This window comes from Saccopteryx bilineata, chromosome 1 (assembly GCF_036850765.1).
Source record: "Saccopteryx bilineata isolate mSacBil1 chromosome 1, mSacBil1_pri_phased_curated, whole genome shotgun sequence".
Taxonomy (NCBI): domain Eukaryota; kingdom Metazoa; phylum Chordata; class Mammalia; order Chiroptera; family Emballonuridae; genus Saccopteryx; species Saccopteryx bilineata.
This window is the reverse complement of record NC_089490.1, coordinates 70,452,959-70,597,137: the sequence shown is the minus strand read 5'-3', so window position 1 is coordinate 70,597,137 and position 144,179 is coordinate 70,452,959. Positions and strand designations below refer to the sequence as shown.

Genomic DNA, 144,179 nt, shown 5'->3' with positions numbered 1-144,179 from the left:
ACAAGACACAAAACTAACAGAAAGCAAGATATAAAATGGCAATAGGGAACTCACAAGTATCAATAATTACACTAAATGTAAACGGATTAAACTCACCAATAAAAAGGCACAGAGTAGCAGAATGGATTAAAAAAGAAAAGCCAACTGTATGCTGCCTACAGGAAACTCATCTAAGTAACAAGGATAAAAACAAATTCAAAGTGAAAGGCTGGAAAACAATACTCCAAGCAAATAACATCCAAAAAAAAGCAGGTGTAGCAATACTCATATCGGATAATGCTGACTACAAGACAGGAAAAGTACTCAGAGACAAAAATGGCCATTTCATAATGGCTAAGGGGACACTGAATCAAGAAGACATAACAATTCTTAATATATATGCACCAAACCAAGGAGCACCAAAATATATAAGACAGCTACTTATTGATCTTAAAACAAAAACTGACAAAAACACAATCATACTTGGAGACCTCAATACACCGCTGACGGCTCTAGATCGGTCATCCAAACAGAGAATCAATAAAGACATAGTGGCCTTAAACAAAACACTAGAGCACCTGGATATGATAGACATCTACAGGACATTTCATCCCAAAGTGACTGAGTATACATTTTTCTCCAGTGTACATGGATCATTCTCAAGAATTGACCATATGTTGGGCCACAAAAACAACATCAGCAAATTCAGAAAAATTGAAGTTGTACCAAGCATATTTTCTGATCATAAAGCCTTGAAACTAGAATTCAACTGCAAAAAAGAGGAAAAGAATCCCACAAAAATGTGGAAACTAAACAACATACTTTTAAAAAATGAATGGGTCAAAGAAGAAATAAGTGCAGAGATCAAAAGATATATACAGACTAATGAAAATGACAATACGACATATCAGAATCTATGGGATGCAGCAAAAGCAGTGATAAGAGGGAAGTTCATATCGCTTCAGGCATATATGAACAAACAAGAGAGAGCCCAAGTGAACCACTTAACTTCCCACCTTAAGGAACTAGAAAAAGAAGAACAAAGACAACCCAAAACCAGCCGAAGAAAGGAGATAATAAAAATCAGAGCAGAAATAAATGAATTAGAGAACAGAAAAACTATAGAAAAAATTAATAGAACAAGGAGCTGGTTCTTTGAAAAGATCAACAAAATTGACAAACCCTTGGCAAGACTTACCAAGGAAAAAAGAGAAAGAACTCATATAAACAAAATCCAAAATGAAAGAGGAGAAATCACCATGGACACCGTAGATATACAAAGAATTATTGTAGAATACTATGAAAAACTTTATGTCACTAAATTCAACAACCTAGAAGAAATGGATAAATTCCTAGAAAAATACAACCTTCCTAGACTGAGTCAAGAAGAAGCAGAAAGCCTAAACAGACCTATCAGTAGAGAAGAAATAGAAAAAAACATTAAAAACCTCCCCAAAAATAAAAGTCCAGGCCCTGATGGCTATACCAGCGAATTTTATCAAACATTCAAAGAAGACTTGGTTCCTATTCTACTCAAAGTCTTCCAAAAAATTGAAAAAGAAGCAATACTTCCAAACACATTTTATGAGGCCAACATAACCCTCATACCAAAACCAGGCAAGGATGGCACAAAAAAAGAAAACTACAGACCAATATCTCTAATGAATACAGATGCTAAAATACTAAACAAAATACTAGCAAATCGAATACAACAACATATTAAAAAAATAATACATCATGATCAAGTGGGATTCATCCCAAAATCTCAAGGATGGTTCAACATACGTAAAACGGTTAATGTAATACACCATACCAACAAAACAAAGAACAAAAACCACATGATCTTATCAATAGACGCAGAAAAGGCTTTCGATAAAATATAACACAATTTTATGTTTAAGACTCTCAACAAAATGGGTATAGAAGGAAAATATCTCAACATGATAAAGGCCATATATGATAAACCATCAGCTAACATCATATTAAATGGCACTAAACTGAAGGCTTTCCCCCTTAAATCAGGAACAAGACAGGGTTGTCCACTCTCTCCACTCTTATTTAATGTGGTACTAGAGGTTCTAGCCACAGCAATCAGACAAGACAAAGAAATAAAAGGCATCCATATCGGAAAAGAAGAAGTAAAGGTATCACTTTTTGCAGATGATATGATCCTATACATCGAAAACCCCAAAGAATCCACAAAAAGACTACTAGAAACAATAAGCCAATACAGTAAGGTCGCAGGATACAAAATTCACATACAGAAGTCAATAGCCTTTCTATATGCCAACAATGAAACAACTGAGAAGGAACTCAAAAGAACAATCCCCTTCACGATTGCAACAAAAAAAATAAAATACTTAGGAATAAACATAACAAAGAATGTAAAGGACTTATATAATGAAAACTATAAACCATTGTTAAGGGAAATCGAAAAAGATATAATGAGATGGAAGAATATACCTTGTTCTTGGCTAGGAAGAATAAATATAATCAAGATGGCAATATTACCCAAAGCAATATATAAATTTAATGCAATTCCCATCAAACTTCCAATGACATTTTTTAAAGAAATAGAGCAAAAAATCTTCAGATTTATATGGAACTATAAAAAACCCTGAATAGCCAAAGCAATCCTAAAGAAAAAGAATGAAGCTGGGAGCATTACAATACCTGACTTCAAACTCTATTATAGGGCCACGACAATCAAAACAGCATGGTATTGGCAGAAAAATAGACACTCAGACCAATGGAACAGAATAGAAAGTCCAGAAATAAAACCACATATATATAGTCAAATAATTTTTGACAAAGGGGCCAACAACACACAATGGAAAAAAGAAAGCCTCTTCAATAAATGGTGCTGGGAAAACTGGAAAGCCACATGCAAAAGAATGAAACTGGACTACAGTCTCTCCCCCTGTACAAAAATTAACTCAAAATGGATGAAAGATCTAAACATAAGACCTGAAACAATTAAGTACATAGAAGAAGACATAGGTACTCAACTCATGGACCTGGGTTTTAAAGAGCATTTTATGAATTTGACTCCAATGGCAAGAGAAGTGAAGGCAAAAATTAATGAATGGGACTACATCAGACTAAGAAGTTTTTGCTCAGCAAGAGAAACTGATAACAAAATAAACAGAAAGCCAACTAAATGGGAAATGATTTTTTCAAACAACAGCTCAGATAAGGGCCTAATATCCAAAATATACAAAGAACTCATAAAACTCAACAACAAACAAACAAACAATCCAATAAAAAAATGGGAAGAGGATATGAATAGACACTTCTCCCAGGAAGAAATACAAATGGCCAACAGATATATGAAAAGATGCTCATCTTCTTTAGCTATTAGAGAAATGCAAATCAAAACGGCAATGAGATACCACCTCACACCTGTTCGATTAGCTGTTATTAGCAAGTCAGGTAATAGCAAATGTTGGAGAGGCTGTGGAGAAAAAGGAACCCTCATCCACTGTTGGTGGGAATGTAAAGTAGTACAACCATTATGGAAGAAAGTATGGTGGTTCCTCAAAAAACTGAAAATAGAACTACCTTATGACCCAGCAATCCCTCTACTGGGTATATATCCCCAAAACTCAGAAACATTGATACGTAAAGACACATGCAGCCCCATGTTTATTGCAGCATTGTTCACAGTGGCCAGGACATGGAAACAACCAAAAAGCCCATCAATAGATGACTGGATAAAGAAGATGTGGCACATATACACTATGGAATACTACTCAGCCATAAGAAATGATGACATCGGAACATTTACAACAAAATGGTGGGATCTTGATAACATGATACGAAGCGAAATAAGTAAATCAGAAAAAAACAGGAACTGTATTATTCCATACGTAGGTGGGACATAATAGTGAAACTAAGAGACATTGATAAGAGTGTGGTGGTTACGGGGGGGAGGGGGGAATGGGAGAGGGATAGGGGGTGGGGAGGGGCACAAAGAAAACAAGATAGAAGGTGACAGAGGACAATCTGACTTTGGGTGGTGGGTATGCAACATAATTGAACGACAAGATAACCTGGACTTGTTATCTTTGAATATATGTATCCTGATTTATTGATGTCACCCCATTAAAAAAATAAAATTATAAAAAAAAAAAAAAGTGAGACAGGTGATAAAGAACTGAATCTTTCTAAAATTACAGATTCTGAATCACCAGAAAAACTGGTGGCTTGTGCATCTCAAATCTGTGCTTAAAAACATCATATTGCCAGAAAGCTGTGACTGGAATGTAGAGTAGAAAAAGAATGTATAACATCCATGGCAAATGTGTAAAAATGATCAGCCAAGTGATTAAAAAAAGAGTAATAGAAAAGCAAACCTAGGCCTTGGCCGGTTGGCTCAGTGGTAGAGCGTCGGCCTGGCATGCAGGAATCCCGGGTTCGATTCCCAGCCAGGGCACACAGGAGAAGTGCCCATCTGCTTCTCCACCCCTCCCCCTCTCCTTCCTCTCTGTCTCTCTCTTCCCCTCCTGCAGCCGAGGCTCCATTGGAGGAAAGTTGGCCCTGGCGCTGAGGAAGGCTCTGTGGCCTCTGCTTCAGGCGCTAGAATGGCTCTGGTTGCAACAGAGCAACACCCCAAATGGGGAGAGCATTGCCCACTGGTGGGCATGCCGGGTGGATCCCAGTCCGGCCATGCGGGAGTCTGTCTGACTGCCTCCCTGTTTCCAACTTCAGAAAAATACAAAAAAAAAAAAAAAAAAAAAGAAAAGCAAACCTGGAACTGTATGTTTGCTTCTCTAGTAGACAACATTATTCACTTTCAATGCTGATAGAAGACCCTTGTGTGATGGCTCCTAGACAAAAACAAAACAAAACAAAACAAAAAACACAAAAAAACAAAACAAGATTACAGTTTAAAAGATACTGAAATTTACAGAAGAAGTTGTTTTTGCTTACAATGGCAATTTCTTGTTCTTATAATGATGTTGGGCTCTTGAAAATGATTTGCTTCTTGTATCTGAGGACATGATGATTCAAAGGCCCTGTGGCTGAGACCAACATTTGATTGTTTCAAGTTTTTTTTTTTTTTTAACATTTTGTAACGAAAGAGAATCCCTTCTAACTTCCTGTTTAATGCATCTTCTTTGGGAACCTATTTGCTTGCCCCTGTAAGGGAGAAGGATTTTATGTTAAAAAGAAAGAAAGAGAGAGAGAGAGAGAGAGAGAAAGAAAGAAATTAAGAAGAAAAGAAAAGAAAGAAAAAAGGAGAGAGGAAGGGAAGGAAGGAGGGAAGGGAGAAAGGAAGAAAGAAAAGGGGAAACTATATGAGCTTTAGATGTTAGTCTTTCCTTTTTTGAAAATATAGTAGTCTTATAGTTCTGCCTTTTGTCTCATATGGAACAGAGAAATGATCAGTAAGTGATTTTTTGAATATATGAACACATTCAGACTAGAGCAGATTTCCATATGGATAGACACCTGCATGGATCATACCAAGAATTGATATAACACATTTTTTTTAATCAACTGAAATTTCTCCTTTAAAAAAAGTTTTGAAGGAAATGTAAGCTAAGAATTGTTGCTCTCTCATGTCTTCTTAGTACCACTACCACTTAGCGAATGTTACCCTTTCTGGAGTAATGATGGTGGGGGGCTTTATAAACCACATGGAAGAGTTCACACTTGATGCCTTAGCGCTGGGCAGCCACTGAAGGATTCAGAACATCAAAGGAGCCGAAAGAGGACAGCTGTGTACATGACAGTTGGGGCTGGGAAGCTGGGAAGTAGGGTTCTACTGTGACTTGTGTAGGTTTTGCAAGAAAGAACTAGACTTAGATGGTATCCACAGAAATTAAATAGAGATGGATATGAGAGGTGTTTCAGAAATTATAAACTCTTTGAAAGCCCAAATTTTGTTTCATTTATCTCTGTGCCTGCTTCAGCACCCCAATGTAAGGTACACCAGGATCCAATAGATATGTTAGAGTAGACCAAACTATGTGACAGGATATACTAAATGAAATACAAAACAATAATTCTGCAATGCCCATGAGTTGTTTGAGATGAATATTCAATTATATTTTTAAAAATGATTTTAATTTCGATTCCCGGCCAGGGCACACAGGAGAAGCACCCATTTGCTTCTCTACCCCTCCGCCGCGCCTTCCTCTCTGTCTCTCTCTTCCCCTCCCGCAGCCAAGGCTCCATTGGAGCAAAGATGGCCTGGGCGCTAGGGATTGCTCTGTGGCCTCTGCCTCAGGCGCTAGAGTGGCTCTGGTCACAACATGGCGACGCCCAGGATAGGCAGAGCATCGCCCCCTGGTGGGCGTGCCGGGTGGATCCCGGTCGGGTGCATGCGGGAGTCTGTCTGATTGTCTCTCCCTGTTTCCAGCTTCAGAAAAATGCAAAAAAAAAAAAAAAAAAAAAAAAAAGCAAAAAAATAATAATAATAAAAATGATTCTAATATACCAGTAAATAGGGAAATGGTGATATGCCTGAGAGAGACTTCCCTGGGGTAAAGGTCCTTGTCAAGCACCAGTTCCATACTTGCTTATAGTGCCTTTGAGGTTTCCCCAGAAAGAATTTTTTGATTTTTCCTCTAAGATCCATGGACAATTCACTAAGTATATTGTTTTTATCACATTGTATTACAATTAATTCCCTCCTAGTGTAACTTCTTAAAGGTAGAGACCTATCCATGTTAATTTTTAAAATTGAGGTAAAATTATCCTCTGCTAAAATGCACACAGCTAGCTGTATAAGTACTGCTCACGTACTTGCTACTTATATATACATTCATGTAGCCACTACCTACAGCCAGTTGTAGGATTATCGATCATCAGAAAGTTTTCTTCTGCTCCTTCTCAAAGAAGTGCCTCTGCTTCTGCCCCAAGTAACCACTATTCTGGCTTCTGTTGTATGGATTAGTTTTGCCAGTGGTTGAACTTCTTAGAAATGGAATCATTTGGTGTATACTTTCTGCTCAACAGAATAATTTTGAGGATTTTTTGTGCCACTCTATCAATTGTTTGTTCTTACTGTTATTTAGTATTTCACTGTATGACTATATTTTCTTGTTGATGAATGTTTGAAATGTTTCCAGTATTGATCAATTATGAATAAAGCTGATCTTAACATTCTTCTGCATGTCTTTTTGGGGACACATACACTCATTCCTCTTGGGTATGTACCTAGGAGTGGAAATGCTGGGTCATAGAGTAGATATGTGTTTTACGTTATTGGAAATTACCAGATAGTTTTTCAAAGTGGTTTAGCATTTTATGCTCTTATCATTAATGAGCCTTGCGCTTACCAAGACTTGGTATGTCCAGCCGTCTAATTTTAGTCATGTGGGGGGGATAAGTAACTCAGTTTTAGTTTGTGTTTCTCTGATGAGAAGTGATGTTGAAGTTATTCATTTGCTTATTGGCCATTTGGAAATCTTTTGCAAAGTGTCTCTTCAAGTGTTTTGCAAATTTTAAAGATCGTATTACTGGCTCTGGCAGGTTGGCTCAGCGGTAGAGTGTCGGCCTGGCATGTGGAAGTCCTGGGTTCAATTTCCAGCCAGGGCACACAGGAGAAGCACCCATCTGCTTCTCCACTCTTCCCCTTCTCCTTCCTCTCTGTCTCTCTCTTCCCCTCTCGCAGCCAAGGCCCCACTGGAGCAAAGGCCCAGATGGGCAGAGCATCACCCCCTGGTGGGCATGCCAGGTAGATCCCAGTTGGGCACATGCAGGAGTCTGTCTCTACCTTGTGCTTCTCACTTCAGAAAAATAAAAGAAGAAAAAAAGATAGTATTACTTGTCTTTCCTTATAAATTAATATCACTTTTTGAATTCCCAATATTCAGCATAGTGACAGATAATTAAGAAATATTTTAAAGATTTGTTGAATCAGACAATAGAGTAAATAAAACTGGCTTTACTTGCAAATTTTTTTGTTACTGGCCACAGGAAGAGTTTTGAAAGTAATTAGCTTTATGGTGCATTCAAATTTGTTGGTTTTTGAAAATATCAAGACAAAATTCTAAACACAGCTGGTTTTATTTGTGATAGAAGCACTTGTGGTTTTATGTTAAACTTTGATTCACTCATGCATTTAAAGCACTCATCATCAGTGTCTGGAAGCCAGAAATATTTGAGACTAGAATACAAATTGTAACATTACTCTCTGTTCTTCTTTCATAGCATTAATAAGGTAGATTAGACATGATGTCCAAAATGCAGGACTTATTCCACTAGTTAAATTTTGCATTTGATTTCTAGACTAGAGATGTGCTTTTAAATTAATTGATGGTAAATGAGCATGAAAATATATATAAAAAATTTAAGCCCAGATTTGAGTTTATTTTTTTATAACTATTTTTCTAATTGTAAGTAAAAGCCATTCAATTTGGAGTATTTATAAAACATGGCAATGTAAAAAGAATGATGATTTTAACTTGACCAAATTCAGATTCCCACTCTGAATATCTGGCCTTCTTTCTGTGTGTTGTTCATAAGTATATGTGTTTATCTTTTATCTGTCTATCTATCTATCATCTATCTATCTATCATCTATCATCTATCTACCTACCTATCTATCTACTTGTGTGTATAAATATGTGTGGTCTGTGTGGCCATAGGTTTAATTTTGCAGTTCCACTCAACTTTTTTCTGTGGTAGACTAGAGAACTATATATTTGTATAAAATATATATTTGTGCAAAAAAAAATTTGGTTGTTTTATGTCTCTGGTATCTTTTGTAGAGCTTTCTTTTTCACGTAGCAAATCTCTCTGTGCTTCCCCAGGATGAGATCCGTGTCCATCTTTGCTGTCCTCTAGCACCTGACATTCTGCCTTGTGTGTGTAGCAGTTGCTCATCAAGTGTTATCTTATTAACAGACCTTTACAGAGTTGCTGGCTTTCCTTAATAGAGTTGTCCTCTTTGTGAGGAGGAGGCTAGATTCTGGGTAAGAATAGGCTGCTCCATGTGATTCCAAGTAGAAATGAGAAATTCATGGCTTGCTGTTAATCCTGAGTGTTTCTGGACTTAGGAGCTCAAAAGGATCCTTCGCAATCTTCTCATTCAGTTATGTACATCTAAGCAAATGAATTGCTGAACTCTAAAACAGCCATGAATTCTATTGAAGCTTTTCAGTGATGAAGACTACTGAAATATTTTATCAAATGCAGTCTTCTCCAAACATTATTCATAGATATATTTAATCAGTAATTTAGTTATGTTTGAAATAGTGAGAGATAGAGAGACAGAGAGAGGGACAGACTGGGACAGACAGACAGGAAGGGAAACATGAAAAGCATCAACTCATACTTGCAGCACCTTACTTTTCATTGATTGATTTCTCATACGTGCCTTGATGGGTGGGGGGGATGGCGGGTGGCTCCAGTGGAGGAGCCAGTGATGCCTGGTTCAAGCCAGTGACCTTGGGCTTCAAGGCAGCAACCTTTGGACTCAAGCCAGAGACCATGGAGTCATGTTTATGATCTCATGCTCAAGCCAGCGATCCCAAGCTCAAGCTGGATGAGTCTGCACTGAAGCCGGTAACCTCAGGGTTTTGAACCTGTGTCCTCAGCATCCCCAGCCGACTCTCTATCCACTGTGCCACTGCCTGGCTGAAGTAGCTCGATTCCAACTTTGACTTTCTTAACCTTAAAATAGATAATCCACACATTTAGGTGGTAAAAGCAAAGGATAGCAGAAAGCAGTATGGGGAATTTATAAAAGAAGTTTATTCTATAAATCTTAAATATGCAAAGTTGTAGCCCTGCAAATTAATGTGATACATAGTTTAAAATGTAAAAATTAAATGTGATTTTATAATATCTCACTTAAAGAGAAAGAAATCCAAAGGAAATGAATAAGTATATCATGAACAGTGTTCTCAGATTAAGGTATATTTTCCTTTACACAATTTTTGTATTAATAAATACTTTGTGTATAATGTACCTTTAAATATTATTGTCTTTCAGAATAAATTGAAGTTAATCCTCATGAAAAGTTTAAAGGAATTTACAATGTATGTTTTTTTAAACTTCAAAAGTTTTAATTAACGCAAATAAAAATGCACCTTGACCCCAAACTTTCTTCTCAGACAAAGGATGAATCCTGTTGTATGGAAGGATGTCTCTTCCTGTCTCATTGCCACCCAGAGCTCTCTATTAAGGTGAGGGTGGAGTGGAGTAATAATGGCCCACCCAAATCCTTTAATAGACAAAGATGGCTCTGGAAGAAGGGTGCATAACTGTTCCTAGTATATGAACTTTCTAGGTGTTATGATGTTCAGGCTCTGGAATATTTTTAGCAGCAATACTACTGAGCAGCTGAACACACTGTGGGATAAGGAATGCAGAGTTTGTGTATCCTAGTAACCCCTTACAGGGTAAAGGGGTTTTGCTTTTCCTTTCTCTGCTACTGTCCTTTCCATAAGGGTTTCATTCCTTAATAGGAAGAATTAAGCTTCTGAGTATGATCAGAGGGCATCAGTTGTATTTTTTGCAATTGATTATTGGTTATTAAGTAGGAAAATATTTTTATCAGTACTCCATGTGGTGCTGAAATCCTGCTATTAAAGCTGCCTGTAAATCTAGTTCTTCTTATATCTGAAATATCAATATAACTGAGTCTAAAAAAATAATGAATTTAAGTTCCTTGGGCAGTTCCATATCAAATCACTTAGTGGGGTTAAAGTCATTTCAAACAATATATATTGCAACTTTTTTATACCAAGTATAAGACATTAAAATATAGCTTGTACTTTTTGTGAATAAAAAGATGGAATCTTTATGTGGTTTACTCTTTTAAATGCATCCCTTTAAAAATATAATAAAATAGACACATTCTTCTATGAATTCCCAATGTTTCCCTTCCCATTAGACATCAGGTCTGTTGATCATTGCTCAGGAGACCTTGTCGGCCCTGCGTGTCTTTAAAATTGCCAATTAGCAGCCCTGCCTAGATGCAGCTTGTTACCAGCCAGAAAAAAGAATATTATTTAAAAAACAGAATACTGGTTTCTCTCATGATTGGGCTAAAAATATGTAAGTAGGACTTTATGGAACAATGAATGACTTCAAGGTTGTTTAGATGGTTTTTCAGAACCATCCCTGAAAATTTTACTGTAGGCTTCAGTACCTGTCCTCTGAGGATAAGCTCCGTGGAGACTGGAGGCGTTGTTTTGCTTCACTCAGTGCAAACTGCTTTGAAACTCTTTAATATCATAAAGTCAAATTTTAGCTTGGACATTTTGTTCAGACCTAAACTCTGAATGACACTTGTTCAGCTGATTAAGAGAGAAGTACAATAAATTGGAATGGCCCATCACGTGATACGAATGCCAAAGGATTTGTCTTGGGCTGGTATTCTTACACATATATTTCAGTTCACAATGTTTTATGTTCAGCTGTGACGTTTCCTTGGCCTGGTTAATAATGTCTCAAGTCTGGGGCATAGTTTTTTGGAGAAGTGTATGTATTCTTTTCCTTCCACATGTTCCCTCCTACTTCACCTTTCCACCTTCCACCTTCTATCTCCAAAGGAGTATTTGCCTTTCCATTTGGAACCTTTCATGTTTTATGACTTTAATACTGTGGTTTTGAGTATGAACCTATATTAAAAAGTTGTCATCTGAAGAAAAATAATAATGAGTCGAATTTATAAAAGGTGTATAAGTCTAGAAAAATTTCACTTAAAACAAGTATTGTAAACTTAATCTTGTGGGAATAAGATCTACCTACTGCCTTTAAGTATAATAGTAGAAATGATACCAATAATAATAATGTTACCATTTATTTCAGTCTTATTTTGTGACAGACACTGTATAAAATACTTTAATTTATAATATTCAGATACATTCTATCCCCATATTTCAAATGCAGAAATTGGAGGCCAGAGAAGTTATGTAACTAGCCTAAGGTCATACAGGTCAAAGGGGACCCAGGTAGGACAGAGATTTGGGCTGAATCTGTATGACTCAAAGCTGACATACATGCACAAAATTCATTAAAATACATGCAAGTCTTCAGGAAATTGAGTGTTCAGGTGTATAGAAGAATATACAAAAAGGGAAAATTATTCAAGACTTGAGTAATCAGGAAAGTTTCTATGGAAAAGGTGAACACTCTTAGAAGTAGCAGGTTGGAAATGTGAAGGAAAGGAGCCTGGGAGAGCTCTTTTGGCAAAACTGACAGACTCTGCTAATCTGCATGGGCTATTGTAAGTGGAGTCTCTAAATCTTCAAGGTCTCCATGTTGGCAACATAGTCAGGCAACCTGTGGGCAGAGTGAACCATTCACGTGCTTCTGGTTGGCTTCTATGTATGAAACCTGGTGTATTTAGTCTGCATTTGAACATTGACTTAGAGCTTTTGGGAAGAGTGTCAGCATTAATTTCAGTTAGGGAGTCTGATAATCTGTCAGAAACTTTATGGTTTACTTATCATTTTCAAGAAAATTAGCTTATTTTGATTCTATCAAAGTAGGAGGGGCATTATTATTCTCATTTTGTTAGTTCAGAAACTAAAATTCAGAAAAATATACTTTATAACCTTTTTTGCATCATTCTTTTTTTCCCCTTGACAATATGTTATCAGCGCCTGACCAGGCGGTAGCTCAATGGATAGAGTGTCGGACTGGGATGTGGAGGAACCAGGTTCGAGACCTGAGGTCGCCAGCTTGAGCTCAGGCTCATCTGGTTTGAGCAAGGCTCACCAGCTTGAGCTCGAGGTCGCTGGCTCGAGCAAGGGGTCACTTGGTCTGCTGTAGCCCCTCGGTCAAGGCACATATGAGAAATCAATGAACAACTAAGGAATTGCAACAAAGAATTCATGTTGCTCTCCCTTCCTGTCTGTCTATCCCTATCTGTCCCTCTCTCTGACTCCTCCTGCCACACACACAAAAAACCCCAACCCCAATATGTTATGAGCATAAATATATTTCCTCATACAGATGTGGACCCTGAGAAAGGAAGGGCTCCTGGTGGCTAACTGGACTCAAAAGAGAAGAAAAAAGAATCCCTTACTAAAAGAAACAAACAAACAAAACAGAACCCAGCAGCCATTTCTATGAAGGGGAGGAACCTGTAGTAAAGTGCCGACCTTCTGCACAGAACTGCCTTTTAACACTGTTTCTGCCATCTGAGTAAGCCCTTATGAAGAGTTTCTGGTATCCTATTTCAACCAATAGAACTAATTCCCCATCCAATTGGAGCTTTAAAACTATAGTCCCTTCAGCATCTTCCCTGACCAATCAGAGAGGCTCCATTCTGACCAATCAGTACAGGGCCTTTTGAGACCAATCAAACTGTGAAAACTCGGAGCCCTCATTTAAATGAGGATAGACCAATCAGGCAGGAGGGGCTGGAATTTCTTTCTGTGTAAGTTAGCTTTCCTCTGGTTCTGGGAGCACATTTTCTCTTTCCACCAAGGCTCAAGACTGCATTTCCTCAGCTGGAGCTAAAACACTGAAGACATCTCGCCACAGCAGAGTGGAGCATATCAGCACAGAGCAGAGCTGTCTCGCTGGAGTGGGCTGCCCCCAGGGCTGCCTCTTCTCAGGGCTGCCTAACAGCTGTGCTCTATCATAATTGAGCTGTTTGCACTGAATGAAGTTTCCTTCTTCATCACACCCCAATTTGGGATTCCTGCAGGCACTGAATTGGCACCAACAACCATCAGTTGACAATCATATGCTATAGTTGCCATGAGCAATACCCTTCTGTTAGACATTTAAATTGATGACATTTATCACCTGTGGTGTGTTATAAGCTCTCCTACATTGTGTATGTTGTGTATGGGAGTATAAATTTGACAAAATCTATTAAAATTATGCATGTTCTTTGAGCAAATGACTCTACTTTCAGGAATTTGCCCATTAGAAATAATTTTATATGTACAACAACAGCATTGTTTACATTTGTAAAAACATTGGGAACAACTTGTACATTCATAAATTACAAACTAGGTAAATCATGGTATATTTATACAATGAAATACTCCACAGCCATGAAAAGTACTCAAATGTGCTGTTATTAAAAGCTTTACAAAACAAGCTTTGAGTAAAACTATGGGATTGAAAAATGATATAAACTCATTTATTAAACATGTGAGTATAAATTTAGATATACATAAAACCTATTTAAGATAATATTAACCAGATCATAAAAAGTAATCTTTTGAGAGATATTTGGGTAGGTGCATGTATATATGTTGGACAAAGAAATGAAGCAGTTTAGTATTTTATATATTTCTGATTTTCCTTAACTTTAATTTTACTTTTATTAATTTAAAATTTTTATTTTAAACATTTTAAAAATTTCCTTAGAGAAGAAATAGATGAGTGTCACAATTTGGTCTGAGCCCACTCTGCTTGGCTACTGACCCATCAACATAGCTTGGCCCAATCTAGTTCTGTTTTCAATGCTCTGTACACACTTTTTCCACCGCTGTTTCTTTGCTCAGTAGAGCAGCCCTTACTCTCAAACCCCTCTCCCGACACTGTGAGCAAGCCAGACTGAACTGTTTTCCTCAAACCCTCGTATCTCTCTCACAGTCTGCTTTTGCCCTTCCAAACACAGAGTTATTTCTGAGACTTTTTTCCACCTAATTTCCTGAGAGATCAGGCTGCTTCCCTAGTGTGATGAATTGCATAACCTGACTCTATGCTGTTCTTCAATCAGGACCCGTCTGCACTGCATCCGACTGATGTCTGGTATCCAGGGATTCATTTCTATTGCTGAGGTGTGCTTTCCCCCTATTTTTACATTTCCTTAACTGTTTTAGACTGGGCCAGAAGGAAAGAGCTGTCTGCCTCTACGCATGCTCCCATCTTGGAACTCCCAGAGCCACATAGCAATGAAACCAGACCCAGCAGGGTGTGTCAGGCATGGAGATTAGTCCAAGCAAAGGCATGGGATTAGAGAAAATGGTATATTAAAGAAAGGAGATGTTGCAGGAATGGGAAAAATGTGCCCTTGAGCCATAATTATACCTTCATCTACTACACAGACACACAAAACCACGTTGTGCCTGTGCAGATATCACTGGTTAACTATGGAGGTGACCTCATAATTCTTCTCAACAGACTCCTCCAGCAGCCATCACTTGCGGAGAATGGTATATGAGAGGAAGTTCATTTTCCATTTTAGCTGTGAAGTCTTCCCTGAGGCCCCAGGTAGATGGGTCACATCTTTGTGGTGTGATCCCATTTATTGCCATCAGGACAATACCTGCTGACAACATTCAATGGGTGGCATCATTCTAATTTATTTAGTAAGCCAATATGTTCACTAATCTTCCTAGTCATCCGTGGCCGGCAAATGGCTGTCCAAAGAGATGAAGATTGCTGGAGACTCTGGAAAAGAACATCACTGTGTGGTTGAGAAGTTCTGGGTTGGAAGATTCATTTTGATCTAAGAGGGAGCGATAGAGCCAATTTTCTCCTGCAGATGTATAATTTATTTCTCAAATGTTTCCCACATTTTCCATTGGTTTGGTTTTTCTTAAATCTTACTGTATTTATTTTCAACATTTATTTGTTAACAAGATCAGCTTTAGCCAATAACCTGGAAATTTAGGACATTTCTAATAGTTACAGTGTTAATGGTTGGGAACCAAAGATGTTTATTTTATAAAGTTATTTTTATTTCTGAAGCAATTAAGATGTACCTCAACATTTGACAGTCCATTTTTTCTCTTGAATGAATAGATTCTGGGAGGCACTTACAGCCTAAAAAGCTGCTGAAATTATGGACTAAATTTAACTCTTAAGGTGGTACGTTCTAAGTTCATCATCATTTTAAATTTTTAGTTCTGTTTTCAATTAGAAAGACTTTTAATGATCATTGTTGGTCATATAAGTTTGTAAATATGATATATAGGTTTGCTCGCTTATAGTTTGCATTGGGTGTGGGAGACAGGCTGCAAGCAGGCAGGGTCGTTATAGTCTAAGGCTTAGTTTTAAGACTAAGCCATTCCGACCCTAAGTGACATTGTATCAGAAACTTCCTTGTTTGTATATTGGATTAAAGGTTTTGATTTCTACACTATAAAATGGGGCAGACTGGGAGCTTACTCTCTCTTGGTTTCTGAGATTAGCATTAGAGAGGAGAGCAGAAAAAGGCCATGTGGAGGAGAGGAGAAGCAGCCAAGATGGCAGAATGCTGAAGGAGAAGCCAGTTTGTGCAGAGAGAAGGAGATGGGGAACAGAGGTGAATAAGGCTGGTGAGGTAGTAATCTTTGATTCTAGGAAACTCGGATAAGTCTGTGGCTTTGGGAGCCCTGAATGGAAAGGGAGTGTTTTCCCACTGTGTGTATTTCTTGCCCACTGGGTGCAAGCTAGGATTAAAGCTAATGGCCCAGCCTGACCAGGTAGTGGCTCAGTGGATGGAGTGTCGGACTGGGATGCGGAAGACCCAGGTTCAAGACCTCGAGGTTGCCAGCTTTAGCGCAGGCTCATCTGATGTGAGCAAAAAGCTCACCAGCTTGTACCCAAGGTCTCTGACTTGAGCAAGGGGTTGATCAGTCTGCTGAAGGCCCAAGGTCAAGGCACATATGAGAAAGCAATCAACGAACAACTAAGGTGTCGCAAAAAAACCCTGATGATTGATGTTTCTCATCTCTCTCCGTTCCTGTCTGTCTGTCCCTATCTATCCCTCTCTCTAACTCTCACTCTGTCTCTGTAAAAAAAAAAAAAAGAAAAAAAGAAAAGATTGCTGTTCCGGTATCTCTCTCTCTCTCTCTCCCTTCCTCTATGGTTAAAATAAAAAAATAAAAATAATTAAAATAAAAGCTAATGGCCCACCAGTTCTTGGCTCCATTGTTTCATTACCGTCCGTCAGAATCTAGCACGAATCTGCATGGGCCAGGCGGCTGTGATGGTGGCCGCGGCTACTGGCTTTACAATCATCATTAAAATATTTAGTTATATTTAATCCTTTGTAATGAAATGCCTTAAGCAACATTCAAATTAATAAAGTGAAAACAATATTCTCCTATAATTTTTATATTTTTAAAGTTATGGTCCAAATCAGATAAAATAAAAACAAATTCCCCAACATCTGAAATTGTTTTCTTTTTTATCTATTTCCTTTAATTTCTTGTCCAACTATAACAAAAAATTTTACAACATAGAAAAACAATTATTTATTTGTTATTATAATTTCAAATTACATTTTATATTTCATGACCAAGTTGTAAATCTTTCTAAATATCAGTTTCTTTGCTGGTGTTGTTTTATTTCTTCCATACTCTTCAAACTCCCTTTCTGGTACGTTCCCTCACTGAATTGATATGTCACATGTCCTCATCACTTTTGAAATCATGCTTTTCTTTACATAGTGTAAAATGGCAAGAGAGTGCTCAACTTTTGAATCTGTTGGCTTTTTGTAACTTCCTCTTTTTTGATACTGTAACTTGATTTTTATTGAATTTGTCTTTAAAACATGTGACTTATACTCATAAACCTATAATAGTTTTTACTGTATGAAATTAAAATTTTGTATGCTCTTGGCATAGTAGACCTATCTAGTTAAGAAAAAGAGGTGAGCTTGACTAGGCAGTGGTGCAGTGGATAGAGCATCGGACTGGGACACGGAGGACCCAGGTTTGAAACCCCGAGCTCGCCAGCTTGAGCATAGGCTCACCTGGTTTGAACAAGGCTCACCAGCTTGAGCACAAGGTCACTGGCTTGAGCAAGGGGCCACTCGGTCTGCTGTAGCCCTCCGGTCAAGGCACATAAGAAAGCAATCAATGAGAAATTAAGGTGCTGCAACAAAGAATTGGTGCTTTTCATCTCTTTTCCTTCTGGTCTGTCTGTCCCTCTCTCTGTCTCTGTCACGAAAAAGAGGTGAAAAGTTATAGGTTATTGGTTGTGCCCAGTAAGTGACTTGGCTGTAGAACTGGGCTAAGTGACTCAGTAAGACTTAGTGAAGAGAGTGCTTCACTCCATCTTTCTTTTTCTTTTTTTTTGTATTTTTCCGAAGCTGGAAACAGGGAGAGACAGTCAGACAGACTCCCGCATGCGCCCGACCGGGATCCACCTGGCACGCCCACCAGGGGCGACGCCCTGCCCACCAGGGGGCGATGCTCTGCCCCTCCGGGGCGTTGCTCTGCCGCGACCAGAGCCACTCTAGCGCCTGGGGCAGAGGCCAAGGAGCCATCCCCAGTGCCCGGGCCATCTTTGCTCCAATGGAGCCTCGGCTGTGGGAGGGGAAGAGAGAGACAGAGAGGAAGGAGGGGGGGGGGTGGAGAAGCAAATGGGCGCTTCTCCTGTGTGCCCTGGCCGGGAATCGAACCCGGGTCCCCCGCACGCCAGGCCGACGCTCTACCGCTGAGCCAACCGGCCAGGGCCTCCATCTTTCTTATCGATAAGAAACTGGGACCCCAGAAAGGCCTGAAGCCAAGACACTTATTTTTCTAACATTCATTGACTTTGAAAGCAGACCAAGGGTTACTGTTTTGTTTACAATAGTCCTGAATGTAATTTATTAGCTCTTAACTAGATTTGTGCCACAGAGCAACTTTTGAAAGGCTATTTTTAGTTTTAAAATCAAAATTTATCATTTCTCCCCATATTATGTAGACAAAATTTTCTTTATCTATGTCAAAATCCCACTTATTATTATGACATAGTCACAGCAATATCTAAGATGAGCAAGGTTTTATTATTTGCTAGGTACTTATCTAATGGGAATTTTTTTGTTAAATTACCTTGATTCTCCTGTGTATTAGGCATTGCTACTGTGTTATTGTCCCCATTTTTACAATGACATGACTAATGCACAGAAAATTTAAGTAACTTGTTCTACTTAAGTGGAGGAGCTAGGAGGCTAAATCAGGTGGTCTGGTTCTGCAGTCTACAGACCTAACCACCAGCTATAGCAGCCTCCCAACATGCAGCAAAGAAAGCACAGAGCGAGAGACTTGTTTGCTTGTTGAGAAATCTGTAAGTTCTTGTTATGAAAACCGTGACTACATGAATAGGCCATGGACATTGATGGCAATATTTCATCTGAATTAATTTGGATCGTTTCAGAGGAGATATTTGAATTTCAATTTTTTTAATGGAATTTATTGGGTTAACACTGGTTAACAAAATTATACAGGTTTCAGGTGCACAATTCTACAACACATTATCTCTACACTGTATTGTGTGTTCCTACCCCAAGTTAAGTCTCTGTATATCATCATTTATCCCCCTATCCCCTCCTCCACTTCCCCTACCCCACCCTCCCTCCGAGAATTTCAAATTCTTTATGAAATATAGCACAGCCTTCCCTGTTATGTAACCTCGCACAGGATGCAAAAGAAATGCTTGGATGCGATACTTCAGTGGTAAGGAGAATGTCTTCCAGAATAGAGTGGAAGCCCTTTCTGGCTGTATTTTAACCTCAGATTCCAGATCATATCCTTGATCTTGTCACTCAAAATAGCACCATCCAAATCTTCTTACCTGTCTTCGTTTTCAACTTAAAGCATCCTACCTTGTGTTCTTCTCCAATTAATGATCTTGAGATAATGCACATTTTGATTATGATCTAAGCATCAACACTTAGGCTTCAGCAGGCTGGCTAGAGCTCAGTCCAAAAAGAGCTCATTAAGATATTTAGGGTAAATTTAAACTCCAGGCCCCTAAGCAAATCTCAGATTTGGAGGTGATTGTGTCATAGAGGCTGGGAACGCAGTTGTTGAATGTGAAGAAAAAGAAGCCTTTCTAGGATTGTACCCAGAGCCCCCTAGGTGGCCCTGTCTTCCTCTACGCATCTTCCTCCGCCTCCTCACTTGGCTACAGGTGGGAGGGAGAAAGCTTGCTTTTATGGAGACTTGGCTTTCCTTTGATTCAGTTGTTTGGATACTTTGAACTAAATTAGAGGCGCCACTCAAAGCTATACTCCATTCTGTCTAGTTAAGATCATTTCATTTCTTTATTCCCTTTAATAATGGTGAAATAAGTCATGTCTACTTAAGCACGGTGGAGTTGACCTGAGCAATCCAATATTGTTTGCTTAAAACTAAGTGTGGGTTGAAGAAGCAATCCAAACCTATTTTTGTTGCATTTAAGGTTTTTTTGCTCATTCATTTGTTTGTTTTTTAGTTTTTATTTTAAAAATCTCAACAGATGAAAAAAAACCTGGAAGAAATTATTTAAGATTTCAAATTTGGACTCTACTTGGTTTAATAAACCAAATGTATCTGAATAATATGGAAATTGAAGGAGAATCTTAATTATATAACCAATTAGATTCTTCTAGTGAAAACGACAATAACAACAGCAAAAGAGGAAACCTCTCTTTGCTGTAAATAAGGGCTGCTCTATGAATGAACGTGAAGAACAAGTCAGTAGGTGCCCTGACAACACCGAGAAGAGAATGGCAGAGATTCATGAGCACTTGCTGACTCTTCGTTTCAGTCCTCCTGCCCTGGAGTTGGCTTCTGTCATATGCAGCTAGAATTATCTTCAAAAGCATTATAGCCTGACCTGTGGTGGCGCAGTGGGATAAAGCGTCGACCTGGAACACTGAGGTCGCCGGTTCGAAACTTTGGGCTTGCCTGGTCAAGGCACATATGGGAGTTGATGCTTCCTGCTCCTCCTCCTTCTCTCTCTCTCACTCCTCTCTCTCTAAAAAAAAAAAAATCAATAAATAAAATATTTAAAAAAAAAGCATTATAAATAATATGAAAAGTTAAAAAGTCTTAAAAATGTAATTGATGACATACCTTTTGCAGAGAAGGTGCATTAGAAACAGTCACACGCTGAGATCTGTTTGCCTTTCAGGGTTGAACAGTGAATGTCCTTGTGGGAATGGCTTGGCAAAAAGTCATCTAAAGCAGGAAATAGTCACAGAGTTACTGCAGGGAGCCAAAATCTTGTCAGTATTGAGAGAAAGTGTATACCTTTGTTTGCCCATTGTTACCTTTGACTTGGAGTTGATCCCTTGTGTACAGCTCACTACTAAGGCATTTCAGGAAGGGCTGTGGGACAAGATACTGAGGGAGATGTCACTCCTACACTGATCCTGATAGCACTTTCTAATTCCTTAAAATGCACAAAGGAGACCAGAGGAGAGAAAAAAACAAGCATTTAGAATAACTTTAAAATAAATTATGTAAGGTTGACCTGGGTTAAACAGCAAAGAATACCCCTTCTCAAAGTTGTTTCAACTGGTCAGCATAGAAGAGATAGATATAAAGGCGTGTGTGCTTCGGGCACCTGAAAATGGTTTGAGAAAGGAAAGAGAGTGAATGGGTGAAAACAATGTGAGACCACTGTAATGTGATTATGAGGCACATAAGAACATATAACTTGAGAAAGTAAACATGGAAAGAGGAGGAGGTGAATGATCCATCTTGTTCAATTTAGACAGTTCATATTTTGTTTTGTGTTCTTTTTGATGCCCTAAAAATAGATACTGAAATATTTTGTCACCATTGTTGGTCAAATAAGTTTATAAATATGATATATATGTTTGCTCGCTTATAGTTTATATTGGGTGTGGGGGACAGGCTGTAAGCAGGCCGGTTTTTATAACCCAAGGCTTAGTTTTAAGACTAAGCTTTTCCCCCACACCCTAGAATGTTGCATGATGTGGGGTGGTGCACTCTTATGAGGAATCCCATTATGCCTCAGATAAGTGACTTTGTATCAGAGACTTCCATGTTTGTAATTGGATTAAAGGTTTTTTGGTTTTGTTTTGTTTTGTTTTTGTATTTTTCTGAAGTTGGAAACGGGGAGGCAGTCAGACAGACTCCCGCATGCACCCAACCGGGATCCAGAGCCATTCTAGTGCCTGAGGCAGAGGCACAGAGCCATCCCCAGCGCCCGGGCCAATCTTGCTCCAATGGAGCCTTGGCTGCGGAGGGGAAGAGAGAGACAGAGAGAAAGGAGAGGGGGAGAGGTGGAGAAGCAGATGGGTGCTTCTCCTGTGTGCCCTGGCCGGGAATTGAACCTGGGACTCCTGCACGTCAGGCCGACGCTCTACCACTGAGCCAATCGGCCAGGGCCAGATTAAAGGTTTTGATTTCTACACTATAAAATGGGGCAGACCGGGAGCTTGCTCTCTCTCAGTTCCTGCGATTAGCATTGGAGAGCAGAGAGCAGAAAAAGGCCACATGGAGGAGAGGAGAAGCAGCCAAGACGGTGGAGTGCTGAAGGAGAAGACAGTTTGTGCAGAGTTTGTGTAGAGAGAAGGAGATGGGGAACAGAAGTGAATAAGGCTGGTGAGGTAGAAATTTTGATTCTAGGAAACTCAGATAAGTCAGTGGCTTTGGGAGCCCTGAATGGAAAGGGAGAGTTTTTCCACTGTATTTCTTGCCCGCTGGGTGCAAGCTAGGATTAAAGGTAGTGGCCCACCAGTTCTTGGCTCTGTTGTTTCATTACCATCTGTCCGAATCAAATGTGAACCTGCATGGGCTAGGCAGCTGTGATGGTGGCTGTGGCTACTGGCTTTACAACCATCCAGGAGAGTTTGAAGAGTCAACCCTTCCTTTCTTCAAGAAAAGAGAAATTAGTTTTAAGATTAGGTGCTAGATAGAATGGGCCTTCTCAGCTTGCTCCTTGTGAAAGAACAGGAGGAATATAGGACTTGTGGAAAGAAACAGAGTGGCCCAGGTAAGCCGAAATAAGGAGGGACTTTGGCAGCCTGCAGTGAGATTCCCCTAGGAGTAGGGAGGAGTAGAAGAAGCTCAACCATCCACTGAGTATCTTATCAGTGTTAACAAATCCAAAAGGTCTCGGGCCAAGGAAGAGAGATTTTATGCAGATAACAATTTTCAAAACAGGAAATGCAGCCTTCAGCAGAAACTGGAAGTGTTCTCTGACTAGATGAAGTGGGAAGACCACTTTTATAGACAAAGTTCCCACCCATATTCCCAGTTAGCATCCAAATTTGTACAGTTTTCAGTGGCTCGAATCTCAATGTTCTGATTAGTTGGCATCATGTGTCTTGATTAGTTGTTATGGAGCAATGCTGAGTGGTCAGTTTAGATGCAAATGAGGATATAATTATGCAGTTCTGATTGGATGAGGTAAGTCTTAGACCATTGCTTCAAAAGGTGAAACCAATGATGATTAAGATTTGACTTGGAAAATGGACACACAGTATGGTGTAAAAAGATGTGTTATAAAACTGGGCTCCTGAAAGCTGTATAATAATGTTAACCAGTGTCACCCCAATAAATGCATTAAAAAAAGATGTATATTGGTCAAATAGGTTTGTAAATATGATCTATATGTTTGCTCAGTTTGGGTGTGGGAGACAGGCTGCAAGCTGGCAAAGTCATTATAGCCTAAGGCTTAGTTGTAAGACTAAGCCTTTCCCTCCCTTCAAATACTAAGATCTTCTCAAAACTAAGCTTTTCCCCAAGCCCTTGATTGTTGCATGATGTGGGGTGGTGTACTCTTAAGAGAAATCCCATTTATGCCTCAGATAAGTGGCTTTGTATCAGAGACTTCTTAATTTGTATATTCACTTAAAGGCTTTAATTTTTTACACTATAAAATGAAGCAGACCAGGGACTCTCTCTTGCTTTCAGATTCTGTCATTAGCATTGTAGAGGAAAGGCAGTCAAGATGGCGGAATGTTGAAGGAGAAGCCAGTTTGTGCAGACAGAAGGAGATGGGGAACAAAGGTGAATAAGGCTGGTGAGGTAGAAACCTTTGATTCTAGAAAAACTCGAATGAGTCAGTGGCTTTGGGAGCCCTGAATGGAAAGGGAAATGTTTTCCCTCTGTATTTACTTGCCCACCAGGTGCAAGCTAGAATTAAAGGTAATGGTCCACCAGTTCTTGGCTTCGTTGTTTCATTCTTGTCTGTCTGAATCAAATGCGAACCTGCATGGGCCAGGTGGCTGTGATGGTGGCTGTGGCTACTGGCTTTACAATGCACAAATGGTAGATATGGATTTGTGTATGAGTTCTGCTATTAGATATGTAATTATAGGCAAATGTTTTCTGATTCTTAGCATTTCACTGATAATAGTGGTTAGAAGAAGTACACTGAGATTTTTCTGTTTTAAATATAAGCCACATCTCTAATTTTTGGTGATCTTATACTTCTAAATGGGACAATGTTGGAACATCTTATAATGAATATTAAGAATGGATACTTGCCTGACCAGGCGGTGGCACAGTGGATGGAGCATCAGACTGGGATGTGGATGACCCAGGTTGTAGACCCCGAGGTCACCAGCTTGAGCATGGGCTCATCTGGTTTGAGCAAAGCTCACCAGCTTGAGCCCAAGGTCACTGGCTAGAGCAAGAGGTCACTCGGTCTGCTATGGCCCCCCGGTCAAGGCACATATGAGAAATCAATCAATTAACAACTAAGGAACTGCAACGAGGAATTGAAGTTTCTTATCTCTCTCCCTTCCCGTCTCTCTGTCCGTATTTGTTCCAATCTCTGTCTCTGCCAAAAAATAATAATAAAGAATGAATACTTTTTCCAGACAGTAAAAGTAAAGATAAGCAAAAAAAAAAAAAGATGAAACCAGGAACTCCCTTAAAATAGTTGACTCAGATGGTATAAATGAGCATGGCACAGTGCAGGAAGCTGAGAGTCCAGTCTCAGGCTCTGCACGGTACACAGAGCACAAGTGAAGCCTCTGTCAGCAGGTGGCTGCTAGACTCATTACTTACAAAATTTGGACCCTCAGCTGAACATGGGGAGTTCATTTCAGCAGATAAATTACTCATTTGATCATCGGGAGTCCATTTCAACAGATAAGTTCACATCAAATGAATCTCTCTCCTTGAGGTCCCCAACAGGCACATAGTTTTACCTTATGGCCTCCTTCTAAACACTAACAATGCATCTGCTCTTGCCCTGAATTTGCAGGACTCCCCAAATATATGGAAGGGCTCCCCACTCATTATTTAAAAATTAGGTGTTAATATATATGATGAGGGCTTATTTGATAGGATCAGGCTTCAGTGGATTTGGTCACAAATTTTACGTATCTCTCCTAAATAGATTGAAAATAGGAAACTGAGATTTTACATAAGCAACTAATCTTTTTTGCATACATAAAGCCTGGAGTTTAAAGAAAAAAGTTTTTGGTAGAGAAAATTCCCATTTAAAAAGTGATATCAAAGTTCCACATTCTCTTTTTGTGTGTGCTAATCCTCAGATAAAAGGCCTAGGATGTGGAGTAGTGAAGCCTTAAATCTCTGATGGTAACCCAGGGGTCTTGCTTTGAGAGAAACTTCTGTGAAGTGGAGCAGCAGAGGGCAGATTTGGATTTGATTTGAGCAAGCTCTTCAGAGGGCTGAAGTTTTGCAAAGGAAAGGTAAATTTCAAGGAGGAGAGCAGCACTGTCGTAGGTATGTGGTTCTGTTTGTAAAATTGGTTGGGATCAGTTGTGGAAGGGATAAAAATGGAAAGACTCCAAATTTGTCTAAAGAGTTATCTTTTTCTAATGATAAAAATATTATATACTCAAGTGAGCAAAATGTGGAAAATAAAATATAGAGAAGAAAATAAATCTAGTTTCATCCAGAAATAACTACTATAAATATTTTGGTGCATTTCTCCACAGCCATATATATATATTCTATTATTCTATATTCTATATTCTAATATTCTTTCTCTATATATCTATATCTATATCTATCTATATCTATATATCTATATCTATATATCTATATCTATATCTATCTATCTATCTATCTATCTATCTATCTATCTATCTATCTATCTATATTCTAAGCTATATCCTGGGACTATCCTGCAGATACTGTTTGTATCCTGCTTTATTCACTTACTAGTGAATCACTAACCTTTTTTCTATGTCTTTAAAAATTCTTCCTGCCTGACCTGTGGTGGCGCAGTGGATAAAGCGTCAACCTGGAAACACTGAGGTTGCTGGTTCAAAACCCTGACTTGCCTGGTCAAGGCACATATGGGAGTTGATGCTTCCTGCTCTTCCCCCTTCTCTCTCTCTCTCTCTCCCCCCCCTTCTCTCCTCTCTAAAATGAATAAATAAATAAAAAATGTAAAAAAAATTCTTCCTAAATATCATTTTGAATGACTGATATTCCCTCAGAAATGTATAGCATAATTTATTTAACTGTTCTGCTTTTTAAGGAATATTTTTATGGTGAAATCAATGCAAATAAATGTTAGACAGACCTTGATTATTTCCTCATGACAGATTTCTAAATGTGCAATTGCTTGGGGGAACTATGAACAACGAGATTTTCTGTGGCTCTAAATTTATATTATCAAGTTGTTTTCTAGAAAAGTTGTATCAGTTTATGCAAGAATCACTGTTTTATTATACCGTGAAGGTCCTGAATAGTATCTTCTAAAATTCTTTGTAATTGAAATGCTTAACAATTGCAACTGTTTGAGTTTTTGTTGTTGTTGTTGCTATCAGTATATTAGTTACATATATTTTCTCTTCTATATATATGTCTTAGGCTTGCTTTTCTACTGAAGGTTTTAGTATTTTTCTTAACAAATATATGGCTATATATATTGAAGACAGTAACAAAGATCCTTTGTTATATTTGTGACATACAGTATGAATTATATGATATATACCTGGGTTAGTCAACCTTTTTATACCTATTGCCCACTTTTGTATCTCTGTTAGAAGTAAAATTTTCAAGCTGCCCACCGGTTCCACAGTAATGGTGATTTATAAAGTAGGGAAGTAACTTTACTTTATAAAATTTATAAAGCAGAGTTACAGCAAGTTAAAACATATAATAATAATTACTTACCAAGTACTTTATGTTGGATTTTCGCTAAGTTTGGCAGAATAAATCTTTATAAAATAACTTACTATAGTTAAATCTATCTTTTTATTTATACTTTGGTTGCTCCGCTACTGCCCACCATGAAAGCTGGAACGCCCACTAGTGGACGGTAGGGACCAGGTTGACTACCAATGGTATATACTGTATATGCTTCTATACTAAAACTATTGATATTAACTCTTTGTTGAAATGTATTTTTGTCTCATATATGTATCATCCTCTGAAGTTTTTATCAATGCTTCAAATGCCTAACAAATCTTATTTCCTCCTAAAAGCCTTCCCAAATCCCTGTGGTGAAATGAAACTTCTTCCTTCCACACTGCTATATTTGGTTTCATTACTCTATAGCACTTGATTCCATCTGCTTTAGAGGAAAGCTTTCCTCTTCAGAAAGCAGCCATTCTGTTTTACACTCTTTTATATCCCTTACCAGAGGCACACACCCTCTGCACAAAACAAGTGTGCAGTAAATGCTTGTTGTGTTGAATAAAGTAAAATCAAAACCATTATAAGCTTAAATTTCAAAGTTGGAGGTCCTTATCATTTTGCAATTGTAAGTGCAGTAGACTTGACAAAATAAGATATAGTCTTAATGAATTAAAAAATAAAACTCACCATGAATATTTTCCTCAAAACCAAAGTACAGGCTGTAGAGATTTATGAGTCCATAGTAGTTGGGTTTAGTTAGTCACTCATACAAGCTATTTCTAAACTATAACCTTGAGACCATATAATTAAATTCCATGAGGAAAAACAATATATCAGAAAATGATTCTAAGTGACACAGTTATAAAAAAGAGAACTAGAGGCTAGACAGGCAAACTTAATCACAACTTCTAATGAGATTAGAAATATGAAAACAACCATCAAAATAACAAAACGTCCAAGAATACTGAGTTAAAATTGCCAGGAGTGATTCTGAATGGTCTAATTTTGTTTTATTGGTACCTGGATCCTTTAAGGAAACAGAATAAAGTGATGAACATAACCAATAAATAGGACAGTACATCATGTGTAGTGGTAGGCTAGTCCTCAAGAATACAGATGTACAAGCCTTTGAATACTCAACTGTAAAACTGAAGTCCTCAATTTTCTTTGAAAAATAAGAATTCTTTTCTTTTAAGAAAAATTCATATGAATATAGGTCTAAAAGATGGGCAGCAAGTGGGGCTTGAGTAATGTAAAGGTGCCAATAGCAGGGCTACTTGTGTCCCAGTCCCTTTGGTTTAGCAAGGACAGGGGTTCACCTGGCATCTGCTCACCCTTCCAGGCTGACAGAATCTGTCGCCCAAGGCTATTACCACTGCTCTTGTGGGGAAAATGATTTCAGAGTCAACAGATCCTTTAGAACTTGGAAGCCAAAAAAGAAGGAAATTCACTATGTGGTAGGATGTATCATTTTTTTTTTTTTAAGCTTTGAAGTTTAAAGTGTACAATCTAGGTGTGAAGCAGAAGAGGTCTGGAACAAGCACATAAACTGTTCTGCCAGTAAGATAAATGAGTTCTAACTTTGAGTCACAGATCAAAGAGAAGTAGAGTTGTGTGCAGCACACTGCATCTCCACCCTGCCTCCTTTCTGTCTCCACTTCCTCCCTCTCCTAAGAACAAACTGCTTTTTTTGACCAGGAATATAAGAGCAGGGAAATCAAATGTAGCTGTCCACCATTACTTTGGAGAGATCTCAATGTAAAGTAAAGTGATCAACATTTTTGATCACTTTGAAAAGGAGGACAGAAATAAATGGAAGAAAATATCGTAAATAAAAGAAACATTTTATTCATTGCAACAATAATACACTATAATATGATAAATGCAGAATAAAAACATTTGTAATATTTTATATTGTAATTATGCTTACATGCCTATTAATTTTTAATAATAATTGTAAGAAAAAAGTACTCATTTAGTAAAACTAAATATCAAACAAAACCACTAATTCGGATGATATTCGGGTATATGTATCATTTTCTAATTAAAAAACGATTGTTTTAAGCAACTATTTAATCAAAATGCATTATTAATAGATATGCAAAGGTTTGAGGTTAGATTTCCACTTTAAAACTTGAATTTCGGGAAAATGCTTGTAAATAAAATTATACATATTTGGAAATTATTAAATAGATAATGAATTAATAAAATGCAAATTGTGCTTACCTGTCTATGATTAAATATTCACTGAGAAAGAAATAATCGTGAGTCTACAATGTCGTACATGCCGTGTCGTGTTTCAGTAAGAAGTACACAAAGCCATTTGCGCGTGCTCAGTATATCACACTCTCTCTCAAGATCCCCCGTGCAGTGGATGAGTCTCATAATCATGTCTCACCACACTGTACTGATCCTTGATGAATTGTCATATCAAATACAAATACATCACATAACACTCAATGGATTAACTCTGCATCGATTGAATATGGATATTTACAGATTAATCTTCCAATATCAAAAAGGAGGACATGTAGGAATACACTTTTCAAGGAAGGATGGAACTTACAAAAGAAGGACTGTCTTCCTTAAAGGAGGACAATTGGTCACCTTAAAAGGAAACTTTTTCTCTGCAAATGTTCCCAGGGCTGCCAAGTATGGCAAGTCTAATAGAGGTCATGGCAAAGGAATATTGAACCCATGTCAGTGCTCACTAAGAGGTTATAATACTATATTATGATCAAAAGTCAAAAGCTTCCCTGAAATAACAGAAAAATTGAGTTTTAGAATTGGAATGCACTTTAATGATGATTTAGGCAAGGTCTACTATTTTACAGTTAAGGTGGTCTGACCTGAAAGTTTAATTATTATACTTACCAAGGTAACACTGCGGGTTGGTAGCAGAGTCCTGATTAGAATTGAAGTTGGGTGCTCCTGGCTCTCCAAAACCCTGTCTCATCTCTCTAGGGTCTCTAAACTGTGATCTCAAACACTTCTTTTATAGCTTTGCATTTTATAATATTTTACATAATTACACATTTTATTTTTTAATTTATTTTTTTATTTTTCTGAAGTTGGAAACGGGGAGGCAGTCAGACAGACTCCCAACTGGGATCCACCCGGCACGCCCACCAGGGGGTGATGCTCTGCCCATCTGGGGCTTTGCTCTGTTGCAACCAGAGCCATTCTAGTGCCTGAGGCAGAGGCCATGGAGCCATCCTCAGTGCCCGGGCCAACTTTGCTCCAATGGAGCCTTGGCTGCAGGAGGGGAAGAGAGAGACAGAGAGGAAGGAGAGGGGCAGGGGTGGAGAAGCAGATGGGCGCTTCTCCTGTGCACCCTGGCCAGAACCGAACCCGGGACTCCTGCTCGCCAGGCTGATGCTCTACCACTGAGCCAACTGGCTAGGGCAATTACAAATTTTTATTAAGGTACATGTATAAGCAAAATTATTTTTTAAAAAGAAAACCAAATCATACCAAACAAAAGCCACAGAAGAACTAGAAAGAAAAGTAACTAGCCTTGGTTCCAAGTTTCTTATATCCCATGCTACTATGTTAATTCTTTTCACTGTTTCTCTTGTACTCGTTTTGATTTTTTTTTTTGTATTTTTCCAAAGTGAGAAGAGGGAAGGAGGAGAGGAGAGGCAGACAGACAGACTCCTACATGCGCTTGACTAGGATCCACCTGGCATGCTCACCAGGGGGCAATGCTTGGCCCCTCTGGGGCATTGCTCCGCCACAATCAGAGCCATTCTAGCACCTGAGGTGGAGGCCATGGAGCCATCCTCAGCGCCCGGGGCCAACTTTGCTCCAATGGAGCCTTGGCTGTGGGAGAGGAAGAGATAGATAGAGAGGAAGGAGAGCAGGAAGGGTGGAGAAGCAGATGGGCACTTCTCCTGTGTGCCCTGGCCAGGAATTGAACCCAGGACTTCCACACACCGGGCCGACACTCTATCAGCCCACCAGCCAAGGCCATTGTGCGCTCCTTTTAATTTTTATATAAAAATAAAATACAATATATTTATTAATTAATTTATTAATTTCAGATTTTACTTACAGACTTGATAAAAAAATTTAGTTCACTTACATTCACCCTCTTCTTTCTTAGCTGTCTCACACCTTCTATCACCATTTATTACCACTAACTACCTTTCTATGCAGAGCATTGTATATGTGACTCATTTGCTTTCTCATGAATTTGCGGAGAGCAGCACTGTTACAAGCTTTTTTCCTTTATTGTTTTTAAAAAATATATTATGTGGATCATATACTACCTAATACAGTTTTAACACATGTGTCTGATGCTTATAAATATTCAGTTTCGTGCCTGACCGGGTGGTGGTGCAGTGGATAGAGCGTCGGACTGGGATGCGCAGGACCCCAGGTTCGAGATCCCGGAGGTCACCAGCTTGAGCGCAGGCTCATCTGGTTTGAGCAAAGCTCACCAGCTTGGACCCAAGATCGCTGACTCGAGCAAGGGGTTACTTGGTCTGCTGCAGCCCCACGGTCAGGGCACATATGAGAAGGCAATCAATGAATAACTAAGGTGTCGCAACAAAAAACTAATGATTGATGCTTCTCATCTCTCTCCTTTCCTGTCTGTCTGCCCCTATCTCTCTCTCTCTCTCTCTATATATATATATAATATATATTATATATATATTATATATATAATAAATAAATAAAATAAAAGTATGTTTCATGAAAGAGTGTTTAAAAAGAATTTCTGCTATAAAAAAAATTCAGTTCCGCTTGTTTTTTTGAGCTCTAAAATATCTATAGCAGCACATTGTCAGTTTTTCTTGGATTTATTTTCTACCCTCAACATTATGTTTCCAAGAATAATCAATTGTTTGGATTTTTCTGAGTTCACTTTAACATCTTTATGGAATTCTATTCTGTGAATACACCACAATGTATCCATCCATTCTACTGCTGTCTCTACAGATGTAGTTTCACCTTTCCCCCTCCTGTTACAAACATTGAAGTGAGGTGCGTTCTTGAATCTCCTGTTGTGCATATGCCATAGTCTCTCTTGGATATATAGTTAAGAGTGAGACCACAGGTCAAGGCTATAACAATGTTCAGGACGAGAGATAATGCCAAAGTGTTTTTCCCTGTTGCTAGTGATATGTTTCCATTGATCCAACAGCTCTCCACAACCACTGTGAAATAGTGGTGTTCTAATGAGGTTAAACTTTTGTGTGTGTTTTATATGTTATTGGACCTTAATTTTCTTTTCTGAAAAGCTTACTTACATCTTATGCCAATTTCTATTAGACTATTTGTCTTTTTCATATTGACTTCTTAGAGTCATTTATGTATTATAAATACTGATCTTATCTTTGTTATCTTTATGCGGCTTAAGTGTCTGTTTGTTGCCGATAGCTTACTGGTTGCTTGTGTAACTGTACTAGCCAATGGGGTGAAGTTGCCACGGCTGAACGCAAATTGAGTGGGTCAGGGGGAAGGTGAACATTTGTTTGCATTGGCAATCATCTGCTTTTGAAACAATTTAAGGCTGAACGCAAATTGAGTGTGTCGGGGGAAGGTGAACATTTGTTTGCATTGGCAATCATCTGTTTTACATAAAAACTACGTCTTAACGTAATTTCTTTTAAGAATGCCTCCTAGAAAATACAGCACTGAAAAGGAGAGAAAAGGAGCTAAAGCTGCACAAAAACGGCTTTCTCGACAAAAAGAAACCACTGAGCAGAGAAAGACAAGGCTTGCTTCAGTCGCAGAGCAAATGCGTCTTTCACGTGTTGGCATTTTTTTACCTGAGCCTGCATTTGGACAGGGTCAACTTTATGTTGCCTGTTCAAGAGTTCGTGAAAGAACGAACGTAAAATTAAAAATAATTGATCGTCCTCTGCAAGGCGAGCTTAAAAATGATGGAAAGACCTACACAAGAAATGTTGTGTACAAAGAGATCTTTGACATGTGAATTAACATTTTATTATTTAAATCACCTTTATTTATTGAGCTAGCGGTGGCTCTTAAGAAATGTACCACCAGTGGTTTCCTTCATTGTACTCTACTTTAAGCAATTAAGCAAGTAGAAGGGGGAAACCCCGTGGGGCACTAAGCAAAGGGGCGTCCTCGCCACCTGCCCTGGGTAATTCAGTTTGAATTAGCAGACACCTTTGCACAAATCATTTTAATTACAATTTATAATATCTAGAACAGCGGTCATTTCGTATGACCACCCGGCTTTCTAGTGTAAGATAATCAGGGTTCTGTCAGGAAAAGAAACCACAGCAATTGCTTGAATAGGGAAAATGTAATGTAAAGAATTGTTAATTAGTAGAAGGGGTGAAAGATGAACTTAAAGGTCTAGAATAGCAGGAGCAAAGTTCCCCCCTTCCATTTCCTTCCAAGGCTGAGATTCAGAGCTTTTTGAAGAGGAAGAGTCCTCTTCAAAAGCTTGTCAGTGGGATGGCAGAGCTAGTTTCAAATGCAAAGGATGTGGTCTCCAGAACTGGCTCACCATTGCTGGAGGACAGAGGTGGGTGAGAGCTGGTCTGCAGAAGCAATCTCCCATTTTAGATGATGTGGGTAACTGAGTCTTAAGGCTTAAATAGATTTAGGTTAAACATTATTGTCAAGGCTATTTCATAGGTGATAGCGTATACTTTTTTTTTTTTTTTTGATAGTGCATACTTTTTAATTTGACCACACTAGGAAGCAACTAATGAATGACAAGCAGCATCTGCTGGTTTAGGTGATATGTCCTAGAAATCTCCATAATAAATCTAAATTTTCTCTTTTGCTGTTAGATGACTTATGGAATAAAATTTTACGTTCTGTGAACATACTGTTCCTCGACAATCCTTTATGTAATGTTTAAAATTTTTTTTACCCTGAAAATATAATACATTGTGGATTGCAGAATAATAATTTTTCCAATTCTATAGCATATTTACATTTATTAGCCTGCACAATTTTTAAAGGATAATTTTCTTTTGATTTTTTTTTCATTTTTCTTGTTACAGAAAGCAAGCAAATACCCAAAGACTGTCTGGATAATGTCAAAAAGATCCAGAAGTCAGCTAGAAGGTCCCATGGGCCAAATTTGGGACAAATTTGAATACTAAAATGGAGGATGTTAATTAATTATAATGTATTCAGTAAATAAAATGCATAATAATCACACAGAAATCTTTTAACTAATGACTTTTATCCATTTACATTTTTGGTTATGATTATTGATATATTTGGACTTACTTTTACACTCTTACTTTTTGATATTTACTTTTGTTATGCTTTTTCTGTGCTTCTCATTTTATTCAAAATATTTGTTTGTTTTGGAGAGATTGACTTTAGTTGTTAGTGTTTATTATTTTTGCTTTTTTCTTATTCCAATTCCCCTTCCACATATTTTGAATTTATACTCTATTTTCATTTATTTAATATTTGTCTTTGAAAAATTCTCATGTATAATTAGCTTTACAAGTTTAAAGATAAACAAATCTATGCCTCCCTCCTGGACACACAAAAACCTTAAAACAATAACTACAATTACACCCACACCCCCAACCTGGTATGCTATTATAGTCCAACATCCTAGTTCTGTTTCATCAAAAATTTCATTTGAAAACATTTTAAATTAAAAATTACCATCATTATATTTTATAAGAAGCTTTTTGTTTGGATTTATATTTGTTTATTACTTGATGAATTTACCAGTCTTTCCAGCATCTTAGACTATCTGGGATCATTTTCCTTCTTCCTAAATTACATTTTCTAGTAGCTCCTTTAATAATAATCTCTGGGTAGAAAACTCTAGGATTTTGCTTATTTCCAAATGGCTATTTTACTTGTTTTCTTAAAAAGATAGTTTTGCTAGGTACTCATTTCTAGGTTGATAATTATCTTCTCTGAATAATGTGGCGGTATTATTCTACTGTCGTCAGAATCTATTGCTGCTATTAAGAAGTCTGTTTCATTCTAATTGCTGTTCCTTTGAGAGGGAATTGTCTTTAATTTCCGTCTCTTTTTGAGATCTATCTCAAAAAGTTTGTTTTGGGTGTTCTGAAGTTCCACTACGAGTTTCACTACAAGATCTACACCATGTAGCTAGCTGTGGGTTTCATTTATTTATAACTCCCAGAATCCCATAAATTTGTGTTTTAAAAACCCTCCTGAGAGTCTGTTGCATGCCAAAGTCTGAAAACAAGTGCTATAGAAGTCTGAAAGCACACTCTATAGGAATCCCAACCATCTGAGGTCATCATGTTAGAAAGACCATGTAGAGGAATAGAGAATAATGCTCAAGGGAGTCCAGCTGACTCAGCCCCTGGATGTTTGACCTCATTTCTAATGTTTTTGATGTTACTTTGAATAGATATTTACTTTGAGAAGTATATGATGTTTGTAATATGTGTTTAACTTACATAAGCAGTATTGTCTTGTACTGTTTCTTACATTTTTCACATAATATTATGTTCTCAAATATTTTTCACCAATGCATGATATTTCATTGTATGTATCTACTATATTTAGTATTCACTCTCCAAATCATAGGAATACAGATTGCCTTTGACTTCCTGCTACCAAAGCAATGATCAACGTCTGTGTACATGCCATGCCCATTTCATAAACCTATACAAATTTCTAAGAAGGATATACTAATGGATGAAAAACTTAAATTCTTATTTTAATTTAAAAATAATTTTATTAGAAGACAAGGCTTTTTATCAAAGTTTAAAAAAACTCATTGGGAGATAGTCAATACAAAGAGGTTTGATGCACACACACACATCGCATATATTTATATAATTCTTTATTTTTGGTTTAGGGGTTGAAAGAAACAAAGGTCACACAAGTGACACATTGTTAATAGCTATAATATTTTCTACTGGTCTATACTAATTGATGCTTTTATTATAAACTGTGTACACCTGAAACCAGCTGAAGAGTGCAGTTCCCTGTGGGAATGTGAATTCTCTGGATGGTTGGCAATAGCAGTTTTAGTAAATACATAACCAGTTGTGAGTGAAGAAGCCATGGGTTAGCACTATGTACTTTGAGAATATTCTGGAGTTAACTGCTGTATTATAAGTCATTCTTCAAAACTTTTATTGGTTTCTGTTATTTTGTGAATTTCTTAACTATTCAGAAACAAATTTCGTTGTAATGTCCTTAGAAAGGCAGAATTTCAAAACTTTTAATTATTATTATTATTATTATTATTATTATTATTATTATTATTTAAGTGAGAGGAGGGGAGATAGAAAGACAGACTCCTGCATGTGCTCTGACTGGAATCCACCTGGAAACCACCATCTGGGGCCCATGCTTGCAACTGAGCTATTTTTAGCACCTGAGGCAGAGGCTCCATGGAGCCATCCTCAGTTCCTGGGGCCAATGCACTGAATCAACAGAGCCATGGCTGTGGGGGCAGAAGAGAGAAAGACAGAGAGAAGGAGGAGGGGATGGGGAGAAGCAGATGGTTTCTTCTCCTGTGTGCCCTGACCAGGGATCTAACCCAGGACTTCCACACACTGGGTTGACACTCTACCACTTAGTCAAGTGGCCAAAGCCAAAACTTTTAATCTTATATAAAACACTGTTGTGAATTTTTTTTGTCATAGCCTCAAAATATCTGCACCTCTATTCATTTTATATATTTTAAATGACACATTAAAAAAATACTTACCCGTGACTAGAGATTCCAAGATGGCAATGAAGTAGGTGGATGTTCCAACTGCCACCTTCCAGGACCACATTGGATTACAAATTAATTTAAGAATAATCATCTTGAAAAACCAACTTCGGACTAAATGAAAGGAGTCTATAACCAAGGATCACAGAAAAAGCAACAGTGAGACTGGTAAGAAGGGCTGAGTCATGGAAAGGGCTGCCCTGCTCCCAGGAGCAAGTGGAAGCTGAAGGTCCAGAGGGACTTTCACTGTGGGGTGGGTTGCCCTGAAAGGTGTTGGTCCTAAACCTCAGACCAGGAACCCCAGCCTAGAGCCCCAAACCCTAGAAGAGGCACTCAGACAGCATTTAGAAGTGAAAAAAGTTGGGTTTCTGTCTGCAAGAAAGAGACGGAGCTCACAGAGACACAGCCTCCATCTTAAAAAGGGCCCGAGCTAAAAATGTTATTCACAGCTAATTACCTGGGGCTCTGGTGGAGGAGGAGCTGAGCGGACTAGAGTTGCATAAAGAGAGTGTAAAGTTGGAGGCCCAGGGAGAGACACTGTGGGGGTCGGCCTCCGGGACCCCTGTGCTGAGTCATTCTCTAATACTGCAGTTGCCATTTTTCTTGGGTGAAGCTGTCCTCTCTGAGTGGCATCAAACTGGGGAAAAGCAACAGCTCCATCCTTGGGAGTCTCTCTGGTCCCAACTATGGAGACTAGGTAGTTCTGAGAAGCCAATAAGCAGGGGACACATCAGTGACTCAGTTTTCTGGTGTTAAGGATGGAGCTTTCCCCCACATGCTCCTGAGTCTAAGACTGGTGATTCTGCCTCATGGGAGACTCAGTAGAAACTGTCCAAACTGTGGACAGACCACACCTCTGGGTCTCAGAGGCCACACCCACCATATTCCTGGGGCTACACCCTACTGAGGTCTGTGAAAAAAAGGTCTGGACAGACTGACACCTGGGGCCAAGCCACACCCACTACCCTTCCTAATCCCTGAATTGCCGCAGGCTCTAGACTCTACCAGAGGTTCTTTCAGCAGCTGAGCCCAACAAGCAGCCAGCAGACAACTGCAGGAGGTGAGACTCAGGGAAACTTGGCCTTTTAAGCATATCTTCCCCCAGGCCCAGTGTGGGTAAAAGCCAGCAAAGGTGTGCAGCTTGGTATTTCCATGAGCACCTGGGCCCAGCAAAGGCAGCCACAAACTTTGGATTGCTTGTAGCTCCAAGAAGGTTGCTGAGGGCCAGTCATGGGCAGTGTTCCCCACTGGTCTGAGCCGGGTTCCTGCCAGGGAGGCCCAGGGCTGACATATCTAGTGGCCAGTTGGAGAGAGCATTGGTTCAAGACTTAACAACCCTTGCTAGAGTAGTATCCTAAGGAAAAGCGCCTCACACCTGGCCCAGCTGAGGCGAGATCCACTCTCTGTGATCAGCACCGGCACAGCGGCTCATATGCATTGGACAGGGTGGAGCTTCACAGTCAGTTGACCTGGGTGCTGGATATCCTGCCCTGCTGGGCTAGATTCACAGGGGAAGGGAGAGGCTTGGAGCATGGACATTTAAAATGTGGGTCCCTGTAAGCCTATTGTTGAGGGGCACAGTCTGCCCCAGGGAGGACTCTCTCAGTCTTCCTCCCTGAGACCAGGGTCTCACCAGCTGTAAGACCTTCTGCAGAGGAGACTGTCAGCCAGAGTCGAGCTGCACCTGCTGCTTACCTTTTTGGGGAGAAATAAAATTTGAGTATCTAGCAGTGGCTGAGGAATTGGGCTCTGGAGTAGGGGCCACATTCCCCATCCTGAGCTCCTGACCAAGAGACCTCTAAATTAGGGGGTCCCACTAATGTTGTATTCCCAACCACAGCTGCCCTAACCCAGCAAGCTTGCAACCTGTAGATGGGTTGGTTGGGTGAAGCTAGTCAGAGCCCACACTACAGGCAGCTACAAGAGGAGGAGGAGCAGCTGAAAAATGGAGACAAATCTTACAGAGGTGCACCTTTTTTTTAGTATTTTTTTACAGGGACAGATAGAGGGGTAGACAGGGACAGAGAGAGTCAGATAGAGGAATAGACAGGGACAGACAGACAGGAACAGAGAGAGATGAGAAGCATCAATCAGTTTTTTGTTGCGACACCGTAGTTGTTCATTGATTGCTTTCTCATATGTGCCATGACCGCAGGCCTTCAGCAGACTGAGTAACCCCCCGCTCAAGCCGGTGACCTTGGGTCCATGCTAGTGAGCTTTTTGCTCAAGCCAGATAAGCCCGTGCTCAAGCTGGCAACCCCAGGGTCTCGAACCTGGGTCCTTCCGCATCCCAGTCTGACTCTCTATCCACTGTGCCACCACCTACTTGGTCAGGCCAGAGGTGCACTTTTATGGAGCTGTAGTCATCTCTAAGCAGGGGGAAGCTGATTCTTACACACAGGTTGGCCCCTCCTATACTACCCAGGCACAGAAAATGCAGACACAAACTGCAAAAAGAGTAGTAGCTGCAGACAGGTAGCCCATAGCAGGTTACAAACTATAGCTGATGCCAACCCAAGAAGATCTAGAACCAACAAACTCTCAGCAAAGTGGGAATATGGGGAACATATCTCAACATAATAAAGGCCATCTATGACAAACCCATAGCCAACATCATACTCAATTGGCATATATTAAAAGCAATCCATCTAATATCAGGAACAAGACAAGGGTGCCCCCTTTCACCACTCTTATTCAAAACAGTTCTGGAAGTCCTAGCCACAGAAGTCAGACAAGAAGAAGAAATAAAAGGCATTCAAATTGGAAAAGAAGTAAAACTATCATTATTTGCTGATGACATGATACTGAATATAAGAAATCCTTAAGTCTCAGTCAAAAAACTACTAGACCTGATAAACAAATTCGGCATAGTGGCAGGATATAAAAATAATTTTCAGAAATCAGTGGCATTTTTATACACCAACAATAAACTGTCTGAAAGAGAAATTAAGGAAACAATCCCCTTCACTATTGCAACAACAACAAAATCAACAAAAAAAAGTACCAAGGAGTAAATTTAAATATGGAGGTAAAAGACTTGTACTTGGGAAATTATAAGACATTGAAAAAAGACATCAAGGAAGATACAAACAAGTGGAAGCATATACTGTGTTCATTGATAGGAAGAATAAACATCATTAAAATGTCTATATTACCCAAGGCAATCTATAGATTCAACGCAATTCCTATTAAAATACCTGTGGCATACTTCAAAGATATAGAACAAAAATTTATATGGAACCAAAAAAGAACACGAATAGCCTCAGAACTCTTGAAAAGGAAGAATAAAGTGGGAGGTATCACACTTCCTGATATCAAGTTATACTACAAGACCATTGTAATCAAAACAGTTTGTTACTGGCATAAGAACAGGCATACAGATCAATGGAACAGAACAGAGAACCCAGAAATAAACCCACACCTTTATGGTCAATTGATATTTGAGGAAGGAAGTAAGAGCACACAATGGAGTAAAAACAGTCTTTTTAATAAATGGTGTTGGGAAAATTGGACAGGTACAAGCAAAAAAATTAAACTAGACCACCAACTCACACCATTCACAAAAATAAACTCAAAATGGACAAAAGACTTAAATGTAAGTCGTGAAACCATAAACAGCTTGGAAGAAAACATAGGCAGCAAACTCTTCAATATTTCTCATAGCAATCCTTAGACAATTTAACTCTATGGGCAAGTGAAATAAAGGACAAGATAAACAAATTGGACTATAACAAACTAAAAAGCTTTTTCACAGCAAAAGACACCATTAACAAAATAAAAAGACAACACACACAATGGGAGAACATATTTGCCAATACGTCTGGTAAGGAGTTAATAACCAAAATTTATAAAATTTATAAAGAACTTTTGGAACTCAACACCAGGAAGTTCAACAATCCAATTAAAAAATGGGCAAAGGAACTGAATAGACACTTCTCCAAAGAGAACATACAGATGGCCAATAGACATGTGAAAAAATGTTCAACGTCAATACTCATCAGAGAAATGCAAATTAAAACCACAATGAGATATCACCTCACACCTATCAGAATGACACTCATTAACAAATCAATACAAAACAAGTGCTGGCAAAGGTATGAAGAAAAGGAAACCCTCCTGCACTGCTGGTGGGAATGCAGACTGGTGCAGCCACTATAAAAAACAGTATGGTATTTCCGCTAAAAATTAAAAATGGAACTACCTTTAACCCAGTTATTCTACCTTTAGGAATATATCCTAAGAATCCCAAATCACTGATTCAAGAGAAGATATGCATCCCCATGTTTATTGCAGCATTGTTTACAATAGCCAAGATCTGGAAACAGCTCGTGTCTGTCAGTAGATGAGTGAATTAAAAAGCTGTGGTACATATACACAGTGAAATACTACACAGCCATAAAAAATAAGAAAACTTTACTTTTTGCAACGGCATGGATGGTCATGGAGATTATTATGCTAAGTGAAATAAGCCAGGCAGAGAACAAAAAAAATCATATGATCTTACTTATATGTGGAATCTATTGAACAAAGTGAACTGAGGAACGAAATAGAGACAGAGGCAGGGTCACAGGGAGCAGAGGGACAGCTGTCAGAGGGAAGGGGGATAAGGGGATGGAAATCAGAGAAGGTGAAGGAATTAGTGAAATTATATATACATAACACATAGATACAGATTACAGGACTTCAAATCCCAGAGGGAAGTGAGGAGGGTGTTAGGGGGAGGGGGGCAATGAAGGTGTAATGGGGTCACAGGGGTGTGGGGGTGGAGGGTTTATATTAAGTGGGACACTTGAATCCATGTTAACAAAATAAATTAAAATTAATAGAAATAAAAAAATACTCTTATTATAAGTAGGAATACTCATGAGACTGACCTGCTAGTTCAGTGGTTCTAAAACTTTCTTGAAATTGGAGCACATTTAAAATCCTACAAGGCCCTGGCCGGTTGGCTCAGTGGTAGAGCATCAGCCTGGCGTTCAGGAGTCCCGGGTTTGATTCCCAGCCAGGGCACACAGGAGAAACACCCATCTGCTTCTCCACCCCTCCCCTTCTCCTTCCTCTCTGTCTCTCTCTTCCCCTCCCACAGCCAAGGCTCTATTGGAGTAAAGTTGGCCCGGGCACTGAGGATGGCTCTGTGGCCTCTGCCTCAGGCACTAGAATGGCTCTGGTTGCAACAGAGCGACGCCCCAGATGGGCAGAGCATTGCCCTCTGGTGGGCATGCTGGGTGGATCCCGGTTGGGTGTATGTGGGAGTCTGTCTGACTGCCTCCCCATTTCCAACTTCAGAAAAATACAAAAAAATAAAAATAAAATAAAAATAAAATTCTACAAATAATTGTAGGTGCACTATATACAAATTTCTAAGAAATGTGTTATAATAATTAAGTCAGATATTAAAAAAATATATATATAAAGTCCAAGCATGCTTTTATGGTAATGAAATAAATATGACAAAATTAAATTTATTCTTACATTAAAAAACATTTTTTGAGTTATGCTTTTTAGAATTCATAAAAAGAGGGGTTAAAAATAAAAAAACGACAAAAAGTTATCTTTTTATATATATAGATAAATTTTTAGTAAGATTTAGTAAATTCGGCAAGTCCCAGTGTGAATGTGTTAAGTTTTTTCATTATTGTGTTTATGAGAAACATGAGCCTGATGTGTTCTAGCGATTTCTTCAAAGTTTGGGCATATATTTGAAAGGCAAACACTATTTCCTCATCAGTACATTAAAGATTTCCTCTCTTTTTACTCTAATTATGTTGAGGGTAGAAAACCCTAATTCACATAAATAGTATGTTCAAAATTGTAGTAAAATGTTCAAAGCTTTTTTAGATATTGCCACATATTCTTCTTTTATAGAAATCCAAAAGGCTTCAAGAGACAACTCCTTATGTTTAATCATCAATCCACAATCAGTGGATACAGCTGCCAGTTCTTCTTCTTCTGTTACTGTTAAACCAAAATCACTTGAAGCTTCCATGAATAGGTTTCTAATCCAATCGTATTGTTCAGTGTTAAGTGATGGAAATGCTATAAATTAAATTCTGCCATCAACCTTCAAGTCCTATTTTATTTACGCTTAACTTTTGCTCACTTCCAGAATCAGATTCTTCAATATCATGCTTCTTTTTGAGAAATCTATCCATTTTATTTGGGTGTATTTATATAAAAATAATATAATGATGTTAACAAAAAGAGCGGTATTTCCATAATGAAATGGTATAATAGAGTAACTATATTTATTTTTATATCTGGGCACATGCTATGAACTATCACAGCTAATTCCAGGTCCCAAGTGGGAACGGTGCAAAATTAAGAAAATACGTGGAATTAAGAAAATATGGCATTGAGAGGGCCCTGTAATTGCTGCTGGCAAAAACAAAGCATGCCCAAAAATTGCATCTTGCTTTATTTATAGGACAAAGTGAGGCCATTAGCAAATCTTAACTTTACACCAAACAAAGGATAGAAGAAACTTGCTTCCAGTCTTTCTGGGAAACATGAGGGGTAGTGTAAACAATTCAGCACCACAGTTTACCAGCTTTTTGCAACCTAATCAGGCAAGTGAGGTGGGGTGTTGGGCAGACTTTCAGCTTACAGCCAATCCCCCACACCTCTGTCCCCCAAAAATCTAAACTCCAAAAACCCTGTTGGTTTTTTGGTCCCCAACAGGCATATATTTCTCTGGAATACCATAGGGCACACCTGGAAATCTTCTAGGGTGCCCTGGTGCACACTTTGAGAACTACTGTGCTAGTTATATTTTCTAATTCATAATACATAGCCATTCATTGGTTACTCTCTCTTAAAAGTCAATTGTGTCAGTTGTGATCCAGATATCAATGTTGAAGAAACAAACACCAGACTAAGACATGGGACTAAAAGCAGGCTGAATGGCTGCTAGCTATCTCTTTTTACTGGTTTTAGCTCACTGGATCTTACTACTGCAATGTTTACTTGGTGTGTGTGTGTGTGCGTGCGCATGCGCGCGTCTGCATGTGTATGAGTTTGTGCATGTTTCAGTATGTGCCTGTTCTGGGGTGTGATGGATAAAGTTGGAAAAGGGAAAAGACCAAGATGCCATGTCTGTGCGAAGGTTTATAATATGAATAGAGGCAACCAGCCAGGTAGTCCTTACAGTCTTTACCATGGACATTGTAAGCTGGAGGTAGCCAAAACTAGTCATTGGAGATAGTCATTGGGGCACAGAGATGCTTGGGGAGTGGGCACCTGCAATACAGAGGCCAGGTGTGGAGGATGGCTGTGTACTCTTCCTGCATATAACCTCGCTGATCACTCTTTTGGTCTAATCCTATGCCACTGAGGGGTACCTTAACAAAGGGCTGGAATTAGAGCTTTGTCCTCAGTGTGCAATAAGTTGAAGATGTCTTGAATGTGACTAATAAATATTGTCCAAAAATTGTTATCATAAAATACATACTTTTTCAATTTTATTTTATTATTTTTACAAGGATTCAAGTGTCCCACTGAATATAGCTCCCTCACCCCTCACCCTGTGTCCCCCTTTATACCCCCTTGCCCCTCTCCCTTCAACACATTCCCCCCTTCCCTCTAGGATTTGCTGTCCTGCTATCCATATCTCTGTTTTATGTATATATAATTTCATGTATCCTTTTACCTTCTCTGATCCCATCCTCTCATCCTCCTTCCCTCTGAATGCTGTTGCTCTGGTCCCTGTGATCCTGTCTCTGCCTCTATTCCATTCCTCAGTTCACCTTATTGACTAGATTCCACATATAAGTAAGATCATACCAGATTTGTCCTCTGCCTGGCTTATTTCACTTAGCATAATAGTCTCTAGGTCCATCCGCAAAAAGCAAGATTTCTTTCCTTTTTATGGTTGCATAGTATTCCATTGTGTGTATGTACTACAGCTTTTTAATCCACTCATACACTGATGGACACTTGGGCTGTTACCAGATTTTGGCTATTGTAAACAATGCTGCCATAAACATGGGGGTGCATATCTTCCTTTGAATCAGTGATTTGGTGTTCTTAGGATATATTCCTAAAATTGGGATAGCTGGGTTAAAAGGTAGTTCCGTTTTTAATTTTTTGAGGAAACCCCATACACTTCTCCACAGTGGCTGCACCAGTCTGCATTCCCACCAGTAGTGCAGGAGGGTTCCCTTTTCTCCATATCCTCGCCAGCACTTATTGTGTGTTGTTTTGTTAATGAGCGCCATTCTGACAGGTGTGAGGTGGTATCTCATTGTGGTTTTAATTTGCATTTCTCTAATAATTAGTGATGTTGAACATTTTTTCATATGCCTATTGGCTATCTGTATGTCCTCTTCGAAGAAATGTTTGTTCAGTTCTTTTTCCCATTTTTTAATTAGATTGTTTACCTTCCTGGTGTTGAGTTTTACAAGTTCTTTATAAATTTTTGTTATTACCCCCTTAACAGACGTATTGGCGAATATGTTCTCCCATTGCGTGGGTTGTCTTTTTATTTTGTTCATATTGTCTTTTGCTGTGCAAAAGCTTTTCAGCTTGATATAGTCCCATTCGTGCATCCTGCCCATGGAGATAAATCAGCAAAAATATTGCTACGAGAGATGTCGGAGAGTTTACTTCTTAGGTTTTCTTCCAAGCTGTTTATGGTTTCACAACTTACTTTTAAGTTTTTTATCCATTTTGAGTTTATTTTTGTGTATGGTGTAAGGTGGTTGTCTAGTTTAATTTTTTTACAGGTAGCTATCCAATTTTTCCAACAATATTTGTTAAAGAGATTGTCTTTACTCCATTGTATGCTCTTACCTCCTTTCTCAAATATCAATTGGCCATAAAGGTGTAAGTTTATTTCTGGGTTCTCTGTTCTGTTCCATTGATCTGTATGCCTGTTCTTATGCCAGTAACAAGCTGTTTTGAGTACAATGGTCTTGTAGTATAACTTGATATCATACTTTATCCTTCTTTTTCAAGATTTCTGAGGCTATTCATGTTCTTTTTTGGTTCCATATAAATTTTTGGAATATTTGTTCTATATCTTTGAAGTATGCCACAGGTATTTTAATAGGAATTGCATTGAATTTATAGATTGCTTTGGGTAATATAGCCTTTTTAATGATGTTTATTCTTCCTATCCAGGAACATGGTATATGCTCCCATTTGTTCGTATCCTCCTTGATATCTTTTACCAATGTTTTATAATTCTCTGAGTACAAGTTTTTACCTTCTAGGTTAAATTTACTTCTAGGTGCTTTATTATTTTTTGTTGTTGCAGTAGTGAAGGAGATTTTTTTCTTAATTTCTCTTTCAGACAGTTTATTGTTGGTGTATAAAAATGCCACTGATTTCTGAATATTAATTTTATATACTGCCACTTGCTAAATTCATTTATTAGGTTTATTCATTTAGTAGGTTTTTGAGTGAGACTTTAGGGTTACTATGTACAGTATCATGTCAGCAGCAAATAATGATAGTTTTACTTCTTTTCAAATTTAAATGCCTTTTATTTCTTTGTCTTGTCTGATTGCTGTGGCTAGGACATTCTGAACTATGTTGAATAAGAGTGGTGAAAGGAGGTACCCCTGCCTTTTTCCTGATCTTAAGAGGATTGCTTTTAATTTTTGCCCATTGAGTATGATGTTGGCTGTGGGTTTATCATAGATGGCCTTTATCATGTTGAGGTATGTTCCCTGTATTCCCACTTTGCTGAGAGTTTTGATCATAAATGGTTGCTGAATTTTATCAATTTCTGCATCTATTGATATTATCATGTGATTTTTTTCTCCTTCCTTTTGTTTATGTGATGAATCACATTGATTGATTTCCAAATATTGTGCCAGTCTCGCCTCCCCAGAATAAACCCCACTTGATCATGATGTATGATTTTTTTTATTGCTGGATTCTGTTTGCTAATATTTTGTTGAGAATATTAGCATCTAGGTTTATCAGAGACATTGGCCTATAGTTTTCTTTCTGTGTAGTGTCTCTGCCTGGTTTTGGAATCAGTATTATGCTTGCCTCATAAAAAGAGTTTGGAAGTTTTCCCTTCTCTTGAATTTTTTGAAATAGCTTTAGAAGGATAGGTGTTAGTTCTTCTTTGAATATTTGGTAAAACTAGCCTGTGAAGCCATCTGGCCCAGGGCTTTTGTTTGTTGGGAGTTTTTTGATAACTGTTTCGATCTTATTTGTTGTAATTGGTCTGTTTAGGTTTTCTGATTCTTCCAGATTGAGTTTTGAAAGATTATATTTTTCCAGGAATTTATCCATTTCACCTAAGTTGTCTTATTTTTTGGCATACAGATCTTAGAATTTTCTTACAATCCTTTGTATTTCTGTTGTGTCAGTTGTTACTTCTCCACATTCATTTTTAATTTTATTTATTTGAGTCCTCTCTCTTTTTTTCTTGGTGAGTCTGGTTAAAGGTTCATCAATTTTCTTTACCTTTTCAAAGAACCAGCTCTTGGTTTCATTGATCTTCTGTATTGTTTTTTAGCTTCTTTGTCATTTATTTCTCCTCTGATTTTTATTATTTCCTTCCTACTACTTCCTCTGGGCTTTATTTGTTGTTCTTTTTCTAGTTCTTTTAAATGCAGGGTTGTTTATTTGAGCTGTTTCTTATGATAAAATACTTTTAAGCCTGAAAGCTAAAAGCTTGTTTCTAAAGCTACTCTAGATTCAACCAGGTCCAGGTCACATGTATCTATCACTGTCCTATATTAGCAAAACCAAAAGAAGCATTTAAATAAAACATTAGCTAATAGAATTTTTTTTAAACATTGAAAATTATGTTTTATTTCTTTATGAGCATCTTTTCTCTGTCTTGGCAAATTGCCATATTCCCTTCTAAGTTTGGATCAGCTTCTGAAATTTTATATGATATTTTGTGCTTTCAGTGCTGAAAAATCTGAGAGTTCCTTTAACATGAAGTTTTTCTTTTTTTCTCTATCAAGTGAGAGGCAGGGAGGTGGAAAGACAGACTCCCATATGCTCCTGACCGGCATCCACCTAGCAAGCTCCCTACAGGGCAATGTTCTGCCCATCTAGGGCTGCTGCTTCATTTCTCAGCAAGCAAACCATTCGAGGCCATGGAGCTATCCTCAATGCCTGGGGCCAATTTGCTCATTCAAGCCATGGCTACTAGAGAGGAAGAGAAAGAAATAGAGGGTGGGGGGGAGGAAGAGATGGGGAAGGGGTATAAGCAGATGGCTGCCTCTCCTGTGTACCCTGACCAGGAATCAAACCTGGGACTTCCACAGGCTGGGCCGACACTCTACCACTGAGCCAACAGGCCACAGCCAGTGTTTTTCATCTGCATCACTTCTGCTGAGATGCATTCATCCTTTATGACATAACCACTTTCCTCACTTATAACTATATGTTTGCCTTCACTAAATTCCTCTGCCTGAAAATCCAGAACTATTTCTTTTTCTTTTTAGGTGAGAGGAGGAGAGATAGTGAGGCAGACTCCCCATGCACCCAACAGGAATCAACCCAATCTGGGGCCCATGCTCTGCCCATCTGGGGCCATGTTTGCAACTGAGCTATTTTTAGTATCTGTGGCTGATGCACTCCAAAGGAGCCATCCTTAGTGCCCAGGGCTATGCTTGAACCAATTGATCCACTGGCTGTGGGAGAGGAAGAGGGAGAGAAGGGGAAGAGGGTGGGGGGAGAAGCAAATTGTCACTTCTCCTGGTGTGCCCTGAGCAGGAATCAAATTGGGATGTCCATAGGCTGGGCCGATGCTCTATTTTTTTTCATGTTTATTTTATTGATTTTAGAGAGAGAGAGAAAGAGGGAGAGAGAGATACAGGAACATCATCTGTTCCTGTATGTGCCCTGACCAACGATTGAACTGGCAACTTCTGTACTTCTAGATGATGTTCTAACCAATCAAGCTATCTGGCCAGGGCCCAAATTACTTCTTGAATGGAGGCAGTCTCAACTTATGGTCATCTATATCTTCTGTAACTCCATTTATGTTCCACTTATGTCTTGCACTACTGTGCAAAGTCAGGACTGCCTGTAATTTTTGGAAGCTGGGTATAAATTTCACAGTAGCATCTTTTACCTTAGCTTGCCGTTTCATGCAGACTTCTGAAACAATGAAACCAGTCTCTACTGGCAGTAAAATGTTGTTTGCTTTTTTTTTTTTTTTTTTTTTTTTTTGGTCTCCTTGTAATTATCATTTCCTTCCATGCAGCACTTGGATTCTTTGGCCAGAATGCTAGTTGAAACTGATTAGGATTTGTTTTTGATTACAGTCCTCAGACTAATGTAGAAGTAAATGCTCCGTTTCAACAATAAGTGGCTTTCTGCTCCTAGTGCAACTTAAACTAAAAGACAGTGAAGCAACTTTACCTTGTTTATTTTATATTCATCAGGCTTTTAAAATATGGCTCTTGTTGTAGCTTCATGTAGGCCAAGGTCTCGTCTGTCTTTGCTTTGCTATCACCATTTTCAAATCTAACCACATCCAACTTCACTTCCCAGGTTATCTATCACTTTTTGTTTCTTTACTGCTGTCATCTTTGCTGACCCACTCCCATTTTTTAATATCCATTTTTGTAAAATGTCACATAGGTTTATCACTTATATAAATCTTTGAATTCTTGATTAGATAAATCAAATGTTTTCTAAGAAAAACACCCTTCAATTTTATTCCTCCCCTGCATTTTTCCAGTCATCTTCCAAGACCCAGGAATCGTTTTCCGACATCTCCAAGAATGTAAATTTCTTGAGCTGAGTCTTTTTTGGCTGTAATCTGGACAAAGTAAACAAAAAAGGGGAAAATAAGCAATCTTGCTTGGAAATGTAATCATTCTTGCAAGCTCATTTCCTTCTTAGTTCCCACATTGTTTCAAAAAGTCCTGCAAAAATGTGTTCGTGAATTAACAGTTGACATATTCTTAGTAAACTTGTTCAAGCTCTTCTGGGGTCACATGTGTAAGCCCAACCATACCAACAACTACATTATCTCCGCATCGGGGAACTAAGTACCAAATAAATGAAAAAAATATATATATATATGATGTTTTTATATTTATATATATTATTTACTGAAAGATATATAGATATATAGATATATCTTTCAGTAAATAATTTTATTTTTGGCCCAACTTATCTTCGATATATCTAGGGCACACGCATTTATCTCTCTGCGTTCTTCCCATCATATCCTCCACTCCCTTCCAGGGCTCTCAGCGGAGACCCGTCACCACGCCCCTGGATTCACTTCGACGTTAGTCCTGCGTCTCTGCTTCCCATTCTCAGGCTTTGCTTCACACGAAGCGCAATGGTACTAGTTTTAACCACAGAGGAGAAACTGCAGAAAAATAAGCCCGTTAAAGTAAAATCCATGACCACCTTCAAACTGAAAGCTTTCTTTTTTTTTTTTTTTTTTTTAACTTTACTATGGAACTTTAAACACACAAGACTAAGGAAGATGGGATAATAAACCTCTGTATCTGTTCACCAGCTTTAAACATCAATTTTTAAAAATGTACTTCCATTTTTCTTGTAGGACTATAAATTCTTCAGAATGTACCCCTGCAGACATTATGGGTTCATATATAACTGTCATGCCATTATCACATCTAATAAAATTAACAGTAATTCATTTATAGTATGTATCTGATCCTTAGTCTGTATCTGATATTCCTGATTGTCTCAAGGGTCCTTTTCCCAGGTGCTTTGTTCTACACAGGACAAAGTTCACACAGTGCATTTCGTGATTACGATTTTAAATCTCTTTTTACAATCGAACTCCTGTTTATTCCATGCCACTGATTTGGTAGAGAAACCAGACCATTTTTCTTACTGAATTTTCAACATTCTGGATTTGACTGATTGTTTCTTAGGGATGGTTTTTAAAATTTGATCTTCTGTCTCTATATTGCCTATTAGTATAGAGGCTTGATTAGATTAAGATTCAGTTTTTTAGGCAAGAAGACCTCATATTGGTTCTGGGTACTTCTGATTTTGTTGTATCATGATTCATATATTATATATACGTTTGTCTGTTGTATGTTCAGTTTGACTTTTTTTCTTTTTCTTTCTTATGTTAATTGTTATGTCTTTTTGGCGAATTCAGAATTATGTTACATTTATTGTCTTTGCCCCATCAAATTAAAAACAAAAGTTATAATTTACATAGACAAAATGACTAGGCAGAATAGCAGTGATTCTGTGTCTCTTACACAGTTTGTATTTGAAGAAGCTTCTCCTGCTTCAGACAAAGGAAAGGACAGCATAGGGGAGAAACGTATACGATATTACACTTGAGATTACTGAATATAAAGTTACAAAAAGCACATCACTAGCTATATGTATAAGATACATTATTCAAAGTCAGGACGAAAACAGCTGAAATGAAAGTCTTTTGCTAATTAACTTATGGATTTCCAATGACATTTGCTTCTAGCCCTTTTCCTATTCCTTAGGGAATCTTAGGTGATATTTTATTGCTTTCTAACACCTCCAGAAGCTACTGTATGCTTATAAGTGACCATACCTTGTAGAGGTGAAGAGACACATATGAGATTATGACTGAGGACTCATGCTGTGTTACTGACTGAGATTAACCATGAGCAGTTTGCAACACAGTTGAAGATTTCAGAGCAGAAAGTAGTTGAAAGATTGCTTGGTAAAGAAATAGAAACATAAATCATGAAGGTGAGTGGGCCCCCTGAAGAAAGAGACAGTGCGTCACACCATGCTTCTTAGGTGCTCCATGTGTTCTATGGGTCTAGCCCAGGTGTCTGCTGCCGTTACTGCACTTGGGGAGCTTTTAAAATCAGCGGTGCCCTGACTCCACTCCAGAACTGAGTCTGGGTTTCTGAAGATGGGACACAGACATTGGTATTTTGAAAAATCTCCTCAGCTGTTTGTCCTATACAATCAGGGCTAAAAATCTTTAATCTAGCCAGCAAATAAGAGGTACCATTTATAGGTCTTACTGTGTGCAAAGGATTGTGAAGAAAACCTCTTGGATATAAGGAAATTGATACTTGAGAGATGGTTTTGCTCAATGTCTTGCTGCAAAACAGAATTTCACACCAAACGTTTGACTTTAGAACTGGGGGCTTTGAAGTTTTTTAAAAAAATGATCCAAAGATTAAGAATGGAATTATCATATGACCCAGCAAACCCTTTATTGGCTATCTACCCCAAAACTCAAAAACATTGGTATGCAAAGACACATGCACCCCCATATTCATTGCAGCATTATTCACGGTGACCAAGGCATGGAAACAACCAAAGTGTCCCTTGACAGATGATTGGACAGAAAGGACTGGCACATATATACAATGAATTACTACTCAGCTATAAGAAATAATAATATATTGCCATTTATGACATGGATGGACCTTGAGAACATTACACTAAATGAAATAAGTAAATCAGAAAAACTAAGAACTACATGATTTCATAAATAGGTGGGATACAAACATGGGAATTCATGGACATACATAAAAGTGAAATGGTTACCAGGGGAGGGAAGTAAAAAGGGACAAAATATATGGTGACGAAAAATTATGTGATTGGGTGATGGGCACACAAGGCAGTAAACATTTCAAATGCTATAGAGATGTTCACCTGAAACCTACACACTTTTATTAATCAATGTCACCCCATTAAATGTAATCACTAAGTAAAAAAAGAAACATAAATACTTTAAAAATTAAAGAATTAAATAAGTACTTAACAAAGAAGAAAATGACCTGAAGTGCAACATGAAACTTACATCATAACATAGTACACATAATGAAACATAAGCTTAACAAATAATACTTAAACTTATTAAATATAATGGACTCTGATATTTTGTTTTATTTCATTTAGAACACACTGATCAAAACCAAAAAATGCTTTCATGACTTGCAGTTTGAAAGTCTTCTAAACGATGACAGTATAGAACTCACTTATGTTCCAAACGCAGGGCACAGTCTTTTCCCCATCAGTGCCTTCTCATTTTGTTTGTTTTCTCATCTGGAAAGCCCCCTTTATCTGTCAGTTTTTTAAAGGCCATCACGTTGGTTCCTGTCTAAAAAGCATTTCCCAGACTACTACAGTTCAGTGTCTCTTATTTCTTTTTTTTTTTTGTATTTTTCCGAAGCTAGAAACGGGGAGAAACAGTCAGACAGACTCCCGCATGCGCCCGACACGGGATCCACAAGGCACACCCACCAGGGGGCGACGCTCTGCCCACCAGGGGGCGATGCTCTGTCCCTGGGGGGGGGTCGCTCTGCCACGACCAGAGCCACTCTAGCGCCTGGGGCAGAGGCCAAGGAGCCATCCCCAGCGCCTGGGCCATCTTTGCTCCAATGGAGCCTTGGCTGCAGGAGGGGAAGAGAGAGACAGAGAGGAAGGAGAGGGGGAGGGGTGGAGAAGCAGATGGGCGCTTCTCCTGTGTGCTTTGGCCGGGAATCGAACCCGGGACTTCTGCACGCCAGGCCGACGCTCTACCACTGAGCCAACCAGCCAGGGCATAGTGTCTCTTATTTCAATGCCTATAGTTAACACAAAGAACTCGTCACACTTTTTAAAAATCCTACATCATATGATATATTGTGATGCTCTGTGATTGTCTAATATCTTACATAGCTATGTCTCCTTGACTAAACTCTTTGAGAATAGTGACCACGCTGTATAATTTTGCTTCTGTACTTTTCAAGATGTCTAACATAAAACAGATGCTAAAAACAATTGGGTGACTCTAGACAAGTCAATCTTTGAGATTTTATTTATTTTTAAAATTAAATTTATTGGGAGTAACATTGGTTAAAAAGATTATATACGTTTTAGATGTACAACATTGTAATACAACATCTTAATACTCCATTGTTTGCTAACCGGTTAAAGTCTAGTTTCCACCACCACATACTTCATCCTCCTCCCCCCTGAACTGAAAGGGGGCTGTTTTAGGTTAATTCTAAAAACCTCTTTCAGGTTTTAAAGTCTATTTTTCTATGATATCTAAGAAACTATCCCATAAAATATAGGATAAAAACAGAATATATGGAAGGTTTTTATTTGCAACTCTAAGAAAAGTTCTTGTGTGGGAAGAAAAAGGCTGAAATGGTTTGGAGTTTTTAGTGCACAAAATATAAACTCTGTGCTATCTCTGAAAGGATTAAGAACAAGTATTAGAGTTTGAAAAAGAAGCAGGGCCCTGTGTCACTTGGATACTAAAATGTGATCATTCATAGGCCACATTTCTTTCTCAAGTTGAATGAATCTATGTGCAACTAGAAATTTCCATGGACTCTTATTAAGTTGAATTGATTACATAATTACACAAGGCTTCCACAAATTCTTTTTTTAATTTATTCATTTTTTAGAAAGGAGAGAGGGGGAGAGTGAAGGGGGGGAGGAGCAGGAAGCATCAACTCCCATATGTGCCTTGACCAGGCAAGCCCAGGGTTTCGAACCGGCAACCTCAGCATTTCCAGGTCGACGCTTTATCCACTGTGCCACCATAGGTCAGGACAAGGCTTAACAATGAATATGGGGTTGGGCCATGTGCAGGCAGATGTATAATGATTTAGAAAAAAAATATTGAATACAATTATGCTTTAGATATTGTTTGTTTACAAGTGGTTTGTTAAACATCACTGAGGACCTTTCTAGTGGCTTTGGAAGGCAAAGGATGTGCTGGCTGGTTCCCATGACATCAGCATTCTTCTTATTCCGAGGCTACTGGCAGAGGAGCCAGAGAGGTCATCAGTCCCTTTGCTGGTGTGTATATATGTGTGTGAGGAATGAGAAGCTGTGGAGCCTGAGTCATCTATGGGCTTTACCTAGTCAACCTGCATTTCCTCTTTCTTAATCTTAATTTTTCTTCAGGGAACCTCCTCTCTCCCACTCAGTCCATGTGGTTTAGGTATGTACTGGGGGGGGGGGCACTAAAGATGTCTGCCTCAACCATAGCTAAATGACCCCAACCTGGTTGTGTGTATTCCAATCCATGGTTATAATGGCCATAACGTGGTTATAGATAGGCACAGAATCCAAGTCAGCCAATGAACCTAGATCCTGGGCCTGCTCTCTTGCTAAGAGGATCAATTGCTAAGGATGTTGGAGGAGGAAGTAAGCCTGGGCTTGTAGGTCTAGGCCCCAATTAGAGAAAATAAAATCAGTGCAATGAAAATCTTGATATGGAGAGAAACTGAATCCTGAGATGCCTTGAGTCTGGAGGGAAATAAAATGATTTAAAAAACTATTCTTTTTCCAGCTCTACTTTTGGGATATATAAGCTAATGAGCCAATACATTCCAATCTCTTCCACTGTAGGTTTTCTTGTCAGTTTGAGGTGGGTGCCTGTTACATCCAGCTATCCTGACTATACAGGAGATGATCATAAAACCAGGAAATCTTCACTCTTGCTCATGGCTCGCCTCCTTCCTCATCTTAACACTTGGTCCAGATAGGAACCCATGTCTTGTCTTCTACAGCCAGAGACGGATTTCACAGAGAGCACACCGGGCACACGCCCTGGATCCTGACTTCTGAAGGTAAGGGCCCTGCAAAACCCCAACTTTACACTTTTTTCTAATGACACTAAGTTTGGTTTCATATGTGAAATTTTAACATTAATAGTATAATATTCTTTATTTATTTAAAAATATGGTTAACATGTATTTTTATTTTGCCGGTCCCTTTCTTTCTTTTTCTTTTTCTTTTTTTAAAAAATTTTCTGAAGTTGGAAACGGGGAGGCAGTCAGACTCCCGCATGCGCCCGACCAGGATCCACCTGGTATGCTCACCAGAGGGCGATGCTCTGCCCATCTGGGGCGTCGCTCTGTTGCAACCAGGGCCACTCTAGTGCCTGAGGCAGAGGCCATAGGGCCATCCTCAGCGCCCGGGCCAACTTTGCTCCAATGGAGCCTTGGCTGCAGGAGGGGAAGAGAGAGACAGAGAGGAAGGAGAGAGGGAGGAGTGGAGAAGCAGATGGTGTGCCCTGGCCGGGAATCGAACCCGGGACTCCTGCACGCCAGGCCAACGCTCTACCACTGAGCCAACCAGCCAGGGCCTCCCTCTCTCTTTTTAAGTGGCCCAATATTTTCTTCTGGGCCCGGGGCCTCAACCGGCCTTAGTCCACCTCTGTTTAGAGCCCAAGGCTTATTTCGTCCTCATCTTGAACAGAAGTTGCACCACCCTTTGCATATTGTCCCCTGTCATCTTCCTCCACAGGTGCTTATTTTACAGCTGCAGGTGGCAGGAGGGGAAGATCTGAGGTCCAGTCTCAGACTACTGATGCAAGTGTCCTTGTGCAAATTAGAAAATAACCCTCCCTCTGAGCCTTACCCCCACCCCTTTGGATCCCAGGCTGGATCTTCACTTCCCTGCCTTCCTCCACTTCTGTCAGAGGACACTGTACAGGGTACAAATGACACAAGACTACGCTGAGGCCGTACAGTACTAGGAAGCAAGAGTAGAAACACAAACCCTTTACTCCTCACACCCACTGTTACTGTGGTCTGTTCCTGGGGTGGTGAGGGCTGCTGGCGCTGTGTGTCTGCCCAGCATCCCCACTCTGGACACAACCCACTGTTGTCTCAGCAGTCCTCACAAATGTTGATGATAGCTGGACAAACTATATCACTTGTCACCTGAAAGCAGCATTTCCCAGTATGATTTACATCTCAAGGTGGTATTGTTTCTGGAGGGCCTTCCTGAGTTCAGTTTGGAGATCATGAGCGTCACTGGTTCAAGAAATCCAGTTGGCGACTACCTGGCGATTGGCCATTGGTAGAGAACAGGGCACGGAGTAAAGCGGGGCATTTGGCAAAGCTGCCATGCCACACACTAGTGCCACCTTTAGGGGCCCATCTAGGGGCCCTCGCGGGTCTTTAGTCATTCAGTCTCCTGCGCTCCTGGAGGAAACACTCATCACTTGGAGAAAAAGGAATAAGCAGGAATCAAGAAAGGAAACGCAATTCTACTGGCTTTGGGGGCGCGAGACAGGGCAGCGTCGCGGGGTAAGGGAGTGTGTGTGTGTGTGTGTGTGAGAGAGAGAGAAGGGGCGGTAAGAAGAAAAAAACCAAAGAGAAGAGGGCGGCTAGGAGAAGCGGAGAGGTTTCAAGGACCATCGTTCGGGGGCGCAAGCCTTGGACGAGGGTGGCCCCGTGCTGGGTCCGAGCACGTACCCTACCTTTGCCCAGGCGGAGGGGCCACCAGACCTGGCGGAGAGCTTGGTCAGCAGCCGGGAAAGGGCGAGCGCAGCAGCCGAGGGGCAGTCCAGACGGTGGCCTCCGGAATCTCAGTCTCGGCTCCCCACGCTCTTAAATTGCTTCCTCCCCACCCCCTCCACTCCTCACCTCCCGCTCCTATACGCGGCGGGCGCCTTTAAGAGGGAGCTTTGGTTACCCTGGGGCGGGAACCCCCGGCAGATCGGGAGGCGGTGGCTCCCGGCAGCGCTGCTCCTCACTTTCTGCTCCAGCTCCCGCCGCCGCCGCCGCCGCCGCCGCCTAGAGAGCCACTACCTCCTCCTCTCCCTCCTCCTCCTGCCTCCGACCGTTGTTTTCTGCGGCGGAGGAGAGAAGTGCTATGTCAGGAAAGTTCCGGGAGGCTCTGGATGGGGCCATGCTCCCTGGGCGCTGCGGGCGCCCGCGCGCAGCCCTTTGTATAAGGTGAGCCGTGGGGTCCTCGGGCAGCCGGACAGGTAGCGGCGGGAGGGAGCCCTCGGGTCCCCCGCGCCGGGGCCGGGTGCGGCCGGGCGGAGTGTGTGGCGGAGAGAGACGCTGGCTGCACCGAAGTTATGCAGGGGAAGCTCCGGTTTGGGGGGCTGGGCTTGAGCGATTGGAGCGGCCACGCCGCACGGCGGGGCCGGCGGGGACTCGGTTTCCCCCGGGCCGCGCGCCTGGCCTCCGACGCCCGGTGCGCCCGTGCCCTGCGCGCGGAGCAGTTGGGCCTTCTAGGAAAGCGGTCGGCTGCAGGTTGGCTCCTGGTGCGGGTTTCTCACCGGGGGCTCGCGGCCCCGGCCCCGGTCAGGGAGTGAAGGGAGAGATGGAATGCCCTGAACTTTTACACTGTGGTCTCATCACTCTGGGTGGCGGAATCCACCTCGGCAGCCCGAGCGGGAAGCGCCGTGCGGGCTCCAGCAGTTCCGAGAGGTGGCCTTTTGCATGTGGGTAAGCTTGCGGCGCTGGGTGGCTTTTCTGCCTTGGTCGGTTTTCATCGTCTCCCTGATTTTTGTCCTCCCTCCTCCGCCCCTTTTGCTTTTGGAATTTTTTTTTTTAAAAGAAAAAATATCCTGGAGGCTCAGCGTGCTTAAAAATAAATAAAAGAAATAAAACGTCCACCCCCCCCCTCAAAAAAAAAAAGCACCACCACACCCGACAAGATATCTTTATGAAATTTTGTCTCAGGGCTGACCAAAATTTTCAGTGATCGTTTAGTCCTTGATTGAATATTTAGACTTGGTCTCAACACTTAGGAAATAAAGGTATCCTTCTAGAAGGTATGCAGTTTTATTCCAGTAAAGTAGATGAGTTTTTTCACTATATCTTTTAAAATAGGATTCTTCTCTTTATTTGTTGATTTTCATTGTCTTAAAGGCCTCCAACTAATTTTAGGGGTAACTATTTCTAAGAATCAATTAAAATCTGATGTTTCTTGCATAATCTGACATTGATTCTGACAGTTTTACCCTCGGAAGAGCTATGTAGTACGTGTAATTATTTGATGAAACCTAATATATAAGTACATTTATATGCAAATGGTAAGTTTTCTTTTTTGAATGTGTTCTGTGGGTGACAGAAATCCATTTTCTCACACTCCTAGCTGTCTACCACAACTGTCTATTCTTGTTTCTGTCTTATCCACTTATATTGTGTATGTCTGATGTCACTTACAAATCAAAGGTGCTGATGAAAAGTCCCTATATTTTGTGAAGTGTGATATAGCCCAGGTTTTAGTGATGTAATTGATTACATTATGCAGATTATTTTGAAAAATGAAAATAGAATATGGGAGCTTTTTAAAAGAAGAGTATCATGAAGTATTTAATAAAGTATATGCTTTGCATATGATTTTGTGTGTAAAAAATATACTACCAAAATAGGTGGGGAATGTAGGTAACATCTTGTTTGCAGTGGGGTAGTTGTGAAAGAAAATTATTCCAGAATAACTACTAATATGATAGCATTTTATTTGGGATATAGACTTTCATCTCTGATCACAATTTTGTCACTCTCCTGTCAAATACACCAGAACTGAAACTTTATAAATAAAGAACTCACAGCGTCAAGCATTTTCTGCAGACCTGCAGCAAACCGAACATTTTTGGAAAAAATTTGCTTAGAAAAAGTCACATATTTAAAACCCTAACTGCAGTTACCATTTTACCTTGTTTGCTGGACTCCAGGCAAATAAGTACTGTATTCAGTAAGAATTTGGGTTTCTAAGGTAGATGTGGCTTATTTCCTAGAATTGTATTGATTAGTATGTGCACCTTGAGATATATATAATTTTTTTTAAAATTTTTTTGAAGTGAGAAGCAGGGAGGCAGAGATACAGACTCCTGCATGTGCCCGACCGGGATCCACCTGGCATGCCCACCAGGGGGCGATGCTCTGCCCATCTTTGCCCTTGCTCCATTGCAACTGTAGCTATTCTAGTGCCTGAAGAAGAGGCCATGAAGCCATCCTCAGCGCCTGGAGCCAACTTTGCTCCAGTGGAGCCTTGGCTGTGGGAGGGGAAGAAAGAGATAAAGAGAAAATAGAGGGGAAAGGGTGGAGAAGCAAATGGGCACTTTTCCTATGTGCCCTGGTCAGGAATCGAACCCGGGGCTTCTACATGCCAGGCCAATGCTCTACCACTGAGCTAGCCAGCCAAGGGCTTGATATTTCTTTATATGGTTTGTTTGATTTGAAATGATTACTTTGGGAATGATTATTTTTGAAACTAAATGTTATATCAATATATATAATAAAATCCATACCTATTATATCTATATATATCCATACCTATATCTATATATATCCATACCTGTATATATAACAGGGAAATAATACATATCATTTTATTATATGTAATGCATAATTATATATTATATATAACATATACAACAATATATATTATAATAATACATATAACAGGAAAAACTATTCAAGGACTTGATAATACACATTCACTGAAAACAGCAGGTCTAAAAGATCAGAAGCTAAAAATAGTTACTGTTAGAGCGTGTCATCTCTTCAGCATTTTCATCATTATCAGTTAAGTTAAAAAATACTATATTTTCTAATATATTCTTATTCTTGAACAAAATGTGACGAGGTAACCAGTTGCCAGTGATCCTAATCACATATTTTTTGAAATGGACTGAATTGCTCCATCATTGTATGATTGAATCAAGTATTTCTTAACCTTCAGTAGAGGAATCCTTAGGTGAAATTTAGCTTGTCAGTGTAGTTTCTTTCTTCTTTTAACACTTCAAAAATGATCTTCAGGGTATTTCCAATTGGTGTGAACTTAGAGAGCAGATCTCAAAGCCATGGGAAGGCAAACCTTGGGAAAATTTTGATTCCATTTGTGAAATGATGTCCTAAGTATTTGATTTGCAAGAGGTGTTCATTAATGCTTGGAAAAATAATACCTACTGTATATTAAAATTTTAAGAAGTTTGCATGAGCATAGAAGGCGAAATTTTATGTTACATGGAAATACTGGGTCAAGAGAGGAGGTTTTGCCTGAAGGGCATTAGATCGTAATATGAAGTTGTGAGGGAATTGTGCATGTTTGTAAGTAATAGAGCAGTGAGAGAATAAATAAATTTAAAAAAAGGAAAAAAAGAAACAATAATCCAGTAGTCTTTTCTCCCCCCAAAATGAACAAATAAGAAAGGATGGTTGAAGGTGATGGAGGGATAACAGAATTCTTAGCTCAAATATTTATTGTGGTAATTCTAAGTGTCCACAATTTCTTTGCTACTGTCCCATCGGGAGGTGAGGACTAACTTCCTTTTTTTCTAGGGGTGAACTTAGTGATTTACTTCTAAAAAATAGAATGTGGTAGAAGAGATGCTATGTAATTTATGTGGTAAGCGTAGAGAAGAAATAGCTTTTCCTGAACCCTCTCTTCTGAGATTTAGCTATTGATACCCAGTCTCCGTGCTGTGGGGAAAGCCATCCCACATGGAGAGGACACCTGTAGGTATTCCTACTGAGATCTCAACTGACAGCCAGCATCAGCTGCCAGACATCTGAATGAGGAAGCATGCAAGATGACGAAGCCACGTTTTACTGAGTAAGAAGCATCTAGTGAATCTATTCAACCCTCAGAATTATGAGGTAATAATAATAACTGTTGTTGTATTCCACTAAGTTAGGAGACGTTTACTATGTAGCAGTAGATAGCTAGCACATTTTTTGAGTACTTACTGTGTACCAGGCACTCTGTTAAAGACTGGGCATATAAAGATGTTCAATATCAGATCTGTTCACTCTGTCCTTGAAAGAGGTTTAAATCTAATAAGAAACATTAATTGCATAATCCTATCATATGTGTACAATTTCTATAATAAACTGCTCAATGGATGAGGAAGAAAATGATGTCTGTAACGCAGTGCTCCAATCACTATAAGCAAAGCTTTGAGATATTTCTTACTACATTCCACAGCTGAAGGTGCATGTGTATGGAAATTAAAAAGGAAATGAAATAATTATTTTAGATTGCTTTTTGCTTTAATTTGCTAGATACTTACCAGAATTTTGTTTATATTTCCTCCAAATGCCCTTTGCTTACTGTATGTAGTATTTTTTTTTAAGCTATGACATGTATATATTCAGAATGATTTCTTAGTTGTTTACTTGAAACAGACAATGTCATGTTTCCCAGAGTTGATGTTGCTTCCCTTGGGCTCCCAACAAATGTTTGATTGTGAGCCTGAGGTCACAGACTTTCAAAATTGGTAGGATCTTGATCAGTTATAGTTCCAAGTTTCCTGGGAATGTTCAGTTTACAGTCAGATGTGGCCCAAATTTGAACTGGGTAATCCACAAAATAGGTACTTTTGCAACCACAGAATATGGAGAACATTCCAAATAATTTGCAGTGTGGGCAGCCCAACATGGTTTAGTGTTTAGTTGGCTTGAGGCAGTGTGCCATGCGTGTAAAAAATGGTTTCTGAAGCTGACAGACAGCAAGCTGTTTTAGTCTTTAGTTTGACACATAGGATAAAATGCCTTTTCGTTTCTGTGCCAGTAAATATGGACAGGATTGGTAAAAGTAATTTGTTTCCATTTCTGTCTGTATGAAAGGAGACTGAGAAAACTCAAGCTTGAAACTCTAGCTTAATATACTGGAAAGTTCATTCATGTTCATTAAAAATGTAGTGGCAAGTTGGAAGATTGGATTTTATCATAGTTTTCAGGTCTTGGGCAAGAGTGTATGTACATTATGTTTACAGATAGGAGGATAATATAGTGATCACCTATTGAAATGAATAATAACACTGTTATTTTCAGTATTTCCTTCGAGTGATAATGCTAAAGAAATTATATTCTCCAAGGCCTAATTTAGATTAAAACCTTCTCCAGCCAGGTAGTGGGCCTATCTGGCCTACACGTTAATCCAATCACTTGGCATGTGTGTTCATCGATTCTAAGATAATTTTCAGTTGAAACCATTGTGTGTCATTATAATTGTAAGCTTTATATACCTTTTGAGGGTTTTGGCCAAAGCTTCTTAGTTTATTATCTCTCAATTGGCTTAGCTAAATCTATATCACTAAAGTATTTCAAGAATATTTTAGGCATTTTTTTTTTTTGACAGAGAAAGAAACAGAGAGGGACAGATAGGAACAGACCGACAGGAAGGGAGAGAGATGAGAAACATAGATTTTTCATTGTGGCTCCTTTGTCTTCTTAATTGTTCATTGATTGCTTGCTCATAAGTGCCTTGACCTGGGGGCTACAGCAGAGCAAGTGATCCCTTAAGCCAGTGACCTTGTGGCCTTTGGGCTCAAGCCAGCGACCATGGGGTCATGTCTATGATCCTATGCTCAAGCCAGTGACCCTCGCTCGAGCCAGATGAGCCTGTGCTGAAGCCGGTGACCTCGGGTTTTGAATCTGGGTCCTCTGCTTCCCAGTTCGACGCTCTCTATCCACTGTGCAACCAACCACCTGGTCAGGCTAGGCATATATTTTTTTTTATGTGAAAACTTCTAAGAATCTGGCTTGGAGAGGGTGGTACAAAAAGGACATGATACTTTATTTTAGCTGTTATCTTCCAGAGGGAGGTGCTGTCTCCTCTTCCCATTTATTTTTTCAACAAAAATAAATGTATGGGTAATTTTAGAGAAAGCATATATGCAAGCATTTAAAGATGCTAGAAGTTTGGGTCAGGATAAGGGTTTCAGCTGGAAGTTGTGTAGGAATCAGCGAACATCCATGGCAGGTGCTAGTACAGCACAGGGAGGGCACAAGTAGGTTTACAGTTGTGAGTATGCGAAAGTTTATTCTATTATTATTTATTAATTATTGCATTATTTCCCCATACAAACAACTATAAACCTACTTTTGCCTACCCTGTCAATGGCTGAGGGTGTCTGATCAAGTTAGTCCTGGGAGGAGCGAGATTCAAAGGGAGTTGATGTGGAAAGGGGCTATTCCAGACCTGGCATCCACTCCTTCCAGAATGGAAAATGTTTGCGTAATAAGATTCCTTCTAATAAAATTTATTCTCTTTACCATTTTAGATTATTTTTTCCATTTCCTCCGGGTCGTGTGTGAGGCCGGCTGCTTTCCTGCTCTGCTCTGGTTAACCGTGCCCAGTCCGTGGTGCCCTCTCAGGTTTCACACCATCCACAGCAGCAGAGGCTGCTCTTTTATTCTTTCAGCTCATGCCCACCTTTTTCATCAGACAACACTTTTCTTTCTTTTGAATTATTGAGTTCTTTAAGATATATATTATGAGTTTTGAATTTGTTTCCCTCGTTTTCCATGATAGGTTTTGGGTAAATTTGCTCCTACTTAAAGGTATAATAAATGATGTTTAGAATTCTCATTTTTGTTTTCATATTTCATGTATAGTTGCTTTTGTAAGGCTTCAAATTTTTATTCTTCTGCTATAGTAGATATTTTTCTTATTATGAAAGTAACACACGTTCGTTGTAGAAAGTTTGGCAAATTCAGACAAGCAAAAAACAAAACAAAACAAGAAAAAACAATAATAAAAAAAGGAAGAAAAGGAGAATTATGCCCAGAGATAACTATTGCTAACATTTTGGTGTATGGTGTATGTTTGTTTTTTAAAAATTTTTTTTTTGTTTTTATTTTATTTATTTATTTATTTTTAATTTATTCATTTTTTTAGAAAGGAGAGAGAGAGGGAGAGGAGAGAGAGAAGGGGGGAGGAGCAGGAAGCATCAACTCCCATATGTGCCTTGACCAGGCAAGCCCAGGGTTTCGAACCGGCGACCTCAGCATTTCCAGGTCGACGCTTTATCCACTGCACCACCACAGGTCAGGCCTGGTGTATATTTTTATATACATATAAAGAAATACTATGTATAATATTTTAATTTTTTTATTATTAATTTTAATGGGTTGACATTGATAAATCAGGGTACATATGTTCAGAGAAAACATCTCCAGGTTATTTTGACATTTGATTATGTTGCATACCCATCACCCAATATCAAATTGTCTTGCATCACCTCCTATCTGTTTTTTTTGTGCCCCTCCCCCTCCTCCTCCCCCTTATTCCCCCCCCCCATAACCACCACACTCTTGTCCATGTCTCTGAGTCTCATTTTTATGTCCCATTTATGTATGGAATCATACAGTTCTTAGTTTTTTCTGATTTACTTATTTCACTCAGTATAATGTTATCAAGGTCCATCCATGTTGTAAATGATCCGATGTCATCATTTCTTTTTTTTTTTTTTTTTTGTATTTTTCTGAAGTTGGTAACAGGGAGGCAGTCAGACAGACTCCTGCATGCACCCGAACGGGATCCACTCGGCACGCCCACCAGGGGGCAATGCTCTGCCCATCTGGGGCATCGCTCTGTTGCAACCAGAGCCATTCTAGTGCCTGAGGCAGAGGCCACAGAGCCATCCCCAGAGCCTGGGCCATCTTTGCTCCAATGGAGCCTTGGCTGTGGGAGGGGAAGAGAGAGGGGGAAGGGTGGAGAAGCAGAGGGTGCTTCTCCTGTGTGCCCTGGCCAGGGATCGAACCCAGGACTTCCGCACTCCAGGCTGACACTCTACCACTGAGCCAACCGGCCAGGGCCCCGATGTCATCATTTCTTATGGCTGAGTAGTATTCCATAGTATATATGTACCACATCTTCTTTATCCAGTCATCTCTTGAAGGGCTTTTTGGTTGTTTCCATGTCTTGGCCACTGGGAACAATGCTGCAATGAACATGGGGCTGCATGTGTCTTTACGTACCAGTGTTTTTGATTTTTTGGGGTATATACCCAGTAGAGGGATTGCTGGGTCATAAGGTAGTTCTATTTTTAATTTTTTGAGGAACCACCATACTTTCTTCCATAATGGTTGTACTACTTTACATTCCCACCAACAGTGGGTGAGGGTTCCTTTTTCTCCACAGCCTCTCCAAATTTGTTACTACCTGTCTTGTTGATAATAGCTAATCTAACAAGTGTGAGGTGGAATCTCATTGTAGTTTTCATTTGCATTTCTCTCATAGCTAATGAAGATGAGCATCTTTTCATATATCTGTTGGCCATTTGTATTTCTTCCTGGGAGAAGTGTCTGCTCATGTCCTCTTCCCACTTTTTTATTGGATTGTTTATTTGTTCTTGAATTTTATGAGTTCTTTGTATATTTTGGATATTAGGCCCTTATCTGAGCTGTTGTTTGAAAATGTCATCTCCCATTTAGTTGGCTATCTGTTTGTTTTGTTGTCAGTTTCTCTTGCTGTGCAAAAGCTTCTTATCTTAGTCTGATGTGGTCCCATTCATTTATCTTTGCCTTCACTTCCCTTGCCTTTGGAGTCAAATTCATAAAGTGCTCTTTATAACTGAGGTCCATGAGTTTAGTACCTATGTTTTCTTCTATGTAATTTATTGTTTCAGGCCTTATATTTAGGTCTTTGATCTATTTTGAATTAATTTTAGTACAAGGGGACAAACTGTAGTTGAGTTTCATTCTTTTGCATGTGGCTTTCCAGTTTTCCCAGCACCATTTGTTGAAGAGGCTTTCTTTTCTTTATTGTGTGTTGTTGGCCCCTTTATTAAAAATTATTTGACCGTATATATGTGGTTTTATTCCTGGGCTTTTTATTCTGTTCCATTGATCTGAGTATTTATTTTTCTGCCAATACCATGCTGTCTTGATTAACGTGGCTCTGTAGTACAATTTGAAGTCAGGTATTGTAATGCCCCCAGCTTCGTTCTTTTTCTTTAATTATTTAATTTCTAAAAATGACATTTACTATATCTATATATTTTTTTCTAATTTTCATACGAAGATGAACCACATCCATATTATGGAATGATCTTTTGTAACATATTTTGAATATTGAATAGTATTTTATTCTGTGGATGTGTCATGATTACTGGGGATCTGCCTCCACAATATCAGACAGGTCTTTCCTTTCCTTTTCTTATACAGTGGTAAGTATCTTACAGCTTAGTTTTTATTTTTAAATTTTTTAAAATTTATTCATTTCAGAGAGGAGAGAGAGTGAGGGAGTGAGGGGAGAGAGAGAGAGAGAGAGAGAGAGAGAGGAAGGAGGAGCAGGAAGCAGCAACTCCCATATGTGCCTTGACCAGACAAGGACAGGGTTTGAACCGGTGACATCAGCATTCCAGGGCGACGCTTTATCCATTGCACCGCCACAGGTCAGGCCTACAGCTCAGTTTTTATGTCCATCTATGGTTATCCCTTTGAGTAAAGCCCTAGAGGTAGAATTTTTGAGTATGGATACAAGGCCTTGATGTTTTTCATTGACCTCATGGCATTTCATTATTCTTAATGTAAATTACTCTGTAGACTTAATCATAATCTTCCTTGATTACCTTCTGATTGTTTTGGGATTGGTGTGTAATATGAAAGATTCAAACTAGAAAGGATTTGAACTCAGACCTGACTGACTAGGGCTTCATCCAAATGAAGTAACCTGAAATATTTACCAAGACTCTTGCTGTGAGGTCCTGCCTGGGCCTCGAATTGCCTGTCAGTGCTCAGACGTAGCTGAAGATGCCAGTGCCGCCCAAACAGGGTCAGCGTGGGTAGTGTGCCCTGAGCACAGTCTCTCTTTTTTCCCTTACAGTCTCCTTACTGCAGGTACTGATACTGATGCGTACATAATTGCTCTAAGGTTGAGTGACTAATTATTATTTCCTGTATAGTCATACCTCAGATTTAAAAATATTCTCTTTTCTGCCCTTTGCCGCCAACTCCTGGACTCTTAGCATTTAGAAAAAAATTTACTTGATTTAGCTTTGAGCCCTGTGTGTGCATGTGTGTTTAATATCTACATATCTATAATTTATCTGTATATTTATCTATATCTTTTTCCCTTTCTTTCAAAAATACAAAACTTTATTTGAGCCAGAAATTACCTTTTGATAAGCAGGTAAGCGTCATTCTGGCTACCAGAAAAACATGATCACTTCCAAGTACAAAATTAGTGATATAAAATGGGCAAAACTAGGCAAAGGGCATGTGTGTAAACTGAAGGATTGATGGTTTAATGTAGAGAGAAATTCTCCCCTTCATTTTTATAACTAAAATTATCCTTAGCCAACAAACATGACACTAATGCATGCAAAGTCATATTTGTATTTTTATGTACCTTTTTCATTTTTTAGAAAATGGTGCTGACTGTAAAAGGAAAGAGAAATGCTCACATACCTAAACATTTTCTGGGCCAATATTTCTTTATTTTCAGACGTTGTCTTCTGCACTGTGAAGGTCTCCTTTCCTCCTTTCTCTGAGACTGAGATTCTCTGTTCCCTCAGTAGCTGGCACTTACCTCTGTTCTGGCATGTGCTGTTTGACTTAATGTATTTTTTCTTTGATAATCATACAGTAAGATAGGGTTCTCTATATATTAAGATTGGCTTGATCTTTCTCTACCCTGACTTTGAAGTTGGGCCTGTTTCTGATCTGTGGGGACGTAGTGAATAAAGCGTCGACCTGGAATGCTAGGTCACTGGTTCGAAACCCTGGCTTCCCTGGGCAAGGCACTATGGGAGTTGATACTTCTTGCTCCTCTCCCCCTTCTCTCTCTCTCTCTCTCTCTCTCCTCTCTAAAGTGAATAAAAAGTAAATAAATAAAAAAAGAAGTTGCTGTTTTCTTATGTTTTCAGATATCTCTTATAAATAGCATTTAGCTGGATCTTTGCTTTTAAGTACAGAGTTTATTCACATTATACTATTTAGAATGAACACTGACACATTTGGATTTATCACACTGTTAAATATTTTCTTTCTTCCTGTGTCTTTCTATTCTCCTTTGTTGCTTTTTATTTGGTGGGGGGATAGATTGATTTTTCTCCCTTTTTTACACTCTCTATTTTTGGGTATGGGACTGGCTATAAGCTTTGTCTATTTTAGTAGATACCCAGACAGTTTTACTCTGCATGCACATCTTTTTCTAGTCTAAAGTTAGTATCTTCACTTTCTGTTGTAACCATTTTATGTCTACCCCAAAATCCATATGTTGAAACCATAACCTATGAAACTGTATTTGGAGATGGGCTGGAGGTTATTAAGGTTAAATAAAGTAATAAGAATGAGGCCCTAATACAATAAAACTGGTGTCCTTAAAGAAGAGTAAGAAACACGAGAAATTGTTACCCTCTGTGTATACACAGAGGACAGGCCATGTGAGGACACAGTGAAAAGGCAGCTGTAAGCCAAGAAGAGAGGCCTCACCAGAAACCAACCCTGCCAACACCTTGATCTTGTACTTCTAGCTTCCAGAAGTATGAGAAAATAAATTTATGTTGTGTCAGCCACCAGTCTGGTGTTTTGTTAGGGTTTCCTGGACAGACTAATACATTCTCCTTTTAAAAAATGCAAATTTCTAAGAATACTTTAACTCTTATGATATCCACTAACAACTTATGTGTCATTGCTTCTGAACACTGTAATTATAGCCCAATTTTTCTCTTAAGAAGTCAGACATTACTGTCATTGTGTTATACAGTGTCTATTATTCTATTATATTTATCCATGTATTTATCAGTATCTTTTATAACCATTCCTTTTTGTACATCAGACCTCCTATCTGGGATCATTTTTTTCTGCCCAAAGAACATTCTTTTTTCTTTATTGAGAGAGAGAGAGAGAGAGAGAGAGAGAGAGAGAGAGATGTATTTTTTAACCATTTTTTATTGATTTTAATTTATTGTGTTTACATAGATTCTGGTGTTGCCCCGAATGCATCCCCCCTCGCCCGTATTCCCCTCAACATCTCCTTTGCCCCCGAGAAAGATGGATTTTTGTTTGTGTGTGTGACAGTCCTTTTATTTTACTTCTTTCTTGAAAGAGAGATTCCCTGGGCATTGAATTCTATTTTGACAGTTATTTTCTGTCAGAACATGAAAAAATATTATTGTCCTTTGAACATTATTGTTGTCAATGTAAATGAGGCAGTCAAGCTAATTTCTTTTTCTATGTGGGAGAATCTGTTTTTTTCCCTCTGGTTTCTTCTAAGATCATTTAAAGATATTCAGATAATCTCCTTCTCCTTAGAGCAGTGGTTCTCAAAGTGTGTGCCAGGGCGCACTGGTGTGCCCTAGAAGATTTCCAGGTGCACCCTATGTATTCTAGAGAAATATGTGCCTGTTGGGGACCAAAAAACCAACAGGGTTTTTGGAGTTTTGATTTTTGGGGGACAGAGGTGTGGCAAATTGGCTGTAAGCTGACAGTCTGCCTAACGCCCCACCTCACTTGCCTGATGAGGTTGCAAAAAGCTGTTAAGCTGTGGTGCTGGATTGTTTACACTACCCCCCATGTTCCCTGGAAATACTTGAGGCAAGTTTCTTCTATCCTTTGGTGTAAAGTTAAGATGATATGTATAGTGGGGGTTTTCTGCACTCAACACAATTAAGAGTAAAAAGAGAGGACTTCTTCAATGTATTGATGAGGAAATGAGAGTTTGCCTTTCAAATATATGCCCAAACATTGAAGAAATCGCTAGGACACATCAGGCTCATGTTTCTCATAAACACAAGAATGAAAAATCTTAACACATTTGTGCAGGTATCTACCGAATTTACTAAATTTTACTAAGAATGTATCTATATATATAAAAAGATAACTTGTCGGTTTTTTAATTTTTTAAACCCTTTTTTTACGAATTCTAAAAAGCATAACAAAAAATGTAACAAAAATGTTTTTTAATGTCAGAATAAATTTAATTTTGTTGTATTTATTTTGTTTAATTACCATAAAAGCACACTTGGACTTTATATTTTTTTCTTTAATATTTGACTTAATTATTATAACATATTTCTTAGAAATTTGTATATAGTGTGCCTACAATTATTTGCAGGATTTTAAATGCACTGTGACTTCAAAAAATTTGAGAACCACTGCCTTAGAGATTCTATCATTTATCTAATCTTTATCTCTTTTTCTTTACCTCTTCCCTCCCATCCTTTCCCTTTTCCTCTTCCTTCCTCTTTTCCTCCCTTTTTTAAATTCTAAATTTGATGTTTCAGAATGTGAATTTAAAAAAAAATCCTGCTTTCCTGTGGTGGCACAGTGGGTGGGACATCGACCTGGAATGCTGAGGTTGCCTGTTCGAAGCCCTGGGCTTGCCCAGTCTAGGCACAGGCCAGAAGCAACTACTGTGAATTGCTCCTACCATCTTTCTCTCTCTCACTCTCTCCTTTCTCAAATCAATAAATAAAATAATTTAAAAAATAAAAATTTAATAAAATCCTGATAGGCTATACTTGAGGACTAACATATTTTAGGAATTCTGAAAAGTTCTATTATCTTTTTGAGTGTTTCCTCTATTAATTTTATAATCTCCTTCTGAGACTCCAATTGCATGCTTGTTAGACCATCTCTATATAAATATATCTTTCTGTCTCTTATATCTTTTATCTGTTATCTTTCATTATTTTCTCATGCTTGCATTTGAGAAACATTTCTTATGTTCCAACTTGCAGTTTACTAATTCACTTCAGCTGTGTCTGATACTCTAATTTGTTGATTTAGTTTTTAATATTAGTTATTGTAAGGTATTTTTCCCCTCTGAGAAAGAAGGAAGGACGTAGCCACACAAACTATGGAATAATAAAAGCTTTATTGAGTACAGCGTTTCCCAGACAATGTTCACTGGTCCGGGGGACATGGGCCAGGGAAGTCGCATAGGGTGACCCACATGGGGGATATTTAAAGGGTCTCTAGGGTGGTTGAGCTAAAATGACGTGGCGAAATCTCACTGGCTGACGGACAGTCGCTCTTTCCTCAAGGCTCCTGGGAAGTTTCTTTTGGCGCACATGAGTGTGGGTGGCTCTCGTCAAAGTTTTCGGGTCTGGTTTCTCATGTGACCTTTCCCCATTGCTGACCACCTTACAGTTATATTTATTTCTAGAACATTGATTCTTTTTCATATCTGTTTGTCTCCTGTTTACAGTTTCAGCCACTTATTTTTGTCCTTTATGCTTGTTTTCTACTAACTTCTGTAACTGAAGTCTTTGGTGATTTTTTTTGTTTTTGTTTTTTTATCCCTGTTCTTAATCACTCATCTTGCTGTAGTCAATTAGAGGTTTTGTGATTTTTTTTTTTTATTATAAACTGCTCACTTTCCTCAGAACTTTATGGTAATTCTTTTCAGGCCTGAATTGAAGACAGGTTCTTTACGAAAGGAAAATATTTTGCTTCTGCTACTAGCTTGGGTGCTCTACTGACTTGTTCACATTTTAAATCAAATTTGTGCTTAAAGTTATTTTTTTGTTTTGTTTTTAATATCAGGGCTACTTTATGATTACAAATTTTGGGTGGAAATTATTTTCGTTTTTGGCATAGAGGAATTTATTTCTTGTTTACCTTTAATATAGCAAATGTGGCCCTTAAATTCCTGTTTGCTGTTGGGGTCTTCTGACAAATATAATTCCATAATCCCAACTGAAATTATTTAAATTTAACTAAAGGGACTTTGTTTCTGAGATTATAGAGGTACAAAATAAGGTACTTCTGTTATTTAGGTTAATGTGCATACTTTACCTTAAGTAACCACTCTAGGGTGTGTACTTTTGTAAAGAAAAAGCAGACATGAATGTGTCAAGATGTGATGGCAAATGCTTGCTTTTCTATTTTCCTTTTAACTCTAGTTTTGTAATTTATCATTTTCCTCTGCGATAAATTTGAAATTTCCGTATAGGACTGGTATCTGCACTTTCTCTTCCTAAGCCCTAAACATCATCTTGTTTACACTCATTTAGAATTTGGCTTATATTTTGTTCTTCAGGAAGTAAGTACAGGCAGCTTATTTTTAATTATCCGGTTATATCTGGTTACATCTTCCAGCTTGAAAGACACTACTAATCACAGTTTTCTGTTTCTTCGGATTTCTGGGCTTTGCCTTTAAAATGGTAGTAGGGAAAGGGAAAATACCAGCCCTGTGTTTCATTGCCATGATATATACTCTTAAAAGCAAATTAACGATGGCAAACTGAAGGTTCTGGGTGGGTTCACTTTTGAAAAGGAGTAATTCTGTGCTTCTCTTCAGATGGTTACATCTAGGTAAACATTTCAAGAAATGTTTAGTTTTTCTCTTTTGTTATAACATACTCAACTTTTTTTTTTTTTTTGTATTTTTCTGAAGCTGGAAACGGGGAGAGACAGTCAGACAGACTCCCACATGCGCCCGACCGGGATCCACCCGGCACACCCACCAGGGGGCGATGCTCTGCCCCTCCGGGGCGTCGCTCTGCCGCGACCAGAGCCACTCTAGCGCCTGGGGCAGAGGCCAAGGAGCCATCCCCAGTGCCTGGGCCATCTTTGCTCCAATGGAGCCTTGGCTGCGGGAGGGGAAGAGAGAGACAGAGAGGAAGGAGGGGGGGGGGAGTGGAGAAGCAAATGGGCGCTTCTCCTATGTGCCCTGGCCGGGAATTGAACCCAGGTCCCCCACACGCCAGGCTGACGCTCTACCGCTGAGCCAACCGGCCAGGGCTCAACTTTTTTTTTCTTTAACCCTACATGATACATGGTACAGCCTGGGTTGTGAGGAACAGTTAAAGTACAAAGTATTTGAGAATCTCAGTATTTATATCTCTCAGTACTCAGATACTGTGGATTACCTATTAAAACTCAGAGACAGTGGTAAAATGAATGCAAATTAAAAGATAAGACTAATTACTGGATTATGTCTCAGTAATTATTTTCTTTATCACATGATAATTATCCATGCCATAAAATTAAGCTTTTACTATTTTATATGTTCTTTTTGTGAAATAGTTTTTCTTTTGCATTATAAGTACTAAAGTCTGTATTTTTGTACCACTATTTTTCCACATTTTGCATAAGGAGGTACCAGAATAGAAATGATCTCTGAAGTTCACATTCATACTAGAATCTCATTCTGGTAAGGTTTTTGCTGATATCTTGAAACTAGGTTGGAATAAAGTTCCAGGAAAAGATCCTTCTGATAATATTTTTTTTAGTGGATAGGCAGGGAACACTCATGAAAAGCCACATTATATAAAGCATCCATTTAGTTTGTGGCCCTTGTATAATGGGAATTTTCTGTTTATCTGATATAAACTTGAGACGTGGAGTGATCATTTTATTAAATACTGTCCCTCACAGAAATTATGTTAAATTCTGCTTATTCTACTTGATTCCAACGTAAGAGTTATACATATAAGAAGGATCTTCACATTTGTTTCCTTAACCGTTAGGCAGACTCTACATTTGGGCCATTCTAGTACAATGATTCTTGCCATTATTGAATATATATCGAGTACACACATATACGTGTACACAGCACTTTCTGGTATCACTTTCTCATCGGCTATATCTGCTAGAGGAAATTGAATGAGAAGTGGTCATACACAACGTACAATAAAACTGGACAAAGCAGTGATGTTTGTTAGCAGTATTTAGTACTCTTCTTTCCCCTTTTTTGTGTAAGAGAAAATCCAGGAATTACAATTCTGACTATTGTGTGTATAGTTGACATTGGCCCAGTGAATGAATTTTTTATGGGTCCTTGGACTTACCAGTTTTATGTCAGATGCATACACTTTGTGAACTTGCAAGTCTCTGAGCAGAGAAGCAGAGAACTAGCAGCAGGCACCTTATTGAATGGCAGCATCATGGGACACTCTCAATGGAAACCCAATTATGAACAAAGAGCACTACCTCACCCCCCAATTTCTTCTCCCTGTGATTTTGTGATGCATAATGAGAAGTTGTTCTTTGGTATTTACAGATATTTTTCACCTTGATTTTTAAAATTAATTAATTAATTAATTAATTTTTGTGGCAGAGACAGGGAGAGTCAGAGAGAGGGACAGATAGGGACAGAGAGACAGGAACAGAGAGATGAGAAACATCAATTTTTTGTTGCGACACCTTAGTTGTTCATTGATTGCTTTCTCATATGTGCCTTGACCGAGGGGTTACAGCAGACCGAGTGACTCCTTGCTCGAGCCAGCAACCTTGGACTCTAGCTGGTGAGCCTTGCTCAAACCAGATGAGCCCGCGCTCAAGCTGGCGACCTTGGGGTCTCAAACCTGGGTCTTCCACATCCCAGTCCGACGTTCTATCCATTGCACCACCACCACTTGGTCAGGCCACCTTGATTTTTTTTTTTTAATTTCTAAAGGTTCAAAGTTATTGCAGATTTTCTTTAAAACATTTCTGTTAAGGCATGATTTTTTTTGTGTGTGTTGAGGGGCAGGGTGCTGTTGGGAGGTGATATATGCAATACTTGCAGTGACAATTATGTAACCCTTTTTACTAGAGCACTTCTTCTCCATGTCAGATGCACTGCAAACTTGATGGAAAGTTAAAGTTTAGAAACGATAGAAATGGAAAGAAGGTTGGGTTATAGGAGACAATTATTTTTATGCATGAACTCTTCTTCCTGGCAGGATTTAGTAAAGAGTCCATCAGCTAGTGAATTTTTAGGAAACATTTACTTAAATTTAAAACTGTTTGTCAACATTTCATTTCAGAAGACTTTTCTTCAGGACCACATAGATTTTGTAAACTTTTACTTATTCTTGTAGTGAAAGATTCCTGCCTTTTACTTGTTATGAATTTATTTTATTTTACTTCTTACTTCCTATGGCATACTACTCCCATCTCTTCCCCAACAAAAAAGAAAACAATACCAAATAAACTATTAACTTCACAACCAAAATATACGAGTTTTCAGCCTACCCTTTTAATGTAGTCATCTTAGTGGATAATATACAGTTATAGGACATGACATTTAGAAAATGTTGCAAGACAATAATGGACACACATGCATGAGGAATTATGCTTTTCCTGTTTTCTACTCTTGGAGCATCTTGAGTTTTTCTTCACAGCACACATAACATGGCATGATACAATGGTTATTTTGTATTTGTATGTATGTTTATGTATGTTTGGTGTCAGGGGTTTTTCAGAGAAACAGAACAATAGGAGATCTATATGAGTTTTCATAAGGAATTGGCCCACATGATTATGGAGGCTGAGAAGTCCCATGATTTGCAATCTGTAAGCTGGAGACCCTATGGTGTGGTTCTGAGAACAAAGGGCCAGTGGTGTAAGTATAGGCTGGGTTTATTCCAACTCAAATAGGCAGAGTGTGAATTCCTCTTTACTCCACCTTTTTGTTTTATTTTGGGCCGTTAATGGATTGCATGATGCCCATCCTGCTTATCCACACACGGGGAGGACAGTCTGCTTTACTCAGTCTATCAGTTCAAATGCCAGTCTCATCCAGACACACTCTCACAGATGCACCCAGAAATAATGTTTAATCTGAGTACCCTGTAATCCAGTTAAATTAACATGTGAAGTTAACCATCACAATGAGTATCTCTATTAGACTTTTGAGTTACATAAGATCAGGAGATATATCTGTTTTGTCCTTCATTGTATGCCTTACGTAGTCAGAAACAGGCTTAGGGGAGGTGCTTAATCACTATTAAAGGAAGGAAGTAAATAAATTTAAAGCAGTGTACAAGTTAAGTTGAAAAGTGTATGTCAAAGAGTTAGATACTGTACATGGATAGTATGGTTGAGAACTGAGGATCACAGCGAGATATGCAAATACCATCAACTGAGTTAGCACAAGACTGTTATTTTCTCTGTCTTTTCTTGGTGGCCATTTTGAATACTAAAACTAAAGTCTTATTTTATATATTTTTGGACTCTAAATATTTTAAGTATGACCTTTAGATTCTTCTGAATCTTTCCAAGTTAACCAGAATATTTTGACCATGGCAACAAATCAAGATCAAAATAGATTTGCTGTTATTTCTGAGGATGGGTTTCAGTAATCATATTTTGAAATGGTATAGTAAGAGCAGGAAGTTTTTTAATTCTTTGCTGCTTCTCTTACATTATTTTTTAGCTTTCCCCTAGTGAAAACATTTGCTACACTAGTTCCCTCTTATCCGCAGGGGATATATTCCAAGACTCCCAGTGGATGCCTGAATTCACAGATAGTTCTGAACTCTCTATGTACTGTGCTTTTTTCTATACATTCATACCTATGGTAAATTTAATATGTTAGGCACAGTAAGCTATTAACAAAAACAATAATAACATAGAACAATTATTATAGTATACTACAATAAAAGTTATATAAATGTGGCATCCTCTCTCCCTTTCAAAATATCTTACTGTACTAACTCACCTTTACATTTAAAGGAAACACTTTATGGCATCTTGTTGGCTTTGCCAGCATCACTAGTCTTGTGCTTTGTGGCCATTATTAACTAAAATAAGGGTTACTTGAACACAAATGCCGAGATACCGCGGCAGTTGATTTGATAACTGAGCTGGCTACAGAGTGACTAACAGGCAGGTTGCAAATACAGGGAGGCTGTGCTGAACAAAGGGATGATTCACATCCTGGACAGTATTGAGCAGGATGGTGTGAGAGAGTTCATCACGCTACTCAGAACAGTGTGCAGTTTAAAACTTAGGAATTTTTTTATTTCTGGAATTTTCCATTTAATATTTTTGGACCACAATTGATTGCAGGTAACTGAAACTGCAGAAAGTGAAACCATAGATAAGAGGGGACTACTGTAATGCCATGATATCTCCTATACTTATTGGAATTTACTGTGGTAATGAGTTTTATTACCATAGGATCAAAGATTTTAGCATCTTTAAAAACTTTTTTATTGACTTCATTGGGTGACATTGGTTAATATATACAGGTGTCAGGTGCACAGCTCTACAAGTCATCATCTGGACATTGCGTTCTGTGTCACCATCCTAAGTCAGGTCTCCCTCATCCCCATCATGACCCCCTCCACTGCCCTCCTCCTCCCCACCCTCTGTTCCCTCCTGCAGTCCCCCCACTGCCGTCTGTGTCAGAAAGTTCTTCTGCTTTGCTTAACCCAGTGTTTCCCAACCTTTTTTGTGCCATGCCCCACCTTAACCTTTCTAAAATTTTTATGTCCCCCCCCATGTAACATACATAATTTTTAACATTAAAAAATTGATTTGTGCACTTAATAAACATAAATGATAGGTTCTAGGAAGAAATCACTATGAAATTGTTAACAAAACACAGTAAGTAAAATTTCAAAACATATAATGAAAAACAGAAATTTAAATTCCAAATAATTTTAATACAGATTTTTCTATATTAATTTATTATTTTAATTTAGTGTGACCCTGGCGCTTGCTGCTTGCTGCACAGAGATTTTATATTAGGTTCCAATTTGGTAAGCTTTAGTCTCAAGTCTCCACGTTGTGTTATATCCAGCCGATTTCTTTTTTTTACCAGTAAATCATTTATAGCACTAAATCCACATTCAGCTAAAAATGAAGATGGAAACGGTAGCAATAGTTTTCTTGCACATTTGGTTGAATTTGGGTATTTGATTTCTGTTCCCTCACAAAGCCATGCCATCGCTCCTTTGATATTAAATAAAGCTTTAACTGACTTATCATTTTGCAATTCGAGTTCTTCTTGATACTGCATATTTGATATATCAGACAAATCCACTAACATTGGCTGCATCATCCATGTTGGGAAATCAATTTGTTTTAAATCAGAAAATCTTTCTTTTAAATCAGCCGATAGAATATTCAAATGATTGACAATAACAAGTAAAGCGGTATCAGTTACTTCACATTTTTGGAGCCAATGAAACTGTTTAAAGTTTTTGTTAATATGTTTCTGACATAACTCAATATTGGTAATGAAACCAAATATCTTTGCTTTTGCATCGACAAGAGTTTTATTTGTTCCTTGAAGTTGCTTATTTAATATATTTAGTTTTTCAAAGATATCGGCTAAATAACTCACAAATGCTTTACCATCTATTGTTAACAGATACTTCATTTCAGTTTTTTTTTTTTTTTTTCATTTTTCTGAAGCTGGAAACAGGGAGAGACAATCAGACAGACTCCCGCATGCGCCCGACCGGGATCCACCCGGCACGCCCACCAGGGGCGACGCTCTGCCCACCAGGGGGCGATGCTCTGCCCCTCCGGGGCGTCGCCATGTTGCGACCAGAGCCACTCTAGCGCCTGGGGCAGAGGCCAAGGAGCCATCCCCAGCGCCCGGGCCATCTTTGCTCCAATGGAGCCTTGGCTGCGGGAGGGGAAGAGAGAGACAGAGAGGAAAGCACGGCGGAGGGGTGGAGAAGCAAATGGGCGCTTCTCCTGTGTGCCCTGGCCGGGAATCGAACCCGGGTCCTCCGCACGCTAGGCCGATGCTCTACCGCTGAGCCAACCAGCCAGGGCTCATTTCAGTTTTGTCGCTTAAAAAATCACTAAGAGTATCAAACAGTTCCATAAATCTTTTCAAACAGTTTCCTTTAGATAGCCATCTGACTTCAGTATGAAGTAAAAGTCTCACATGGTCTTCATTTTGTTCTTCACAAAATAGCTTGAAAAGACGCTCACATTTGGCACTAGCTTTAATAGCATTAACACACTTTATTACTGTATGTAATACTTCATTCAGAACAGGCAAGATGTTTTTAGCTACCAAATTTTCCCCATGAATAACACAATGCACAAGACTCATTTCTGGATTCGCATCTTTCATCAATTTTAAGCAGCCATTTTTCTTGCCCATCATATTGGGAGCACCATCTGCAGCACAAGATGTTATATTTTTCATTGGTATATCATTGACATCTAAGTAGTTTTTTAGCTTATTATATATATCTTTGGAGGTAGTGGTGCTTTCTAATCTTTTACAGAACAACATTTCTTCAGCAAAATGTCCTTTGTCAATATATCTTACATAAGTTATCAATACTGCCTCATTGTCTCTCAAAGTTGATTCATCCATTTGCAAGGAGAATTTTCTTGTTTTCAGCTTTTCAATAAGTTGTTTTTCAATATCCTCACTCATTTCGTCTATTCTGCTAACAGTATTGTCACTGAGTGGCATAGCTTTTACATCTTTGTCATCTTTTTCAAGAACCGGTTTAAGAAATGCTGATATTGACGGTTTTATTAAATTCTCTCCTATAGTGTGATTTTCCCCAGTTTTAGTGATGAATAAAGAAATTTGATAACTAGCCTCAAGAACATGATTATTAGTTGAAGTATGAGCAGTAAATAGACTTTAATGTTGTTCTTTTTTCAAAATTTTTCTTTAAAGTTTTAAAGTAACTCAAATCTGAATTAATATGAGCACTATGTTTCGCCTTCAAATGCGCCTCAAGACGACCTCATTTCATTGATTCGTTGGTCAAGCATAGCTAGCATAAAAGACAAAAAGGAATCCGCTCATCGTGAACAGCGGGTATGAACCCAAATTTTAACTATTCCTCCAAATATTGACGAGTTTTTTTCTTGCTTGCACCACTCATTTTACTATGGGCTATAAGAAATAAAAATAAGATCAATTAAAAACTAATATTAAAATATGTGTTAAAATATGTTCAATGTGACATAGCGTAAACGTATACTAAAAATTCATATTTATTTAAATGTATATAACACATTTACTACACTACCACCTCAAATCAAAAGGTATCTATATTTTTTCCACTTGACAAAATGTTCTGGAAAGTTATGCTTCTAAAATTAAAATTGTCGTGCATGCACTATTATAGCCCCAATAATATTTATAAAATACTAGTGCTTTCTAGCCCCGATGCAAGAAGTACTTAATAAAGAGTTTAATATTGATAAAAATAAAATCAAATACTTACCAATTATATCTATACAATATATATATGTATATTTATTAAATCAACGAGCTTTTACAACAGTTTTGACTGACATTTCAAATTAACACCAACTGAATGATGTGAAACACTACAGAAGTTGCGATGGGCCAATTAGGTGAGAATAACTGCGTTGTTCAGCGAGTTTTTAAAATGTCCGGGGTTCCCCGTGGCGGACTGCACGCTCCGCGGTGAACCCAGGACGAAGTTTACTTGACGCCAATCACCCAGTTGATATTTTGGTCTCGTCAAACGAAATTATACTTAATAATTATTTACCGCAATTATTTAAGAATTGCATTTTTTGTTAAATTTGGCACCGATATCTAGCATTGTATTTAAATGGCCCGGGGCAAAAGAGTTAAAGTCGTGTTGAGTCCATTTTCAAATTGCCCCCCTTAACTATCGAATTGCCCCCCTGTGGGGCATGGGCCCCACGTTGGGAAACACCGGCTTAATCTCTTCACCTTTTCACCCATATATATATAAATATATATATATATCTTAAATATATACAGTATATACTTTAAAAAGCCATAAATATATAGATACGGCTTTTGTATTCGCAGGTTATTTGTGTTCTCTGGTAATTTCATTAAGGTCTTTCAATTTCATATTCTATGAAAATTTTATTAAACCATAAAAGATGTATCTGGTTGATGTGGGGAGGTAAAGTTTTATACACTGTTTTATGCCAAGACATGATGTTTGAACCATCTTGGGTAGTGACATTGCCCCAATGTGTAGTAAGAAAGAGGAGACCATGGTGTAAGCGTATGCATCACCATTTGTTTTTAGTAGACAGGTAGCATGTCATTGAATCTCCAATAGCTGGTATAGCACCTGGCTCGTTGTTGACGTCCCATCCATCTTTGTTGGCTGGAGCTTTCAGGGCAGTCACAGTCAGCAGCGAAAGGCGTTACTATGAAAAACTAGTAAGCTATTGTACAGTGCATCTGGACAGATAGGAATAAACTGGGCATGGGAGTAGTGGAAGGAATATGGAGACTTCTGCCATGTTTGAATAACTGAAAGAACAAAGAAGCTGCATCTCTCTTGTTCTGAAAAGAGACTATTGAAAGTCACTTTTCTGAAATGCAGCAGATGCTAGAGTGGAGACGGTCAGAGGAAGACTAATGTATGTCAAGATCACAGTGTGGAATCTTGAAGTGAGGAACAGGTTTCAGTTCAGTTTGGAGTGGGATATAGAAAACAGTCATTTTCAGGGTGATGGGGTAGAATCCTCAGGGTCACTGGGGTGCTGGTGTTGTGAAGGACATGGTTTTCTTTTCTGGCTACACTGAACCACGGGCTCATGTTGACTGAGCATTGTGTGTCAGGACTTGACATTTGCCATCTCATTTAACCCTTACGACAGCTTCGTGAACTAAGGCACACTGTGATCACCTTCATTTTTCTGATGGGGAACTAAGAGAGTGAGTGAGTCACTTGTCCAATGGCACACAGTTTGTAAATAGCAACCAGGTGCCCTGACCACTGCTGAGGTGGACACAGTGGATGTCTGGAGGAAGAGCATGGCCGTGCTCAGTGGAAAGTGTACTGTGGTCCCGACTGACTTTTTATTTCCTTTAAAGGACACGCCAGCCCTGGCCGCATGGCTCGGTTGGTTGGAGCATCGTCAGGAAGCACAGAGGGGCATGTGCAGGGGCAGCTCGGTGTCCCTGCCTATCTCTCTCTTCCTCTGTCACTGAAATCAATAAATAAAAAGTAAAAAAATGGGACATGCCAAAGTTACCTGTGGTTGCAGGCAATGGGGAAGAGAGTTTCAGCATTTTTAGAAGAAAACACCAGCATGCTGGTAGAAATCTTTAGATTTTATTAAATTAACTTATTTAAGGCCTTGGAAACTTTCATTGTGCTAACTTTATGACTAATAAAGAAAAATTGAATGTCTAATCCTCCTGGAGCTAGGCATCCGGGATCAGATGGGTTACAGAGTTGCTAACGGGAACAGGTCTCAAAAGTGAGACGGAGAGCTGGGTTGTACCCAGAAAGTCAGATGACTCTGCAGCTGGATTTAAAAAGTAAAAAAAAAAAAGAAAAACAAAAAACTTGATGACTACAGGGAAAAAAAATGAAGCTTTGTTTTTAAATTTTAATGAATCCCAGGGGATGTTTGTGGGAACCAGAAAGGTGATCTAGAAATTAATATGAAAAGGTAGGTACTGTCTTTTAGATTAGTAGGTACATAATTGGAGGAAATATTGGGTACTTTTAAAAGTAGTGATGAGATAGATACATTACCATATTTAAAATTTATACTTTTGGGGATAGCAAAATTATATTCTATTCATGTCTCTAATGCCCTTTGCTGATGAGAATATATTTCTTGCATAATAATAATATTAACACTTGCCTAAAGGATGAGGTACATCCTTCCACCGCCAGTTTCCACATTTTTAAGTATTTATTGTGTTCTGTTCTACCCATGGGCAACAGGCATGATGAAGTAGGCAGAAAAATATTTATTTTGCTTTTTTAATGTCTTCCAGTGAGTAGATTTTTTTTTTTAAAAAAGGTCTATGTCTTATAATCATTGGAAAGATATGCTATATCTATGTTATAAATCTATAACATAGATTTATAATATATTAAAATGTTCTTCAAGAAGACTTTCTTGAATATAAAAAAACTACTCAATTTACAAGATTTGGGAAATATAGAAAAGAAAAAATATCACCAATAATTGTACTGGTCAGAAACATCTTTTACTATTTTGATGTGTTTCCTCCCAATCCCTTAAAAAAAGTTGAAAAACATAGACAAAGCATACTGAATATTCAGCTCTGTAGTCTGTTTTCTTCACTCAACATGCTCGTATAGTATTTTCTTGTGACATGACTCTTCAAAAATATCTATAATGGCTATAAAACATTCTATTATATAAATCACACAATTCATCCAATATTTCCTTAATGTGAACCTTAAAGTTGGTTCCAAATTCTTGCTATCATGTACATGAAATTTTTTAACAGCTTTATTGAGAGCTATTTAATATAGTGTAAAACTCAGCCATTTCAAGTGATTTCACTAAGTAATGCAGCCATTCTCATAATCAATTTATTAATAGTAACATTTTCTTCCCTTCATAAGATCCCTAAGCATATTTATAGTTAATCCCCCTTCTAGCCCTAGTCCCAGGCAACCACTAATTTTCTGTCTATATACCATTGCCTTTTCTGAACATTTCATTTCATCTGAGTGGAATTATGTGTGTGTTTTTGTGATTTTTTTTTTTTTTTTGCTAACCATATTTTTGAGGCTCATTCATGACATAGCATGTATCTGTACTCTATTTCTTTTTATTGCCAAACAGAATTTCATAGAAGAGGTATATTGTGTATATCCATTTACCAGTTGATGGGCATTTAGATTGTTTCCAGCTTTGTGCTCTTAAGAATAACACTGTTGTGAATATTCATGTGGATACATTATGTGGAATACATTTTCATTACTCTTGGGTCGACACCTATGACTGAAATGGCTGAATTTTATGTTTAACTATTTGAGAAACTTACAGACTGTTTTCCAAACTAGTTTCCAAACTGGTCTTGCCAGCAATACATGAGTTTCTATTTTTCCATATCCTCACCAACATTTGTTACTTTCTGTCTGATTCATTATAGCTATTCTAGTGGGTGTACAATATTTCATTGTGGTTTTTATATGCATTTCCCTAATGACAGTGACAGTGAACATCTTTTCATGTGCTTATTAGACATTTGCATATCTTTATTGAAATACCTATTCATATCTTTGTCTACCTTATGATTTGGTTTCAATACTATTAAGTTATGTGTTCTTTGCTTATTCTGGATACAGGTCTTTGATATATTGTTTTGCAAATATTTTCAGTTTGTTGCTTGGCTTTTTAATTTTCTTAATTAGATCATCTGCAGTACAAAACTTTAGAATTTTGATGAGGTCCATTTTGTCAGGTTTTTCTTCTATAGACTTTCCTTTTGGTGTCAGATCTATGAATCCTTTGCCTCACTCATTGTCTGGAAGATTTTGTGTATAGTATTTTTTTTTAACTCATTTTTCTGAAGCTGGAAACGGAGAGACAGTCAGACAAACTCCCGCATGCGCCCGACCGGGATCCACCCGGCACGCCCACCAGGGGCGACGCTCTGCCCACCAGGGGGCGATGCTCTGCCCATCCTGGGCGTCGCCATGTTGCGACCAGAGCCACTCTAGCGCCTGAGGCAGAGGCCACAGAGCCATCCCCAGCGCCCGGGCCATCTTTGCTCCAGTGGAGCCTTGGCTGCGGGAGGGGAAGAGAGAGACAGAGAGGAAAGCGCGGTGGAGGGGTGGAGAAGCAAATGGGCACTTCTCCTGTGTGCCCTGGCCGGGAATCGAACCCGGGTCCTCCGCACGCTAGGCCGACGCTCTACCGCTGAGCCAACCGGCCAGGGCGTGTATAGTATTTTCATCACTTGAACTTTTAAAAGATATTTAAAAATATTTCTTAAAGATGGGTCTTGAGAAGTAAAAATTTTACATATTTGTAATATATTTATTTTTAATAAGGTTTTCTGAAGTATACGGCTCACAAAAATTAGGCGATATTTCAAAATGAATATGAAGCGATAAATAAGCATTTGATTTCTTTTTATTAAACAAGAACATCAGGAAAGCCAACAAATCAAAGAAAGTTGTTCGATTATTCCACTGAGATGCAAAACCAACTTTTATTTCATTGGTGAAAATGCACTGTACAAAAGACTAAAAGTACTGGAGTATGTGCAAATTCTCTGATCCCCTAATTTTTGTGAGCAGTATATTATACCAGAGAGGAAGATGTACAGATCATAAGGGCAAAGGTCAGTGAAATACAAAAAAGTGAAAACAGGTGTAACTATTGCACAGAGCAAGAGACTATCACCAGCGTGTCAGGTGCCCCTCAGAACCTCCCAGTAGCCTTTTCTTTTTTTAATTTTCTTTTTCTTTTTCTTTTTTTTCTTTTTTTAAAATTTTTTAAAAATAATTTTATTTTTTTAATGGGGTGACATCAATAAATCAGGATACATATATTCAAAGATAACATGTCCAGGTTATCTTGTCGTTCAATTATGTTGCATACCCATCACCCAAAGTCAGATTGTCCTCTGTCACCTTCTATCTTGTTTTCTTTGTGCCTCTCCCCCTCCCCCTTTCTGTTTCCCTCTCCCCCCTCCCCCCATAACCACCACACTCTTATCAATGTCTCTTAGTCTCACTTTTATGTCCCACCTACGTATGGAATAATGCAGTTCCTGGTTTTTTCTGATTTACTTATTTCACTTCGTATAATGTTATCAAGATCCCACCATTTTGCTGTAAATGATCCGATGTCATTTCTTATGGCTGAGTAGTATTCCATAGTGTATATATCTTCTTTATCCAGTCATCTATTGATGGGCTTTTCGGTTGTTTCCATGTCCTGGCCCCAGTAGCCTTTTCTATCATGACTACTACTCTTCCCCAGAGGTAACCAATAATTACTAACACTCTAGTTTAATATTGCCGGTTTTTGAATTTTATAAATGAAATAATATTATGTATACATTTTCGTGTCTGTGTCTTTGCTCAGTATTATATTTGTGAGACTTATCTATGTGGTGTGTTGCAGTAGTTTGTTCATTTTCATGTCTGTTTAGGATTTCCTCATAGGAATGTATTACATTTATTTATCAATTTTACTATTGATGGACATTTTTGATTTTTTGGTATTTGGCTGTTTTTAATGGCGCTGCTAGGAGAATATGCTTGTACTTGACTTTTGGTTACAAGTGTGAGCGTTTCTATTCAATGTATATTCAGGAGCGGGGTTGCTGGGTTGTACAGAACAGGCATAGCTACAAACGTACCATACATGTCACTCTTTGTTCTACATACAGTTACCAGTTTCAACTCCCAGTAGAAATGTATGAAAGTTTCATTTGCACCATATCCTGACAGCACTGTTTTCTGTCTTTTTCATTTTAGCCCTCCTGTTGGATTTGTGTCTTGCTGTGATGAGTAATAAGGGAGAGCACCTTTGCACTTTTTTGGTGCACGTGTGCACGTGTGTGTGTATTTGGATATCTTCAGTTTGTGAAGATTTTGCTCAGTTTCTTTGCTCATCTTTCACTGCCTTTGTGTTTTTCTTATAATTTATTGGCATTTAAATATATGTCTGTATCTATTCAGGATATGAGTCTGTTGTCATTTATGCAATTGCAAGTGTTTCTATCATTTGGCTTGCCTTTTCATTCTCATAATGATGCCTTTTGGTCAACTTATTAATCTTTCCTTTATATAGCTAATACTTTTGATGTTTTTTTGTCTTAAAAATAAACTTGATTTGGAAACTTAATTAAGATTAGGAAACTCACAGTTGAGCTAATTAGAGGCCAGTGTTTGGTTGTTATGAGGGCTCTCAGTTTCCTGTTCATGCCCATTTTAAGAGTGAAGTCCTTCCGAAGCTGTTTCTCCCTTGCACGGGTGAACCCTGAACTCTAGCTTCCAGCCCCCAGCCCCGAGGCTGATAGACTCTGCTCAGCTTCTCAGCCTCCCAGCTGCCTTTCTTCCTCAACTCTTCCCAGCTGCCTTTCTTCCTCAACTCTTCCCAGCTGCCTTTCTTCCTCAACTCTTCCCAGCTGCCTTTCTTCCTCAACTCTTCCCAGCTGCCTTTCTTCCTCAACTCTTCCCAGCTGCCTTTCTTCCTCAACTCGAAGCTTTCAGCTGCCACTTCTCAGGCTTTCAGCTTCTCAGCTGCCTCGAGAAAACTTGAGCTGGCATTTTAGAATTGGCTCCTGCCTCCGAGCTACCTCACTTTTCCACACTTCCTTGTCTCTGAGATTGTGGCCTCTCAGGTTCTCATTGCTTTGGGAGCTCTTAAATGCCTTCACAGAGGGATTTTAAAAGAAGTATCCAGCTTTTTCTGTTGTTATTTGTGGGAGCATTGGTCTGCCACAGACTTGTCTTTTATTTTTATTTTTTTCCTGGTGAAGGAATTCCCTAGAAATGTTTCTGAAGGCTGTTGATAAAGCTTGTTAAATTACTGTGAAGTTGCCTATTAGTGGAGTGCTAGGATGATTTTCATCTTTTTTAAACCTTTGAAAATTTGCAAGGCAAAAAATAACATTGTGATTTTCTTTTAGTGAGAGTGAATACTAGTTCAAATGATAATTGGTCTCTGGCATCTTCTTTTTACGATTTATCTATATTTCTTTCTTATTTTTCATTGATTTTTTAAGAACTGTGTAATATTGGCTGTAATGATAAATAAGAACTTGTGCATCTGAAGATAAAGGATTATTACCTTAACGAACTTAAAAACTTTTGAAGGCCAGGGTTATACCTCCTTTTCTTTGGTTTCGTTCTTGGTATCTGGTGCACAGTATAGTTCATGTTAGCATGAGGCAGATTGCATTAGAAACTAATGCAGAGATGGGAGCAATAAGCTCATGAAGATGTCTCCTATGGCATGCTATATTCAGTGATTAATCACTATAAAAATTTCTTTAGTTATTGCTTTATATCATTTCATTGAAGAGCATGACCTCAAATCTAAGAGGCATCCCATTTTTGAGCTAATATCTTTCTCAAATCTATCCAAATCATTACTTTAGTATCAATTTTTTTTTTGGTGGTTATGTATATCACGTTTGTGGGGGCAAGTATCTATGTGATAAATCTCTGAGAAAAAGGGGAATTGAATATCTTACCTTTCTCATATGAAGTTAAATTAATGTTATTCCCGGAAATATCATATAACGTGCAATAGTAGCCGTCTCAGTTGCATTTTGAGGGATTTTAAGTGTAAGAGATGTTTAGACGAACACCAGAGTCCTAAAGCATGCACATAAGAACTTTAAAAATCTAAAGCATTTTTTATCCAACTCTAACCAGCTGTTTGGATTTCTAGAAATTATACAGACAGTTTAATTTTTAGTGAACATTATAAAAATAGTGTCTGAGGATGAGGGATAGTGGAATTGTCCTTAACACGTTAGGCATACTTTGTTCTTTTAATTGTGAAAGTGTAATTTTACTCCCAGAAATGTCCTTGTTTTAGTCACTGCTTTACTTTTTTTTTTTTTTTTTTGTCATTTCATCAACTCTGCATAAAAAAATCTGCACTTACGCTGCCTCTAGCCCTCAGGGAATGGTGTTCTGAAGAAAAGACTGAAACCTTGGGGGAAGGCTGGTCTAAAAATAAAATCTTCAAGGTTATAGACCAGGGGTGTGGGCCAGATTTAGGGACAGCGTTTTTTATGTTGCAGATTGTTATATTAAATGAAGTGAAAGTCCCTTTTTCTTTCCTTAGGTGATGAGGGCGGCAGCACAACATTTTGAAAAGAATGGAGACTTTGCAGTCAGGCTGTCCTGGGTTCCAGTTCCAGTTCTAGGTCCCCACCAGCTGTGATTGGAGGCATCTGAGTTATGATCTGAGCCTCGGTTTATTTGTCTTCAAATGGGGAAAATAACTTCTGCCTTTGGGGTGGTTTAGCAGGATTAGCAATAATATAAGTCAGGTTCTGATATGCGGTGGGTATTTAAGAAATAGTAGCTATGATTGCATATCTTTTTTTCTCATTATGGAGGAAGTCTTTTTTTCTAAGATGATAATTCACAGCTAGGGCAAATTCTAGTTCTGCTATATATTAGCTGTGTGACCTTGGGCAAATTATCTCGTTTCTTTGTAGCTCAACTTTCTTATCTATAAATGAGGATAGTTATGGTGCCCATCTTCAAATGCTATTACAAATGCTAATATTTGTAAAGTACCAGAATAATGTCTGGCTAATATGTAAGCACTTAGATTAGTATTAGTATTAGTATTTGATGTTTAGAAGTAAACATTCAAAGCCAATGTTACTTGCTTATTGTCATTAATGAAGATTATATGATTAGAGCTGGAGCTAGAGGTGACATTAATGCATGATGAATGAAGGCTCGTGGCTAAGAGAAACAGGCACAAAGAAGTTTGGTGAGGTAAAAACTGGCAACTCAAACTGGCACATTCACATGGCTGCTTTTGATCAGTAGAAATATCAGAGTGGTAGAAATACTTTTAGCTCATTTCTATGAGAACCTGTAGAGCAGTGGTTCTCAAAGTGTACGCCAGGGTGCACTGGTGCACCCTAAAAGATTTCCAGGTGCTCCCTATGGTATTCCAGAGAAATATGTGCCAGTTGGGGACCAAAAAACCAACAGGGTTTTTAGAATTTGGATTTTGGGGGGACAGAGGTGTTGGGAATTGGCTGTAAGCTGACAGTCTTCCCAACCCCCCACCTCACTTGCCTGATTAGGTTGTGAAAGGCTGTTAAGCTGTGTGTTAGGCTGGATTGTTTACACTACCCCCCATGTTCCCCAGAAAGACTGGAGGCAAGTTTCTTCTATCCTTTGTTTGGTGTAAAGTTAAGATGATATGTATGGTGGGGGTTTTGGATTGATGATTAAACATAAGGAATTGTCTCTTGAAGCTTTTTGGATTTCTATAAAAGAAGAATATGTGACAATATCTAAAAAAAACTTTGAACATTTCAACATACTATTTATGTGAATTAGGATTTTTCTACCCTCAACACAATTAAGAGTAAAAAGAGAGGAATTTTCTAATGTATTGACAAAGAAATGAGAGTTTGCCTTTTAAATGTATGCCCAAACATTGAAGAAATTGCTAGGACACATCAGGCTCATGTTTCTCATAAACACAAGAATGAAAAAACTTAACACATTTGCGCTGGGACCTGCCAAATTTACTAAATTTACTAAGAATGTATCTATATATATATATAAAAAGATAACTTTTTTGTCATTTTTAAAATTTTTTTAACTCTTTTTATATGAATTATAAAAAGCATAACTCAAAAAAAGTAACAATTTTTTTTAATGTCAGAATAAATTTAATTTTTGTTGTATTTATTTCATTTAATTACCATAAAAGCATGCTTGGACTTTATATTTTTCTTTAATATTTGACTTAATTATTAAAACATTTTTCAGAAATTTGTATATAGTGCGCCTACAATTATTTGTAGGATTTTTTTTTTTTTGTATTTTTCTGAAGTTGGAAACGGGGAGGCAGTCAGACAAATTCCCACATGCGCCTGACTGGGATCCACCCGGCATGCCCACCAGGGGGTGATGCTCTGCTCATCTGGGGTGTTGCTCTGTCGCAACCAGAGCCATTCTAGTGCCTGAGGCAGAGGCCATGGAGCCATCCTTAGTACTCGGGCCAACTTTGCTCCAATGGAACCTTGGCTGCGGGAGAGGAAGAGAGAGACAGAGAGGAAGGAGAGGGGGAGGGGTGGAGAAGCAGATGGGCGCTTCTCCTGTGTGCCCTGGCCAGGAATTGAACCCAGGTCTCCTGCACGCAGGCTGACGCTCTACCACTGAGCCAACCGGCCAGGGCCATTTTTGTAGGATTTTAAATGTGCCCTGACTGCAAAAAGTTTGAGAATCACTGCTGTGGAGAAAGAAATATTCTCACAAGAATGGTTTGTTGCTGTGTTCTTCAATGTCAGGAAAGAGACCAAAGGGGAAAGGGGCATGATTTGGGCAAAAACTACTTCCATGCAGCACTGAACAGGCATGACACTCAACTCAACAATACCATACATTTTCTCCTTTGGTTCACACACACGCGTGCACACACAAGATTCAGAGATAATATTGGAGGTTGAACAAGTCTACAAATTATTTTCCGAGTCCCATTGAATGTCATTATGCATAAAATGTTTTGATTTTTTCGTTTGCTTTGAATTACCATAAATAATATTAGAGATATCTTCTTCTTTGTTGAACTTTTATAATTTTTTTTGTTATGTTCTATAATTTGGGTGGTGCCAATCTTCACATAAGGCTATGTTTTAATAAGAATTTAATCTGGTAGATTCATGTAGATGTTCATATGTTGCCATCCTTAATGGCCGACCCTTATGTTAAAAAAAAAACATAGTTACTGCTCAGAAATCAGTGTGAGACTAGAAGGCATCTTAAACCTAAAACAAACCTGTACGGGAGACTCAAGAATGTTTGCATGCCTCTACAATGAGAACCGATACGCTTTTTATGGAAGAGTGATTTTCTCTTCCTCTCAAATATTACAGAAATTTTTTAAAAGAAAAAGAATAAAAAGAGTTCAGTAATTTCTCAGCATGAACATTGAGAATCCTGTTATGACTGAGGATTTTTGGAAAGTTCAACACAGCTTGTTTTCTGCAGATTTCTATTGGCCGTAATAGAATTTTAAAGTTAAAGGACAATTCAAAATGGTGTCTAAGTGCAATGTATGGAGAAGGTGGAATGAATGGTTAAGCTAAGGCCCAAACTTGTACTGTTTTCCTCTATCTGAAACCCTACCCTGTAGAATAGAGCAGCCTGGCATTTTACCCCTTGATTGAAAACTAGAGACCTCTTTTATCAAGAAATCAAGAAAATTGTCTGGGGGATAATTGGAGCTGATGAGGAGAGTGCATGTGCCCACATGCAGCCCTTACCTTCTTGATATTTGAGGGCCCACTCTTGCGTACTCTGAAGTAAAGCCTGTCTTTTGACAAATCCAATATCTCCATACCTAGAACTCCCTGCCACCTACATTATCATAGGAGAGACTATCAGAAAATCAAAAACAGATGGCAGCCATAGAGGAAAAAGCCACTGTCCTTTACTCAGAAGTATCCCCAAGATATATGACAAAACACAAACAGTATATCACAAAAGAGTGATAAAACAAACAGAACAGATATCTCTGGAGGAAACCGATTAATGAAGGAATAGAGAATGTTTTAAAGGAAAACTTCAGGGGAGTTTTAGGAAAATGATATCTGGAGAATAACACGATGTAGTAAAATAGAAACGATCAAAGAATAAGAAAAAGCTTTTGAAAATCAGGCACGTGTTTGCTGAAATTAAAATAATTCAATGGAAAAATTGAAAGATGACGTTAAGGTAATTTTTGAGAACACAGTGCAAAAGGGAAGCAGGAAACTTGAAAGAAGGACAAAAAGACAGGCTCAGTCAAGTTGGTCTGATGTTTAAATACTTGGCATTCCAGAACATACAACAAAGTAAATGAAGAGTTGAAAATATCAAATAAATAATAGATAGATGACCCTTTTGTGGGAAATAATCCAAATTTTCAGACTGATGAGTTTGAAAGCCCAGCAAAATAGATGAAGACAACTTGAAATTCAGACCAATTCTTAGGAAATTTAAGAACATTCTGTGTAGCCTGACCAGGCAGTGGCGCAGTGAATAGAGTGTCGGACTGGGATGAAGAAGGACCCAGGTTCCAGACCCCGAGGTCGCCAGCTTGAGCGCGGTTCATCTGGTTTGAGCAAAAGCTCACCAGCTTGGACCCAAGGTCGCTGGCTCGAGCAAGGCACATATGAGAAAGCAATCAATGAACAACTAAGGTGTCGCAATGAAAAACTAATGATTGATGCTTCTCATCTCTCTCCATTCCTGTCTGTCTGTTCCTATCTATCCCTCTCTCTGACTCTCTCTCTGTCTCTGTAAAAGAAAAAAAAAAAAAAGAACGTTCAATGTAAAGGAAAGTTCCTAAATGCTTGTAGAGGTAAAAGAGGTAAAAGGTTGTCAAGTTCTCATTAGTCTTGGAGCACTTTGCTTTCTGGTACAATAAGGTACTTAAGCCTCATCTCATACTTTTGCTGTCCCAGACCTAGAGCCAGCCATTTTTCTAAGGAGCTTTGGGTTTTTTAATGATGTTTAGAAATCAGGACCTGGATGCTTATCTTATCTGACTACGGCTTCTAGACCCCTTCAGTGCATAGAGCTAGTGGGGAGGGGATATAAATGTATCTATGCTTTATGCTATGATGCATGCAAAAATAGTTTTACCCAATATCAGTATCATCAACAAATATACTAAGCAGGGTTCAGAGTTCCTTTGCAAGATTTTTTTTTTTTGTCTTTAGAATGTGGGTCAATTTAAAGGCATGCAATCAGAGTAACATGCTTAGAAGATGAGATCTTTATTGTGGTTATGAATTTGATATGTAGGTTTAGGTTCATTTATTTTTATATGTATTTAATTTTGAGTATTTATGTTCTTATCCCTTTAATATTAAGTTTTGAATATGTAAAATATTTAAATAGCTCAAAAGTCACAATTATGTAAAAATATACTCAGAGTAGCCTTCCTAACGTTGGTCTCTTTTCCATCTCAAGAACCTCTACTCCCCCTTTTTTATCTATTTTTTTTTTGCAGAAATAAGCAAATACCTAAATATATTTGTTTGTTCTTTATTTTACAAAGATAGCTTATTGTATACACTATTTTGCACTTTGCTTTTATCACTTTACAGTACGTCTGGAAATCCCTATCAGTTTACTGAAATTATTAATCTTTTTGGCAGCTCCATAGTATTCTGTTGTGCGACTGTGTGAAATTTATTGTTTCCTTTCTGTGGTCAGCAAACTCATTAGTCAATAGCCAAATATCAACAGTACAACGATTGAAATTTCTTTTGAGAGCCAAATGTTTTAAACTTAAACTACATAGGTAGGTACATTCCTTATCCAGGTAATGCCCTCACGTGGTATTTTGTGGAAGAGCCACACTCAAGGGGCCAAAGAGCCGCATGTGGCTCGCGGGCTGCAGTTTGCTGGCCACTGCCTTAGATGAACAGTTAGGTTATTTTCAGTATTTTGCTATTATAAGCAATATTGCAATGAGTAATCTAGTTGTTTTGTATTTGTGGAGGTATTTCTTTAGGGTAAATTTTTGGAACTATGATTACTGGGTCAAATGCATATAAGGTTTTGTTAGATATTGCCAACTTTCCCTTCAGCAGGTTGTGTCATTTTGCACTCCTACAGGTAATATATGGAGTTGGCTAACAGATATCAGTCTCGAGGATGTTAAATTTTTTGCCATCTAATAGGTGAGTAATAGTATCTCTGAGTTTATTTGCCTTTCTTTTTTTCAGAGTAAAGTTGAACATCTCTGCTTATGTTTGAGGGCCATTTATGTTCCCTGTGTAAACTCTCTGTGTCTTTTGCCCATTTTTCTTCTTTTTTTTTTTTTTTTTGCATTTTTCTGAAGCTGGAAACAGGGAGAGACAGTCAGACAGACTCCCGCATGCGCCCGACCGGGATCCACCCGGCACGCCCACCAGGGTGCGATGCTCTGCCCACCAGGGGGCGATGCTCTGCCCATCCTGGGCGTCACCATGTTGCGACCCTCCTGGGTGTCGCCATGTTGCGACCAGAGCCACTCTAGCGCCTGGGGCAGAGGCCACAGAGCCATCCCCAGCGCCCGGGCCATCTTTGCTCCAATGGAGCCTTGGCTGCGGGAGGGGAAGAGAGAGACAGAGAGGAAGGCGCGGCGGAGGGGTGGAGAAGCAAATGGGCGCTTCTCCTATGTGCCCTGGCCGGGAATCGAACCCGGGTCCTCTGCACGCTAGGCCAACGCTCTACCGCTGAGCCAACCGGCCAGGGCCCCATTTTTCTTCTTTTTAGTTTATGTAGATACTCCTTTTATAAACTTTCTTACTGATGTGCAACATTCTTATACAAGAAAGTACACAAATATTGTCTACCTCAATAAAATTTTAAGTTGCACTCAGGTAACCATTACAAGTCAGAGACCATTACCGTTTCCAGAAACCTTTCCTGAGCCTCCTCTCATTCCTACCCCACTCTGTAACAAAGCAAGCCCCTATTCTGACCTTATTGCCATGGGTTAGTTTTTCCTACTTGGGAACTTCATATGAAGTGAAACTGGACGCTATGCCTGGTTACTTCTGTTAAACATAGTATTTTTGTTGTCTGTAGTTGTAGTTGTTATTATTGGACATTTTTTGAAGGATGAATATACCAAACTTATTTAATCTTCCATTTTTAATGAACATTGGAGTTGTTTTTGGTCTTTTACCTAGGAACTTCTTTGTACATGGTGTGTGTATACACACACACACACACACACTTCTGTGTATGTTCAGCTTTAGCAGTACATCCAAGCAGAAGTGGATACACCGAGCAGTACTCCCACTGGCACATTACAAGGGTTCTAACTGCTCTAATTCCTCAGCAGCACCTGGATTGTCATTTTCTCTTGAATTTTAGCTGGTCTAATGGGTGTGTAGTGTTATTTTATTGTAGTTTTAACTTGTATTTTTCTAATTTCAAAAATATATATATATTGATCACTTTTTTATATGATAATTGTATATTTATACAGCCTGTTTTATGAAAGGTCTATAAATATTTTGCTCGTTTAAGGAAAACCCTGGTTTGTCTATTTTTTATTACTGACTTGTAGAAGTTCTCTGTGAAGTCAGTATAAAAGTCCTTTGTAATTATCTTCTCTCTGTGGATTGTCTTTTTACTCTTAGTTATGACATTTGATGATCAGAGGTTGTTAATTTTAATGAAATACTACTTAACCATATTTTCCCTGAGTTTATTTTTTGAGTCTAGGTTGGTGATTTTCAACCATTTTCATCTCATGGCACACATAAACTAATTACTAAAATTCTGCGGCACATCAAAAACATTTTTATTGTCAATCAGACCAAAAAATAGGTAAAATTTTGATTCTTTCACACTGGGTGTCTGTCATTTTTTTTAATTTGACCAGCTAAGAGGAAAGAGGTCCTTGCCCCTGGCTGAACAGTCGGGTATTGCGTGCTTTAAAAATTCTTGTGGCACCCCGGTGTGCCTCTTGCAGTGCACTGGTTACTTATTGCTGGTCTACATAATACATTTTTTCTTACCTAAGATCCTGGTATTACTCTCCAACATTACCTTCTAGATCTTTGATATTATCCATCAGAATTTAATTTTTACATATCATGTGAGTTAGGAGTCAAGGCTCATTTCTTTTCTTATGGATATTTAATTGATTCAGCACCATTTACTGAAACATTCTTCCTTTCCTCCATTGAACTGCAGTGACACCTTTGTTGTAAATCTGGTGACAATATATGTATGGTTCTATTTCTAAACTGCCTATTATCTTCAGTTACTCTTTTTATTTTATTTTCTTAATTCATTTTACAGAGAGGAGAGAGGAAGGTGTGTGGAGGAGCAGGAAGCATCAACTCCCATATGTGCCTTGACCGGGCAAGTCCCAGGGTTTTGAACCCAGTTACTCTTTTTTTTTTTTCACAGAGACAGAGAGAGAGGGATAGATAGGGACAGACAGACAGGAACGGAGAGAGATGAGAAGCATCAATCATCAGTTTTTTGTTGCGACGCCTTAGTTGTTCATTGATTGCTTTCTCATATGTGCCTTGACTGTGTGTCTTCAGCAGATCGAGTAACCCCTTACTCGAGCCAGCAACCTTGGGTCCAACTGGTGAGCTTTGCTAAAACCAGATGAGCCTACGCTCAAGCTGGCAACCTCAGGTTATCTAACCTGGGTCCTCCGCATCCCAGTCTGACGCTCTATCCACTGCGCCACTGCCTGGTCAGGCCAAGTTACTCTTTTTAATAACAGATACAATGTAAAGTTTCAGGGCAAAGCTCCCATCTTTTCTTGAGCTAAACCCTTGTCTCTTTATTTTGGTTCTCTCTTGTGGTCCAGGGATATGGAGTTCATTTACAAAGAGAGCCTAGGACATTTCAGAAGTTTCTTAAAGGAGGGAATCAGTAAATAAATTAGCAAATATTCATTGTGCACTGTGGGCGGGATGGGACCTGAGGAAACAGGTTTTTTGTTTGTGTTATGTCCCTCTGTGTCATTAAAAACCACTATGTGGCATTTTTTTTTGTATTTTTCCAAAGTGTGAAGGTGGGGGTGAGAGGCAGACAGACAGACTCCTGCATGTGCCCGACTGGGATCCACCCGGCATGCCCACCAGTGGGCGATGCTTGACCCCTCTGGGGCATTGCTCCACTGCAATCAGAGCCATTCTAGCGCCTGAGGCGGAGGCCATGGAGCCATCCTCAGTGCCCAAGCCAACTTTGCTCCCATGGAGCCTTGGCTGTGGGAGGGGAAGAGAGAGATAGAGAGAAAGGAGAGAGGGAAGAATGGAGGAACAGAAGGGCACTTCTCCTGTGTGCCCTAACCGGGAGTTGAACCCTGGGCTTCCATGTGCTGGGCCGACATGCTACCACTGAGCCAACTGGCCAGGGCCACAAGGTAGCATTTTATAAATAGTGGGAGGTATCTGCAAGTTTGTTTCTGCATATTTTTGATATTATTTTCTTCATTCTTTTCTTTTCACCACAAATAACATTAAAAATTCACATTGGCACTTCTGCTTCCATCATGGGGTAATTGGCCACCTTCTTTGCAAGTCCTCCTCCTAGACAGAACACTGTGAACCAGCAGAAGAACACTGGAAAGAAGGCAGGCTGCCTGGGGCCGGGGACTGGGGAACAGCACAGCAATGAGGTTCCTGGGAGCCATGTGCCTCTGATAACATAGAGTGCTGCAGTCTGGGCACATACCAACCAACCAACCACCTAACAAAAAGCCTGCTTCCCTTATCTCCCTAGCTGAAAAGGATGGGGAAAAGTCATCTGTATAGCAGGAACTCTTTTTTTGTCAAAAATCTCCCTATTCCTGTGTTTATTTGTTTTTTTAGATATAGTCAAGCTTATAATAAAATCTAGATGGAAAAGCACAGGCCTTGAATGAATTAAAACAATCTTGAAAAATAAAGTGGGGGAGAATCCCACTACCCAGTGCTACAGAGCTGCATTATCAAGATAGTGTGATATTTGTGGAAAAATGGAACAGAATAGGATCCAGAAATATATACACAAAATACGCTCAACCAATTTTTGACAAAGCTGCAAAAGCAGTTCAATGGATGAAAGGCGAGCTTTTCAATAAATGGTGCTAGAGAAGTAGAATATAAAGAGGCTGGAAAAAAAAGTGAACTTCTACCTAAATCTCTTATGTTATATAAAAATTAACTCAAATGATCTAAGGACTTGATATAAAGTATAAAACAATAAACCTAAAAGGAAACAAAAAAAGTAGAAGGAAATCTTCAGGATCTAAGGCCAGGAAAATATTCTTTAAGTTATTACCAAAAGGGCCATCTATAAAAGGAAAAGCTGATAAATGGACCATATCAAAATTAAAATTTTTCTTTGCCTAAGACTGTTAAGAGGACGATGATATAGCTAATCATAAAGCTACAAGAAAATAGTAGCAAACTACATATCCAACAAGACAGTATGTAGGTATATAAAGAATTCTCAAAGCAGTAGAAGAAGAAAACAATTCAATTAGAAAAATAGGCAAAAGATATAAAGAGACATTTTTCTGAAGATGATATACAGATGGTAAATAAGCCTGTGAAAAGGACCTTGAGAATATTATACTAAGTGAAATAACTAAATCAGAAAAAGCTGTATGGCTTTGCACATAGTTGGGCATGTAAAGCTGAGACTCACGGACATAAATAAAAGTGAAATGGTTACCCGGGGGAAGGGAGGAGAAGAGTAAAGAGGGACAAATGTGTGGAGAGGGAAAATGATTTGATTTTGGGTGATGGGCACACAACACAATCAACAGTTCAAGTGCTATAGAGATGTTTACCTGAAACCTATGTACTCTTATTGATCAGTGTCGCCCCATTAAATTTAATTTCAAAAGAAAGAAACTATCTTCATATCATTAGCCATTAGGGAAATGCAGACAGTGTAATGAAATATTGCTACACATTTGCTAACATGGCTAATAAAAAAGTAACAACATTAAATGCTTGTGAGAATGTGGCAAAACTGAATCACATACACATTTCTGGTGGAAATATGTAATGGTACAGCCACTCTGGAAAACTGAGAAGTTTCTTATAACATTAAGCATGCAGCTACCATATGACCCAGTAATTGTACTCTTGGGCATTTATGCTAGAGAAATGAAAACTTCCATTCACACAAAACCCTGTATATGAATGTTCATAGTAGAGCTATATATTAGAAATATAGACCTAACAGGAACTAGAGCCAACCACATATCCCTCAGTGGGTAGATGTTTAAGCAAACTCTTATAAATTGGTGGAATATTACCTACCACAAAATATGAGCAAAATATTGACATACGAAACAACCTGGATGACTCTCCAGACAATTCTGCTGAGTGAAAAAAAATCAGTCCCAAAAATGACGTGCTGAATGATTCCATTCATTTTACATCCTTGAAGTGACACCATTACAGACACAGAGACTAGGTCCTTGGAGGCAGTGGTCAGGGATGACCGTGGGGCTGTGGAGGCCCGGGGCTGTGACTGGGAAGAGGCAGCGGGAGAGGCTTGTGCTGCTGGAACTGTCCTTGATGCTGACTGGATCGTTTCGACACCTTGTTTGTGATATGTGCAAGCAACCTGGGAAACAGTAAATGGATCTCTGTATGATTTCTTAAAACTTCATGTAAATTTATAATTATCTCAAAATAAAAAGTTGACTTGAAAGGTACATGTTACTTGATTTGGTGTCTGGTTGAGATTCTGGTATAAATATAGATGTTATTCTAAATACTGGAGAGGATATTTTTAAATTGGAGCAAAATGCAGCATTAGTGGTTTTAAAAATGAATGTAATATGTCCACTCATAAATTTTTGATAATTTGTGAAGACTCAATTCATTAATTAGAAGCTATTTGTATTTTCTCGGGGTATAACTCAGCTAGGAACCAGTGAGGCCAAGGGAAAAAAAATAAGCGAGAAGGCATTTTTTTCTCTGACGATGCTTCCTGTACATTTCTCCAATTTCTGAATATTTGATTTATACTGTATACTTAAACACTTCTGAAATATAGGATATAGCATACTACGCAATTTAATTTTTATGGAATTTGGAAAACACATTAAAGCATCTAGCACTTTAGGAATTGGTAACTATTATTATATGTTTATAGCAGTGCAGAGTTTAGCTTATTTAACCTCACTTTACACCTCAGCAGCCCTGGGAGAAAGCCCCGTTCCCAGAGCACGGATCTAGACATTGTGCACATCCTCACGGCTCCATCCCCACTTCTAGCCTGTGAGTGAGTAATGAGTGTGCTTCCTGATTTACTGGGAAGGTGAAGGGCAGGCATGGTCTCTCCACTTTCCTCTGGTTAGAACAGCATTAAAGGTGTAAGTAGAGCTACAGAGATTTGGCAACTGAAAACAGCTGAACCAGACACCTAGATCTGTACCTTGGAATCACCTCAGGATCTTTTAAAAATGCAGATTCTGATGGAGTAGCTCTGGAGCCTGGTATTCTGCACGTTTAGCAAGCTCCCAAGTGATGCAGATACCTCTGGTCCTCAGACCACCCTTCGAGTAGCAGGTTCCTAGATAATACTGCAGATTTGCGACTTTTTCATATGGCATTCCAAACACAAGGAACAAGACAGCAACTGGCTTTGTATTAAAGGCTGATTCTTTCATTCAAATCCGAGCATGAGTGCGAATGATGGGAGATAAAAGAAACAGGAAAAGAAGGAGGTAAGAAGAACAGATAGCCAGTGCCACAGAGAAGTCCCGAGAGTGTCGGCCTGCCTGTGCTGCAGGGAGTCCCAGTGCTAGTGGTGGGTGAGAATGGAGGCTGAAGACTCTTGAAGCAAAAGGAACATTCAAAGCTGATGTTGAAATAGCTCTTCTGCGTTGATGGAGGCTGGAGCAGAATACCCATGCTCCTCTCAGCTTGAGCCAAAGCACAGGCTTCGGGAACCTCCTGGAAATGTGTTTTTAAGTGTGGGCTTCACATACAGTTCTGTAACGCCCAGGGACAACCGTGCATCCCGTTAAGAAGAGCACACCATTTAGAACCTGTCTTGCTGCAGTCTTTTGGGAGCTGTCAAGATGTACAGTAGCAGACCAGTTATGGAGCCCTGCATCCTGCATGTCTGACCTGTGTCTTTACTGACATCACAGCATAGCTGAAGCGGCTAGGGGAGTGAATGGCACTTGTCCAGGTATGTCTGTCAGAAAGGTGGTGAAGTTTGTTCACTTACGTCAGTGCTACCTGGGTCACTCAGCAATAATGAATAATTCTAATAGAATGAGGTTTTACTATTATTAGAATTTTAATGAGGTATGACTTTATGTTTCCTTTCAAGTATACTAAAAATATTTTTTAGGATTCAAGTTAATTTTTTTATTGTAAAAATAATAAAAACACATTAAAATGTAGAAAGAAAGGGAAAAACCCCCATATTTCTACTGCCGTTAACATTACCTTCAGTATTGAGGTGATTATTTCCCTTGAGCCTGTGTGTCTGTGTCTGTGTGTGTGTAAAGCACTTATATTTCATATGCAATATTCTGTCCCATTTTTAAAGACTTTACATTGTATTTCTCCATGTTTTTACAGTCTTCTTAATAACACTTAAAGTGTCTGAATCGTGTCTTATTGAGTTAACTAGGCCCTGAAATATTCGTCATTTAGGTTGAAAGATCCTTAAAGAGCAGTCAGTATTTGAAATGTATTTTGGGGAAATGGGAAGTAAAAGTAGCTGATTAGAAAAAGGAAATGTTCTTCTTTTGGTACCTTTTCTTTCCTCCAACTTTAAATTTATCCCTAAATCTTAAAGCGTGAGACAATTCTCTTACTTTATTAAAGGCATTCACAGAGATGGGTATTTTACTCTGCAAGTAGTTATATTTACAGAATGTATTTAATCTAAAGGAATCCTAGGTTACTTTTTTTTTTTCTTTACTGAGACAGAGAGAGGGATAGACAGGGACAGACAGACAGGAACGGAGAGATGAGAAGCATCAATCATCAGTTTTTCGTTGCAACACCTTAGTTGTTCATTGATTGCTTTCTCATATGTGCCTTGACCACGGGCCTTCAGCAGACCGAGTAAGCCCTTGCTCAAGCCAGGTGACCTTGGGTCCAAGCTGGTGAGCCTTTGCTCAAACCAGATGAGCCCATGCTCAAGCTGGCGACCTCGGGGTCTCGAACCTGGGTCTTCCGCATCCCAGTCCGACGCTCTATCCACTGTGCCACTGCCTGGTCAGGCGGAATCCTGGGTTACTTTTTAAAAATCAGTCTTTCTTCACCACCTGGCCTTAGTTAAAAACTTAGTAAAAACTAAACAAGTGTTTTGCCCCTGGGGAGATAATGTCTGTAATACAATGCTAACCTGGAGGTGTGCTTAAAGTACCCTTGAAACACAGAGCGAAGGTGCTTTGTTCAACTTGCTGCATGAGAAGGATCCCTGGAGAGAGTGATATCTTAAAGGAAGTAAGTGTGTCAGAAGGACAGATATGTGGAAAGCCTTTTTTATCAATTTTTATTTATTGATTTTAGAGAGAGAGAAAGGGAGAGAGAGAGAGAGAGAGAAAGAGAGAGGAACATTGGACTGCCCTGTATGTGCCCTGACCTGGGATCAAACCGGCAACCTCTGCTTTGGGACAATGCTCCAACCATCTGAGCCATCCATCCAGGGCTGGAAGGCCCACTAGGTAGAGGGACCAGCAGGTGTCATGGGTTCACTTGCAGAATGGTCACTGTATGGAGATGGAGTTCTTGGCAATCACATGACTATTTCCATGGCCTAGTGACCCTTGCCCTTACCAGATGGGAGAAGGGGTGTTAGTCAAAAACAAAACAAAACAAATAGGTGAATATATTATAATCTAGGAGAGCCGAATTTCCTTTAGAAATTCTGATACATGTATTTTTGGTGACCATCCTTCCATAACCTTATGGTCCCTGCATTTTTATCAGTTGAGTATGTTGGATTCCTCAGGTTTTAGGAGAAAAAAGATTGATCACCATTGCTGTAGTTGATGTGAGTCCACCAAGTGTTTATATGATTAGGATTGTGATTTAAAATAATTCATCTGGCTACAGTTTGATGGGTGGATTTAAAGGGGGAAGACAAGACTGGGGAAGAGAGACTACTATAGTTAGGAGTCTCAGAGGGGTAAGGAGGAGGGAAACAGTTAAGGAACTACTTAGGAGGTAAAATCCGCAGGCTAGAGTGACTGGTTTGCTGTGCTGGTGGAAGGACAGTAAGAAATGGTGTTTGACCTCCTGGGTTTGGTTTACAGTAGATAGATGTCGAGGTCTTTAACTGCAGTTAGGGTTACAGAAGAAGGGTAGTAGTAGTAATACCTTTTTAGATTAGCGTCTCTTTTTCAGTGCTTCAGTGTTTATTAGCTGGGGTTTCCTAGGAACCATAGCTTGAGGCGAAGCTGACATCTGGAAGGCTGTGTTGGGAAGTGTACTCTGTGGGCAGCAAGAGTGAGGGAAGAAAGGAAGTGAGGTAGGGAGGAAGGAAAAGCAAATGCAAAGTAGTGTGTCACTGATCTGGCCACAACTTTGTCAGGTGAGTTGTCTTCTAGATGGACTGTGAAGAACTCTCCATAGGCCTGGTGGTCAGTCAGGTTTGTAAGGAAGAGACATCCTTTCTTTCTGTCTCAAACATGTCCCCAGCCGAAATTCACCCCGTGGAGTGTTGTGATTCCTTCCTTCTTGGATTGGGATAAGGAACCTCTCGGGGCAGCCAGTGGGAAGCAGGTCTCATGCCCAAGAATGTGGCGTGTGATATGAGTTGAGCGGTGGTTGGAGGAGCCAGAACCCGGGCGGGCTGTGTGGGGTCAGACTTGGGCAATCTGCTGAGGTCCGGGCGATTTAGGGAGGCCCAGGGGGCAGGTGGACTGTGTGACAGAGAGAGGCTTGTAAAAGCATCCGAAGCACTTTTCCGACTTCTCTAAACCCTGGTCTCATTTTCTCATTTCCCTTTTTTAGTCTGTAAGAGTATTATAATGCTTTGACTTTTATTATACTGTTTAATTTTTATTACTGCTCAGGTTTTAATCTTAGAGTCATACATTTCCCTCGTTTCTATGAACCTGATGCCTGGGTTCACATAATTTCTAGACTCTGGATTTAACATAATTGTGTTTCTCTATTTATTTATGTAACAGCACCACTGACGGGGTGCTGACTTATAAACTACAGAAATTTATTTTTCACAGTTCAGGAGGCTGGGAGTCTGAGCCCAGATGCCAGCATGGTCATGTGGGGGCCCACTTCCAGACTTCAGACTTGTCACTGTATTCTCATAGTGGAAGGGGCAAGGGAGTTTCCTCATGCTTCCTTTAAAAGGGCTCTAATTCCATTCACGAGTGCTCCGCTCTCATGACATAATCATTTCCCAAAGTCCCACCTCTGCTGCCGTCATATCAGGCTTCTCAACATATGAATTTTGAGGGGACACCAATATTCAGACCAGAGCAACTCTCTGGCGCATAGAGGACAGAAACCTGCCCCGATTGTCACATTCCACAAGGGACTAGTTTCATCTGTTCCCTGTGTATTACTGTGCTGAGATCTGTAGTTTTCTTCCCCAAAATAACAAGATGCACTAAATGTTTCAGTAAAGAATTATAAAGGTAATGCTATAGAATGAACTCTTTTTTTAAGGGTTTCATAAATAAGGAGCAGAAGGAGGCTCCTTATTGGGTTATGAATATGATAACAGAATTTTTGTTAGTGATTCGGTAGCTTTTTGAGTGCATACTGTATGCCAGGATGTTAACTGGATTTCAGGATACTATGCTTCCTATTTCTGTACCTTAGATAGTCTGAGTAAGGCCAGTATTTTGGATTCTCACCTGTTTTCATTCTGCTTATGTCAGTTACAAAATTGCTAGAACACTTGGGTTATCGCATTAGTCCTCTGTGGTCTTTACCTGCAACCAATTGAGTGTTTACTCCTTAAGGAACAGAGGAATCCTAGAGCAGCAGTTGTTTCAAAGTGGTGCTATTCGACCTTTCCCTGCAACCTGGGCTTAGTGGTTTTAAGGTCAACTTTTAGAGCGTTTACAGAGATCTGGGACTGGGAGTAATGTAAGGGCTCTGCTGGGAGCCCTGAGAAGCTTGAGTCCAGGGCCTTTGCTGGGCCCAGTTGTCGAGAGGATCCACAAACTGGGTGGTTTGCTTCTCTTTCCCATGGTTAAAGGCTGTCTCAATGGTTATTCTATTTTAAGCATCACTTTACTGCGGAGCTTTGTGGTAGGCCTGGTTGGTTACAAAGAAGATGGGCTGCAGCCTGCATCTTCAAGGACTTTTACAGGAAGCAGGCGAGGAAAATGTGACAGAATAGTAAAGATCGCTATTGGTTTAATATGAAAAAAATTCTACAAAACCAGAAGTATAAGGAAAATATATTTTGCACTTGTATTTTCAAACCAGAGAGGAAGTCATTTTTTGTGAATTTGGAGTATTCTTCTATCTATCTGTAAATATACATGTACATACATACACACATACATACGCACACACATCTACATACATCTACTGTGGCACTGTGTTGTCAATGTCATTCTGCAAGTTGATTTTTTTCTCTAATGTATATGATGTGTGTTGACTATTCTCTGATATCACTTATATGTTAACTCATGGTTTATGATAGCTGCGTGGTATTTTCCAGTATGTGTGTACTATAGTTCATTTAACTATTACCTAATTGATGAGCATTTGGAAGGGGTCTAAGTTTTTTGCTCTTAATGGTGCAATATCTTTATTTGTATGTTTTTGCTATTTTTTATATAATACAGAATTATAGACAATATTTAAATTGTTTATTTATTTTTATTTTTATTTATTTATTTTTTCTTTCATTTTTCTGAAGCTGGAAACAGGGAGAGACAGTCAGACAGACTCCCGCATGCGCCCGTCCGGGATCCACCTGGCACGCCCACCAGGGGCGACGCTCTGCCCCCCAGGGGGCGATGCTCTGCCCATCCTGGGCGTCACCATGTTGCGACCAGAGCCACTCTAGCACCTGAGGCAGAGGCCACAGAGCCATCCCCAGCGCCCGGGCCATCTTTGCTCCAATGGAGCCTTGGCTGCGGGAGGGGAAGAGAGAGACAGAGAGGAAAGCGCGGTGGAGGGGTGGAGAAGCAAATGGGTGCTTCTCCTATGTGCCCTGGCCGGGAATCAAACCCGGGTCCTCCGCACGCTAGGCCGACGCTCTACTGCTGAGCCAACCGGCCAGGGCCTAAATTGTTTATTGTTAATATTGGGAAATACTTCCTGGTTACTCTCCAGAAAGTTGAACCAGTTGATATTGCCACCAGTGGTATACAATTAAAATACTGATTGCTTCACGTAGTTGAAGTGCTGTAGAAAGAGCATGGTTATAACATGCTGTATTATGATGGCATTTCATATTTCATAATCCATTTCCATCTATCTTATCTAATCCTCACAACCACTCTATGGTGTATGTGATTTTATATATGCATTTTAATAGAGATTCATTGAATCTGTAAATCACTTTGGGTAGTATGGGTATTTTAATAATACTAACTCTTCCAATCATGAACATGGGATGTCTTTCTCTCTGTGTCTTCTTCAGTTTCTTTCATCAAAGCCTTTTAGCTTTCGGCGTATGGGTCTTTTGCCTCTTTTGTTAAACTTCATGATATTATAAATAAAATTGCTTTTTAAATTTCTCTTTCAGATAGTTTGTTAGTGTATAGAAACACAACTGATTTTCGTATTATGATTTTGTGTCCTGCAACTTTACTGAATCTGTGTATTAGGTATTCTTAGTGTGTGTATGTGGAGTCTTCAGGGTTTTCTATATATAGGTTCATGTCATCTGGAAGTAGAGACAGTTTTCCTTCTGTTCCAACTTTATTTCTTTTATTTATTTTTCTGGCCTAATTACTAAATAGGACTTTTAGCACTATACTGAGTAGAAGTGGTGAGAGTGGGCATCATTGTCTTGTTCCTGATCGTAGAGGAAAGGCTTTTTATTTTCATCTTTGAGCACGATATTAGCTGTGGGCTTGCCATCTATGGCTTTGATTATGTTGAGGTACTGTCCTTCTATGCTAGATTTGTTGAGTTTTAACAGGAAAGGATGTTGAATTTTTTTCAAATGTTTTTTATATGTCTATTGAAATGATCATATTTTTGTCCTTTATTCTGTAAATGTGGTATATCTGATTTATTGATTTGCATACATTGAAACATCCTTGCATCCTGAGGCTAAATCCCACTTGATCATAGTGTATGAGCTTTTTAACATGCTCTTTAATTATTTTGCTATTATATTGTTAAGGATTTTTGCACCAATGTTCATTAGGGTTATTAGCCTGTAATTTTCTTTCCTTATGTCCTTGTCTGGCTTCAGTATCAGGGTGGCCTTGTAAAATGAATTTGGAAGTGTTTCTTCCCTTTAATTTTTGGGAAGAATTTGAGGAGGGTTGGTATTAATTCTTTAAATGTTCGATAGAATTCTCCAGTGAAGCCGTTTCGTGCATTAGGTTATGAATGTGATAACAGAATTTTTTTGCTAGTGATTCAGTAGCTTTTTGAGTGCATACTGTATGCCAGGATGTGAACTGGATTTCAGGATACTATGCTGAGCAAAAAGAAAAATATCACATCACTGCTGTCCTAGAGTTTGCTCTCCAGCTAGGGCAGGGGCAGAGTGGGGTGGGTGTAGGCACAGGCATGAGTCGAGGGACATTGTAAAGTGATTGTGGATCGAGTGTGATCAACAAGAAGTACATGTTAAAATGAGACCATAGAATAGTGGTGGGGATTGGCTTGGTCAGGGGACCAGGGAAAATTTCCATGCTAGTGGAAGAGAAAGAACTCACAAAGTGAATGGGGAATAGGGATGGGTAGCAGGTGGTGGTTTATTCATTTGACAGTTTACTGAACATCAACTGTGTGGCAGGGACAGTTGTAGGTGCTGGGAATTCAGTTGTGAATAAATAACCCAGACAAAATTTTCTGCTTTCTGAGCATTGTTGGTAGTTTGGACAGGACGAGGTAGATGGGTTGGAGAGAGGTGGCCTGATAGGAACAGTATTTACGAGTTAAAATGTACAGTTCTTGGGGGATGGAATAAATGAGAGCTGAGAGTGGAAGATGGGAAAGTGACTGTTAGGTTTCTGGCTTGTATAACCAGATGGGTGGCGATCTAGTTCCTGAGCATGGGAACATTGGTGTGGGGCAGATTAGAGTGGGCAGGGGCCGTCCTGTTAAGTTGAATTTGGACATGCAGAGCTTGAGGTGCCCTTGAGCTATTCTAGTGGAGATGTTAAAGGAGCAGTTGGGTACATAAGGCTGAAACTCAGAAGTGAGCTTTGGGCCATGAAAACGCATTTGTCAGGTATCTGCATGCTGGTAATAGAAGGAGTGGGCAGGAGGAGATTGCTTATGGCATGAGAAGAAAAGGGCAAAGCTCCGAAAACTTTAAAAAACATTTTTAAACGTGTTTCTAAAATCAGACTAAATTATAACTGCTTTTAATTAGCGTGTGGATTTCAGTCTGAGAGCCCATGTAGTTACTCCCTTAGGCATAAAAAACAAAGCAAAACTTTTTTTTTTTTTTGTATTTTTCTGAAGCTGGAAACGGGGAGAGACAGTCAGACAGACTCCCGCATGCGCCCGACCGGGATCCACCCGGCACGCCCACCAGGGGCGACGCTCTGCCCACCAGGGGGCAATGCTCTGCCCCTCCGGGGGGTCGCTCTGCCACGACCAGAGCCACTCTAGCGCCTGGGGCAGAGGCCAAGGAGCCATCCCCAGCGCCCGGGCCATCTTTGCTCCAATGGAGCCTTGGCTGCGAGAGGGGAAGAGAGATAGAGAGGAAGGAGGGTGGGGAGTGGAGAAGCAAATGGGCGCTTCTCCTATGTGCCCTGGCGGGGAATCAAACCCGGGTCCCCCGCACGCAAGGCCGACGCTCTACCACTGAGCCAACCGGCCAGGGCCAACAAAGCAAAACTTTTCACCCTTGTCCTGTGCCTATAGTTTATAGGCGATAACAGGAGATACTCAAGTTTCGCCATGGCAGTTACAGATCCAGGCAGACTTGTGATTTGTTTTAAGATTCCATGTTCATTATCTAATAACTAAGACTTGGTATTTCACTCCAGATGTAAGAAACATCAATGGCTGGTAGGTAATGTATCTGTGGATTATTCAAAAAGGCTGATGAAGTTAAATTGGCCGGCATTTTCCCCAGTTCCAGTTTCAAGGCAGGTAAAGATTCACAGCAGAACAACGCCTTAATGAATGTGAATTCAAGAGTAAAAATAGATTTAAGAGACAAAAGGAATATGAATAAAACCTGTCACCGTGGGGCTCATCATTATTTTTGATTTTTATATTTCTAGAAAAGGTCCAGATGGTTAATCTGTTAGCCATTTAAAAATACATTTTCCCAGTTTTTAATTATAATTCATATACTTTTCCATTAAATGCTGACCTTTCTTGTCACTTGGGTTTCAGTTTTAATTGTCATCAGGTCACTTGGAATATTCTCCTTGAAACAGAGCTCTTGCTGGCATTTAGTTTAATTTCTCCTTAGTATTTGTGGGGGAAAGTAACATGAATGCAAATAAGTCCTCATGCTTAATAATCTAATTTTAAAAATGTCCATGGAAGAACTAAATGTTCCTTCATGAGAAAAATACTTTTTTTTTTTTGTGGTGAACATTCTGGTTGGAATTAGAAATATATCAGAAATGGAACAGTGGTATAAATAGGACACTGCTTATAGTTCATACTTAAAATGTTCACACAGTATTTCCCCTTTAGTTTTATTACATACAGGGTTTAAGTTAGATATACCTTGAAAATAAGAGAAATGTTAGTGCAGTGATGATATTCTTCTTATAAAAATAACTTTAAATGAGTCCTGCCCTACACCAATAAAGATTTGGTGGTATGAAGGGAGGAAAGATAATTCAGAGGTACTATGACAGCTCCCTAATCTATTTTAATAGAAAATTAGGAGTTAATATATAACATTGATAAATCAAAAAGTAGCAATTTCTTCATGTTGTTTAGCTATATAAGGAAGAACTAGAAAAAAACAACTACTTTAAAATAATTTAAAATGACTACCTCCAGAAGCAGGAACTGAATGGTGGAAAGTGGTACAGAGTCTGTCAATCTAAAACTTAATTGATTATCTTAAAAATTGACACCTTGAGGGTATTATACTAAGTGAAATAAACCAGACAAAGAAAGACAAATAGCATATGTCTTTCTATACAAAAGATGTCTTTCCATAGAAAATATGATACAAAAAATGTTGAATGCAAGCTCTAATAAAATAAAATAAAATTATGTGCATATATCATATACATAAATATTTAAATGAATAAAGAAAAAACTCCTTGACCTCACAAAATATAGTGAAAATGATTACTAAATATTTATTGCACTGTCTGCAAAGCATAGTAGTCATAGGGGACAATGGAATTAGTAAGATCTCAGCCTTCTAGGAGATTATAATCATTTCACAGAATAAAACAAGTATATAAAGTACTCTGGTAGCATGTTAGACTAAGGGACAAAAACTAAGAGAATAAACACTGCAGACTGCATTGCCCGTTCCAGCCATCGATGCCCAGTAATTGTGACATTTGTGGCATACTCCAAACATAAAGCACTGTACTTGTATCATTAACCTAGTTACTCCCATGCTGTTTCTGTAGATGCTGTAAGAAGAGAGAAAAAGCCACGAATTCAGTTACTTCTGCCCTACTTGAGCTTTATATGTACACATACATGTGGGCTTTGTATATATAAATATATATGTGTGCATGAATATACAAACATATGCACACATTTACACAAAATTTCAAGTTTGGCTTACTTGGAAAATGTAGTAAGAGTTTCTACCAAATGGCAAATAAAGACTAGCCTAGACTAGGTTTAACATTAGGACTTTAGTACAAATATTACCAACCTGAACCAATTTTCTAGTTCTCATGTTGCTATTGTCTCTTTTCCTTTGGATATAAGATACAGCATGGTGGCTATAGTTAACAGTGCTGCACTGTATATGTTAAAGTTGCTAAGAGAGTAGATTTTAAAAGTTTTCATCACAATACAAATAACTTTAACTGTATATGATGACAGATGTTAACTAGACTTACTGTGATCATTTTACAATGTATACAAATATCAAATCATTATGTTGTACACCTGAAATAAAGTTAATGCTGTATGTCAGTTGTGTGTGTGAGTACATATATGTCTGTGTGTCTGTGTGTATATATGGATGTATATATACTATACATATATATGTAAATAAAATATATACATACATATATATAGATATATATATACACCGTATTTTTCACTCCATAGGACACATCTGACCATAAGACACACCTAGGGTTTTAAGGAGGAAAATAAGAAAAAAAAATATTCTGAACCAAATGGTATGTTAAAATATTTAATAAAATACCATATTTTTTGCTCCATAAGATGCACAGGCATTTCCCCCTCCACTTTTGGGGTAAAAAAGTACATCTTATGGAGCAAAAAATACAGCATTTATATCTATATATACTATATATATTTTCCCTAGGGAAAGCAAGCTATATTTATTCAAAAACTATAGAAGTTTATAATACAAATCTAACAAAATTAGTTTATAAAAATTAAGTGCCTCATATGTATCCAAATTCCGACCAAATCAAGGCAATAATTCAATGTACAGAAAGGTTATTGTACAGCCCAAGGAGCAAAAAGTAATAAACAGAAATGTCTTGTCAGTATAGATGCTACATGAACATATAAATCTACTGTTTTAGCATAACATGAACATTACTAAGTATATGTGTTGGCCAGCCTTTTCCAACATTAAAGTAGTAAATGTTTTATACTTTTAAAAAACATACTTTGTATAAAACCTTTAATCATGTACATAATAAGCTCTAACAGGTGTGAACCATGTAAAATTAATGCTGTATGTCAATTATATTTTAATAAAAAATAAAAGATAAAGTGTGTACTGCTTCAGGATGAATATATGTTTGTTTACTTGGTCAAGGGCAAGATACACATTTGCCTGTTGATAATTTTTCTCTATAGATAGACTTTTATTGAGGCTGACTTAGGTTGTAAGCACAGTCTTGATCTTCTTTATATGTATAAATATATTGAGGTAGTTCTAAAGAGATTATGGTAATTATGGTGATAGCTTTCTAACTACCACTGCCCCTAATCATTGGCCCTTTGTGGCTAATAAAATTTGAGAGTCACTAGCATAATGTGGCATCTTATCCAGGTACGTTTTGCATTTCAAAGTGAAAATGTGAAGATAACATCTCATAAGGATAAGATATTAAGCTATAAGAGCGAGATAATTAGTAAAATTAATATTTTGAAAAAGCAGATTATTATTCTCCTTATTCATAAAGGCAGCCCTGACAACAGAGGAGTATGATGGAGCCCATGATTTAGCTTTACTACTGCATCTTAGGTCGGTCAAATGGGCTGCCTCCAACTCTATACCCTAAGAAAGGAGTAAATGAATTTTTGATATTGACCCCTAAAATTATGACCATTCTAAGTCCAAATAATAAGCAAGTTACAGTGTTATTTTAAGCTTCCATGCATTTATTTTACTCCAAACTTTGGGATTTATTAAAGGAACCTTCCCCAAAATCCAAAGAGAAGTTATCCCTGTAAGAAAGAAGGAAGAACCCACATGACAAAAATGGGGTAGTAAAGTGGTAGACTAATAAAGCCCCCTACAAAAATCTTTGGGGTGCAGAATTTGAGGGTGAGGATAAGAGAAAGGTGATAGGAAACTTTTTGGAGCAAGATAATCAAATATATGTAAGTTTTCTGGAATAGTTTCCCTACTGTTGAATATTTTTCTGGACATCCCCTTTAGAAATCCCATCTTTATTATTTGGTTGACATCTATCAAGTTGCTAACACACAAGTCAATTTTAGGAAGAAATACAAAAGGAGTATTTGTGCCTGACCAGGTGGTGATGCAGTGGATAGAGCATCGGACTGAGATGTGGAGGACCCAGGTTCGAGACCTCGAGGTCGCCAGCTTCAGCGCTGGCTCATCTGGTTTGAGCAAGGGGTTACTTGGTCTGCTGAAGGCCCGCGGTCAAGGCACATATGAGAAAGCAATCAATGAACAACTAAGGTGTTGCAGTGAAAAACTAATGATTGATGCTTCTCATCTCTTTCCATTCCTGCCTGTCTGTCCCTGTCTATCCCTCTCTCTCTCTCTCTCCCTGTCCCTGTAAAAAAAAAAAAAAAAAAAAAAAAAAAGAGTATTTGTATCAGGAAATAGCAGATAGAAATTGGTGTCATGAGAAAGAAGAGAGAGTACAAGAAGCAAAGAGAGCTTTGGAAGAAGAAAGGATTCTTGAAAATACGATCAAGAATTTTTACTTATACTTTTTCTTGTCCTTTTTTTTTTTTTTTTTTGTATTTTTTCAGAGTGAGAAGGGACAGACAGACTCCTGCATGCACCTGACTGGGATCCACCCGGCATGCCCACCAGGGGATGATGCTCAGCCTATCTGGGGCATTGCTGCACCTAGAGCCATTCTAGTGCCTGAGGCGGAGGCCATAGAGCCATCCTCAGAGCCTGGGCCAACTTTGCTCCCATGGAGCCTTGGCTGCAGGAGGGGAAGAGAGAAATAGAGAGAAAGGAGTGGGGGAAGGGTGGAGAAGCAAATGGGTGCTTCTTCTGTGTGCTCTGGCCAGGAATCAAACCCAGGACTTCCACACACTGGGCCAATGCTCTACCACTGAGCCAACCGGCCAGGGCTTTCTTGTCCTTTTGAGTAACTTTTCTGAGATGGTGATGGTGTGATTTCTGGGAAAAAGCACAGAGAAATAGAAAGCTATGAAACTGTTTTAGACCTTTATAGAAGATAACCTAGTAACTACTTATAAGGGTGTTAGAACAAAAGTGTTAAATAGAAAACCAAGTTCATGTTTTCCTCTAGTTTTGTGCTAATGTAAAAATGGAATATGAACCTGTACCAAAGAGCTATTAAGAAAAATATTAGTACTCCGGAGAACCAGATATTGAAATCTGTGTCAGTGGTGACTGTGGGAATGCCATGCCACTATTGGAAATTTAAAAGAAAAATTAACAATAAGGTTCTAACTTTGACTTTGAAGCAGTAATACATTTTGATTCTTTCCCCTTTTACTTCATATATGGATATTACGAAATTTCTGTCATGGTTGACTAAAAGTATAACAACAGAACAACAGTGTTTTAGTGCTGACTGTGCTAGAGTCTTAAATATTTTTAAAGTCAAGCTGACCCTTCATGATGAAAGGTAAAGTCAAATGTTGACAAAGCCCATTTCTCACTTTTCATGTTTTGGGCTTATTTTCAGGCAAAAGGATTCCTGTGGAAGATGGAACTCTTTGTCTGTTTGCCAGAATGTGTTTCCAAGCCCATCGGTGAAACATGATACTGCTGCTCATTGTTGAGATGCTTGAAGAACACCCACTTATCTGCCGACACCTTCCGTCCTACTGAAACCATGGTCTTCTCCCCAGTGTTGACTGCGTCTCATCCTGGGGCAACCAACACAACGTTCATAGTCTATGAAAACACGTACATGAATATTACGGCCCCTCCCCCATTCCAGCATCCTGGCATTGGTCCTCTGCTTAGATACAATTTTGAAACCGTGGCTCCCACAGGGATGAGTTCCCTGACCGTGAATAGCACAGCTGTACCCCCAACACCAGCAGTTTATAAGAGCCTAAACTTGCCTCTCCAAATCATCCTTTCTGCTATAATGATATTTATTCTCTTTGTGTCTTTTCTTGGGAACTTGGTGGTTTGCCTCATGGTTTACCAAAAAGCAGCCATGCGATCTGCCATTAACATCCTCCTTGCCAGCCTGGCGTTTGCAGATATGTTGCTCGCCGTGCTGAACATGCCCTTTGCCTTGGTAACTATTCTTACCACCAGGTGGATTTTCGGGAAATTCTTCTGTAGGGTATCTGCTATGTTTTTCTGGTTGTTTGTGATTGAGGGGGTAGCCATCCTGCTCATCATTAGCATCGATAGGTTCCTTATTATAGTCCAGAAGCAGGATAAGCTAAATCCGTACAGGGCTAAGGTTCTGATTGCAGTTTCTTGGGCGACTTCCTTTTGCATAGCTTTCCCTTTGGCCGTAGGGAACCCTGACCTGCAGGTACCTTCGCGAGCCCCCCAGTGCGTGTTTGGGTACACAACCAATCCGGGTTACCAGGCTTATGTGATTTTGATTTCTCTTATTTCTTTCTTCATACCCTTCCTGGTGATCCTATATTCGTTTATGGGCATCCTCAACACTCTCCGGCACAATGCCTTGAGGATCCATAGCTACCCTGAGGGTATATGCCTCAGCCAGGCCAGCAAGCTGGGTCTCATGAGCCTACAAAGACCGTTTCAGATGAGCATTGACATGGGCTTTAAAACACGTGCCTTCACCACCATTCTGATTCTCTTTGCTGTCTTCATTGTCTGCTGGGCCCCGTTCACCACTTACAGCCTTGTGGCAACGTTCAGTAAGCACTTTTACTATAAGCACAACTTTTTTGAGATTAGCACCTGGCTACTTTGGCTCTGCTACCTCAAGTCTGCATTGAACCCACTGATTTACTACTGGAGGATTAAGAAATTTCATGATGCCTGCCTGGACATGATGCCCAAGTCCTTCAAGTTCTTGCCGCGGCTCCCTGGTCACACAAGGCGACGGATACGCCCCAGTGCTGTCTACGTGTGCGGAGAGCATCGGACAGTGGTGTGACTGTCGGAGCTGCCTGACAGTCTGACTGATGGTTGTTCTTTATCTGACTCTGAATTTTCTTTCACTTGGCTTTTCCACATACACTTTATTGTTTTTGATAGGTTTGTGTATAAGTGTGTGCATTTGTGTGTGTGTGTGTGTGCAGTTTAATGAAAGAAGGGTGACTAGTTATAATTCCAAGGATACACAATAGGGAAGAGAGCACAAATGTTACCTCCAGGGTTCAAGAGAAATCCTCAACATATGATGGGGAGATGGTGATTTGTTTCTCTGGCTGGTTTTGTTTTGGGTGTAGGAATCAGGATCGTGCTTTATTGAGCCTGTGGTCACACTGAATTGTCGGGGTTTTGTATGCTGCTCAGGTGCGCTTAGTTGAGTTTATTCATTCTTTTTCTTCTGGAAGACGCTGCTGCTTTTTGCCATCGTATTGGAGCCAAGAACCACGTACATCTCAGAAGATGGATATTTACTTTTATTTTAAAGAATAACCTAAGGGGGTTAGTGACATTTGGAAGGTCTTTAATAGTTACCTTGGTGCACTTTAAGAAACAATGTACAAACTAATTCAGTCATGTTTTTCAGAATTCTTTTTATACATGTCATGTTGTGCTTTAGGAAACATTGCGTTATCATTTCTAGGAAGATAGTTTTAAAAAAATGTTTTATCTGCATGTACAGTTTTAAAGGAGAGGACATAGAGGTGGAGAAATTTTTCTAAGCACAATAACAATTTTTTAGAGCAATAGGGCAAAGTCAAGAACAAAGTGTACCCTTGCAGATTTAAATGGGGTGCAGAGAGGGTGGCTGGTGTGGGCTGCACGGATTCCTTTTACTCGCATATTCTCACCGAGCCCAGCAGGGAGAAGGGCCTGCCACTTCCTGGACACCTACCATGTGTCAGGCACTGTGCATGGTTTTATCCTCAGCGTCCTGTGAGGGAGGTGGTATTTCTTCCTTTTTACGGGCAAAGAAAGCAAGTCTCAGAGATTACAATCCTACCCAAGCTTAGTGGTAGAGCTGGGATCCAAAAACCATCATCTCTCCAAGTCCCGAAGCTGTGCTGTTTCACTGTGCCACACCGACACATGCAGTTTAGAGGTCTCATGGTCAAGAGGGCACTTATAGAGCCTTTTATTACTTTTAAGACTATAAAACCTTTTAAAAAATTACTTCATTTTTTATTACCAAAAGAATGTGAAACCATTGCAGAAAGTCTGGGAAATACAGAAATAAAGTGAAATCTCTCACAGCCACCCTGTCCCAGTGGAACTGGAAAATCATTGGGTAAATAGGGTGATCCATCAGGGAATAAGGTGACTTTCATGGTTCACAAAAGAAGTGGCTGATGATGAAGGAGATGTTAAATACCTCTGTATATAGGTCTTGGTCTTGTGGGTGTGGAGGTTTCCAGTTGTTCAGCTGTTCTCGAATGTTCCAGGGCTTCTAGAACAGCACTGTTATCTGTGTTTGCCCGTAGCAGAGCTGGAGTTTGTGAGTGTGTCAGTGGTGAGTCTGCTACAAAGAAGCAAAGATAAGCCCTGGTCCAAATGTAGATAGAGCAGCTTGTAATAGGGCATGCTGGGGTTTCCAGTTATTTTCTCTTGCTGATGACCCGACTCACTAGGTGCATCCAGACCTGCTGGTCGCCTTCTCTCTGAAACCAGATTCGCTTTCTACAATAGCGGACAGGTGCAGGACTGCCGATGAAAGTGGCAAGGGCTGAAAGTGTAGCTCTCGGCTACAACAGGGGCTTTATAAATGAGTGAGTGAACCAGGAACATTTTTTGGATTTACAGCACCTTTTTGGGAGTTTTAGTGCTTTGTGAACCTGTGGGAAAAATGAGCCTCTGTTTCTTCAGTTGTGTAACCAGAGAGTTGGATCAGATGACCCTAAGGTCTGGCCCAACTATTGATAGGATGTGATTTCCTCCCTGTGAGGGGGGTGAATTTTGAAGAACCCAGTATCAGTGATGTCAGGCTCACACTTCGGTCTCCAGTATTATTTCTTTACATTTTATTTTATTAGCTATTTCTTAGCATTGAACAGCTGAAGAGCACGTGACGCGGTACCAGGATTTAGGACTTTGGAAGGTTGATGACATCGCAAAGGACCTGGGAAACCCCACTCTTGCCATTGGTTCGGTGTTGGAACTCATTTTCCAGTAAAGGAACATTTTTTTTGGACTCAAACATAGATATTATTTAACATGTTGTTTTGGGATCACCTGATGATAGTCACCTACCTCTTTGGTTTCTACTTATATTATCCGTAAGTAACAATTGTTGTGTTCATAAGAACCTTCTAGATCATAAACACTACAGTAGGCACTAGTAGCACATTGAAGTGTGTCATGCTTTCCATTCTCAGTATAGACTGGATTTCAAGCAGATACTCATAAATGTATTTGAAATTAGACTTTCTCTAAGGGAAGTCAGCATGCTCCGTATTGCTCTTACATATACTGGCAGTAGGTCTTGAGACTCCTTTTTGGTGGGAGTTGAAACTGAGCTTTTGTTTCCTTTGTCTTTTTTTTTATGAGCAGTCCTTCGGTACCTGTGTGCTGCTTGGTAGGCAGTGCATCATTCGGGGAGAGCTCTGGAGAGCCCAGTGAGATGCTCAGAGTTTGTGAAAGGAAAAAGGAAGAAAGGGGCCTTTATGAGAATTCAGCCACCGTGATTGGCAGTTCTCTTTACACTGGATATTCTTGATCAGATGACAGTTTACAAAACATTTTGAACATTTTTGTTACATATACAATTTGAAAGCTTAGAAAAGAAGTACTGTGGAGTACCTTTGAAAAGTTTAAGTGCAGACTCATTTGTTGCCTAGTCCCCTCTGTTTTCTCGAGGGGAAAATAAATACCACTACTAATTATCACCACTGACTGACATACTCAGAAATGCTTTTCTTTTTTCTTTTCCTGCTGGCTCATAAGTAAGAAGCATGAAAGACATAGTGAACTATTTGTGGTCAAAAAGAAATCTCCCGTTGTCTGGAGGAGTGATAATCCAACCTGACTATGAATATATGTCTAAGGACCCCCGGGGGTGGGGTGGTTAACAGTCCAGATGCCCCGAATGCCCAGGGGGGCCGGGCCGGGCCCAGGAATGCAAACTTGCACTCCGCTGAGCACCCTGCCTGATTCTGGTGCAGGTGGTCCTTGGGGATGGTGGTCCCCCTTCAGATGCAGAAACACTGCTTTTGAAAATAATCCCATCTCAATATTTTATTCAAAAACATCCCATCGGTGTTGGAAGCCATCATCTTATAGTGCATGGGTAGTCCGCATCGGAGGAGAATCTTATTGTGCCTGTTTGCCAGCATGGGTGTTAGTGTGGGGTCTCCCTGGTATTAGCTTTCTCTTTTTTCAACTGGCAAAATTCTAATAAACCATCTTGTTTCACAGTAGAGCAAAAGGAGTGACTTAATATTTGCAAGTCACGACTTTCCGGAATCGAATTCCTCTAAGAGCTTCTTTTCTCCTAGACGGGTGTCTTTGTTGTCTGTAAGCTTCTGAGGGGTCTGAGGGAAATGTGAAGTCGCCTAATTCCTAGTGCTCTGCTTACACCCGTCGTGTGCAGCCGAAGCATGAGGAAAATGAGATAACCTTTGCAATCTGTGTATTTTGTTTGCTAGCAAAGATATTTAATTTTTTCTTGGTCTTTGCTTTTGTTTACATGAAAATACTTATGTATATATCACAGAAAAATTTTCTGCTTGCTTGACCTTTTATTTTGCCATGGTTTCAAATTTAAGGTTAAAGGACTGCTTAATTCAAGTTTATTTTCTCAGCCATAGTCCTTCTAAACTGCCTTCATTGAAAACTCAGTTTTTATAATAAAAATATTAAAACACGTATTTGTTACTACAAATAAATGGTAATACATTTCTTAGCTATATATTGGTACTAGTACTTTGTAATTAAAAATAATTTATTTTACAATAGTACCTGACCTTTATGGGAAAAAACCCACTTTGAATTTTGGGCAGTTACTATTCAAAAATTAAACGTTATGGCTATTTGTGCATATTCTTAGTACAACCAGGAAAAGTGCTCCCAATAAGAAAATGAATAAATGTTTAACATTTCTAAAAGTGGAGTATTTTTTTGGACTACTTCATCTTAGAAAATTTGTCATGAATAATGCCTTCTGTTAAATTAAAATTTGACTTTAGTTTCAAATCCTGTTTCCTTTGGGCTCTTATTTTTCAAACTAGTTCTCAAAACCTGTGTGTATGTGTAATTGTACTCTAGTTTTAAAAGTTTTTAGGATAGTTAAGAAGAAATAAAACTTAGCAAGAGATCATTAATACTAAGAAACCGTTTTAAGAGCTTTTGTCTGGGAGAGTTATAAAAATTTTACTGCTGAGTCATTTAAAACTAGATTGTCACTTGGTAAATCAGTGACAGTATCTGCTTCTATTTTGACAGAATGATTTCATACTGTGTTTCCATTTTTTTAAAATTGAATTTATTAATGTAACACTATGTGGGGTTTAGTGCCCAGTTCTACAACATATCTCAGCAATGGATTATTGTGTGTTTACCTCCCTCCCAAAGTCAAGTCTTTGTCCATCACCATTTATGCCCCCATCTCTTCCTCCACCTCGCCCCTCCATTCCTAAAATCTAAGGCCTATCTAAAAGCAACTTTTAAATCCATAAGAAATAACATTTGTTTGTATATGAGTTTCAGTTTTTTTTTCAATCAGACATGGAGTTTTATTTTCTCTTTTTCCCCCCTGTGCAGTAGCTAATAATATTTCTTTAAAGTTATTAAAGAAGGTTAATTTACAAAAGAAGGTTGTCATTGAATCTATACTTGATAGTTTCTTCTGAAACAGAAAGGTAAGTATAGCAAAATAGAGGAACATGTTAAACTAAAAACATTTTCACATCTACCAAGAAAATAATAAACCCCACTCAACTCATTCATAGTAAAGAGAACCTTTAGGAGCAATTTCTTCCTTATGGATCAAGGTCCAGTCAGATTTAATGCAAAAAGATAAAAAGATACATTCCTTAGCTACTTCAGTCAGCGCTAAACCAGAGAAGCAGAACTAGTAGAAGATACTTATTAAGAGATTCATTGCAAGAATTAGCTTACGTGATTGTGGGGTCGGTTAAGCAAATCTGAAATCTGAAGGGCAGGGCATCAGGTAGAGCTGGCTGGAAATCGCAGGCTGTTGTGCACAGGTGGAATTTCTTCTTTCTCAAAGAAGCCTCCGTTCTGCTTTGAAGGCCTTTCAACTGGTGGAACCAGGCCCACCAGCTTATCTGGGATAATCTTTCTTAATGTGGGCTGATTAGGGACTCTCATTGTATCTACAAAATGCCTTCATAGCAACACTTAGGTTAGTGTTTGATGAAATAATGGGGTTATGTAGACTGCGCAGATTGACACATTACAACATCATCACAGTGGGGATGTCCAAATTGATAATGAAATTCTCCTGTCATGCTGTGGTGGTAGTCTACAAAAGGGATGTACATTCTAACTGTGTCATATTTAGAGTCACACAATCACAGAGCCCAGCATTTATCCTTGACTAAGTGTATCTGTTTTGTACCTTCTTAAAAAGAAGTAATAATCAATGGATATAATGATTATGTAAAAAACTTTCTAGGTGAGCTTTCATTATTTGTGATACTTGTCAGGGATGATGCATTTTAAGGAATTTGGAAGCATTTATGGTTATAACATTATTTTGATTCTGAGCATGAGAGTGCAAATCATGATAATAAAGATGGTGCCATTTTTTGCCTACTTATTGTAGTCAAAATACACTGTCAGTTTGTTTCAATTCACAGTATTTTCTCCTTTTTCCAACTGAGGAAACTTAAGTAACTTTTTAGGCATAGCTTGTATTCCAACCTGGGCCCAATGCCAAAGTTTATATTTTTCTAGGCCACTTTGCTCCTATTATACGCTGATAATAGAACTGAGTCCCTAGTGAGAAGAGCTTACTAAGCACCACACTGGATGGCTATTACTCTCCCTGCAGCACATAATAAAAATCACAACAGCAACACCTATTCACAGAGTTGTGGATATTAACACCAAACCTAGGCTGGTTCGCTTTTGTATGTAGTCATTAACTATATCTGACTAAGGAAAGAGACTGTCCAGTTGCCTGGTCCACTGGGAGCCTTGGGACACTATCTCTATAGAACTTTCATGGAACTTGCTGACTGGCCAGAATGTTAGGGATACTTCAACACCCAGACACCTTATTGGATAAATCCCAGAATCCCTTTCGGAAAGGCCGTTATCCTGGTGCAGTAAGGTTTTAATTATATACTGATTTGTCTGAAGTACTGAGGTTTGCCAAGACTGCTAGGGAGAAGAGGTGATTAGGTCAGAAGCCCTGGGGTCCTGTGCCAGCTTTGTCACTCCTTGCTGTGTCACCAGAACTCTTCCAGCGTGACGTCAAACGGCAGTGTTTCTAAGATACCCATTAACTCCTGAATGGTATAGTAATTATAATTTCTTAATTAAATGACTCATTTGTATTAAAACAAAAACTGTACCAGAAACTCTTATTACTATAGTTTATTATATATTTTTGAAAATAATGAAAAAAAAATTTTAAGATTTATTTATTGATTTTTTAGAGAGAAGGGAGGAACAGGAACCCTTAACATGTAGTATTTGCTTCTCTTATGTGCCTTGACTGGGCTGAGTTTCAAACCAGCGGCCTCAGCATTCCAGGTTGATGCTTTATTGACTGCGCCACCACAGGTCAGGTGAAAAAATATTTTTAATTATGTGGTTTTATCTTACTAACATCTGTTCTGTGACAGTATCTATTAGAGGTTTTCAAATACATTCTATCCTAATAGACAGATGAAGAAACAGTTTTAGAGCAGTCAAATTATTTGTCCAAATTCTTGCCGCAATTAAAAGACAGAGCTGGGATTCACACATAGCTTGACAGCTCCCAACCTTAGATCTTTCCATTTCACCTGGAGTCAGTGAGATTTTACCGGCAGAGAGAAGGCTGGATAGTGAGGTTGCCAGGCATGTAAAAGCCAGTCATCAAGTAAGCAGAGATCAGATAAACGATCTTGGAAAATATTTTAATCTAAGAGGTACATTTTAATTAGAAATTAGAATAATAGAATGTTTACACTTTTAAGAAACTAATAATTTGTTTTTTAGTTTATCATCCAAGCTCAACCACTGAAATAAACAGCTGAGCTCACAGACAGAGGAAGAAGGCAGATCGATGTGAGGAGGCCAGGAGCAGCGGCTCCACAGTGCAAGGGCCAGCACTTGGTCTCTTCAGCCTGCACTGGAGGGGACCCCTGTGGTCTGCACCCCTCACTTGCTCTGGTGAGTATTGCTATCACTTTTGCCCTTCTGGACCTAATGCCGGAAGGACTTTTCCTTCATGGATGCTAGGGACTCCTTGGGAAATTGTCAGTGGCCAGGGCATTTCTTTCGGCTGTCACCTGCTCTTCCAGGACTCACCTAATGAACAAAGTAAGTGCAAGCGGCACAGAAGATGGAGTTCTCTTGTACCACTTCCCTAAAGGTATTTATAGTCCCAAAAGCTGTGTGATTAACAGATTGTGAGACATCACAATATCTTGTGTTCATCTGTGTGAAGGCTACTGTTGCCAAGCAGCAGGTTCTTTTTTGTTGTTCTTTTGTTCTGTGAGAGGAGGCAGAGAGACAGACTCCTGCATGTGCCCCAACCAGGATCCACCGGCAAGCCCACTAGGGGGCGATGTTCTGCCTGTCTAGGTGTTGCTCCCTTGCTCAGCAACCAAGCTCTTCTTAGCGCCTGAGGCGGAGGCCATGGAGCCATCCTCAGTGCTCACACCACTTACTCGACCATTGGAGCCATGCTGCAGGAAGGTGGGGAGAGAGAGAGAAGTGAGAGAGGGGAAGAGAAGAGAAACAGATGGGTGCCTCTCCTGTGTGCCCTGACTGGGAATCGAACCCATGTCATCCACATGCAGGGCTGATGCTCTACCACTGAGCCAACTGACCAGAGCTAAGTAGTAGGTTCTATCTGATCTTTCTCCAGGGCAAAAAGCTTCTCATGAAAACAAATGTACAGAAAACCAAGTGCACACTGAAGGGAAGTGCAGCAATATAATCTGACAGGTGATGACACCCCCCCCCCAAACAAACAAACAAACAAACAAAAAAAACCATCAGCCAGGTCTTAATTGCTAGCCCACCCTTTTGCCTTGAATTCACAGCGTCTGTCCCACTAGATGCTGTGCTCCCCGAATGCAGGACACTGTGCTTATTTATTGCTCCCCCAGCACCTAGCATGGTGGCTCATGAGAGCAGTGGATCCCAGAAGTCTAGAAATGGATCTTTTGACAATAGAATCTTGGTGGTAAAAATCCAAATGGATTTATCCAAACCAAGTAGTCTGGGGACTGAGACCAGCACCCAGGTCTGTAGTCTTCAAGTCCAGCCACCTGCCCACCATACAAACCTGCTTCTTTGACTCTCTGGGACTGCATCCAGGTAGGTTGGGGGGATGAGTGTATAGAGTGGCCGGGCCTGCTTAATTTTCATTTGCTAATTCTGGCAAGCTCAACAGTACTACACTTATGCAGACAATTTTTTGATCCTATGATGTGCAAATCACGTGATGAAGTTTGATCTGGGATTCCATCTGTGGTCTTGACGAAATATACTGAGGATCAGGCTTCAAAGGATGAGGGGAGGAGATGACTCATGGTGTAGGCGGGGAACGTAGCTACAGCTGAACAGATGACAGCAAATAAAAGGGGGTTTCTGTCACCATTTTGTGTAATCTCAGTGTGTTGATAAATGAATAAGGACAGTGATATGGACAAAGTGTATTCAGTAACCACCTCCATCAGGGAGAATTTTGGAAGGGAAAAGTTTTCTATGACTGGAATTAGACATCCATATGTTGAATGTAATTTGAACACTTGCAACTAGAATTCAGAGTTTAAATCACTTTCACCGTAGTGTTGGCAGGACTGGGAACACTTTTTTTTTTTTTTTAGCTGTTCCTCCTGATGGAACCTATAAATAGCTTGGGGAAAGTATATAATTATCTCAAAGTAGAAACTAAAGATAAGAAGCTGCTAGAGATTTTAAAAGAACATTTAGTAATTATTATTATGTAACATTTATTAAGTATGTTCACTGTGTTCATTGTCTTTGCCAGGAAGGAACTTGAAATAAAAAGTCAATCCAAGATGTCACATATATAAATAGACCAAAAGGTATATTAACATGGTACCAGAACAAAGGATTGATTCAATAAAAAAAAAAAAAATTAGGAGAACAAAAAATGAAGCCAAATCTGTGTAGTATTGTATAAATGAATAAAATTTATCTTTAGCAACAAGCCTTTAAAATACTGGCAATTTTGAAAAAGATGGATAGTCACATAAAAACACATAGCATTGTGGTGCAGGCGTAGGATACCGTGTTTTTGGCAGCTAGCTCAGACTTTTATATACACATAAAAAGGAGTTTGCTTTGTTCAGTGAATGAGTAGTAAGCTTTAAATACTAAATAAAGATTCATTGTTGGCTGAGTTAAGTGTTATGACTAATTATTTCAGTCATCAGATCCTGGCTAAGACTGTTAATAACCTATAGAAAGTTCACAACCAAATAATCATACTAATGGCAGTCATCATTAGTTTGATGCCTGTGAGATGATGAAAGTATTGTATCTATTTAAATATATAATCTCTAATTCTTATAACTCTAGGAGGTAGGTATTCTATTTTATATATTTCCCACGGCTCCTAGTGATTAACTACGTTTTAAGAGGTCACAGGACTCATGAAGGGGACATAAAAGAATTCAAACCCACATCGGTGTGGATACTGACGCTCAGGCTTTTCTCAAATTGTAGTGTCATTAGTCCATCCTCTTTTCTTAGCTCTCTTGTTTCCTTCGCTTTATTTTTTTCTCCATTCATGAAGGATTCTCCTATACAATCTGTCCCACTCAACCTAGTTTGGATTCTGTGATTTACCCTGTGGCCTCTGGTCCGGCCCTCAGCTTTTCCTCAACTCTTCAATGGTTTCCTGGCACTAGGCTTGGGTGAGCTGTCTATATTATTCATCATATCTTTATCTTGGTCTGTACCAGGTTCAGCATTGCTACACACTCTCAGCACTGATATTTGTGTAGATGCTATCCCATGAGATAAAACATGGCTTGAAGTCATGAGTTTCTCATTTGCAAGCAAGAAGCACAGGAAATGAACCAAAGGTCCTTACTGAGCATTACTGGCTCTTGTATCCTGATAGAACTTCTGAATATAGGGCAGAAATCCTGCAGGCCATGCAGTATACAACTGGAGGCCAGGGCCAACAGAAGACTTGAGACCTAAGCAATCCAAGTGATGGTAGTTTCTTTGTGTTGGGGTTCTTCCTAGGAAGATGTTCTGACATCGTGATCTAAAAAGGCTGGCAAGATTTTGGTAGTGGAGAGGGACTCGGGTTGATGAAATTCTTACTCATACTTTGAACCAAAAGCCAGTTACCTGCTTCCCAGGAATGTTAGCTTGGCCTAGAGATGATGGAATACCTAGAGGCTCGTACCTCTTGTCATGAAGTACTGCAGTCTTAGAAGCAGGGCCTCATGGGAATTTTTCCCCTTTTGCAACCTGAGTGCTTCTCTGGGTTATTTCAATTTAATCACAGAAAGGACTGATAGGGGTATTATGAAGTTACAGGGTTAGAAATAACATTAGAGTGAAAACAGCAGTTCATTTCCTTGACTGGAAAAGGGCCTGTTAGAGTAACATAACACAGCAATCATCAGCTTACGAGAAAAGTTCAAACCTAGGCATGAATGTGGTGAGAACATGGAAGTGGAGCACGTAAACCTTGTCAGTGTCTGACAGGTGCAGACCAAGTTTAAATTTAAAGTGGGAAATTAACAAACCCTGAGGAATGAGATTTGCGGGAATGAAGCCAGTGGGTAAAGGCTTCTGGAAGCTAATGAGATGCCGAGCTGGCCATCAAAAGATGGGGGGCTGATCTTGCCTAGATTTGCCCTGTTCCTTTACACAGAGGTCTCCCTCTATTGGCAGCTGAGGAAAACCCACCTGGGATTATTTATAGTTACCTTCTGCCACTCAGCTCGCTCACTGGCCTGGCTCACTTCTCATTCCTGACTCTCTTGTGAGTGGCTTTCTCCCATCACCCTGACTATTGGGATGCATTTCTAGCAGTGAGTTTTGCTTCTTCTTACACTATAATTAAAATTCTCTAGCCATGCTTTTTCAGGCAATCCTAGGTGAACGTCTTTTCTGGTTCAACCATAACACTGGGTGGTATTATCCTGGCCCCACTTATGTGACATGAATATGAATCTGTGTATTCATTAATGCAGTGCTAACTTTGTGACAACAGTCCCCTCAAATAAGTGATTCAACACAAGAACCATTCATTTCTTTTTTTATATAACCACGCAATTCAGATAGATGTTTCCAGTTGGGTACCAGGTAATTATTCAGGAATCCAGGATGATGGAAGTCCTACCATCACTATGTGGATTCCAATGTACCAGTATTCAGCCAGAGGACTAGATAAAAGAGGTACCATGCCTGGACACCTTGGAGATTTTTATGGTCCAAGCCTGGAGGTGGCATTTGTCATTCTCCCTCATATTCTGTTGGCTTGAATTTAGCCACCCAGGTACACTTTCCTGCAATGGAGACTGAGAAATGGGGTCAAGTTGTGGGTCTCAGATGAAGAAATGAGTTTGGTGAAAACATCGTGTTTTCTGCTATAGTAGAGCTAGTAGTGACCTCTTTATTTCTGACCAGTGTCCCAAAGAAAGGAAACCATCTGAGATGGTGTGCTTCTCTTGCTGATAGTGACGTGGGATGGTCACACTATGTGCAGGTCAAGCTTGGCTTTGATACACTTAGCAGAAGGATTTCCACTGACATGATCTAGTGCCTCAATTTCCTTACACCACTGATGAACTCTGTACCTGAGGCTGTGAAATTTATGGGGAAGCAGAATGAGTGATAATATTGATATCCTGGCAGAGAAGGGAGATAAATAGATGAAGAATCCCACACTCCTGACTCATCCAACTTTTCCTGGAGCATGCAGGATGTCTGGGCAAGTTTCAGGCCACGTCAGGTCATCCAGCCTGGCAGTTAGGGCCTTCTCCATCACTTGCCAGTCTGCTGGGGTGGCGGTAAGTGTGCTGCTGTGTCCTGGAGTTCTGGTTGCTGGCACAGATATTACTCAGGAACAATGAGAACGCCAGGAAGGCTTTCGAGACACTTGCATAATTTATTAGTCTAGACCACAAAATCAGTTGTCTGCACATGGAAGAGCAGCTGGCAAGTCAACTATATCATTACAGTGGCCGAGGATGAGATCAGCTATGTGAATGGAGGAAGCACGTTACTGCTATAGGAAAGTGCAATCATAGGTACATTTACGGGTGTATCCCAGGAGGCCAGCTACTTCTATAAATATCCCCCAGCGTCTATGCAAGGTGCCCTTTACCCAATGATGGGAAATGTGCTGTCTGCTTTGGTAAGTGCACCTCCTAGTTTTTCTCTTTCTTCCTTTGGTTCCCTTTTCTCTGTTTTCTCTTCAGTCTACCCCCAATAAGCCAGTGGACTGTAGGAACTCATGGGACTGAGATGCCTGAGCACAAACCCATATGATGGTAGTTGTAGAAAATCCTGTTTTCTGGATTCTGATGCATAAACCCAGCTACTGAGCTGCCCCACATTTCTTCAATTTGAAGTAATTCACCGCTTACCACTGGTAGCTGGACACTGGGAGAAGGCTCACGATCATGAACACTGGGATGAAAACATGGGATGACTGGTGCTGGAGGTCAACCAAGAGACACACAGACATTGCATGTAAGAGCAGATAACGATGTGGAGAAATGGGAAGGAACCCTCATGCAGTGTTGTGGGAATGCAGACTAGTGCAGTCACTGTGGAAAACAGTATGCAGTTACCTCAAAAAATTAAAAATGGAACTGCCTTATGATCCAGCAATCCCACTTCTGGGTATATAGCTGAAGAAACCCAAAATACTGATTCAAAGGAATATAAGAAGCCCTATGTTCATTGCAGTGTTATTAACAATTGACGAGATTTGGAAGCAAGTGCCCATCAGTAGATGAGTGGATAAAAATTTGTGGTGCAGCCTGACCAGGCGGTGGCGCAGTGGATAGAGCGTCAGACTGGGATGCAGAAGGACCCAGGTTCCAGACCCCGAGGTTGCTAGCTTGAACGCGGGCTCATCTGGCTTGAGCAAAGCTCACCAGCTTGGACCCAAGGTGAGCTTAGACCCAAGGTCGCTGGTTCCAGCAAGGGGTTCCTCGGTCTGCTGAAGGCCCATGGTCAAGGCACATATGAGAAATCAATCAATGAACAACTAAGGCGTGGCAACAAAAAAACTGATGATTGATGCTTCTCATCTCTCTCCGTTCCTGTCTGTCTGCCCCTACCTGTCCCTCTCTCCGACTCTCTCTCTATCTCTGTAAATTAAAAAAAAAAAATTGTGGTACATTTACACAATGGAATACTACTCAGCCATAAAAAGAAGGGAATCTTACCTTTTGCAGCAGCATGGATGGAGCTGAAAGTTGTGCTAAATGGAATAAACCAGTCAGAGAAGACAAATTTCATATGGTTTCGCTTATATGTGGGACTTAATGAACAAAATAAACAAAATAGAAACAGACTCATAGATACAGAGAACAGACTGACAGCTGTCAGAGGGGAGGATTGTATAGCTGGGTGAAATAGGTGAGGGGATTAAGCAAAGAAAAAAACTCATAGACACAGACAACAGTACTGTGATTACCAGAGAGAAAGGGGGTTGGGTAGAGGGAGGTAAAAGAATAAATGATGATGGAAGGAGACGACACTTTGAAGACTTTATTTATTTATTCATTTTAGAGAGGAGAGAGAGAGAGAGAGAGAGAGAGAGAGAGAAGGGAGTAGCAGGAAGCATCAACTCCCATATGTGCCTTGACCAGGCAAGCCCAGGGTTTTGAACCAGCGACCTCAGCGTTCCAGGTCAATGCTTTATCCACTGCGCCACCACAGGTCAGGCAGGAGATGACACTTTGGGTGGTGAACACACAACATACAGGTAATATATTATAGAATTGTATACATGAAACATATAATTTTATTAACCAATGTCACCCCAATAAATTCAATAAAAAGTGAAAAAAAACAAACCTGGAACTTAATCACCCTTGTGTGTTTCAGTCATTTGTGATGATGACTCATGAATGAGGTTCTCCTGCCTTCTGACCTCATTTTTTTTTAAACTTGTATTTATTGATTTATTTATTTTTTACAGAGAGAGAAAGGGAGAGAGAAAAACATCGATTTGTTGTTTCACTTAGTTGTGCATTCATTGGTTGATTCTCATATTGTGCCCTGACCAGGGATCAAATCCACAACCTTGGGGTATCAGGACAACACTCGAACTAACTGAGCTACCCAGCCCGAGTTTGCCCTCATTTCTTAAACCTTCTATTTATGAGTTCACCTTATTCTCAGGATCTAATGCTTGCCTATAAATTTCTGTTGTATCTCCTTGATTATGACCACATTGTGCCTCGAGTCTTGGCTGCAACAGGAAAACACTTCACCTGGTCAAAAACTTTTCCCAGATTACTGTGGTTCAACTAGGCCTTAATCCGCAGTTCTCATCTTGGGGCTTCCTGGGCCTCAAGAACTGGAGTTGGTCAGAAGAGACCATTTGAACAGAAAGGACAAACCCATAATGAAGGTCAATGCCTGAAGTTACCTATGACTCGGATTCCTTTACCCCTAGAATACCATTTGCAAATATTTGTTTGTGTGTAATAAGCCCATTTGTTGTATTAAAAGTACAGAGCCCTAACCAAAACCTACTGAACCAGAATGTTTTATAAACAGTTTGACCCCTATTCTGCTGTTGCTCATTGCATACTATAGTTACAATTCAGATGGATGTTGGGGAAAATGAGTCACCTAATAGTACTTACTGTCTTGGAGCAGTCTATATGGCAGGCATCCCCAAACTATAGCCCGTGGGCCGCATGTGGCCCCCTGAGGCCATTTATCCGGCCCACCCACTGCACTTCTGGAAGGGGCACCTCTTTCATTGGTGGTCAGTGAGAGGAGCACTGTATGTGGCGGCCCTCCAACGGTCTGAAGGACAGTGAACTGGCCCCCTGTGTAAAAAGTTTGGGGACCCCTGCATATGAGGTTAGTAAAATTTTCGGATTCTGGGAGTTGATTTAGATCTCAAACAAGGCAACTTCCTTAACAGCTTATGAGGCTTTCCACCCCTTTCCATTCCCTGGATTCCATGGGCTAATCACTGAAAGTCAGACATCATATCAAGGTACAGTTTTTGAATTGTGAAACTGGGCATGAGAGTTTCAGTCTTTTAGCTACTGGCCTTGTCTTAGTCTCGAACATTAGCTTATGTACTTGACTCTAAACTGAATGGCTTTGATTTTGGTCTATGCCCAGGGATAAAATGAAGCAACAGCTGTGGTAGGAGTCACCAAAAATTGGCCTCTTCCTCCTAGGCTCCATGCCAGTCTTTTTTTTTTTTTTGCAATTAGATCAGTTGTCCCTTTTGTCAGTCACTCTTATAGTGCGAAACAGCCGATAGTTGAGTGGGAAAATACTGCCATTCTGTCCACCGGAACAACTCCTCCCTGCCTGTCCTGGCACGAACCTTAACTGACAGCAAAGCATTCCATTTTCCAACCCTGGCTTTCATTTCATTGTATTCTTAGCCATTTCAGATTGCATATCATGGGCAGAAATGGTCTCCATTAGCAAATTTATAATGTTTATTCCTTTCTGCTTTTAGGCAGGCCAATATCAATTCATAGGAATCTTTTCTTTGTCAAAGACCACAATAAATAATAATCTCTGACTCCTAATTCTTTTTCTCTATAGTCTTTTAATGGGAGAGATGTAGGAGGCACCTGGGCACAGCCCCAAGACACAAGTAGAAGACTATTTTCTTCTTTCTAATACACCTTCCTGAAGTAACCAAGCTTAACTATTGGCTATGCATACTAACGCATTTTCCTCTGAGCTTATACAAACTTCCTTCTATTGTGTTTAGTTTGTTTGCTCATTCATTCATTTTACAAAAAATGAGGTTATCCTGTATACATTATTGTGTAATATAATTTGTTCTCTTAATAGATCATAGCTATTTTTACAAGTCAATCTACATAGATACAACTCATTCTTCTTTATAACTGCACACCATGATTATATCTTTGCTCTGTTTAGTATTTCTCATAGGGTTTTATTCCAATTCTTGTCTGTAACTATAAGTCTAAGCCTTTAACTGTCTCCTCTGTGTTCTACTTTATTTATGCCTTCACACTTGGAGCTTTAGAAGAAAACAATGGTTGATGGAGTGACTTAGGTAACATGAAGGATATGTAAACTTCTCAACTATTAAGGTGTCCAGTTTACCATTTTGAAATTCCATTTTTTTTTTCGTTTTTAAAAAGCAGATTGTCCTTTCTTTTCCTTACTGTATTAACTGGAAATTTTTTCTTTGTGCCTTTTGCAAGAACCCACACCTGCAGAACAGCCCTAGGGAGACTATTCAGCTGCAAATGAAGTAAAGGTCCTATGAGGGATCCAGAAATTATATGAAAACAGAAATATTTGAGATTTTAACCCTAACCCAGTAAGTAAGGACTTGTGTTCTTCCTTTGATATGAAAACTCAGGCATATTGATTTATTTGTCATCCAAGGGAGATATACATTCATATAATAATATATAGCTCTATATAATAATAATACCTCTATTATATATTCTTGCTGGTTGGAGTTTAATACTTTGTTAGTAGCTATGCTATAGGTTGAAAATGAGTAGTAAATGGCGCTCAAGCTGGCGACCTCGGGGTCTCGAACCTGGGTCTTCCGCATCCCAATCCGGTGCTCTATCCACTGCGCCACCACCTGGTTAGGCTAAATGACTTTATATGGATCTTTAAATCTCCCCACCTATCTTCAAAGATATGGAAGAAGATAAAACAGTGATTTTTAAACTGTGGGAAAGCTAAAATTAGCTGTCACACTTGTCTTCAAGGTGACGCATAATCAGGATTTTTTTTCTGGTTGCATTCTGCAAAACAACAAAACCTAACTTCAGAGAGAGAAAGAGAGGGGGGGAGGGAGAGGGGGAGAGAGAGAGATGGGATGATATGAACCAAATCTGACAATATAATAAGAACTACGAACCAAATCTGACAATATAATAAGAACTACGAACCACATCTGACAATATAATAAGGGCATGACATAGGTAGTCACAATATTTCCAAACAATAGTTATCAGCTAAATAACACCAAAGGGCACTGAGCACAACACCCTGTAGTAAATTAACCTATAAGCCAGATAGACAAAAGCAGCTGTGGTTTCTGTATAAGTTCAAAGCACAGATGAAAATTAGCTCCTCTGGGGATAGTTGTTTTAGACTCCAGGAACACTGGTAATTTTCAAAGGTTATAAATATTGCAAAAGTCTAACGCATGGTTTTTCCTGATGTAACTAGAGTCAGCTTGTGTAAGTATAAAATGATCCAGGGCTTAAAGAGAGCAAACCCTGTGTTGTTCATGAAGTCATTAAAACTGAAAACAGAAACAATAACATATGGACAAATAGACAAAGCAATATAAAAAAAATCTTTTACTTTTATTTTTGGATAAATGTAAACATATTTGGAGTTTCTTAGTTTTGATGTATCATGATGATGAGCTAAGGTTTTATTGTATGAAATAACATTTGTTCTGGTGGAGTAATCTGGTAGCCTTCCATGGGTAGAGTGACATAGAAGCTTGATAACTGAGGGAAATTTTTGCAATTGTACTAACAGTCCTGTATTTATAATTTTCTGTAGGGAAATGGAAACAAGATACTAAGTATGCACTCTAGGTTATATTTGGATTCTTTTTGATATAATCTTATGGTTTTTGTTCTGTAACAAGTAATTCTTTAAAAAGATGCTCTCAGTGGTAGAGCGTCAGCCTGGCATGCAGGAGTCCCGGGTTCGATTCCAGGGCACACAGGAGAGGCACCCATCTGCTTCTCCACTCCTCCCCTTCTCCTTCTTCTCTGTCTCTCTCTTCCCCTCCCGCAGCCAAGGCTCCATTGGAGCAAAGTTGGCCCGGGTGCTGAGGATGGCTCCATGGCCTCTGCCTCAGGCGCTGGAATGGCCCTGATTGCAACAGAGCAACGCCCCAGATGGGCAGAGCATCGCCCCCTGGTGGGTATGCTGGGTGGATCCTGGTTGGGCGCATGTGGGAATCTGTCTGACTGCCTCCCCGTTTTCAACATCAGAAAAATAAAATTTAAAAAAAGATGTTCTAGGTAATTTTGGCTTGCTCTTTGGGTCATTTTATTGTAGCATATAGGGGACTATATTTCTAGGAAGATTGTATTTTAAGTTCCAATTTCTACTTTCATTTAAAGGCTCTATGTCTGTTAGCTTCAAAGCAATTATCAGAAGAAAACTCTTTTTAAATAACTAAAGCTTGATTTAATCAGGTAGCAGTTAGCACCCAGGACAATCACCATAATCTGGGAAGAATTCTGATGTGCCTTGTCTTACTAGAGATACAAACTATCAAAGTTTCCAGTGAAGTTTTCTAGGTAAGCGCAAAGTGAGAAGAGTTGAGTGAAATTTTGATTTAGATGGAGAAATATTTCTGTACCTAGCTATTTAATTTGAGTCGTAATTTAGATTCAGTAGAATTCCAATAATGCTGTTTTAACAATGTTTAAAAGAATAAAAAAATGAGGATAAAAATACCTAGGGTGAATGTATATTTACGCCCTATCTTATTTAAAATTAATTTAGGTGACTACAATACACATAATTCAGTATGCTAGATTTAAGAAAGTACAAGGAAAAGAAGGATAAGGTAGTAAGACAGAGTGAAGGGGCACACATAGATTGCCTGTGTGTGCCACAGGCTCTAACCTGATCTTCCTTACAGCCAGCGAAAGGGGGGAATCCAATCAGTTGTAAGAATCTGCAAGGTAAGCAAAACTCAGTCTCCAGAGGAATACAACTATTTCTGGTACGGAGACCAGCAATCACTTTCAGTTTTCTTTTAAAAGGACACTGGAGATCATGTTGAATGACATCCTTAATATCATCTTAACAGAAAACAGTTTTCTTGAATTTTGAAAGCCTTCTCATTCTAAGTTGAGAGCATCACTTAAGATCAGATTTCAGTGAGAACAGTGGCCCAGGAGGGAGAAATACAAAGCAGGGCAAGAACTAGAGGTTTTGACAGCCTGGCTTACTCTCGAGCTGTGTCTTACTGAGTGAAATTAGGGGAATTTAGATGGAGTGCTGACCCTTCAGGAAGTCCTCCACAAAGATGCTTTTTTCCATGGAGCTTCTGAAGGGTGTAAATTTAAGGTAATAGTCCCTGTCTAGAAGCTGGATTGTGGCAAGTTGTGCTTTATTAAATGCATAGCTAAGAAGCCATGACTGTCACTGTTGCTGGATGTAGTGACAGCATCTGGTGAGACTTCCCAGGTGCTTGGACACTGGCCCGATTGTTTGTCATTGTCTCTAAATCAAGCAAGACACAATATTTGAAATAAATGGAGTGATAGCAAATGTACCTGTGTTATTTTTAAACTTACCTCTAGTATTGCAGCCAGTTGCTTTTCTGTCTCCACTCTCGGACTCTCCAGGTTCCTCGAGGTCAAGGACTAGAGAGCTGGGAGATGAAGTACTCCAGTTCGGAGGGGACTTGATTCGTGATGAAATGTGTGTTTCCTGGGGAGATGTGCCCTTTCAGAATCTCAAATTCTCACCTGTAAATGGAGATAATAATACTATCAATTTCATAGAGTTGTGAAGATAAAAATTAGAGTTATTGTAAAGTATTAGGTAGAACTGTTCTTATTTTTTATTTTCATGTCAAGAGAATAGTGTAGTATAATGAGTATTACACCAAGTTCAAAGTCAGGTCTGTGGTCAGATTTGTGTGTTCATGGACAATTTATGTAACATCCCTTTTACTCAGTGTTTTCTTCTCCAAAATAGGAGTAATTGTGCCACCATTGAGCATTGTATGAAGTTTGAAAAGGACAATGTGATCATAATTTCTGAATTAATAAAAAACATTATAGACAAAGGCAAAAGACGACTGACGGACTAGGGAAACAAATTGCCACTCATACCACAGACACAGATGCAACTTCCCTAATATATAAAGAGCTTCTAAAACTCTGAGTCAGCAACCCCACAGAAAAATGGTTATAAGGTAGGAGAAGAAAGATTACAGGAAAAGAATAGAAATGCCCATCAATGTATGAAAAGATGTTCAACTTCACTTATCCTGTGAGAAGTGAAGTGAAATACATTAGATACCACTTTTCACATACGAGATCGGCAGAAATCTAAAAGATTGACAACACTATCAATACGTCATGCACTGCTGTTGGTGGTAAATGTCGCAAAGTGCTGCAACACCTGTGGAAGATTATCTAGCAATAACTACCTAAGTTGTAGATATATTTTACTCCTTGCCTGGAAATCCCACTTCTGGAAATCTATTCTACAGTTATGTGTTCACAACTACAAAATGGCATGTGTATAAACTTACTCATTTGGCATGGTCTCCAACAGCAAAAGACTGGAGCCATTACAAGTGCCCGCCAGTGGGGACTTGGTTGGCCACACAGTGGAGCGCAGTGCAGTTGTGAAAGAATGAGGACGTGTGCAGGTATACCAGGATGGTGTGAGGAGATTTCCAGGGTATATTACTGTTCACTGAGAAAGCAAGGAGAGAAACATTGTCGATATACTAAGATAGTTTTTCTTTAACAAAGATGAAAAATACAAAAGTATATCTTTGCTTGCTTATATTGGAACAAGAACATTTTGACATGATAATCAAGAAACCAATAAAAATGGATGTTTGAAATGGGTGAGGAGACAATGTAGACTTAAAAATTTTAAAGTATTTAATATACTTGATTTTTTAAAAGATTTTATTTATTTATTTTAGAGAAGGGGGGGAGAGAGGGAGGGGAGGAGCAGGAAGCATCAATTCCCATATGTGCCTTGACTGGGCAAGCCCAGGGTTTCGAACCGGCGACCTCAGCATTCCAGGTCGACACTTTATCCACTGCGCCACTACAGGTCAGGCCAATATACTTGATTTTTAAAAGCCATTTTATATCATAGCAAATGTACAGAGCAGAAGGTACAGAAAGTCCATATACCCCTGTCTGCACACATGTATAGCACCCTCCATTATCAAATCTCTCACCAGAATGAAACATTGACATATCTTCACCCAGAGTCCATAGTTTGTGTTATGTTTCTCTCTTTGTATTGTACATTATGTGGGTTTGGACAAATCTATAATGACGTGTCACCATTTTATTTTCACTCCCTTAAAATCCTCTCTGTGTGCTGCCTATTCCTTCCCTCCTCCCTGCTAATTCCTGGCAACCACTGATATTTTTACTCTTTCCAGAATTTCACCGTTTCCAGAATGTTATATAATTGGAATAACTGTTTGTAGTCTTTTCAGATTGGCTTCTTTCACTTAGTACTATGCATTTAAGGTACCTCCATCTCTTTTCATGGCCTGAGAGCTCATTCCTTTTTAGCACTCAATAATATTCCATTGTCTGGATGGACCACAGTTTACATAACCATTCACTTCCTGAAGGACGTATTAGTTGCTTCCAAGCTTTGGAAATTAGGAAAATAACTACTATAATCATCTGTGTACAGATTTTGTGTGGACGTAAGTTTTTAGCTCCTTTGGGTAAGTGAAATTGCTGGATCATATGATGACAGTATGTTCTGTTTTTATAATTGTTTAGAACTATTTTCCAAAATGCTGTACAATTTTGCATTCCAACCAGCAATGAATGCTTCACATCCTTGACAATATTAGATGTTGTCCGTGTTATGAATTTTGGCCATTCTAACAGGTGTGTAGTAGTGTCTCACTTTAGTTTTATTTGCATTTCCCTGATAGTATATTATGTACAGCATCTTTTTCTATGTGTATTTAACATCTATATATCTTCTTGGTGAGATGGCTAAAGTCTTTGGCCCATTTTTTTTTTTTAATATATTTTTCCGAAACTAGAAACTGGGAGAGACAGACAGACTCCCGCATGCACCCGACCAGGATCCACCCGGCACGCCCACCAGGGGGTGACGCTCTGCCCACCAGGCGGCGATGCTCTGCCCCTCCGGGGCGTCGCTCTGTTGCGACCAGAGCCATTCTCCGCCTGGGGCAGAGGCCAAGGAGCTATCCCCAGCGCCCGGGCCATCTTTTCTCCAATGGAGCCTCGGCTGTGGGAGTAGAAGAGAGAGACAGAGAGGAAGGAGAGGGGGAGGGGTGGAGAAGCAGATGGGTGCTTCTCCTGTGTGCCCTGGCCGGGAATCGAACCCGGGACTTCTACACGCCAGGCCGACGCTCTACCACTGAGCCAACCGTCCAGGGCTTTGGCCCATTTTTAAAAGTCTGGTTTTCTCATTGTTAACTTTTAAGTGTTCTTTGTATATTTTAGATAACAGTTCTTTATCAGATATGTCTTGTGCAAGTATTTCCTCCCAGTCTGTGGTTTGTCTTTTCATTCTGTTGATAGTGTCTTCCATAGAGCATTTTTAATTTTAATTTAGTCTTATATAGTAATTCTTTTTTTCATGGATTATGCCTTTGGTGTTGTATTTAAAAAAGTCATTGCCAGATGCAAGGTCATCTAAATTTTCTACTATGTTGTCTTCCAGGAATTTTATAATTCTGTGTTTTGCATTTAGGTATATGATCTATTTTGAGTTAACTTTTGTTTATTTAGAATCTGTGTCTAGATTGTTTGTATGTGGATGTTTAGTTGTTCCAGAGCTATTTGTTGAAAAAACTTTCTTTTCTCCATTGTATTGCCTTGGCTCCTTGTCAAAAATTAGTTGACTACATTAATATGGGTCTATGTATGGGCTTTCTAGACTGTCCCATTGATCTCTCTCTCTCTCTCTCTCTCTCTCTCCATATATATATATATATACACACACACACTAGTATATATAACTAATACTACAGTGTCATGATTACTGTAGCTTTTGTAGCAAGTCTTAAAGTCAGGTAGTGTCAGTCTTCCAATTTTGCCGTTGTCCTCAATACTCTGTTGGCTAGTCTGGGTTTTTTGCCACTCTGTCTAAACTTCAGAGTCAGTTCGCTGATATCCATGAGATAACTTGCTGAGATTTTGATTGAAATTGCATTAAATCTATAGATCAAATTGGAAAGAACTGATATCTTGAGGATATTGAGTCTTCCTATTAATAAAAATGGAATATATCTCTATTCTTCATTGATTTCTTTCACCAGAGTTTTGTACTTTCTCTCATGTAGATATTTTACATTTCTTTTTAGATTTATACCTAAATGTTTAATTTTAGGGGGGTGCTAATTGTATTTTGGTTTTAATTTTAAATTCGAATTCTTCATTTTTGCTAGTAGGAAAGTGATTGACTTTTGTATATTAACCTACAAGGTTGTATCTTGTAACCTTGCTATATACTTGATTCTTAGTTCCATGAGGTTTACTTTTGTTGTTGTTGTTTGTTAATTCTTTTGAAATTCTATGTAAGCGATCATGTCATTGATGAATAAAGGCAGTTTTATGTGTTTCTTCCCAATTTGTATATCTTTATTTTATTTTCTTGTCTTATTGCATTAGGTAATGCTTCTAAATTGATGTTGAAAAGCAGTTATCAGAAGGGACATTCTCATATTATTCCTGACCTTAGTGGGAAAGTTTATAGTTTTTAACCATTAAGTGTGATGTTAGCTCAGGGTTTTTTTGTTGTTGTTGTAATTTTTAAAATTAAATTCAGGGAGTTTTTGTCTTTGATAAGTATTGTATTTTGTTATTTTAAAAATATTGTGTTGATTTCTAAACCTCCTAAAAATATCTATTTAAAGAACATTATATGTGAAGTAGTAAGCCCTCTACCATATAAGTTCATGTTTGTCCCTTTAGGGCCTAAGAAAATTTGGCTTAAAATAAATATTCTGTAAAAGTAAGAAGTGCCATAAATCTTCCTCTCTGTAGATTTTACCTTATTTATAATCAGTCTGAGTTTGGAACAATTAAATTAGAATTTATATACACATACATTAAACTTAAATAATTTAAACTCATCATTTTAGAAACAAAAGTAATATTTTCATCCTGAAAGTAGCTGGAACCCTCCTGAACTATTTTGAATCAAATATTATTTCTAAAATTTTGGGTTTGATTTTTTTTTAGGAGAGCCTTTAGGTTGCTTGAGAGATACTTGTGGCTCCAATTATTAACAAAAAATTGATGTTATTTCTTGAAAATGGATAACATTTTGTATTCTTATACTTGGACATTCCTTGCCTTGGGCAACACTACAGTTGGTATTAATTGACTTAAAGGATATTGTTTCTAGCTCTTTTATTATTTCCTAAGCTTTTTTCCTAGGTAGAGAGTAGAGGGTAGAGGACCCTGGAGTAGAGGGGATACATATGTGAAAATGGGAAGGCTTAATTTCAGTCTGCCACAATATCAAAGCTGGAGATTTAGTTTGGAAATAATTCTTGGCATTTACTCTCTCAGTTCCTAAATTCTACAAGAGAATTGTTAGCATTTTTCATTAAAACAAACAGGATAAAACCAAACTGACCTTAAAGAGTAACAAACAAGTAATTTGATATTAGGAGTTGCTGATTTTCTACTGAAGGATTGGCTAAGTGTAGCCTTTCTGAACTGTGCCTAAGTTACAGGTTTAGCATGTTCTCGGAATATTCTTTTCAGGAGTAGCAGCATTCAATAGAGATCAACAGTGATAATGGGAGAGGACAGGGAGAAGATTAGCTTAAGTAAGCAACAGAGAGATTCAGAGGGAAATGAAATTTTTAAGACTTTAAAGCCTACCCATGGCCTGTCCTGTGGTGGCACAGTGGATAAAGCGTCGACCTGGAAATGCTGAGGTCGCCGGTTCAAAACCCTGGGCTTGCCTGGTCAAGGCACATATGGGAGTTGGTGCTTCCAGCTCCTCCCCCCCCCCCCCCCCCCGTCTCTCTCCTCTCTAAAAAAAATGAATAAATAATAATAAAAAAAAGCCTACCCATGAACACTCCTCTTTCCTTTTTTCACAGAGGCTATAGGTGCTGAAAGATATTGCTTTGTAATTTGGGTGGAAGTCTGAAATTTTGTACAGTCATCTTTACTGTTCTCGAAGCACTCTGTAAATCCAATGCGATAACCCTTGACAAAAAGCATTTTAAAGTTATCTCTCTTTAATGAGAATTTTCTAACCCACAAATAATGTGAACATCACCACTTCTCAGACCCTTGAATAGGTAGAAAGCAGTACTAATTATCCAGAGACTTGTTCACAAATTTGTTTCATTTTATTATTATTTTTTTATCACAGAGAGCAGTAACTTGGTTAACACATTTTTGTTCTAATTGTAGCTAAATGATATTTAAGTTACTGTCAAAATTGTGTTCGTTAGGAGTGCTCTTTAATTACTGAAGTATGACAAAGAATTAGCTCTTTTATAGAAAGTATTTTTAAAAGAATGAGTGCCATACTTTTGGTTTTTAAGTAAATCCTTCTGCTGACTTAAAATACCTTATAATGGAGATGACTATCTTATTGTATATGTGGATGATCTTTTTCATTAGGCATAATTTAATTTTCATAGTTTTAAGTTTATAACTGAAAAAATGAATGATCTAAACATAGCTGTGCTTCTATGTGTTTTTTAAAAACACAATTGTAAAATTGTGCATTTGTGTATTTTCAATGGCTTTTATTTTATTTTGCCAGAGGGCAAGGGAGAGAGGAGAAGGAAGGGAAAGAGAGAGAGAGAGAGAGAGAGAGAGAGAGAGAGAGAGAAGCATCAACTTGTTTTACTTTAGTTGTGCCATTGATTGCTTCCAATATGTGCCCTGACATGGACTCAAACCTGTGACCCTGGGCTCAAGTCAGTGATTCCAAGATGATGCTCTGACCACTGTGCCACTGGCCACAGTCCAAAATGGGTTTTGACTGAAGAAGGGCTTTATTGACAGCTTTCAAGGTCAGTACAGGTAGAGCAAAGCACTCCTTTTGCTGCTCTCTCACCTCTGAAATAGAAATATACTGTGTCTTTATTCTAGGATTTATTTGTTTGGAAGAAAAAAAGATAGTTATATTTTTGAAGAAGCCAAAAAGAGAGTGTGAAAGCATAGGTGGATAATTTGGTTGCTGATTTACCTAGGCATAGACAGTGGACTACAAAAATAAAATATTTTAATAATATTAATTCTAAGGAAATGTACAGTTTTGATGTATATTCTCTGTAGATCGTAAAAAGACTCTTCTTTTTACAGTGTGGGTTTTTCATCTCACATGATTTTATGTGCCTTGCTATAAGGATGAAGGAACCTGTAAGCCTTTTGGTCTGGGATAGATTGGAAATAGGCCAACACATTAGTTGGGCAAGTTGGACAAGAAGTTGCTGAAGGAAGAGTGCCGACTTCTCCGCTCTCCACAGGCTTCATAGAATTTATGTGCTGGCACCGTCTCTCTCCACTGGAAGTACCCATGGTTTATGAAAAGAAGGCGTGCAGTAGAGAAAATGATCATGTTTGTTCCGGAGATATTTTCCTTCTATTCCTAGTTAAGTTTTTTTTTATTTATTTATTGTGAAAGGGTGTTGAATTTTGTCAAGTGCTTTTTCTATAACAACTGAAATGGTAATATGTTTTCTTTTCTTTATTTTTTTCAGGTGGTAGGTTAACATTAATTGATTTTTGTATATGAAACCATTCTTGCATTCCAGGAACAAGTCCCATTTGGTCATGGTGTATAATCCTTTTAGTATGCTGCTGAAATCAGTTTGCTAGTATTTTTTTTTTTAAAGAGAGAGAGAGAGAGAGGGACAGACAGACAGGAAGAGAGAGAGAGAGATGAAAAGCATCAATCCATTGTTCATTGATTGCTTTCTCATATGTGCCTTGATTACGAGGCCCCCACCTGAGCCAGTGACCCCTTGCTGAAGCCAGCGACCTTGGGGTCACGTCTGTGATCCCATGCTCAAGCCAGTGACCCCACACTCAAGCCAGCAATCTCGGGGTTTTTAACCTGGGTCTTCAGCATCCTAAGCCGACGCTCTATCCATTGCACCACTGCTTGGTCAGGCAGTTTGCTAATATTTTGTTCAGGATTTTCTCATCAGTATTCATGAGGAATAGTGTTCTGTCATTTTCTTACTGTGTTTTGGGGGCTTTGGTATCAGGGTAATGCTGACTTCATAGAATGAGTTACGAAGTGTAGCCTCCTCTTCAATTTTTTGGAAAAGTTTGAGAAGGATGGGTATTAGTTCTTTATATGTTTGCTAGAATTCATCAGCAAAGCCTCAGACTTTTGATCACTAATTGAATCATCTAACACTGGTTCAATATCTGTTTAGGTTTTTATTCTGGCCCAGAGTCCAGAAATAAAGTTGATACTAAAGAGGTAGACATTGGCAAGAAACTATTCCTCCTTTTCAGCTGCTGTCCGGCATCTCAGTAATTAGGTTGGAACTTCTGAAGGTCTGGGTGAGTGCTGGGTGTGCTATACTCAGGACACTAAAAGGACTAGTCACCCTGACAAATATGCTTTCAGAATATTCAGAATTATGTGGTATATAGGGAGGGTTTTCTCATTGGATGATTGTACTTTCATCTAACACAAAAGTACACGTGGACAAGTGGGCAAAGGTACCTTTAGCCTATGAGGCAACTCATACTTGCATTTATGCAGATTCTCCTCAGGACCAATGTTTGCTGAAGTCACCTTCTTTCTTCTTAGCTTGAGCATTCTGATTTTCCTTCTGATAACCTTTTTTTTTTTCCATGGAGTCTTCTTCTTAAGCTAGCCTTTTGCAAAGTCTTAGCATCATTTAGGCCATGTTATAGTACAAAATTTAGAGGAAGTTATAACTCCCTGAAGACCATCCCAGGCTGGGTTGGTGGATGCAAGAAAGGAACCAGTGGTTGGTATTGGGAAGTGGGAGAACAAAGGCTTCGGGAATGACTTGTTGAAGTACAGTGGGATGCAGTCAATGGTGATGCCAGCTAATGAGTCATATTCACCCACCAGGCATATCCTAGTCCTCATTCCTGTGAGCCTCTAGCAGCCCCAGGGGTTACTTAACAGCCTCCTCCGTACTCTGATGTCTGCTTAATGAGGTTCAGGGGCCAGGTGCTGGAGAGAGGACAGTATTGCTGCCAAGAAAAAAGCTACTCATTGCCTAGCTAGTAGACCTGGTCTTGGCTGTCAATCACTCAGAATCTATCACTGCCAAATATTATAATATCCTGGGAGGAAATCTGCAGGGGATTCAGGTGGGGAGTTAGTTTGGCCAAAATAGAATATAGCTGAGCTGAAAGCCCCACATTACTGAGTGGCGACAGTGACCCTAAAGCTCATGGCTTCTTTTAAGCTTCATGCACAGGGCCCAGCCACCATGAACCTGCAGGGAAAGGGGGTGTCATGCTAAACTATTTAATTGGTTATAATTAAGTTATAGCTGGGTTTGTTAGGTAGTTCACGATGTAAAATGAAGGTAATTAGGAGTCAATTGAATAGGCAAAGACACTCATATCAAGCTAAATACCAGACTTTACATCACTCACTGTTAAGACGAGTGGCCAGCTAAGCCTAGAACCTAGGGTAACACCCTTGGGGAAATTCCACTCATAATCACATTTCAACGGATGTTATCTCAGGGTTACACGCTTGGGGGGATTCCAATCCTAATCACAGTCTTCTGTACAGTTCTTTTGGAAAGTCATACATAGGTATAGCTAATTGCATTAATACACTCTATGAATTTTGACACCCTAAGCCTTGGCACACATTTTAAACAGAGTTATCTCAAGAGGGCTTAAACTGGTTACACCTAAGTCACTCTTAGTTTCGTTTTATATATATTAATTTGGTTTTATGTTTACTATAACATGTCCACACAGATAATTTTTTAATGTAAATAGCTGTTAGAACTTGATAGATTGCATGTGTAGTTTCTGAGAGAGAGAAATCAAGGAGA

The 144,179-nt window shown here is 39.1% G+C and overlaps 1 protein-coding gene across 2 annotated transcripts; it reads left to right on the top strand.

Annotated features, from left to right (window-relative positions):
* The first annotated feature begins 56,760 nt into the window (after positions 1 to 56,760).
* Positions 56,761 to 119,233, top strand: GPR63 (G protein-coupled receptor 63). Of its 2 annotated transcripts, none has more exons than XM_066254350.1 (2): positions 56,761 to 56,906; positions 113,664 to 119,233. In XM_066254350.1, exon 2 carries the CDS (start codon positions 113,814 to 113,816, stop codon positions 115,071 to 115,073), a length of 1,260 nt encoding a protein of 419 aa, XP_066110447.1. In that variant the 5' UTR covers positions 56,761 to 56,906; positions 113,664 to 113,813; the 3' UTR covers positions 115,074 to 119,233. The 2 variants fall into 2 exon arrangements, with proteins under 2 accessions (XP_066110447.1, XP_066110450.1); XM_066254353.1 differs by lacking the exon at positions 56,761 to 56,906 and adding an exon at positions 93,426 to 93,492.
* The last annotated feature ends 24,946 nt before the right edge of the window (positions 119,234 to 144,179 follow it).

Excerpts from the sequence above, each read along its gene's own strand:
- GPR63 (XM_066254350.1), top strand. The coding sequence starts at position 113,814 with ATGGTCTTCTCCCCAGTGTTGACTGCGTCTCATCCTGGGGCAACCAAC.